We start from the raw sequence: 114812 nt of genomic DNA, 5'->3' as shown, positions 1-114812 counted from the left end.
CAATCTGGATGCCCTTTATTTCTCTGTCTAGCCTAATTGCTCTGCCTGGGACCTCTAGCAGAATGTTGAATAAGAGCGGTGATAAAGGGCATCCTTGTCTGGTTCCCGTTCTCAAGGGAAATGCTTTCAGACTCTCTCCATTTAGAATGATGTTGGCTGTTGGCTTTTTTTTTTTTTTTAGATGCCCTTTATTATGTTGAGGAATTTTCCTTCAATTCCTATTTTGCTGAGAGTTTTTATCATGAATGGGTGTTGAACTTTGTCAAATGCCTTTTCTGCATCAATTGATAACATCATGTGGTTTTTGTCTTTTTTTTTATTTATATGCTGGATTACATTAATGGTTTTTCTAATATTAAACCAACCTTGCATACCTGGTACAAATCCCACTTGGTCGTGGTGGATTATTTTTTTGATATGTTGTTGAATTCTGTTGGCTAGAATTTTGTTGAGGATTTTTGCATCTATGTTCATGAGGGATATAGGTCTATAACTTTCTTTTTTTGTGTGATGTCTTTACCTGGTTTTGGTATCAGGGAGATGGTGGCTTCATAGAATGAGTTAGGTAGTATTCCGTCATTTTCTATGCTTTGAAATACCTTTAGTAGTAGTGATGTTAACTCTTCTCTGAAAGTTTGGTAGAACTCTGCAGTGAAGCCGTCCAGCCCAGGGCTTTTTTTTGTTGGGAGTTTTTTGATTACCTTTTCAATCTCTTTTTTTGTTATGGGTCTATTTAGTTGTTCTAATTCTGATTGTGTTAGTTTAGGTAGATAGTGTTTTTCTAGGAATTCATCCATTTCTTCTAGGTTTTCAAATACGTTAGAGTACAATTTTTTGTAATAATCTGATATGATTCTTTGAATTTCAGTTGGGTCTGTTGTGATATGGCCCATTTCGTCTCTTATTCGGGTTATTTGTCTCCTTTCCTGTATTTCTTTAGTCAGTCTAGCCAATGGTTTATCAATTTTGTTAATTTTTTCAAAGAACCAGCTTTTGGCTTTGTTAATTCTTTCAATTGTTTTTCTGTTCTCTAATTCATTTAGTTCAGCTCTAATTTTTATTATTTGTTTTCTTCTGGTGCCTGACGGATTCTTTTGTTGCTCGCTTTCTATTTGTTCAAGTTGTAGGGACAGTTCTTTAATTTTGGCTCTTTCTTCTTTATGTATGTGTGCATTTATTGATATAAATTGACCTCTGAGCACTGCTTTTGCTGTGTCCCAGAGGTTTTGAGAGGAAGTATTTTCATTCTCATTGCATTCTATGAATTTCTTTATTCCCTCCTTAATGTCTTCTATAACCCAGTCTTTTTTGAGCTGGGTAGTGTTCAGTTTCCAAGTATTTGATTTCTTTTCCCTGATTTTTCTCTTAATGATTTTTACTTTTATGGCCTCGTGGTCTGAGAAGATGCTTTGTAATATTTTGATGTTTTGGATTCTGCAAAGGTTTGTTTTATGACCTAATATGTGATCTATTCTAGAGAATGTTCCATGTGCACTAGAAAAAAAGGTATACTTTGCAGCAGTTGGGTGGAGTGTCCTGTATAAGTCTATGAGGTCAAGTTGGTTGATTGTAGCAATTAGGTCTTCCATGTCTCTATTGAGCTTCTTACTTGGAGTCCTATCTTTCTCTGAAAGTGGTGTGTTGAAGTCTCCTACTATAATTGTGGAGGTGTCTATCTCACTTTTCAGTTCTGTTAAAGTTTGTTTTATGTATCTTGCAGCCCTGTCATTGGGTGCATAAATATTTCATAGGGTTATATCTTCTTGGTGTATTGTCCCTTTAATCATTATATAGTGTCCTTCCTTATCCTTTCTGATGGATTTAACTTTAAAGTCTATTTTGTCAGAAATTAATATTGCCACTCCTGCTCTTTTTGGATTGTTGTTTGCTTGATATATTTTTTCCATCCTTTGAGTTTTAGTTTGTGTCTCTAAGTCTAAAGTGTGTCTCTTGTAGGCAGCATATAGGCGGATTTTGTTTTTTAATCCGTTCTGTCACTCTCTGTCTCTTTATTGGTGCATTTAGTCCATTTACATTCAGGGTAATTATGGATAGGTATGAATTTAGTGCTAACATTTTGATGTCTTTTTTTGTGTGCTGTTGACAGTTTCTTTTTCCCATTTAATTTTATGTGCTGAGATTTTCTTTATATATTGCCCTTTCCTCCTGTTTGTTGTTGTTGATTTGTTTCTGCTGAGTGTTTTTTTTTTTTTTTCTGTTTTGTTTTGATGAGTAGTATAGTTTGTCTCCTTTGTGGTTACCTTATTATTTACCCCTATTTTCTACATTTAAACCTAACTTTTATTTCTTTGTATTGCCATATCTTTCTCTCCATATAGAAGGTGTATGATTACATTTCTGAAAAAAAAAAAAAAGTCCCTCTTTATTATTCTAATGTTGTCTTCTTTTATATAGTAACATTGCTGTTACCCTGTTTTGAGCTTTTTTTTTTTTTTTTAAATAATCTTGGTTTGTTTTTTTGGATTTCCCTGTCTGGGTTGACTTTCTGGTTGCTCTGCCCAGTGTTCTAGTCTTGGGTTGATACCTGATATTATTGATTTTCTAACCAAAGAACTCCCTTTAGTATTTCTTACAGTTTTGGTTTGGTTTTTACAAATTCCCTAAAGTTGTGTTTATCTGGAAATGTCTTAATTTCACCTTCATATTTAAGAGACAGTTTTGATGGATATATGATTCTTGGCAGACAATTTTTTTCCTTCAATTTTTAAAATATGTCATTCCATTGCCTTCTTGCCTGCATGGTTTCTCCTGAGTAGTCTGAGCTTATTCTCATTGGCTCTCCTTTGTAGATGACTTTTCGTTTATCCCTCACTGCTCTTAAAATTCTCTTTATCTTTGGTTTTGGCAAGCTTGATTATAATATGTCTTGGTGACTTTCTTTTAAGATCTACCTTATGTGGAGTTTGCTGAGCATCTTGGATAGATATCGTCTCATCTTTCACAATATCAGGGAAGTTTTCTGCCAACAAATCTTCAACAATTCTCTCTGTATTTTCTATTATCCCTCCCTGTTCTGGTACTCCAATCACTCGTAGGTTATTTCTCTTGATAGAGTCTCACATGATTCTTAAGGTTTCTTCATTTCTTTAAATTCTTTTATCTGATTTTCCTTCAAATATATTAGTGCCAAGTGATTTATCTTCAAGTTCAGAAATTCTAGCTTCTACTTGCTCAATTCTGCTCCTCTGACTTTCTACTGAGTTATCTAATTCTGTAATTTTATTGTTAATCTTCTGAATTTCTGATTGCTGCCTATCTATGGATTTTTCCAGCTTATTAAACTTTTCATTATGTTCCTGAATAATCGTTCTAGTTTCTCCAACTGCTTTATCTGTGTGTTCCTTGGCTTGTTCTGCGTATTGCCTCATTTCCTTCCTGATGTCTTGAAGGGTTCTGTATATTAAACTTTTGTATTCTGCATCTGGTAATTCCAGGAATGCACTTTCATCTAGAAGATCCCTGGATTCTTTGTTTTGAGAGCCTGTTGAGGTGATCATGGTCTGTTTCTTTATGTGACTTGATATTGACTGTTGTCTCCGAGACATCTATAAGTTATTGTATTAGTTTATGCTTGCTTACTGTGTCATAGCTTCTTGCTTTGTTTCGTTTTGGTATACCCCTTTGCTTGAGTGAGCTAGCTTGATTATTTTCACCCTTGGAGCTCTGGTGTCCTGTCCCCAGCTGCCTAGAGTTGTTATCAGGTATATCAATCTAGGAGTCCATTCAGTTTTCTTGTATGAATTTAGCTCAGGTGCCCAGGTAGCTGATCATCGACTGTGTGGTACAGACTCTGTCCTACAGTCTTAGAGGGGCAGGGGTGATTGGTGTATATACCCATATCTGATTGCAGCCGGGGGTCACACTCTGAACAAGGCAGGGGGCTGAGAACTGACCCTCAAGTGTCTCTGAGGAAAGCACGTCCCTGTTCCCTAGAGCGTGCAGGTGCGTGGGTTCTGCAGACCGACCATGGGCACCCAAAGTTTTTGGTTGTAAGGACTGGGAGGTACCAGTTATCTTTGGACCCCTGTCGCGGGTGGCTAGGTGACCTGAGTGGAGCTACCAGTCCTTAGGTCCCTGATGTGGGAGGTGAGGACCTTGTTTAATAGGCAAAGCAATGTCAAATGTCAAACACCCACCTCTCCACCGCATAGCTGAAATGGTTGGAATTTGCCAACAAGGGCCTATTCTCCCAAAATAGGCTCACACAGGTCCATGCAGAAGGGAAAGGTGCTCAAAGTCCACGGACAGTTTATGCCTGGACAGGAGCCGCTTCTGTCCTGAGCTCCCCCGGTTAATGGAGCTAGCAAATTATCTTTTCCCCCAAATGCAAATTTTTTCCTTCCCCAAGGCCAGGAGGACGGCTCTAGGTGCTCATCAGTGTCTATCTCAGGCCCAGGGAATTCACCCGCTGAATCCGGCTTGCTGGTGGGGGGGCACGGTAAAATATTTGCAAGTACTTAGCTCTTGCTGAAAGCGCAGTTCTTCTCAGGTTCCGGAGGTGTGAGTGGGCTGTGTGGCTGGCTGCCTCTCCCGGAGGAAACTGCAGCCTAACGCTGGTACCAGCCCACCACCGCTGCTCCGGGAGTGGAGCCTGAGGGCTCCGCACGATTCAGGTCCAGTAACTCCTCTCTGCTTCTAAACCGTCTCTTTCTTCCTCTGCCTTATTTCGTTTTCTAAGCTTGCCTTGGAAGCTCTGGGCTCCCAGCTTGTCACAAATATACTCGTTTCACTTATTTTTTTGGGTCTTTGTTGTAAAGAGGGCTCCCTGGAAGGGTCTGTCTATTCCGCCATCTTGGCTCCGCCTCCACTTGTCAGATTTTGGTATTTCATTTATGGCTTCCTAAAAAGAGTTGGAAAGAGCTCTTATTTTCCTTTTCACTAAAGGGTTTATATAAGATTGGTATCTTTTTTTCCGTTAAATGTTTGGAAAGATTCACTAACGATGCCAACCAGACCTGGAGTTTTTGTTGTGGGAAATGTTTTAATCATGGAGTTATTTTCTGTAACAGATATTGGCCTACTGATATTTTCTATTTCTTTTCTATCAGTTTTGTTAAGCTATGTTTTTCAAGGCAAGTGTCTATTTCACCTAAGCTGTGAAACTACTGGCATGTAGCTGTTCATAATAGCTTATTATTATCATTAGTGTCTGTACAATGTGTAGTGATATCCCATTTTAAGTGTACAATTCCATGACATCAAGTGTGTTCACAGTGTTGTACAACCATCACTCCTATTTCCAAAAACATTTTCATCTTTCCAAACAGAAACTCTGTATCCATTAAACAATAACTCCTCGTTCCTCCCTCCCCTCAGCTCTTGGTAATCTCTAATTGGCTTTCTGTCTCTATGAATTTGCCTGTTATAGATATTTCAAAGAAGAAAGATCATACAACATTTGTGCTATTGTGTCTGGCTTATTTCACTTAGCATAGTATTGTTGAGGTTCACCCATGTTGTAGCATGTAGCAGAACTCTGTTCCTTTTTATGGCTGAATAATATTCCATTGTATGGCTACTGAAGGACACTTGGGTTGTTTCCGCCTTTTGGCTATTGTGAATAGTGCTGCCACGAACATTGGTGTACAAGCATTGTCTGAACCCTGCTTTCAAGCTTAGTGGGTATAATACCTAGGAGCAGAATTGCTGGGTCATGTGGTAACCCTCGGTAAGTAACTTTTTGAGAAACCACCAAACTACTTTCCACAGCAGCTGCACTATTTTACGTTCCCACCAGCAATGCACAAGGGTCCCAATTCCTCCACATCCTCACCCCATTAAAAAAAGAAAAGAAAGCAGTCGTGCTTGAGTCGATTCCGACTCAGAGAGACCCTACAGGACAGAGTAGAACTGCCCCATAGGATTTCCAAGGCTGTAATCTTTATGGGAGCAGGCTGCATGGAGCAGCTGGTAGATTTGAACTGCAGACCTTTCAGTTAGCGGAACACTTAATCACTTGGCCACCAGGGCTCTTTACTCCCTAGCCAGCACTTGTTAGTTCCATTTTTATAACAGCCATTCTAGTGGGTGTAAACGGTATCTCATTGTGGTTTTGATTCGTAATTTCCAGAGGACTTAATAATTTTGAACCCTATCCCATGTACTTACTGGGAATTCTTCATCTTTTCATTTTTTGTAAAACATCTGTTTAAGTTTTAGCCCGTTTTCTTATTGGATTGTTTGTCTTTTTATTACTAAGTTCTAGGAGTTCATTCTTAATATACCCTGGATATATGCCTTTTGCCAGATGTCTGTATTGTGGATATTTACCCCAGTCTGTGGTTTGCCTTTTCATTTTCCTAACAGAACATTTTAATGAGCAAAAACATTTTAATTTTGATGAAGGCCAATTTGCCAATTTTCACTTCTGTAGTTAGTGCCTTCTGTGAACTAAGAAATTTTTGCTCAGCCAGATTGTGAAGATATTCTGTGTTTCAGCCTACAACCCATCTCACGTGAACTTGTGCGTGTGCTGCCAGGTCAGGGTTGTGGCTCACCTTTTCTGTGTGGCTGTACAGTTGTTCCCGCACCATCCCCTCAGACTTGCTTTGGTCGAAATCACATGGCCCCATATACGAGGGCTTTTGGAGGTCACACTTGCGGAGGAGAAGCAGGGTGGGGGGCAGAAAGTTGCAGTCTGGGCCTGTGTCTGTAATACCTGGATTGCATCTGGGCATCCTGGGGGACCGTGGATACAGGAGCATTTGGAGGGCAGGGAAGGTCTGGGGCCTGCATGTAGGAGATGCCCAGGGGTGGGGAGCATGCAAGCATGGAGGTCTGGGCCTCAGGCCCCACTTCCCCGTGGAGAGCTTGGGGAGTGGCAGTGCGCTGGGGAGAGGCGAAGCCGAAGGGAGAGAAGAGTGGCCGCCTGAGTGACCGGTGCTGCGGGAGGCCAGGATGGGGGCAGGGGACGGGTGGGAAGCAACCCATTGGCCTGGACACCCTGATTCTAGCATGTGCTGTGTCTGGTGGAGCCCGATAGAAGCGAGTTCTAGAGACAGGGGATTGGGGAGATGGGTTGGGAGCTGGTGAGGTGTGTGGGTACAAAGAAGAGGTGTTTGTTTTTTAACATGGGGGTGTGAGAGGAGGGGTCTGGGAGCAGGGGCGTGGTAGAAGGTAGGAGGGGGCATGGGAGGAGGTAGGAGGGCACGTGGTAGGAGAGGCATGGGAGGACAGGCATGGGAGGAGGGGCATGGCAGGAGGGGTCTTGTAGGCTGGTGCAGACGGTGGGCTGATGGGACTGCAGGTGGGCCCTGGGGTGGGTGGTGGAGCCTCCTGAGGTCCTTTGCTCTAAAGCAGGAGGCCCAGCAGGTGGTAGGTGTGAGCTTGGGCTGATGGCAGGGGCAGGGCAGAGGTGGGAGGGACGACGGCATCGCTTAGACCTTGGTGTCCCTGGTGTCTGGATGTCCCTCGGTTAGAGCGCTTTGATGTCCTTGCTTTTGCCTTGAAGTTTGTTTCTCTTCTGCAGGATTAAAACGAGGAACTTCCCAAGACTTGGCCTCTTCCCCCAAATTAGACAGATACAAAATAGCAAGACAGTTAACTGAAAGAGCCATCAAGGTAAATGCCCTTTAGGACGCGATGGGGACGGGGACTCTTTTAAAAACGGAAATTTGTCTTGAAATTTGGAGAGTGCAGTGGGTGCCCCCCGGGTGGGTGCCCCAATGGCCACCCACTCTGGCCTCTGCCCTGCCGCCCGGCCTGCTGGCCACAGTCACAGCCACCAAGCCAAGGCTGCGCTAGCATTATTTTTTATTTCAGTTGTACCTTTTGAAACAAGTAATACTTTCAAAATTCAGAAAGTACAGAGGCAGGAACTGTAAAAGGCCCCTTGCCCAGCCACCCAGGGGGGTGTGTCCATTGTGACACAAGTGTGCGCCCTGGGTTCCCCTCTTTAAGAAGACAGTAACCAGCTCAGCACCGTGCTTTGTAACGTGATTTTTCACTTACGGTATCCTGGGCCGCTCTGAATCGGAATCGACTTGATGGCAGTGGGTTTACCGGGTTATAGCCTGGAGATTGTTCCATATTGTTAAGCTTGTGTATCTGCATTTGTTTATTTATTCTAGCAGGAAACACGTGGTTTCTGGCTGGAGGACAACTTTTAATGACTTAGAGCATCTTGTGTCCCTTCCCTACACCCTGCCACCCCAGGAGGGGCCAACATGGTGGGGGCAGATGTCACCTGTGTGTGGGGGGGGTTTGCACCTGAGGAGAGAAACCCCAGAATTATGTCTCTTGGAGCTTATATAGATCAGCTGGTACACCTACCCCTCCTCTCCTGGAGAGAGAGACCTCACGTTTTACCCTAGGATGTGAACAGACCCCCTCTAGGGAGAGGTGGAGAAGGCCCCCATTGCAAAATGTGTGCACTTGGTTCTGGGGAAGATAAGGAAGGCACTGTTATTCTTTGATAAGGAGCCCAAGTGGTGAAATGGTTAAGTGCTTGGCCGCTAACCAAAAGGTTGTCAGTTTGAACCCACTATTGGCTCCGTGGGAGAAAAGACCTGACAATCTGCTCTGGTAGATTACAGCCTGGGGGCAGTTGTACTCTGTCCTACAGGGTCGCTATGAGTCGGAATCGACTTGACTGCACACAACAGCGACAACAATGTTATTTGTTGAGTGGGAGCCACCGTCTTCTCATCTACCACTCTAAGGGACCTGAGGAGCGAATGCCCTGGGGAAAGGAGGCAGTCTGTACCTTCGTAGCACGTCGATGTCCGTCACTTGGGAGGCCTGGGCCATACCGAACACCAAGACATCCAGGAAGGGTTGCCTTCTAACTCATGTTAGGGCATGAAAAACTTCCTCCTCCTCTTAAATTTCTTCTGAAATACAACCCACAAGAAGTACCACATCCTAAGTGCACTCTCGATGACTTCATAGATTAAACCCACCCAGGCAGAGAAGCAGAACACGACTAATCCCCCAAAGCCACCCTCTTCCCATCATTCCTACCCTCCCATCAAGGGAAGCTGTCATCCTGACTTCCTCACTGGTTTTGCCTGGTTCCAGACTTCATATACATGGAATCATACGTCATGTACGTGTTTTTATCTGTTTTCTTTCTCTTAAAATTATGTTTGTGAGATTCATCCACCTTGCTGGTCATTTTCGTTGCTGTGTAGAACTCCACCCCACAGGTATCACATGGATTTAAATGTTCCACTGTTGACAGGACCTTGGGCAGTATCCACTCTGCAGCTTCTATGTATAATGCTGTTAGGTCATCCAAAATAGCCCCATAGTAGGTTGTATGCATTTCTGTTGAGTTTGTTCAAACCAGGAGTGGAATGGGTGGATCATAGGGCACGCGAGTGTCCCACTTTAGTAGTTGCATTACAACACAGTTTTCCAGGGTGGGTGTCCAATGTGCACTCCTGCCAGCAGCGCAAAAGAGTTGCTTTTGCTCCACGTCCTCACCCTCACTTGCTATTTTAGTCATTTTGTGGATGTATAATGGTACCTAATTGTAATTGTTTGAGCTACCGTCAACTGGAATTTCCCTGATGATCTGTGAGGTTAAGGACCCTTGACTGGAGATGCTTTTTCATGTTTGAGGTCTCAGAGTGTTCCAGTGCAACCGTACCAATTCACCCTTCTCTCTACAGGGTGTGAAAGTCCCAGTTATTCTGCGTCCTTGTCAACACTTGGTATTGTCAGACTTTAAAATTTTAGCCATTCTGTTGGGTATATAGTAGTATGTCATTGTGATTATAATTTACAGCTTTCTGATGACAAATAATGCCATCAGTTTGTGATAATGTTGTTGGCTATTTATGTATCCTTTTTGCAAAGTGCCTGTTCAATTCTATTCCAAGTTTCACTTTTGGCTTGTTGTTTTTTATTGATTTGTAGGATTTAAAAGTATACTTGTCTTGGATACAAGCCCTATATCAGTTCATATTTTGCACATATCTTTTTCCACTCTCCGGCTTTCTTTTTTATGCTTTAAAATGGTATCTTTTAATGAATAGACCTTCTTTATTCAATGTCATCTAATTTACCAGTTTTTCCCTTTATACTGAGTGCCTTTAAGGTTTTGGTGATTAAATCTTTCCCGGTGCCTAAGTCTAGAGGATGTTCTCACGTTACCTTTTAGAAGCTGTTTTTTCTTTTTTTGGTTTCTACATTTAGACCTTCACGCCATACTTTTCATTAGATTTATTCCATATATATATATATATGGATGATATTTTACAGTATTTTTATGCAAATAATGTGAGCCTTCTGCATTTGTTTGCCAGCTGAGCCCTCCCCTCACGAGGCATCCTCATGAACACCTCTATACCAGCCCTCTTCCATATGTTACCATAAAAAAAGTGAGCATAATGTGCTTATGATATCAGTAGTTCCTTCCTTTTTATTATTGAGAAGTATCCCACTGAGTGAATATAAAACTGTTGATTCATTCAGAAGCTGATGAACATTTAGGTTGTTTCCAGTTTTGGGCTATTCTGAATAAAGCTTCTATGAACATTCAAGTACAAGCCTTTGTGTGAACACATGTTTTCGTTTCTCTTGGGTAAAAACTAGGATCATATGGTAAGTGTATGTTTAATTTTATAAGAAACTGTCAAATTTTCTTCCAAGTGGCTGCACCGGTTTTCACTACCACCAGTGATATATGAGAGTTCTAGTTGCTCCACATCCTTGCCAACATTTGATATCGTTAGTCTTTAATTTTAGACGTTTAGCAATGTGTAGTGGTATCTTGTGGTTTTAACTTACATTTTTCAAGTGACTGATGATGTTGAGAATCTTTTAATTCATTAGTCAGTTTACATCATCTTTGATAAAGTGTCTAGGCCTTTTGCCCGTTTTGAAAAAATGGGTTGCTTGTCTTCTTATTGATGAGTTGTAGGAATTATTATTTATTTTGAATACATGTATTGAAACCTCTTCTCCTAGTCTATGGCTTGCTTTTTGATTTTTTAAATTATGTTGAGTAGAGGTGGTGAGAATGAATATCTCTGTCTTGTTCTTGATCTTAGAGGGAAAGCAGTTGATCTTTCACTATTAATCATGATGGTAGCTATAGGTTTTTCTAAGATATCATTTATCAATGTCTTAGTTCTCTAGTGCTGCTATAACAGAAATACCACAAGTGGATGGCTTTAACAAACAGAAATTTATTCTCTCATAGCCTGGGAGGCTAGAAGTCTGAATTCAGGGCACCAGCTCCAGGGGAAGGCATTCTCTCTCATTCGGTTCTGGAGGAAGGTCCTTGTTATCAATCTTCACCTGGTCTAGGAGATCAGTGCAGGAACCCTGGGTCCAAAGGATGTGCTTCTCTCCTGGTCCTTTGGTCTTGGTGGTAGGAGGTCCCCCAGCTCTGCTCACTTTTCTCTTTTATGTCTCAAAAGAGATTGATTCAAGATACAACTTAATCTTATAGATTTTGTTCTATCTCATTAACATAACTGCCTCTAATCCTGCCTCATTAGCATCATAGAGGTAGGATTTACAACACATAGGAAAATCACATCAGATGACAAAATGGTGGACAATCACACAATACTGAGCATCATGGTCTAGCCAAGTTGACACACATTTTGGGGGGACACAATTCAATCTATAACAATCAGTTTGAGAAAATTCCTTTCTAGGCATAATTTTCTGAGTTTTATCATGAACCATGGTTTAATTTTGTCAAATACTTTTTTCTGTATCTATTGAGATGGTTGTAGTTTCTCTCTTTTTTTTTTTTAATTTGTTGACTTGATGAATTGCATTCATCTTCAAATGTTAAGTCATTTTGCATCCCTAGGATGAACAATAAATGGTCATATGTATTATGTTTTTTTGCATATTGCTGGATTCGATTTCCTAAAATTTTGTTAAGGATTTTTGTATCTATGCTCATGAAGAATATTGGCCTGTATTTTTCTCTTGTAATTTCCTTGTCTGGTTTTGGTGCCAGGGCAGTGCTGGCCTCATAAAATGAGTCGCGGCATGTTCCTTCCCCTACTATTTTCTGGAAGAGTTTTGTGTAGGATGGCCACTATTTTTTAAACATCTGATAGAATTCACTGGGGACGTCATTTGGCCTGGAATTTTCTTTGCTGGAAAGTTTTGAACTGAACGTTCAATTCTTAAAATAGATTTAGGGTTATCCCAGTTATCTATTTCTTTTTGAGCGAGCTTTGGAAGTGTTCAAATTTGTTCATTTCATCTATGTTGTTCAATTTACTGGCATACCATTCACGGTATTCACTCATTATACTTCAGTATCTGTAAATTCTTAGTAATGTACTCTTTTATTCCTGATAAAGGTAATTTGGTTCTCTATTTTTATCCCTGATTAGTCTGGATAGAAGTTGATCAATTTTATTGATTTCTCAAGGAACCAGAATTTTGCTTCCTTTTTCCCTATTGTTTGCTTATGTCATTGATTTCAGCTCTGATCTTTATTATTTCCTTTCTTCTCTGTACTTTGGGTTTAATTGGTTTTTATTTCTAGTTTCTTAAGGTAGAGCTAAGGTTATTTGTTGATTTGAGACTTTTCTTCTTTTCTAATATAAGTGATTCTTGTTGTTGTTGTTGTTACGTGCCATCGAGTTGGATTCAGCTCATGGTGACCCCATCCACAACAGAAAGAAACCCTGCCTGATCCCGCACCATCCTCACAATTGCTGTTATGCTTGAGCCCATTGTTGCAGCCACTGTGTCATGATATAATCAATTAGTGCCATAAATTAGTTGAAATTTATAAACAATAAAAATTTATAATTTATAAAATTGATATATTAATGCTATAAGTTTCTCTTTAAGTACTGATTTAGGTGCATCTAATACATTCTGATGTTGTGTTTTCATTTTTACTTAGATAAAAATAATTTCTAATTTCTGTTGTGATTTCTTTTTTGAACCATGAGTTATTTTGAACGGTGTTGTTTAATTTCCAAAAATTTAGGGATTTTTCAGAGATCCTACTGTTATTAATTTAATTCACTTGTGATCAGAGAACATATAATTTGAGGAATTCTAAATTTTTTGAGGCTTGCTTCATGGCCTGGAGCCTTGGTGGCACACCGGTTAAGAACTGGGCTGCTAACCAAAAGGTCGGCAGTTTGAGTCCACCAGCCACTCCCTGGAAACCCTATGGGGCAGTTCTACCTTGTCCTGAAGGGTCGCTATGAGTCGGAATCTACTCAACAGCAATGAGTCATGGCCCAGCATGTGATCTAGCTAGGTAAAGGTTCTGCGTGTATTTGAAAAAGGTATATATATTTCGCTGTTTCGGTTGAGTCTTGGAGTGTTCTATAAATGTCAGTTAGTCCAAAATGGTTGATTGTTTTTTATGTACTATATACCCTTGCTGATTTTATGTCTACTTGTTCTATCAGTTAGTGAGAGAAGGATGTTGAATTTCCAACAATAATTGTGGATTTGTCCATTTCTCCTTCTCATGTTACCAGTTTTTACCTCATATATGTTGAAACTCTATTATTAGATGCGTAAACATTTAAGATTTTTATGACCTTATGATGAAATTGGGGCCCTGGTGGTGCAGTGGTTAAGAGCTTGGCTGCTAACCAAAAGGTTGGCAGCTCGAATCCACCAGCTGCTCTTTGGAAACTCTGTGGGGCAGGTCTACTCTGTCCTGTAGGGTTGCTATGAGTCAGAATCGATGGGAACCAGTACAGGTTTGATGAAATTACCCTACTTTATCCCTTTGTTTGTAATATTCTTTGTCCTGAAATCTGACGTTTGTTGTTGTTTAATTTTTTATTATGCATTAGGTGAAAGTTTACAGGGCAAATCAGTTTTCCATTTGGTAATTTGTACATAAAGTGTTACGTGACATTCATTTCTTTCCCCACCAAGTATCAGCACTCTCCCCATTTCCACCCCAGGTTTCCCATTTCCTTTCGTCCTGATTTTCTACCTATTCCTGCTTTTGGGCAAATGTTGCCCTTCTGATCTCATGAAATTGATTGTTCTAAGGAGCACGTTCCTCCTGGGTGTTATTGTTTATTTTATGGGCCTGTCTATGGTTTGGCTGAAAAGTGGTCTCTGGGAATGGCTTCAGTTCTAGTTCAGAAGGGTGTCTTTGGGCCACAGTCTTGGAGGTTCCTCCAGTCTCTGTCAGAGCAGTAAGTCTGGTCTTTTTTGTGAATTTGATTTTTTGTTCTACAATTTTTCTCCTTCTCTGTCTGGGACCCTCTGTTGTGATCCCTGTCACAGTGGCCAGTAGTGGTAGCCGGGTACCATCTAGTTCTTCTGGTCCTGGGGTCACGTAGGCTGTGGTTCATATGGTCCATTAGTCCTTTGGACTAATTGCTCCCTTTGGTTTTCTTCACTCTCCTTTGCTCCGAATGGTAAGAAACCAGTAGTTGTATCTTAGGTGGCCACTTGCAAGTCCTTCAGACCCCAGATGCTACTCGCAAAATAGGATGCAGAACTGTGTCTTTATGAATTGTGTTGTGCCAGTTGACATAGATGTCCCCCAAGTCAATGATCCTTCGCCGTTGAGCCTAGGAACTTTGTCCCATGAGGTGTTTAGTTATGTCTAAAAAGTTACATTGACTGTGGCCCTTGAGTGCTCTATATAAATATATAAGCAACACCTACCGTTATGTATGTGGAAATATCCACCACCAAACCTGTATGTGCAGGTGGGCATATTCCGTTACAGCCTCCCACACTTCTTGGCATATCTATCTACCTATGTATCCATTTGTAAATTAGCCTTTATTAATACTATTTTTGCAGAATTGTCTATGCTATGGTAATTACCGTTAGTGCCCTTTGTTCTCGTGTTCCTCTTAGTGTCCTCCCAAGCCTTGGTCATGTTTTGCTGACTTCCCCCATTTTGTGTATTTCCTCTCCCTTCACCAACATTAACATGTGTCTTCTATCTAATTAGGAATTTTCCCTCCCTTTCCCTCTCAACCCTGGTGACCATCAAAGATTTTTTTTTCTGTGTGTAAACATTTTTTTTTTTTATAATAGTGGTCTTATAAAATATTTGTCCTTTTGTGATTGACTTATTTCACTCAGCATAATGGCCTCCAGATTCATCCATGTTGTGAGATGTTTCACAGATTCATGGTTATTCTTTTATCATTGTGTAGAATTTCATTGTGTGTTATGTACTTCAGTTTGTTTATCCATTTTTCCACTGATGGGCACTTATGTTATTTCCATCTTTTTACTATTGTGAATAATGCTGCAGTGAACATGAGTGTGCATATGTCTATTTGTGTCATGGCTCTTATTTCTTTAGGGTATATACCCAGGAGTAGAATTGTTGGGTCATATGGTATTTCTATTTCTAGCTTTTTTTTTTTTAATTAACTTTTATTGAGCTTCAAGTGAACGTTTACAAATCAAGTCAGACTGTCACATATAAGTTTATATACATCTTACTCCGTACTCCCACTTGCTCTCCCCCTCGTGAGTCAGCCCTTCCAGTCTCTCCTTTCGTGACAATTTTGCCAGCTTCTAACTCTCTCTATCCCCCCATCCCCCCTCCAGACAGGAGATGCCAACACAGTCTCAAGTGTCCACCTGATATAATTAGCTCACTCTTCATCAGCATCTCTCTCCTACCCACTGTCCAGTCCCTTTCATGTCTGATGAGTTGTCTTTGGGGATGGTTCCTGTCCTGGGCCAACAGAAGGTTTGGGGACCATGACCGCCGGGATTCCTCTAGTCTCAGTCAGACCGTTAAGTATGGTCTTTTTATGAGAATTTGGGGTCTGCATCCCACTGATCTCCTGCTCCCTCAGGGGTTCTCTGTTGTGCTCCCTGTCAGGGCAGTCATCGATTGTGGCCGGGCACCAACTAGTTCTTCTGGTCTCAGGATGATGTAGGTCTCTGGTTCATGTGGCCCTTTCTGTCTCTTGGGCTCTTAGTTGTTGTGTGGCCTTGGTGTTCTTCATTTTCCTTTGCTCCAGGTGGGTTGAGACCAATCGATGCATCTTAGATGGCCGCTTGTTAGCATTTAAGATCCCAGACGCCACATTTCAAAGTGGGATGCAGAATGTTTTCATAATAGAATTATTTTGCCAATTGACTTAGAAGTCCCCTTAAACCATGGTCCCCAAACCCCCACCCTTGCTCCACTGACCTTTGAAGCATTCATTTTATCCCGGAAACTTCTTTGCTTTTGGTCCAGTCCAATTGAGCTGACCTTCCACGTATTGAGTGTTGTCCTTCCCTTCACCTAAAGTAGTTCTTATCTACTAACTAATCAGTAAAAAACCCTCTCCCTCCCTCCCTCCCTCCCCGCCTCGTAACCACAAAAGTATATGTTCTTCTCGGTTTATACTATTTCTCAAGATCTTAAAATAGTGGTCTTATACAATATTTGTCCTTTTGCCTCTGACTAATTTCGCTCAGCATAATGCTTTCCAGGTTCCTCCATGTTATGAAATGTTTCACAGATTCGTCACTGTTCTTTATCGATGCGTAGTATTCCATTGTGTGAATATACCACAATTTATTTACCCATTCATCCTTTAATGGACACCTTGGTTGCTTCCAGCTTTTTGCTATTGTAAACAGTGCTGCAATAAACATGGGTGTGCATATATCTGTTTGTGTGAAGGCTCTTGTTTCTCTAGGGTATATTCCGAGGAGTGGGATTTCTGGGTTATACGGTAGTTCTATTTCTAACTGTTTAAGATAACGCCAGATAGATTTCCAAAGTGGTTGTACCATTTTACATTCCCACCAACAGTGTATAAGAGTTCCAATCTCTCTGCAGCCTCTCCAACATTTATCATTTTGTGTTTTTTGGATTAATGCCAGCCTTGTTGGAGTGAGATGGAATCTCATCGTGGTTTTAATTTGCATTTCTCTAATGGCTAATGATCGAGAGCATTTTCTCATGTATCTGTTAGCTGCCTGAATATCTTCTTTAGTGAAGTGTGTATTCATATCCTTTGCCCACTTCTTGATTGGGTTGTTTGTCTTTTTGTGGTCGAGTTTTGACAGAATCACATAGATTTTAGAGATCAGGCGCTGGTCGGAGATGTCATAGCTGAAAATTCTTTCCCAGTCTGTAGGTAGTCTTTTTACTCTTTGGTGAAGTCTTTAGATGAGCATAGGTGTTTGGTTTTTAGGAGCTCCCAGTTATCTGGTTTCTCTTCGTCATTTTTGGTAATGTTTTGTATTCTGTTTATGCCTTGTATTAGGGCTCCTAAGGTTGTCCCTATTTTTTCTTCCGTGATCTTTATCGTTTTAGTCTTTATGTTTAGGTCTTTGATCCACTTGGAGTTAGTTTTTGTGCTTGGTGTGAGGTATGGGTCCTGTTTCATTTTTTTGCAAATGGATATCCAGTTATGCCAGCACCATTTGTTAAAAAGACTATCTTTTCCCCAATTAACTGACACTGGGCCTTTATCAAATATCAGCTGCTCATATGTGGATGGATTTATATCTGGGTTCTCAATTCTGTTCCACTGGTCTATGTGCCTGTTGTTGTACCAATACCAGGCTGTTTTGACTACTGTGGCTGTATAATAGGTTCTGAAATCAGGTAGAGTGAGGCCTCCCACTTTCTTCTTCTTTTTCAGTAATGCTTTGCTTATCCGAGGCTTCTTTCCCTTCCATATGAAGTTGGTGATTTGTTTCTCCATCACCTTAAAAAATGACATTGGAATTTGGATCGGAAGTGCATTATATGTATAGATGGCTTTTGGTAGAATAGACATTTTTACTATGTTAAGTCTTCCTATCCATGAGCAAGGTATGTTTTTCCACTTGAGTATGTCCTTTTTAATTTCTTGTAGTAGAGCTTTGTAGTTTTCTTTCTATAGGTCTTTTACATCCTGGTAAGATTTATTCCTAAGTATTTTATCTTCTTGGGGGCTACTGTGAATGGTATTGATTTGGTTATTTCCTCTTCGATGTTCTTTTTGTTGATGTAGAGGAATCCAAGTGATTTTTGTATGTTTATCTTATAACCTGAGACTCTGCCAAACTCTTCTATTAGTTTCAGTAGTTTTCTGGAGGATACGTTGGGGTTTTCTGTGTATAAGATCATGTCATCTGCAAATAGAGGTAATTTTACTTCCTCTTTGCCAATCCGGATGCCCTTTATTTCTCTGTCTAGCCTAATTGCTCTGCCTGGGACCTCTAGCAGAATGTTGAATAAGAGCGGTGATAAAGGGCATCCTTGTCTGGTTCCCGTTCTCAAGGGAAATGCTTTCAGGTTCTCTCCATTTAGAGTGATGTTGGCTGTTGGCTTTGTATAGATGACCTTTATTATGTTGAGGAATTTTCCTTCAATTCCTATTTTGCTGAGAGTTTTTATCATAAATGGGTGTTGGACTTTGTCAAATGCCTTTTCTGCATCAATTGATAAGATCATGTGGTTTTTGTCTTTTGTTTTATTTATGTGGTGGATTACATTAATGGTTTTTCTAATATTAAACCAACCTTGCATACCTGGTATAAATCCCACTTGGTCGGGGTGAATTATTTTTTTGATATGTTGTTGAATTCTATTGGTTAGAATTTTGTTGAGGATTTTTGCATCTATGTTCATGAGGGATATAGGTCTGTAATTTTCTTTTTTTGTAATGTCTTTACCTGGTTTTGGTATCAGGGAGATGGTGGCTTCATAAAATGAGTTGGGTAGTATTCTGTCATTTTCTATGCTTTGAAATACCTTTAGTAGTAGAGGTGTTAACTCTTCTCTGAAAGTTTGGTAGAACTCTGCTGTGAAGCCGTCCGGGCCAGGGCTTTTTTTTGTTGGGAGTTTTTTGATTACCTTTCAATCTCTTTTTTTGTTATGGGTCTATTTAATTGTTCTACTTCTGAATGTGTTAGTTTAGATAGGTAGTGTATTTCCAGGAATTCATCCATTTCTTCTAGGTTTGCAAATTTGTTAGAGTACAATTTTTCATAATAATCTGAAATGATTCTTTTAATTTCAGTTGGGTCTGTTGTGATGTGGCCCTTCTCGTTTCTTATTCGGGTTATTTGTTTCCTTTCCTGTATTTCTTTAGTCAGTCTAGCCAATGGTTTATCAATTTTGTTAATTTTTTTCAAAGAACCAGCTTTTGGCTTTGTTAATTCTTTCAATTGTTTTTCTGTTCTCTAATTCATTTAGTTCAGCTCTAATTTTTATTATTTGTTTTCTTCTGGTGCCTGATGGATTCTTTTGTTGCTCACTTTCTATTTGTTCAAGTTGTAAGGACAGTTCTCTGATTTTGGCTCTTCTTTTTGTATGTGTGCATTTATCGATATAAATTGGCCTCGGAGCACTGCTTTTGCTGTGTCCCAGAGGTTTTGATAGGAAGTATTTTCATTCTCGTTGCATTCTATGAATTTCCTTATTCCCTCCTTACTGTCTTCTATAACCCAGTCTTTTTTCAGGAGGGTATTGTTCAGTTTCCAAGTATTTGATTTCTTTTCCCTAGTTTTTCTGTTATTGATTTCTACTTTTATTGCCTTGTGGTCTGAGAAGATGCTTTGTAATATTTCGGTGTTTTGGATTCTGCAAAGGTTTGTTTTATGACCTAATATGTGGTCTATTCTAGAGAATGTTCCATGTGCGCTAGAAAACAAAGTATACTTTGCAGCAGTTGGGTGGAGAGTTCTGTATAAGTCAATGAGGTCAAGTTGGTTGATTGTTGTAATTAGGTCTTCCGTGTCTCTATTGAGCTTCTTACTGGATATCCTGTCCTTCTCCGAAAGTGGTGTGTTGAAGTCTCCTACTATAATTGTGGAGGTGTCTATCTCACTTTTCAGTTCTGTAAAAATTTGATTTATGTATCTTGCAGCCCTGTCATTGGGTGCATAAATATTTAATATGGTTATGTCTTCCTGATCAATTGTCCCTTTTATCATTATGTAGTGTCCTTCTTTATCCTTTGTGGTGGATTTAAGTCTAAAGTCTATTTTGTCAGAAATTAATATTGCTACTCCTCTTCTTTTTTGCTTATTGTTTGCTTGATATATTTTTTTCCATCCTTTGAGTTTTAGTTTGTTTGTGTCTCTAAGTCTAAGGTGTGTCTCTTGTAGGCAGCATATAGACAGATCGTGTTTCTTTATCCAGTCCGAGACTCTCTGTCTCTTTATTGGTGCATTTAGTCCATTTACATTCAGCGTAATTATAGATAAATAAGTGTTTAGTGTTGTCATTTTGATGCCTTTTTATGTGTGTTGTTGACAATTTCATTTTTCCACTTACTTTTTTGTGCTGAGACGTTTTTCTTAGTAAATTATGAGATCCTCATTTTCGTAGTGTTTGACTTTATGTTTGTTGAGTCGTTACGTTTTTCTTGGCTTTTATCTTGAGTTCTGGAGTTGTTATACCTCTTTGTGGTTACCTTAATATTTACCCCTATTTTTCTAAGTAAAAACCTAACTTGTATTGTTCTATATCGCCTTGTATCACTCTCCATATGGCAGTTCTATGCCACCTGTATTTAGTCCCTCTTTTGATTACTGTGATTTTTTACATATTGACTTCAGTGATTCCCTGTTATGAGCATTTTTTTTTAATTAATCTTAATTTGTTTTTGTGATTTCCCTATTTGAGTTGATATCAGGATGTTCTGTTTTGTGACCTTGTATTGTGCTGGTATCTGATATTATTGGTTTTCTGACCAAACAATATCCTTTAGTATTTCTTGTAGCTTTGGTTTGGTTTTTGCAAAGTCTCTAAGCTTGTGTTTATCTGTAAATATCTTAATTTCGCCTTCATATTTCAGAGAGAGTTTTGCTGGATATATGATCCTTGGCTGGCAGTTTTTCTCCTTCAGTGCTCTGTATATGTCAACCCATTGCCTTCTTGCCTGCATGGTTTCTGCTGAGTAGTCTGAACTTATTCTTATTGATTCTCCCTTGAAGGAGACCTTTCTTTTCTCCCTGGCTGCTTTTAAAATTTTCTGTTTATCTTTGGTTTTGGCAAGTTTGATGATAATATGTCTCGGTGTTTTTCTTTTTGGATCAGTCTTAAATGGGGTTCGATGAGCATCTTGGATAGATATCCTTTCGTCTTTCATGATGTCAGGGAAGTTTTCTGTCAGCAGATCTTCAACTATTTTCTCTGTGTTTTCTGTCCTCCCTCCCTGTTCTGGGACTCCAATCACACGCAAGTTATCCTCCTTGATAGAGTCTCACATGATTCTTAGGGTTTCTTCATTTTTTAAAATTCTTTTCTCTGATTTTTTTTCAGCTATGTTGGTGTTAATTCCCTGGTCCTCCAGATGTCCCAGTCTGCATTCTAATTGCTCAAGTCTGCTCCTCTGACTTCCTATTGCGTTGTCTAATTCTGTAATTTTATTGTTAATCTTTTGGATTTCTACATGCTGTCTTTCTATGGATTCTTGCAACTTATTAATTTTTCCACGATGTTCTTGAATAGTCTTTTTGAGTTCTTCAACTGTTTTATCAGTTTGTTCCTTGGCCTTTTCTGCAGTTTGCCTTATTTCGTTTGTGATGTCTTGAAGCATTCTGTAAATTAGTTTTTTATATTCTGTATCTGATAATTCCAGGATTGTATCTTCATTTGGGAAAGATTTTGATTCTTTTGTTTGGGGAGTTGTAGAAGCTGTCATGGTCTGCTTCTTTATGTGGTTTGATATCAACTGCTGTCTCTGAGCCATCACTAAGATATAAAAAAAAGTAGTGGTTTATTCTATAATTGCTCACTGAGTCTTATCTTGTTTTGTTTTCTTTCAATATATGTGGATGGGCTACTGGATTGTGTTGTCTAGTTTATTGTAGCCCTTGACTTACTTATGACCTATTACCAGCTGGTTTGGGCTGTTGCCAGATAATATATGCCTGAGTCTATTCACTATTCTTGAGTAGAATCTGATTTTGGGTCATCAAGTGTGTGCTGCACCCTAACACCTATCCACCTCGAGAAGTAGTGGTGATAATTGTGTGCACCAGATTCTACTAGCAGCTGGGGTTCACCTTCCGGGGGGGGGGGGCAGGATGCTGACAGGCTTCCTCCAAGTGTCAGTGAGGTAGGTGTGTCTCTATTCCTATAGCACCTTGGTGGGAGGGCACTGCAGCTGTACCTTAGGCCCCCAATGCAAGTACCTCTGCTGATTGGTAGATGTCACCCTCCTTAGACCCCTAAGGCAAGAGGCTAGGTGGTCTGGGGGGAGCTTCAGCCCTCAGTTCCCTGTTGTCTGTCAGTTAGGGCTCTGTTGAATAAGCAGAGATATCAGACCTGGGAAACTTGTTTTTCCAGAAAATCTGCTAAAAAAAAAAATGCAGTCAGATCCCTATCAGAACTGCCTTTGGATTATAACCACCACCTTGTTCCTTGTAAGGATGAAAGTCCAAGATTTGGATCATATATGCTTGGCTGTAGCTGGTTCTGTGTTTTTAGTCCAATTAGGGATGGATTTCCGGTCCCTGGGTTTTTTGTGGTTCCTTCTCTCAGGCCGGAAGAATGGGTTAGGAAAAGACCAAAAATAAAAAGGGGGGGGGAAGCAAAGCTGCCGCAGAGCCGGAGCCATTCTACCTCTGGCTCAGGAAATTCCAATGTTAATGAAGCCGCCTGGGAAGGGTGGGGGAGGGTTCAGAGAAATAGGAGAGTAGCCCCTCGGAATATAGCCAAAGTTGCTTATCTTGCTTGGAATGACTATTGTATCTGAGATTCCCGAGGGGCGTGTTGCCTATGTGTGCTGGCTGTGTGGAGATTGCCTCCGAGGGTCTGGTCCACTGAAGCCGCAGTCAGATCCTCCGCTGCCAGTCCAAAGCCCAGCTTTAAGGTTCCACTGCTGGGACGCTGCACTCCTGGCTCCAAAATCAGTCACTGCCTCCCGGGGACTTCTCGTCCCGCCAGCCCCGTCGCCGCGCCACCTCCGAGGACCGGCTGGGCCCCCTCCCGGGGTGAGTTCAGGGGGGTAGGGCTGCTCCCCTTGTTTGCACTGTCATAGATTTTGAATTCAGCTCTCCTGGGCCCAGACCTACGCCCGGCGCCAAGGTTACCTGACTGGGACGCTCGCTCCAGGCTCCGCAAACAGTCGCTGCTTCCCCGTATTTGTTCGTTCTCCGTCTCTAAATCTGTGTTTGTTGTTCAGTGTTCGTAGATTGTTATGTATGTGATCGATTCACTTGTTTTTCCAAGTCTTTGTTGCAAGAGGGATCCGAGGTAGCGTCTACCTAGTCCGCCATCTTGGCCCCGCCTCCTATTTCTAGCTTTTTAAGGGAGTGCCATACCATTTTCTGTAGTGGTTGTACCATTTTACATTCCTACCAGCAGTGTATAAGAGTTCCAATCTCACCATAACCTCTCCAACATTTGTTATTTTCTGTTTTTTATTAGTGCCAGTAGTATCGGGGTAAGTTGGTAACTCATTGCATTTGATTTGCATTTCTCTAATGGCTAATGATTATGAGCATTTCTTCATGTGTTTGTTAGCAGTCTGTTTTCTTTTGTGAAGTGTCTGGTCATATCCTTTGCCTACTTTTTAATTGGATTGTTTATCCTTTTGTTGCTGAGGTGTTGAAATTTTCTACAAATTTTAGAGGATAGACCCTTGTTGGATATATTGTCACCAAAAATTTTTCCCAGTCTGTGAGTTCTCTTTTTGCTCTGTTGGAGAAGTCTTTTGGTAAGCACAAGCAATTAATTTTGGGGAGATCCCATTTATCTAGTTCATCTTCTGCTTGTTGTGCATTTTAAATTATGTCTGGCATTCCATTTATGCCGTATATTAGGGCCCCTAGCTTTGGCCCTATTTTTCCTTCCTTGATCTTTATAGTTTTATAATTTATATTTAGGTCTTTGATTCATTTTGAGTTAGTTTTTATGTATGGTGTGAGGTATGGCTCCTGTTTTCATTTTTTTTTTTCACAAATGGACATCTCATTTTCCCAACACCAGTTGTTAAAGAGACTGTCTTATTCACACTTAATGGACTTTGGCCCTTTGTCAAAGACCAGCTGTCCATAGGTGGGTGGATTTACATATGGGTTCTCAATTCTGTTCCACTGGTCTATGTGTCATTGTACCAGTACCACGCTGTTTTGAGTACCATGGCTGTAGAGTAGGTGTGATGGTTATGGTTTTGTATGTCAACTTGGCTGGGCCATGATTCTCAGTGGTTTGGCAGTTATGATGTAGTTTGGCAGCTGTATAATGATATAATCACTTCCATGATGAGATCTGATATAATGTAATTACCTCCATGATGAGATCTGTTCTGAGAAGCCAATCAGTTGAAAGGGAGTTTCCTTGGGGGTGTGGCCTACCTCTAATATAGGTGGACTCTCTGGCAAGGCCCTTGGGCTTTTGCTCACTCTGGATCCTGCAGCTGGCTCCTGTTCATCTGATCTCTGGTTCTTGGGACTTGAGCTAGCAGCTTACCTGCAGATCTTGGGATTCATCAGCCTCTGCCGTTTGTGAGCCAGAAGCCTGCCAACTTACCTGCCAGTCTTGGAATTTGTTGGACTCTGCAGCCTGTGAGCCAGAGGTCTCTTCTCTGAATTGCTGATCTTGGGTTCACCAGCCCCTGCAACTATGTGAGTCAGGAGAAGCCTCCAGCCTGACCTATGGACTTGGGACTTTCTAGCCTCTGCAACTCCGTGAGCCATTTCCTTGATACAAACCTCTCTCCCTCCCCCCGCATCTATCTATCTATCTGTCTGTCTGTCTGTCTGTCTGTCTGTCTATCTATCTATCTCTATCTGTCTATCTATCTGTCATCTATCATCTATCTGTCTGTCTGTCTGTCTATCTATCTATCTACCTACCTATCTATCTATCTATCTACCTATCTATCTATCTACCTATCTACCTACCTATCTATAGAGAGGCAGAAGCAAAAGCATATATAGATGCTTCACTGTTTTTGTTTCTCCAGAGAACCCAGCCTAAGACTCTAGGTTCTGAGATCAGTAGTGTGAAATCTCCTACTCTGTTCTTCTTCAGTAATGCTTTACTTATCCAGGGCGTCTTTCCTTTCCATATAAAATTGGTGATTAGATTCTCCGTTTCTTTAAAGAATGATGCTGGAGTTTGGATTGGAATTGCATCATATCTATAGTCACTTTGGGTAGTATGGACATTTTCACAATGTTGAGTCTTTCTGTCCATGAGCATGGTGTATTTCTCCATTTCTGTAGGCCTTTTTTGGTTTCTTGCAGTAGTGTTTTGGTAGTTTTCTTTGTATAGGTTTTCTACATCCCCGGTTAGAATTATTCCTAAGGATTTTATCTTTTGGTATTGTTTTCCTGATTTGCTTTTCAAAGTTCTCTTTGTTGGTGTAGAGGACTCCAGCTGAGTTTTGCATATTGATCTTGTATCGTGCTACTTTACTGAATCCTTCTGTTAGTCCTAATAGCTTTCTTGTGGAATCTTTAGAGTTTTCTATGTATAGGATCATATCATCTGTGAATAGGAATAGTTTAACTTCTTCTATACCAGTTTGGATGCCCATTTTTTCTTTTTCTTGCCTTACTGCTCTAGCTAGGACTTTCAGCACAATGTTGAATAAGAGTGGTAATAAAGGGTATTGTTGTCTGGTTCCCATTCTCAAGGGGAATGCTTTCAGTCCCTCTCTGTTGACAATAATGTTGGCTGTTGCTTTTGTATACCCCAAAAACCAAACTCACTGCCGTCGAGTCAATTCCGACTCATAGCGACCGTATATGACAGGGTAGAACTGCTCCATAGAGTTTCCAAGGAGCGCCTGGCAGATTCGAACTGTGACCTTTTGGTTAGCAGCCATAGCACTTAACCACTATGCCACCAGGGTTTCCTGCTTTTGTATAGATGCCCTTTATTATGTTGAGGAATTTCCTTTCTGTTCCTATTTCCTGAGAGTTTTTTTTTTAAATCATGAATGGGTGTTGGACTTTATCAAATGCCTTTTCAGTATCGATTGAAGTGATCACATGATTCTTTTTTCATTTTATTTATATAGTGGATTACATTGATTGACTTTCTAATGTTGAACTTTCTTTGCATACCTGGTATGAATTCTGCTTGGTCATAATATATTATTTTTTTGATGTGCTGTTGAATTCTATTGGCTAGAATTTTGTTGAGAATTTTTACATCTGTATTCACAAGAGATATTGGTCTGTATTTTCTTTTTTTGTGGTGTCTTTTCCTGGCTTTGGTATCAGGGTCATGTTGGTTTCATACAATGAATTTGGGAGTATTCCTTCTTTTTCTATATTTTGAAATAGTTTGAGTAGTATTGGTGTGAGCTCTATTCTGAATGTTTGGTAGCATTCTCCAGTGAAGATATCCAGGCCAGGGCTTTTTTGTTGCTGTTCTTGGTGTTTTTTTTTTTTTTTAAAACTACTTCTTCAAACTTTTGTCATGAGTCCGTAAAGTTTTTCTACCTCAGTTTGTGTTAGTTTAGGTAAGTAGTGTGAATTTCTAGAAATTTGTCCATTTCCTCTAGGTTTTCAAACATGGTTGGAGTCCAGTTTTTCATGGTATTCTGTTATGATCCTTTTTATTTCAGTTGGTTCTGTTGTAATGTCACCCATTTCATTTCTTATTTGCTTATCCTCCTGCTTTTCTTTTGTTAATTTTGCCAGTGGTTTGTCAATTTTGTTGATCCTTTCAAAGAACCAACTTCTGATCTTGTTGATTCTTTCTATTGTTTTTTTCTTCCCTATTTCATTTCTTTTGCTCTACTCTTTATCATTTCCTTTCTTCTGGTGACTCGGGCTTCTGTTGCTGCTCTTTTTCTATTTGTTCAACTTGTAGGGTTAATGTTTTGATTTTGGCCCTTTCTTCTTTTTTGATGTATGAGTTTATTGCTCTAAATTGACCTCTGAGCCCTGCATTTGCTGTGTCCCAAAGGTTTTGGTAAGATGTATTTTCACTCCCATTTGATTCTAGGATTTTTTTTACTCCATCATTGATTTCTATTACCCAGTGGTTTTTAAGCAAGGTGTTATTGTTTCCATGTATTTGATATTTTTTCCTTGTTATTCCTGTTATTGATTTCTACTTTTATGGCATCATGATCCAAGAAAATGCTTCGTATTATTTTGACGTTTTGGATTTTTTTAAGGCTTGTTTTATGGCCTAAAATGTGGTCTGTTCTGGAGGATGTTCCATGTACATTGGAGAAGAGTGTAATACTTTGCTGCTTTTGGGTGGAGTGTTCAGTACATGTCTATGAGGTTGAGTTGGTTGATCGTGGCATTTAGATCTTCTGCATCTTTGTTGAGTTTCTTTCTAGATGTTCTGTCCTTCACCGAAAGTGGTGTGTTGAAGTCTCCTACTGTTACTGTGGAGCTGCCTATTTCCCTTTTCATTGCTGTTAGAGTTTGTTTTATGTATTTTGTATAAGAAGAGTGCAGCGTCAGGATTGGAGGAACACTCATTAACAGCCTGCGATATTCAGATGACACAGCCTTGCTTGTAGAAAGTGAAACGGACTTGAAGCACGTACTGATGAAGATCGAAGACTACAGCCTTCAGGAGGGATTGCACCATAAAGAAAACAAGAAGACAAATCAGCACAAAGAAAACAAAAATCCTCACAACTGGACCGTTAAGCAACATCATGATAAATGGAGAAAAGATTGACGTTGTCAAGGATTTCATTTTATTTGGATCCACAATCAATACCCATGGGAGCAGTGGTCAGGAAATCAAACCACATGTTGCATTGGGCAAATCTGCTGCAAAAGACCTCATTAAAGTGTTAAAAAGCTGTCAAGGATTGAATTGTGACCCCTCTGCAAAATATGTGTCAGCTTGGTTAGACCATGATTCCCAGTATTGTGTGGCTGTCCTCCATTTTGTGATTGTAATTTTCCTGTATGTTGTAAATCCTAATCTCTGCCTGTGGTTAATGAGGCAAGACTGGATTATGTTGAAGAGAATTAGGGTGGGATGTAACACCCTTGCTCAGGTCATATCCCTGATTCAATGTAAAGGGCGTTTCCCTGGGGTGTGGCCGGCACCACCTTTTATCTTACAAGAGATAAAAGGAAAGGGAAGTGAGCAGAGTGTGGAGGGACCTCAAGCTACCAAGAAAGCAGAGCCAGGAGCAGAGCACGTTCTTTGGACCTAGGGTTCTGGTGGAGAGAAGTTCCTAGACCAGGGGAAGATTGAAGGCAAGGACCTTCCTCCAGAGCCAACAGAGAAAGAAAGCCTTCCCCTGGAGCTGATACCCTGAATTTGGACTTGTAGGCTACTGGACTGTGAGAGAATAAATTTCTGTTTGTTAAAGTCATCCACTTGTGGTATTTCTTAGATAAACTAAGACAAAAGCAAAGATGTCACTATGTGGACTAAGGTGTGCCTGACCCAAGCCATGGTGTTTTCAATTGCCTCATATGCATGCAAAAGCTGGGCAGTGAATAAGGAAGACTGAAGAAGAATTGATGCTTTTGAATTATGGTGTTACCGAAGAATATTGAATATACCAAGGACTGCCAGAAAAATGACCACTTCTTTCCTGGAAGAAGTACAGCCAGAATGCTCCTTTGAAGCAAGGGTGGTGAGATTTCATCTGACATACTTCGGATGTGTTATCAGGAGGGACCAGTCCCTGGAGAAGGATGTCTTGCTTGGTAAAGTGGAGGGTCAGTGAAAATGAGGAAGACCTTCAGTGAGATGGATTGATACAGTGACTGCAAAAATGGGCTCAAGCATAACAACGATTGTGAGCACGCTGCTGGACTGGGCAGCATCTCATTCTGTTGTACATGGGTCACTATGAGTAGGAATGGACCTAAAGGCACCTAACAACACCAACAACATATCTTTATTACCGTTATGTCCACCTGGTGGATTGACCCTTGGGTCATTATATAATGTCCTTTCTTATCTTTTTGCCTTCAAGTCTATTTTATCAGAGATTAATATTGCCACTCCTGGTCTTTTTTAGTTATTGTTTGCTTGATATGTATTTTTTTCATCCTTTGAGTTTTAGTTCGTGTCTTTGTGTCTAAGGTGTGTCTCATGTAGACAGCATGTTGATTGGTCATGTTCTTTATCCATTCTGCCACTCTTTGTCTCTTTACTGGTGTATTTAAGCCATTTACAGTCAGTGTGATTATCGATAGGTATGAGTTTACTGCTGTCGTTTTCTTATACTTTTTTTGTGGTGTTGATGGTTTCTTTGTTCCTCTTAATATTCTGTGCTGAGTTCCTTTTTCTTTTCTTTCCTTTTTAATAATTTTTATTGAGCTTTAAGTGAACATTTACAAATCAAGTCAGTCTGTCACATATAAGCTTATATACACCTTACTCCATACTCCCACTTACTCTCCCCCTAATGAGTCAACCCGCTCCCTCCTTCCAGTCTCTCCTTTTATGACAATTTTGCCAGTTTCTAACCCTCTCTACCCTCCTATCACCCCTCCAGACAGGAGATGCCAACACAGTCTCAAGTGTCCACCTGATACAAGTAGCTCACTCTTCGTCAGCATCTCTCTCCAACACATTGTCCAGTCCCTTCCATGTCTGATGAGTTGTCTTTGGGAATGGTTCCTGTCTTGGACCAACAGAAGGTTTGGGGACCATGACCGCCAGGATTCCTCTAGTCTCAGTCAGACCATTAAGTCTGGTCTTTTTATGAGAATTTGGGGTCTGCACCCCACTGATCTGCTCCCTCAGGGATTCTCTGTTGTGCTCCCTGTCAGGGCAGTCATTGGTTATGGCCAGGCACCATCTAGTTCTTCTGGTCTCAGGGTGATGTAAGTCTCTGGTTCATGTCCTTTTTCTTTTCTTATTGAACTTTAGATGAAGGTTTATAGAACTAACTAGTTTCTCATCAAACAGTACACGCATTTTCTATGACATTGGTTAACAACCCCACGACATGTCAACACTCTCCCTTCTCAACCCTGGGTTCCATATTACCAGCTATCTTGTTCCCTCCTACCTTCCAGTTCCTACCCCAGGGCTGGTGCGCCCCTTTAGTCTTGTCTTGCTCTATGGGACTGTTCAATCTTTGGCTGAGGGTGAGCCTCAAGAGTGGCCTCATTACTGAGCTGAAAGGGTGTCCAGGGGCCATACTCTCAGGGTTTCTCCAGTCTTTGTCAGGCCAGCAAGTCTGGTCTTTCTTTCTGAGTTAGAATTTTGTTCTACATTTTTCTCCAGCTCTGTCTGGGACCCTCTGTTGTAATCCCTGTAAGAGCAGTCTGTGCTGAGTTCTTTTTGTTTGTGGATTTTCTTGTCATTTCTTTCACTGTTGTTGATTTTGTGTTTACTGAGTCTACGTTTTTCTTCTTTTTTATTTTGATGAGTTGTTTTGTTCACTTTCTTTGTAGTTACCTTGAAATGTACCTTTATCTTCCTAAGTTTAAACCAGTCTTTTATTTCTTCTTATCGCCTTGACTTCCTCAGCATATGAAAGTTCTATAAGTACACTGTTTATTTCCTATTTTTTGTTTTGATGTAGTTGTCATTTACAGATTGATGTTTATGATTCCCTGTTTTCAGTTTTTATCTTTGTTTTATTTCTGAGAATTTTTTTTTTTAATCTAGCTGGGTACCTGGCTGATGCTTTGTCCTTTGTCTTAATCTCAGGTTGTTGTCTGATGTTGTTGATTCTCTAGCCAAAGGATTCCCTTTAATATTTCTCACAAGTTTGGTCTGGTTTTTACAAATTTCCGTTTATCTGGAAATGTCCTAATTTTGCCATTATATTTGAGACGCAGTTTTGCTGGATATATAATTCTTGGTTGGCATTTTTTTTCTTTCAAGTTTTTGTATATGTCATCCCATTGCCTTCTTGCCTGTATAGTTCCTGCTGAATAATCAGAGCTCAGTCTTATTGGTTCCCGTTTGTAGGTGACTCTGCGTTTTTCCCAAGCCACTCTCAGAATTCTTTCTCTGTCTTTGGCTTTGGTGAGTCTGATTATGATCTGTCTTGTTGACTTTCTTTTGGGGTGTATCCTGTATGGAGTTCCTTGGGCATCTTGGGTGGATATCTAATTGACTTTCATGATATCAGGGAAGTTTTCTCCCAGAAAATCTTCAACAATTCTTTGTGTATTTTCCACTGCCTCTCCCCTGTTCTGGAAATCTAATCATGCACAAATTTTTCTTTTGATGGTATCCAGCATAACTCTTAGGCTTTCTTCATTTCTTTTTTTCTGATTTTCCTCAAAAAAATTGGTGTCAAGGAATTTGTCTTCAAATTCACTGATTGTGTCATCCAGTGTTTCAATTCTGCTCTTATATACTTCTATTGAGTTGTTTATTTCTGAAATTTTATTATTAATCTTTTGGATTTTTAGTTGCTTTTTTGGTATGGTTTCTGATTGTCTGTTTTGTTCTAGTTTTCACTAATTCTTCTATTGTTTTGTCTTTGTTTTCCTTGGTTTCTTTCTTGATCTCGTGCAGAGCCGTGTATTTTTGTCTTTTGAATTCTTTATCAGGTAGTTCCATTGCCATTTGTTCCTCTGGAATATCTTCTGGCTCTTTATTTGGGTCACTTGCTGGAGCCAACTTGTCCTACTTTATGTGCTTTGATATTGTCTGCTGTCTCTGAGGCATCAAGAATTTATTATATTTAGTTATTTATTTATTGTATGCTTGTTTGCTACATCCTGAATTTTTCTTTTGTTTTGATAAATCCAAGTAGGCTTGGCATGTGTGCTACCCTGGTCACTAATCTGGCCCTATTGAAGCTCTCACCTCCTCTGTGTGGATGGGGCAGCAACTGGGTATGTGAGTGCTACTCTCTATTTACTGATGTTGCAAGGCTGCTAAAGGTGTAGGTGATGTTTCTGGCGAGGAGATGTATCTGTCTGGCTGATCACCTTGCCATGGGTGCAGGGGGCGTTCTCCCTGGTTGCTGGGTTGGGTGTTGTGTGTGCGCTTGGCCAACTGCCAGGTGTTTGGGGCAAGGGTGCCCTGATCGTTGGTCACTGGGCAGATAGTGTGAAAACTCTCACCAACAGTCCCAAGCATGCAGAGCTGCATGGGGTTGTTCAGAGCAGGCACAAGCCTCCACTTGTAGGGGGAGGGTGATGTAGGGATGAGGCAGGGGAGATGTCGCCTGTCCATGGGTGCCTGGTTGGAGGTCATGCCCTGTCCACTAGGGTGCGTCATGCGGGAGCTTTGCAGCCAGTCCTCAGGCTCCTGGTGGAGGTAGCTGTAGGGAATAGGAGGCACTGCCAGTCCTCGGTTCCCTCACACAGGTGGCTGGAGAGAGTGGGGGAGGTACAGCCAGTCCTTAGGCCCCTGGCACAGGCAGCTGGAGGGAGTGAGAGGCACCACTGGCCCTCAGACCCCTGGTGCTGGTAGCTGGAGGGAGTGGGAGCACTGCTGACCCTCAGGCCCCCAGTGCAGGTGACTGGAGGGAGTAGGGGACATTGTTGGTCCTCAGGCCCCTGACAAGAGTTTCTGAGCAAAGGGTGGGTGCCTTCAGCCTGTGGGTTCCTGGGTCAGGGGCAGGGCAGTGGTGGGCGCTGCTGGACTGTGATCATAGTTGGGGAGAGGGATGAACAAGAAGGGTGGGGGCCCCACAGGTCTGTGGGCTTCTGGCATGGGGTTTGGGGTGGGTGCAGTGGGCGGGGTGCATGCACTTAACTTTCTTTTGCAGGGCAGGAAGCACTGCTTCCTGGCTCTGGGCGTGAATGCAGAGTCAGTCCTGCTTGGCTGTACCAGGTGATGGGGGTTTCAGTTGGGAACACTGTTTGCTTTGTCTCAATATGGCCGTGCTGCGCAGGTTCAGCTAGCAGGGCACCAGTGATCCATATTTCTCCATGTCCACTGTTTTTATACTGCCTCTCCTTCCACTTCGTGCTCAGTCCAATTCTTCAGCATTGTCTTTGATGCTTGGGCTCCAAAGTTGTCATTTATATCTGATTCATTTGTTTTCTTGGATCTTTGTTGTAAGAGGGCTCTTATGAAGTGTCTGAATACTCCGCCATGTTGGACCACCTCTGAAATCTGTCCTATTTGATATTAATATAGCCACTCTAACTTTCTTTTGACTAGTGTTTACATTGTATATCTTTTTCTTTTAACTTATTTGTGTCTTTACATTTAACCTGTGTTTATCGTAGCCAGCATATAATTGGGTCCTGCTTTTTAAAGAACGCAGTCTGACGATCTCTGCCTTTTGATTGATTATTTTAGACCATTTACCTTTAATGTGATTTAATGTGATATGGTTTGGTTAAATCTAACATCCTGCTACTTGTTTTCTATCTGTCCAATTTCTTTGTTGTTTTCTCTTTTTCTGCCTTGTTTTGGATTGATTGAGCATTGTTTATAATTTCTTTTTACCCCTTTTATTGGATTATGTAGTATGCTTCCTTTGTTTATTTACTGGTTGCTTTAAGGTTTATGGTATACAACTTTTGTTTATTATGGTATACAACTTTCATTTATTACTGCCTGCTTTTTTTTACTTTAAATGTTATTATACCACTTCGTGTGCAGCATAACAACTTACGATAATATATATTTCCATTTTCCCTTTGCTGTTGTTAGCATTCATTTTGCTTCTATATATGTTTAAAAAAAACTACATACACAATTCATTGTCATTATTTTTGCTTTAGACAGTCAATCATCTTTTACAAGACTGAAAAAAAAAAAAAACTTCTCAAGTTACCTGCTGTCTTAGTCATCTAGTACTGCTGTAACAGAAATACCACAAATGGGTGGCTTTAACAAACAGAAGTTTACTCCCTCACAGTCTAGGAAGCTAGAAGTCCAAATTCAGGGTGTTAACTCCAGGGGAAAGCTTTCTGTGTTGGCTCTGGATGAAGGTCCTTATCGACAATCTTCCCCTGCGCTAGGAGGTTCTCCGCACAGGAACCCCAGGTCCGAGGGATGCCCTGTGCTCCCAGCGCTGCTTTCTTGGTGATATGAGGTTCTCCTTTCTCTCTGCCTACTTCTCTTTTATATCTCAGAAGAAATTGGTTTAAGACACAATCTAATCTTGTAGATTCAGTTTACAAAACTGTTGCTAATTCCACCTCATCAATATCATAGAGATAGGATTTACAACACATAGGGAAATCTCATCAGATGACAAAGTGGTGGACGATCATACACTACTGCGAATCATGACCTAGCCAAGCTGACAGATATTTTGGGGGGCACACAATTCAGTCCATGACACCTATATATTGGCAATGTCAAGTACTCTTCATCCTTTTTATAAATCCAGTCTGGCACTTTGCCTTTAACTGGAGCATTTCAAATTAAACTAATGCTAGTATATCTGATGTCTTAGTTCATTCATTTGTTATGACCTGTCTGCTTGGTTACTTGGTCTCCTTTTTCTCTCCTTTCATACCTTCTTTTGGACTGATTTTTTTTTCTCATTCCATTTCTTTTTCTCTTATGAGTTAGATATCATACACCATTTTTATTCTTTTTGTGGTTCCCTTAAGAATTGTATTCTGCTGACTTATTAAATTTAATCAGTTTTCTAAAGTTAATCAATTTAATTAAAACTAAGCAGAGTGTTGGGGGTGGCCAGGCAACCTTGCCAGAGCTGAAGGACACAGACACTGATCAAGTCTCTCCATATCGCTGCTGTCCACCTGGACAGCCACATTGAGGAGAGGAGACATTGGATCCCTTTTCCCAGCCATGTAAGGAGTCTCAGAGATGTCCTCTAACCTACCAGGTCTCTCTTGTGGGTGCTGGGACTTGAACTCACAGCTTCTAGCAGCAGGAACAAACTTTCTCTTGTACATGCGCCTGGGTGTGGGTGTGCAGGTCCTCCTACTGGGGCCCATGTCAGTTAGCTATTGCTGCATAACAAGTTACCACAAATACAGCAACTTAAAGCAACATCCACTTACCATTTCACAGTTTCTGTGGGTAGGAGTCTGAGCGTGACTTAACTGGGTCCTCTGTGCAGGGCCTCACAAGGCTGAAATCATGGTGTCTCCTGGGCTGTGATCTCATCTGGAGGCTCAACTAGGAAAGGATCCTCTTCCAAGCTCCCTCTGAATACTGGCAGAATTCATTTCTTTGGGAATGCAGAATTTGAGGCAGGTTGCTTTTTGAAAGCCAGCAACAGAGAGAGAGTCTCTGCTGCTTTGAGTCTGTATCATCAGGGAAGGCTTGGACCCTCGTTTAAAGGACTCACCTGATTAGGTCAGGCCCACCCAGATTACCTGTGTTTAGATTAACTCAAAGTCCACTGATTAGTGACCTTAATTACATCTGAAAAATCTTACTGCCTTTGTTCTATACTGCAATATAATCACAGAGTGATATCCTACCTCCTTTGCAATGTCCTTTTGGTCGGAAGTAGGTCACAGTTTCCATCTGCAGTCAAGGCAAGGGGACAACATGAGGGAAGGACCCATTGGGCTCCGTCAGAGTCTGTCTTGCTCACACAGACTTCCATGGTAGCTGGGCAGCTTCCCAGGGCAGCTGTCCCCTAGACACCTGCTCCCACACACTTGGGGGACTCTGCTGCTGTCGGAGCTACTTCTCCTCTACTCACTCTGGACAGCTGATGACCCTCCATCTCCCTGTCCTCATATCTCAGGCACCCATACACCCCTCCCCACTCACAAAGCATGAGGGATGCTCACCCTTCACAGAGAAAAGACACCGCTCTGTGCCCGTCACCATCCACAGGTCTCCTGACTGCATGGCCCTGCCATCTCTGCTTCCACTTCCTGCATCCAGACCTTGCCTGGAGTTCAGGATCATCTCCAGAGGTGTCAGGAGAGGCTGCATTCCTTTTTGCACCATGGCGTCCTAGCCTTGTGTATGTGTGTGTGTATGTGTGTTTATCTGTGTGTGAGTTGTGTCTGTGAATGTATGTGTGAGTTGTGTGTGTGACTATGAGTGTGTATGGGTGTTAGCTGTGTATGAGTGTACATGTATTGGATGTGTGTGAGTTGAGTGTATACAAGCATGTATGTTTGAATGAGTGCACATATTATGTGAGTTGTCTGTATGAATGTGTGTTTGAGTGTAAGTATGTACGAGTTGTATGTGACTGTGACTGTAAGTGAGTGTGTGTGTGAACACTCCTGTGTCCAAGACCCCATGATGAAGCAGGAACACACAGAACAGAGTGACTCTCCTTCATAGCCCCTCTCCTGTCCCCTCCTGGTGGCAGACTGCCCACTGCACACCTGTGCCTGCTGCACACCTGCGCCACACACCTGTGCCCACTGCACACCTGCGCCTGCACACCTGTGCCCGCACACCTGCACCTGTGTCCATCAGATGCTTCTGGAGTTTTTCTTTTAGCAGAACCATGGTATCTTCCCATCGGTGCAAAGAGTCAATCTCATTCCTCTTTGAGAACTTCTGCAGAGAAATAATTACCTTGCTTTTCAATTCTTTAGCTTAAAATATGTTCTTATGATTGTAGGAAAAAAAGATTTTTTCTATCTATGGACACTATCCAGTGATCCGGGCAGTTCTGCGAAGGAAGGGCTGGGTGGAAAAGAAGTTCCACTTTGTGCCCAAGGTCATTCCACATGTGGAAGATGAAAGTCAAAGAGTGACTGGTAGAGTATTTAAGATGTTTTGTCTCACTGTAAGATGTGTGGTCTGTGCTCTGTCACAAAGACAAGAAGTGGACCCTGTCCGGGGTTGCGATGCTGGCCTCTCTTGGCGTGCTGTGGTCTCTTGGCTTCATGTCTGAGTCTTACTCGTCCCTTCCTTTGGGGGCAAAGCACCTTGGAGAGACCCTTTCGATCCTTAGTGTTGGCCACATCTCAGTGTCCTAATGTCCATGCCCAGGCCAGGTCTCATTATGTGTCTGGGCAATTTCTGCTGACCTCCAGACCCCCGGCCATCCTTCCTCCACCAGACACCCTTCCTCCCTTGGACACCCCTCCTCCACAGAATGTTCCCCCCATGGAACAACCCTCCTCCAATGGGATGGTTTTCCATCAGATGCCCCTCCCCCAGTGAGCCGCCTCTCCTCCATCAGATGCCCTGTCACCAGTGGTTGCCCCTCCTCCAATGGGACACCCCTCCCCTGATGGGATGTCCCTCCTCCCCATCCCATCGCTGTCCATCACTCTGGCACCGCAGGACATCTGGGCCTCGGGAGGGAGAGCGCTGCTCCAGGCAATTGCCCCAGCATGGTGTCCTCAGTGGAGTTGCCCTGAGCCCAACTTGGGGTGGTCAGGTTAGCACCATGCCCTCAGAGGGGTTCTGCTCTGAAGGGGGGGGGGTCTACCTGTGACCAGGTGCTCAGCCCTCACTGTCTCCGATCTCTTGCCCTGTGTTTTGTTTGCAGATAGCAAAGGCACTGAATCCAAAGAGAGCCAGAAAGGGACTTCCGAGAAGACAGAGGACATCCACGATGTGATGGTAGGTCCCCGGTTTCATACTTGTGGGGCACAGGGAATGGTGCCAGAGCCACCCCAGGACCAAGCTGAAGCCAGGAGGGTAGGCAGGATTCACCCTGTGGCTGTGGGGGGCAGGTGGCTCCCCATCACTTGTTCCTTCCTTACACCCCGACTGGTCTGAAGGATGTGAACTGAGTGCTGGGTACTGATAAAGGGTTTTTCTTGCCAGTCTAGGTTGGTAAATCATGAAATGCCTTACTTCCTTTGGACCATCAAAAGGGACGTTGTAGATTATCACAGCCTGAACTGTGACCAGATGCTGAACCACTATGGGAAGACAGCCTCATTCACCACCAAGGTGAGTGGAAGTCTGCACACCCACCAGAGAAGGTTCCAGAAGGGCCCAACTCTGCCGGGGCCAGGGGGTCTAGCACTGAGTTCCCACTCACCCCCAGGAGGGCAGCAGACGGGCTGCTTTGAAGAACAGATACCTGTTCTCTCACAGTCTGGAGGTCAGAAGTCCAAGTCAGAGCCTTGCCTAGTTGAGTCCTTCTGTGGCTCTCTCCCAGTTCTGGTGTTTGCTGGCGACCCTTGGTGTTCCTTAGCTTGTAGACAGACCCTCACATGGGGCCTTGCCATCCACTGGGAGTGGTAGAGAGCCTCCCTCAGGGTGCGGGGTCACATGCAGTCTTGGGGATGAAGTCTCCACTCTTGCCATGTCCCAGGGGACCCACCTCGATGTTTGGGCAGGATGCCCGTCCCTGGTCACTGCCCCCACGATGCAGGGGTCAGTCCACACCCAGCTACCCCCAGGCTTCTCTGCTGCGCAGGGTTGCCCTGTGGTGGGCCCTGGGCTGATGTGTGCAGCCGTGCCCCTAGGGACCCATAAAGGGGGGCAGCCATTGGCCAGGGGTGGATGCCCTGCTGTGCTGGGGTGACCAGGTGTGGCCAGGGGTGGTTTGGCCAGCTCTCGAGGCCAGACAGGTGGGACCAGGGCCATGCCCAGACACCATCCACCCAGCCAGACTCCTTCCTGCCCCTTGCCTTACGCCCCGTTGGTGTCCTGTGTGGCCCCAAGGGCCAGGGTGGGAGGGTGTGGCAAGGAAGAGTTTGGTGTGGCTGGAGCTGGCTGGGGGCGTGAGAGTGGCGTGAGAGTCCCCAGGCTGCCTGGTGAGTGAGTGAGTGTGGCGCTAGGAAAGAGCAGGAGGCCCTGCAGGCAGGAGTGGTGGACAGGCTGAGCTAGAGGAGAGTTGTGGGGAGGCTGGTAGGCAGCGGGGGAAGCAACTGGCTTCTGAAGTGCAGGGCCGGGCATGGGCCGAGACGCCCCAGGAGCTGGGAGAGCAGCTGTGGGGACTCGCCTCCTGCTGGCCAGGCGGGCATCTGTGGCCATGGCTGCTGTCCATCATGGATTGGCACTGCCCCAGCCACTTGCCACCCCCAGGGCCCCACTGTGGCCCTCATCCTGTGTCCTGGACCCGAGTGGACTGAGTGGACATGAGGCCACAGGCAAGCCTTCCCAGAGGGGCTGCTCCTGGGCCTGGGGGTGCCGGCCTGCATGGCTGGGGGCGGGGCTGGTCTGGGGGCCTGGGATCCCCTCCAGGAGGCAGGCCCAGGGAGCACCCAGTCTGTCGGTGGAGGGCTGGCCCTCAGCTCTGTGTGCAAGGCGGCCCTGACATCCCTCTGTCTCCGGAGATCGGGCTGTGTGTGAGCATGCGAAGCCTGCCCTGGTACGTCCAGGCCAACCCGGACTCCTTCTTCCCGCGCTGCTACGGCCTCTGCACTGAGAGCGAGAAGCAGGAGTTTCTGGGTGAGTGGACGGCTGCCCAGAGCAGGGTCACCCTCACAGGGCTTCTTGGTCTATGTCCTCTGCAGAAGGGGCCGCAGGCTGCCTCTGAATGGACAGTGTGACAGGTGGGGACATGCGGGGGGCTGGTCAGAGAGGGGGGTGGGAGGCTGGGAGCAGGGCGTCTCCGTCTTGCTCTGCCGACCTCAGGGATGGCCCACGGCCCAGCCTGGCATCCAGGGAAGGTGTGTGTGTCAGAAGTCAGACACCTGTCAGGACCCTGGTGGGGACAGAAGGGAAGGGTACCTGGTTTGACCTGGTCAGGAGGCCACAGGAAAGAAAAGGGGAAAGTCAGAGCAGGTGGAGCGGGTCTGCTCCGGGGAGGAACCCCATATCCCCCAAGCACCTGCCTGCACTGCTGTGGCCCTGACCCCGCCCTTGGGCACCTCAGGGAGCCAATAGCTGCAGCCCCATCGACCAGGTCCCCTGAGGCGCACATTCTAGCAGGGAGGGAGCAGGAGAATGACTAATGAGCAGAAGAGGGGGGCCACATGATGGGGGTGCTGGGTGGGGACAGGGAGAGAGAGGGTGGGGGAGCAGCAGGAGACCTGTGAGGGGGCTCAGAGGGGGGCATGGTGAACTTGTTCTGACTGCAGGCAAGAGAAGGATGGGGTGAGCTCTGTGTGTTTTGGGGATGGCAGCAGCATTGTTGAGGGGAGCAGATACCCGGTGCAGGCTCAACAATGGAGGGAGGGGCTGCCTCTACTTCCATGGGGAAGGAGCCTGCTTGGGCAGGAGGATGGGGGCCTGGGAGCTCCACAGATGTCCAGAGGGGGCAGAGGGGGCAGCAGGCAGTGGGAAGCAGAGTCTGGAAGGGTGGTGCTAGGGGCACGAGGAGGGGTGCAGAGAGCTCTCAGTAGCCTTGCCTGCCTTCCCAGCATGCTTACCTGCTGTGTGCGGCCACCCTTTGGTCAGAGCCAGTCCAGCACCGCCTTCTGCCTTCTGTGCTTGGTGGGCATGGGCAGGAGAGCTTGAGTGTCCAGGGAGGTCCTGGGGAGGGTTGGCTTCCTCAGATGGGAGCCGTTGGTCCTGGCGCTGTCAGCCAGGGAGGTTCTAGAAAGATTCCTCTGGTGCAGTGTGGAGGACAGACTGATGGGGGCGGTATCTGAGGACAGAGGACCGGGGAGAGGACCTCATGGCCGTGGCTGGGCGAGGTGATGAGAGTGTACACAGGAGAGTGGCCCTGGGAGGGAAGAGAAGAAGCAGGTGGAGAATGAGAGGGGTCCAAGCTCTGGGCCTGTTCTGTTGCTGGGGCATGGAGGCCTGTTGGTGTGACCAGTCAAGGCAGAGCCTTCTCCAAGCCTGAGCCCCATCCAGTAGAGTGGGAGGGAGGAGGACAGAGTTTGGGGGAGGTGGGGGCCCTGGGGTAGCAGCTGGGCTTTGGAGCGGGAGTGAGGCCGATCTGCCCCTGGAGCCGCCGTGACCCAGTGGGCAGAGGGGGCGAGGCCTGGTGTCCTTCCAGATGACTTCCGGCGCACTGTGGCTTCCAGCATCCTCAAGTGGGTTGTTAGTCACCAGAACTGCAAGGCCAAGTCCAGGAACAGGCGGGAGGAGGCCAGTGACAGTGACCCCAGCCATAGGAAAGGTATGTGGGCACAGGGCAGGTGTAGATGGGACTTCCCCCGGGCATCTCCTGTCTCAATCCCAATGCCAGCAGGGTTGGTTCCTTCTGGAGGGTCTGAGGGAGAATCCGTTGCATGCCTTTCTCTCAGCTTTTTGTGGCTTCTGGTAATCCTTGTTGTTTACCGGCACAATCTACAACCTGAAGCCTTTGACTTGTAGCTGCATCACTCCTGCCTCTCCTCCACCTATACTCTCTGACGTGTCATATTCACCCTTAAAATGGCATCTGCTCAGCCTGGGTACTTTCTAGTGACCTGTTTCAAGTTCACCGATCCTGTCCATGCCTTACCCAGGCCTCTGTTAAGCCCATTGAGTGAATTTTTCATTTCTCGTATCATATTTTTCATTTCCAGTATTTTCTTTAGGAGCCCTGGTGGCACAATGGTTAAAGCACTTGGCTGCTCACAGAAAGGTCAGCGGCATGAACCCACATCTGCTCTGTGGCAGAAAGATGTGCCAGTCTGCTTCTGTAAAGATTACAGCCTTAGAAACCCTGTGGGACAGTTCTTCTACTCTGTGCTCTAAGATCCCTATGAGTCTGAATTGACTTGATAGCAATGGATGTGGGTAGTACTTTAATTTGGTTGGTTTAAAAAATAACCTCCACAAAGATTAGACTGGACTATAAGTCATAAAACGATACTCATGAAGAGTGTGCTTCTTAGTTCAAGATGTTGTCGTTAGGTGCCGTCGAGTCGGTTCCAACTCATAGCGACCCTATGCACGACACAATGAAACACTGCCCGGTCCTGCACCATCCTTACAATCATTGTTATGCTTGAGCCCATTGTTGCAGCCACTATGTCAGTCCACCTCATTGAGGGTCTTCCTTTTTTCTGCTGACCCTGTACTTTGCCAAGCATGGTGTCCTTCTCCAGGGACTGATCCCTCCTGACAACATGTCCAAGATATGTAAAACGTAGTCTCACCATCCTTGCTTCTAAGGAGCATTCTGGTTACACTTCTTCCAAGACAGATTTGTTCGTTCTCTTGGCAGTCCATGGTATATTCAATATTATTCTCCAACACCACAATTCAAAGGCGTCAATTCTTCTTTGGTCTTCCTTATTCATTGTCCAGCTTTCACATGCATATGATGCAATTGAAAATACCATGGCTTGGGTCAGGGGCACCTTAGTCTTCAGGGTGACATCTTTGCTTTTCAACACTTTAAAGCAGCAGATTTACCCAATGCAATGTGTCTTTTGATTTCTTGACCGCTGCTTCCATGGGTATTGATTGTGGATCCAAGTAAAACGAAATCTTTGACAACTTCAATCTTTTCTCCATTTACCATGATGTTGCTTATTGGTCCAGTTGTGAGGATTTTTGTTTTCTTTATGTTGAGGTGTAATCCATACTGAAGGCCGTGGTCTTTGATCTTCATTAGTAAGTGCTTCAAGTCCTCTTCTCTTTCAGCAAGCAAGGTTGTGTCATCTGCATAATGCAGGAAAAGCTCAGTATCATCAGTCAGAACAAGGCCAGGGGCTGACTGTGGGACAGACCATAAATTGCTCATTTGCAAGTTCAAGCTGAAACTGAAGAAAATCAGAGCAAGTCCACGAGAACCAAAATATGACCTTGAGTATCAAATAGATACATGAGACTAAATGGGCAGCTTCTGTCCAGAGGCAAGATGAGAAGGCAGAAAGGGACAGGAGCTGGTTGAATGGACACGGGCAATCCAGGGTGGAAAGGAGTGTGCTCTCACATTATAGGAAGAGCAATTGGGGTCACATAACAATGTGTTTATAAATTTTTTATGAGAAACTAACTTGAGCTATAAACTTTCACTTGAAGCACAATAAAAAAGAAAAAATATATAGTCTCCATTTATCTGATCAAATTCTTATCTCTTTAAGCATGTTGCCTTTTTCCACTAGACCCCTTAGCCTTTTTATCTTAGTTATTTTAAAGTACCTGTCTCATAATTCCAGAGATCAGGGCCATTTGTAAGTCTTTCCCTTTTGACTGCATCCTTTCTTGGTACCCATTTTGTTATTTTTTTTTATGTATCTTATAATTTTTGATAATATGCTAGACAGTTTGCATTAAAGAACATTAGGGACTGAAGTGAACGGTATTTATCCCTGTCTAGCCTCCAGAGTGGGGATGAGCCCATCTGATCTGTAGTTGAGCTAAGTGTGGGCTTTGCAGAAGCTTTAATTTTATTCCATTCATCATTGGCTTCCAAATGTTTTATGGTGGGATCAGGGCTTTCCCTTGAACAAGACTTGGGATCTGAGCACTTGTGAGATTTTGGAGATCTGCCTAGGCTTTACACCAAAGCAGGTAGTTTCATAACTGTGGGATAACTCCCTGCCTTCCAGGTTTTGGGGTTACTGGGGAGTTCTCTTTGCTCTCAGCTGTGCCCTTCTTTCTGTACCTGGGAGATCTCTTTCAGGCCCACTGCCCTTTCCCACCTGAGCTCAATGAAGGGCTGGGATGCCTGGAAGAAATTTTTCTCATTCCTCTTGTCCTATCCCAGTCTTTCCTAGCTAAAATCCTGGAATACTTGGAGACTCCCTTCTATTCTCCTTCTCTGCTTTCCTACCCTCTTCTGGGGATTGCAGACTTGCACTCCAGGGAGGTATGTCTGGGGGTACCTCTCTCAGCTCTCTTTCCCTGGCCCCAACTTTTGGCATGTGATCCCTGATACTTGGAGAAGAGCCATGGGAGTTCCTTGGGGTTAGAAACTGTCATGCCAGCACATATGTGTCCACTCATGATCACCAGACTCCTTATGGCCTCCTACCTGTACCTCTAGTGGATTCCTCTTTCCCCTACTGTCCCATCTGGGATGAGTGCATTCCTGCGTCTCCCCTCTCTATGAAGATCTCATCTTTTTTTTTTTTTTTCTAAACACTTTATTTAGGTTTCTTTGCCTCCTCAGTTCTTTTATGGGTTTTAAAAACCATGATTTTGTAGTATATCCAGACTATTATGATTGTTAGGGTTGGAGCCATGGTCTTTTCGGGTTTTCTACATCAGAACAGAAACAGAGCTGTCCCATAGGGCTTTTAATTTGCACTTTTCTATGATTATTAAGGTTGAGAATTTTATTTGTCATCCATATTATCTCTGTAAGGTGTCTAAGTCTTTTGCCCAATATTCTATTATGATGTTTGTCTTTTCTGATTAATTCTTAGGAATTCTTTATATAATCTGGATAGAAATCCTTTGTCAATTATATGTGTAGTAAATATTTTATCCCAGGTTGTGACTCATCTTTTCATTTACTGTATCTTTTTTTTTTTTCTTGATGAATATAATTTCTTAAATTTAATAGAGTCAAATTTATCATTCTTTTCTGTTTGGGTTTGTACTTTGAGAGTCTTATTTAATAAATCTTCTCCTAAGCCATAAAGATATCCTTTTATACTTCTCTAAGTTTTCAAGTTTTTCCCTCTTTGAATATTTGATTCATCAAAAATTGATCTTTGTGGATGAGGTAAGGTAAGGATCCAATAGTTTTCCTCCAAGTGGACAGCCACTTACCCCAGCACAATTCATAGAGCGACGCAGCCTTTCACCTGGAATGCTATCTCTGTCCCGTGGAAGGTTTTCATATATTCATGAACCTGTTTCTGAGTTCTGTTTTCTGCAATATCACTCCATTTGTCTACCCCTTCACCACTATCCCATAGTGGTGCTCTAGTTCCAAGGTATCTTGATATCTGGCAGGAAAAGTCCACTCGCCTTGTTCTTTCTCTTCAAAATTGTCTTGTTTTCTTGGCCCTTGCTCCTCAACTAGCCAAGTTCCATTAAAATTCTGTTGAAATTTTGATTGAAGTGACAATGAATCTATAATTTGAGGAGATACGATATCTTTACAATATTGAACTTCCTCACTCATAAACATGGCGTTATTTTGCATTTGTTTAAGACTCCTTTAATATTTGTCAACAAAATTTGGAAATGTTTTCCCAAGAACATCTCTCACATTATTTTCAAGTTTTAGTCCTAGATACCTTTATATTTTGTTGTTGTTCAAAATACCCTATTGTTTAAGTTTTGTTGTAGATATAAAGAAATGAAATTTCTTTTCAATATTATATACAGTATCTTCGCTGTAGAGTGTCGTTGGGTCGGTTCTGGCTCATAGAGACCCTGTGTACAACAAAAAGAAACACTGCCCAGTCCTGCACCATCCTCACGGTTGGTGCTATGTTTGAGCCCGTTGTTGAGCCACTGTATCATTCCATCTCATTGAGGGTCTTCCTCTTTTTCTCTCACCCTCTATGTACCAAGCATGATATCCTTCTTCAGGGACTGGTACCTCCTGATGACATGCCCAAAGTAAGTGAGAAAAAGTCTCGTCATCCTTGTTTATAAGGAGCATTCTGGCTGTGCTTCCTCCAGGACAGAGTTGTTCATTCTTCTGGCAGCCCACAGTATAGTGATATTCTTTGCCAGTAACAGAATTCAAATACATCAGTTCTTCTTCAGTCATCCTTTTTTATCATCTAGCTTTGGCATATGTGGCGATTGAAAACACTGTGGCTTGGGTCACACTTTAGTCCTCAAATGACATCTTTGCTTTTTAACACACTAAAGAGGTCTTTTGCAGCAGATTTTACCCAAAGAAATATGTCCTGTGCTTTCTTGACTGCTGCTTCCAGGGGCGTTGATTGTGGATCCAAGTAAAATGATCCTTGACAACTTCAATCTTTTCTCTGTTTATCATGATTTTGCTTTTTGGTCCAGTTGTGAGGAGTTTTCTTTTCTTTATATTGAGGTGTAATCCATACTGCAGGCTGTGATCTTTCATCTTCATCAGCAAATGCTTCAAGTCATCTTCACTCTCAGCAAGCAAGGTTGTGTCATCTGCATACCACAGGTTGTTAGTGAATCTTCCTCCAATCCTGCTGCTCTGTTCTTCTTCATATAATCCACCTTCTCAGATTATTTGCTCAGCATACAGACTGAATAAGTATGGAGAAAGGATGCAACCCTGACACACACCTTTCTTGATTTTAAACCATACTATATCTTCTTGTTCTGTTCGAATGACTGCCTCTTGATTTATGTACAAGTTCTGCATGAGTACAATTAAATGTTCTGGAATTCCCATTCTTCGCAGTGTTATCTATAATAGGTTACGATCCACACAGTCGAATGCCTTTGCCTAGTCAATAAAACATAGGTAAACATCTTTCTGGTATTTTCTGCTTTCAGCCAAGATCCATCTGACATCAGCAATGATATCCCTTGTTCTATGTCCTATTCTGAATTCAGCTTGAATTTCTGGCAGGTCCGTGTCAATGTACTGCTACAACCATTTTTGAATTATCTTTAGCATAATTTTACTTGCATGTGATATTAGTGATATTGTTCGATAATTTCTGCATTATGTTGAATCACCATTCTTTGCCATGGGCACAAATATGGGTCTCTTCCAGTCTGTTGGCCAGGTAGCTGTCTTCCAAATTTCTTGACATAGACCAGTGGGCACTTGCAGTGTTGCATCTGTTTATTGAAACATCTTAATTGATATTCTGTCAGTTCCTGGAGCCTTGTTTTTCCCCAGTGCCTTCAGTGCAGCTTGGACTTCTTTTTCACTACCATCAGTTCTTGATCACATGCTACCTCCTGAAATAGTTCAACATCGACCAATTCTTTTTTGGTACAGTGGCTCTGTGTATTCCTTCCATCTGCTCTTGATGCTTCTGTGTTGTTCAATATTTCACCCACAGAATGCTTCAGTATTGCAACTTGAGGTTTGAATTTTTTCTTCAGTTCTTTCAGTTTGAGAAATGCTGAGCGTGTTCTTCTGTTTTGATTTTCTAATTTCAATCTTTGCACATTTCGTTATAATACTTTACTATGTCTTCTCGAGCTACCCTTTGAAATCTTCTGTTTAGATCTTTTACTTCATTTCTGCTCACTTTAGCTATTCTGCATTCAAGAGCAATTTTCAGAGGCTCTTCTGACATCCCTTTTGGTCTCTTCTTCCTTTCCAGTCTTTTTAATGACCTTTTACTTTCTTCATGTACCATGTCCTTGAGGCCATCCCAGAACTCATCTACTCTTCAGTTATTAGTGTTCAGTGCATCAAATCTATTCTTGGGATGGTCTCTAAATGCAGGTGGGATATACTCAAGGTCATATTTTGGCTCTTGTGGTCTTATTTTGATTTTCTTCAACTTCAACTCGAACTTGTATAGGAGTAATTGATGGTTTGTTCCGCGGTTGGTCCTTGGCCTTGCTCTGACTGATGATATTGAGCTTCTCCATTGTCTCTTTCCACAGATGTAGTTGATTTGATTCCTGTACATTCCATCCAGTGAGGTTCACGCATATAGTCACTGTTTATGTTGTTGAAAAAAGGTATCTCCAATGAAAAAGTAGTTGGTCTTGCAAAATTCTATCATGTGATCTCTGGCATCACTTCTATCACCAAGGCCATATTTTCCAACTACCAAACTTTCTTCTTGGTTTCCAATTTTCGCATTCCAATCACCAGTTATTATCAATGCATCTTGATTGCATGTTTGATCAATTTCAGATTGTAGAAGTTGGTAAAAATCTTCAATTTCTTCATATTTGGTATTAGTTTTTGGTGCGTAAATTTGAATAATAGTAAAATCAGGTCTTCCTTGTAGATAATGGATATTATCCTATCACTTACATCATTGTATTTCAGCATAGATCTTGAAATGTTCTTTTTGATGATGAATATGATGCCATTTCTCTTCAATTTGTCATTCCCTGCATAGTAGACCATATGATTGTCTGATTCAAAATGGCCAATGCCAGTCTATTTCAGCTCTCTAATGCTTAGGATTCAATGTTTATGTGTTCCATTTCATTTTTGACGATTTCCAATTTTCCTAAATTCATATTTTTTTTTCATATTTTGTACAGACCACATTGCAATTATTAATGGATGCTTGCAACTGTTTCTTCTCATTTTGAGCTGTGCCACATCAGCAAATGAAAGTCCTGAAAGCTTGACTCCATCCACATCATTAAGGTCGACTCTACTTTGAGGAGGCAGCTCTTCCTCAGTTGTCTTTTGAGTGTCTTCCAACCTGAGGGCTCATCTTCCAGCAGTGTATCAGTGTTCTGTGGCTATTCATAAGGTTTTCACTGGCTAATTCTTTTCAGAAGTAGACTGCCGGGTCCTTTTTCCTAGTCTGTCTTAGTCTAGAATCTCAGCTGAAACCTGTCTGCCGTGGTTGACCCTGCTGGTATTTGAATACCAGTGGCATAGCTTCCAGCATCACAGCAACATACAAACCCCTACAATAGGACAAACTGACAGACACGTGGGAGCTTTTCATTATAAGAGGATTAAAGGCTATGATTTTACCTCTGAGTACAGCTGAGGCCACATCCCATGGATTCTGAGTACACCGTAGTTGGTGGAGTTGTTTTCATATGTCTTCCAAGCAGCCCTTCCAGCCTGTTTCTGGGTTCCTCTTCCTACTCCATAGCTACTTAGGTGGTTGGTTGTTCTTAGCCCATCCTTCACACTCCTAATATGGGGGCCAGGTTGCTTTGAACAGTCTAGGCAGTCCCAGATTTGTCTTCACCTTGATAATGGACACCTACCCTGCCAGTGTTTCCACAGGTTCTGAGTGGAGGGTGAGAGGCTGTGTGAGAAATTGGAAGCAGGGGACCCACACAGCCCACAGGTGTGAGTGCTCTGAAAAGCACTGTAGAAATACAGGAAGGTGACTCCTCCTAACAGCCCAGAGGGCTTGTGGGCATCAGTGCAGCTTAGGTTTGTTCACAAACTATTCAATAAATACCAAGAATGTGCTCAGAAAATTAGAGGCTTTGTGGAGAGTTCCTAAGAAGTACTTTCTCATTCCTACCCTAGGGAGCTGAGAGTCTCTATGCAGGGCATGTGTGTGGGCAGAGAGGGGCTGTATACAAAACAGTTGGACGGCAGATTCAGGAGCAAGGAGTGAGGTTACCTGCCCAGACGCAGGTGTGATGTCCAGGTGTCTGTCCAGAGAAGCCATGTGGCACAGCTAGAGTGGGGCAGCCTCTGTCCAAGGTGTCTGGTGACCCTCTGCCCATTGACCAATGCCCAGGTGGCACCACTCCACTGGGGCAGGATGGCTTCCCCGTGGCAGTCTGCACTTCACGTGCCTGTGCTTGGGTTTCAGATGCCGAGAACAGTGAGGCCAAGATGCTCACAGGCCTTCCAGGGCAGCTCATTGATACCGCATGCAAGGTGTGCCAAGCCTACCTGGGGCAGCTGGAACATGAGGACATCGACATCTCTGAGGACACCGCTGAGGACCTCACTGAGGATGAATGGAATGACCTGACCCAGCAGTACTACTCCCTCGTCCAGTAAGATGCGCCCCGTCAGAGCCCTCAGAGTACGGCGTGTATCAGTGTGTCACTCAGGATCGGGGGGGTTCAGGAGCGGCCTAGGAAAGTGCAGCCTGTGGAGCATCTGGGGTGCCCATCTGGGCATGTGGGGTACCCAGGCCACCTGCTGGCTGATAGGAGGGTGACATTCCCTTTAGGGGTGCCTTTGGGTAATAGCCTTATGTGCCTTCCAAACCCCTTTCGAAAAAAAAGAAAAACCAAACCAACTCATAGCAATCCTATAGGACAGAGTAGAACTGCCCCATAGAGTTTCCAAGGAGTGGCTGGTGGATTCGAACTGCCAACCTTGGTTAGCAGCCATAGGTCTTAACCACTACACCACCAGGGTTTCCTCCAAACCCCTTTAGTGTCTATTATCTCATTTGAGCCCCACGACAGCCCTACAAGACAGGCAGAGCAGGTAAAACACGGCCCATTTTGCAGCCATGCCTCCTGGCTCAATCGGGAAGATCGGTGAGTGGCTGGCAGCGGTGCTGCTTGTTCCCAGGCCTCCTGGCTCCTTACCTTCCATCAGCCTTGCTGCCCTGGGGATCCAAAGGCTGCCTGGGCTTTTCTCCCCTCTCCTGAGGGCCAGGGGTCCAGTGCCCCCTTCACAGTGGCCAGCAGAGAGTGGAGCTGGGGCCAAGGGGACACAAGTCAGAAATTGGGGCCATGTTTCTGAGGCTCTGCCTGCAGCCCACACACGCCACCTCAGTTGGTTCCTCCGGTACTGCCTCCTTTTGAACTAATCAAGCAGTTTTTTTTCTTTTCATTTTTATTGAGGTTAACATAGATACAGTTAAGTGCATAAAGTGTACAAAACATGCTCGTTCAGCGTGATGAGATTTTACCTATGTGCTCACCTGTGTATCCACCATGCCGATCAGGGTATAGGACATTTCCAGCCCCCTGGGCCCTCTCGTAGCCCTGCCCTAGCAGAACCCCTGGTAGGCGTCCTCCATCCTGATTCCTACCCGCATCGTCCTGATGGAGTCGTACAGTCTGCACTGTCTGGCTCGCCACTGCTTTAGCTAGACACGAAGCCTGTGAGAGTACCCTCTGGTGCACGCAGCAGCCGCCTGCTCTTTCCATTGTTGTGTGGTGCCCGTTCTATCAAGATGCTGTTGTTGTTAGTTGTCATCGAGTCATGCCCGACTCATGGCGACCTTATGTACAACAGAACAAAACGCCGCCCAGTCCTGCACCATCTTCATGATTGTTGGTATGTTTGAGTCCATTGTTCTATTGTGTCAACCTGTCTCATGAAGGGTTTTCCTCATTTTTGCTGACCTTCTACTTTTTTTTTTCTACTTTACTGAAGATGATATCGTTTTCTAACAATTGGTCTTTCTTGATGATGTATCCAAAGTAAGTGAGCCGAAGTTTTGCCACCCTCGTTTTTGCTTGTTCTTCTGGCAGTTCACAGTATATTCGCTGTCCTTCACCAACACCGCGGTTCAAACACATCTATTCTTCTTCCCTCTTGCTTTTTCATTGTTCAGCTTTCACGTACTTATGAGGTGACTGAAACAGCCACAGCTTGGGTCAGGTGCACCTTAGTCTCCAAAGTGACATCTTTGCTTTGTAAAACATGCCCGAGTTTAGTCACCTGTTCCAAGGTGGGCGGACACGTGGGTGACTCCCAGTGTTTGAACAGCTTCGAAGTGGTTCTGCAGACCTACACTCTGATGGCAGTGTACGCACTGTGTGTCACAACCCCAGGCAGCACCTGGCTGCCATTGTTCCAACGTTCCGCTCTGGCCATCTCATCGTGGTTTGAGTTTGCACTTCTCTGACGACCAGTGATGCTGAACACGGTTTCACATGTTTATTGGCCATTTGACTATCTTTTGTTGTGAAGTGCTTGTTCAAATCTTTTTTTCCCATTTTAAAATCAAGTTGGTTGTCTCTTTCTTAGTGATTTGTAAGAGTTCTTTGTGTATTTCTCATAAAGTCCCTTGCTGGGTATCTGTGGTAAGAATCACTTTTCTCCATTGATGTGTGGCTTGTCTTTTTACTCTGTTAATGGTGGGTTTTCTTTTCTTTTTTGTTTTGTATTTTACATAATACATTTTTTAAAATAATTTTTATTGTGCTTTAAGTGAAAGTTTACAAATCGAGTCAGTCTGTCACATATAAGCTTATATACACCTTACTCCATACTCCCACTTACTCTCCCCCTAAAGAGTCAGCCCGCTCCCTCCTTCCAGTCTCTCCTTTCATGACAATTTTGCCAGTTTCTAACCCTCTCTACCCTCCTGTCTCCCCTCCAGACAGGAGGTGCCAACACAGTCTCAAGTGTCCACCTGATACAAGTAGCTCACTCTTCGTCAGCATCTCTCTCCAACCCATTGTCCAGTCCCTTCCATGTCTGATGAGTTGTCTTGGGGAATGGTTCCTGTCCTGGGCTAACAGAAGGTTTGGGGACCATGACCACCAGGATTCCTCTAGTCTCAGTCAGACCATTAATTCTGGTCTTTTTATGAGAATTTGGGTTCTGCATTCCACTGTTTTCCTGCTCCCTCAGGGGTTCTCTGTTGTGCTCCCTGTCAGGGCAGTCATCCATTGTGGCCGGGCACCATCTAGTTCTTCTGGTCTCAGGATGATGTAAGTCTCTGGTTCATGTGGCCCTTTCTGTCTCTTGGGCTCATAGTTACCATGTGACCTTGGTGTTCTTCATTCTCCTTTGATCCAGGTGGGTTGAGACCAATCGATGCATCTTAGATGGCCGCTTGTTAGCATTTAGGACCCCAGACACCACATTTCAAAGGGGGATGCAAAATGTTTTCATAATAGAATTATTTTGCCAATTGACTTACAAGCCCCCTTAAGGCAGTCACCAAACTCCCGCCCTTGCTCCGCTGACCTTTGAAGCATTCAGTTTATCCAGGAAACTTCTTTGCTTTTGGTCCAGTCCAATTGAGCTGACCTTCCGTGTGTTGAGTATTATCCTTCCCTTCACCTAAAGTAGTTCTTATCTACTAACTAATCAGTAAATAACCCTCTCCCACCCTCCCTCCCTCCCCCCTTTGTAACCACAAAAGTATGTGTTCTTCTCAGTTTATACTCTTTCTCAAGATCTTATAATAGTGGTCTTATACAATATTTGTCCTTTTGCCTCTGACTAATTTCACTCAGCATAATGCCTTCCAGTTTCCTCCATGTTATCAAATGTTTCATAGATTCGTCACTATTCTTTATCGATGCGTAGTATTCCATTGTGTGAATATACCGTAATTTATTTACCCATTCATCCTTTGATGGGCACCTTGGTTGCTTCCAGCTTTTTGCTATTGTAAACAGAGCTGCAACAAACATGGGTGTGCATATATCTGTTCATGTAAAGGCTCTTATTTCTCTAGGGTATATTCTGAGGAGTGGGATTTTTGGGTTGTATGGTAGTTCTATTTCTAACTTTTTAAGAAAACGCCAGATAGATTTCCAAAGTGGTTGTACCATTTTACATTCCCACCAGCAGTGTATGAGAGTTCCAATCTCTCCGCAGCCTCTCCAACATTTATTATTTTGTGTTTTTTGGATTAATGCCAGCCTTGTTGGAGTGAGATGGAATCTCATCATAGTTTTAATTTGCATTTCTCTAACGGCTAATGATCGAGAGCATTTTCTCATGTATCTGGTAGCTGCCTGAATATCTTCTTTAGTGAAGTGCGTGTTCATATCCTCTGCCCACTTTTTGATTGGGTTGTTTGTCTTTTTGTGGTTGAGTTTTAACAGAATCATATAGATTTTAGCGATCAGGCGCTGGTTGGAGATGTCATAGCTGAAAATTCTTTCCCAATCTGTAGGTGGTCTTTTTACTCTTTTGGTGAAGTCTTTAGATGAGCATAGGTGTTTGATTTTTAGGAGCTCCCAATTATCTGGTTTCTCTTTGTCATTTTTAGTAATGTTTTGTATTCTGTTTATGCCTTGTATTAGGGCTCCTAAGGTTGTCCCTATTTTTTCTTCCATGATCTTTATCGTTTTAGTCTTTATGTTTAGGTCTTTGATCCACTTGGAGTTAGTTTTTGTGCATGGTGTGAGGTATGGGTCCTGTTTCATTTTTTTGCAAATGGATATCCAGTTATGCCAGCACCATTTGTTAAAAAGACTATCTTTTCCCCAATTAACTGACACTGGGCCTTTGTCAAATATCAGCTGCTCATATATGGATGGATTTATATCTGGGTTCTCAATTCTGTTCCATTGATCTATGTGTCTGTTGTTGTACCAGTACCAGGCTGTTTTGACTACTGTGGCTGTATAATAGATTTTAAAATCAGGTAGAGTGAGGCCTCCCACTTTCTTCTTCTTTTTCAGTAATGCTTTACTTATCTGGGGCTTCTTTCCCTTCCATATGAAGTTGGTGATTTGTTTCTCCATCACAATAAAAAATGTCATTGGAATTTGGATCGGAAGTGCATTGTATGTATAGATGGCTTTTGGTAGAATAGACATTTTTACTATGTTAAGTCTTCCTATCCATGAGCAAGGTATGTTTTTCCACTTAAGTAGGTCCTTTTTAGTTTCTGGCACTAGTACTTTGTAGTTTTCTTTGTATAGGTCTTTTACATCTTTGGTAAGATTTATTCCTAAGTATTTTATCATCTTGGGGGCTATCGTGACTGGTATTGATTTGGTGATTTCCTCTTCGATGTTCTTTTTGTTGATGTAGCGAATCCAAGTGATTTTTGTATGCTTATCTTATAACCTAAGACTCTGCCAAACTCTTCTATTAGTTTCAGTAGTTTTCTGGAGGATTCGTTAGGGTTTTCTGTGTATAAGATCACGTCATCTGCAAATAGAGATAATTTGACTTCTTCCTTGCCAATCTGGATGCCCTTTATTTCTTTGTCTAGCCTAATTGCTCTGGCTAGGTCCTGTAGCACAATGTTGAATAAGAGCGGTGATAGGACCTCTAACACAATGTTGAATAAGAGCGGTGATAAAGGGCATCCTTGTCTGGTTCCCGTTCTCAAGGGAAATGCTTTCAGGCTCTCTCCATTTAGAGTGATGGTGGCTGTTAGTTTGTATAGATGCCCTTTATTATGTTGAGGAATTTTCCTTCAATTCCTATTTTGCTGAGAGTTTTTATCATAAATGGGTGTGGGATTTTATCAAATGCCTTTTCTGCATCAATTGATAAGATTATGTGGTTTTTGTCTTTTGTTTTATTTATGTGGTGGATTACATTAATGGTTTTTCTAATATTAAACCAGCCTTGCATACCTGGTATAAATCCCACTTGGTCGTGGTGGATTATTTTTTTGATATGTTGTTGAATTCTGTTGGCTAGAATTTTGTTGAGGATTTTTGCATCTATGTTTTCATGAGGGATATGGGTCTGTAATTTTCTTTTTTTGTGTGATGTCTTTACCTGGTTTTGGTATCAGGGATACGGTGGCTTCATAGAACGAGTCATTTTCTATGCTTTGAAATACCTTTAGTAGTAGTGGTGTTAACTCTTCTCTGAAAGTTTGGTAGAACTCTGCAATAAAGCCGTCCGGGCCAGGGCTTTTTTTTGTTGGGAGTTTTTTGATTACCTTTTCAATCTCTTTTTTTTTGTTATGGGTCTATTTAGTCGTTCTACTTCTGATCGTGTTAGTTTAGGTAGATAGTGTTTTTCTAGGAATTCATCCATTTCTTCTAGGTTTTCAAATTTGTTAATGTACAATTTTTCATAATAATCTGATATGATTCTTTTAATTTCAGTTGGGTCTGTTGTGATGTGGCCCATCTCGTTTCTTATTCGGGTTATTTGTTTCCTTTCCTGTATTTCTTTAGTCAGTCTGGCCAATGATTTATCAATTTTGTTAATTTTTTTGAAGAACCAGCTTTTGGCTTTGTTAATTCTTTCAATTGTTTTTCTGTTCTCTATTTCATTTAGTTCAGCTCTAATTTTTATTATTTGTTTTCTTCTGGTGCCTGATGGATTCTTTTGTTGCTCACTTTCTATTTGTTCAAGTTGTAGGGACAGTTCTCTGATTTTGGCTCTTTCTTCTTTTTATATGTGTGCATTTATCAATGTAAATTGACCTCTGAGCACTGCTTTTGCTGTGTCCCAGAGGTTTTGATAGGAAGTGTTTTCATTCTCATTGCATTCTATGAATTTCTTTATTCCCTCCTTAATGTCTTCTATGACCCAGTCTTTTTTGAGCAGGGTATTGTTCAGTTTCCAAGTATTTGATTCCTTTTCCCTAATTTTTCTGTTATTGATTTCCACTTTTATGGCCTTGTGGTCTGAGAAGATGCTTTGTAATATTCTGATGTTTTGGGTTCTGCAAAGGTTTGTTTTATGACCTAATATGTGGTCTATTCTAGAGAATGTTCCATAAAATGTGCACTAGAAAAAGAAGTATACTTTGCAGCAGTTGGGTCGAGAGTTCTGTATAAGTCTATGAGGTCAAGTTGGTTGATTGTAGCATATAGGTCTTCCGTGTCTCTATTGAGCTTTTTACTGGAAGTCCTGTCCTTCTCCGAAAGTGGTGTGTTGAAGTCTCCTACTGTAATTGTGGAGGTGTCTATCTCACTTTTCAGTTCTGTTAAAGTTTGTTTTATGTATCTTGCAGCCCTATCATTGGGTGCATAAATATTTAATATGGTTATATCTTCCTGGTCAATTATCCCTTTTATCATTATGTGGTGTCCTTCTTTATCCTTTGTGGTGGATTTAACTTTAAAGTCTATTTTGTCAGAAATTAATATTGCTACTCCTGCTCTTTTTTGCTTGTTGTTTGCTTGATATATTTTTTTCCATCCTTTGAGTTTTATTTTGTTTGTGTCTCTAAGTCTAAGGTGTGTCTCTTGTAGGCAGCATATAGACAGATCGTGTTTCTTTATCCATTCTGCCACTCTCTGTCTCTTTATTGGTGCATTTAGTCCATTTACATTCAGTGTAATTATAGATAAGTATGTGTTTGGTGCTGTCATTTTGATGCCTTTTTATGTGTGTTGTTGACAATTTCATTTTTCCACTTACTTTTTTGTGCTGAGACGTTTTTCTTTGTAAATTGTGTGTTCCTCATTTTCATAGTATTTGACTTTATGTTTGCTGAGTTGTTATGTTTTTCTTGGTTTTTATTTTGAGTTATGGAGTTGTTATACCTCTTTGTGGTTACCTGAATATTTACCCCTATTTTTCTAAGTAAAAACCTAACTTGTATTGTCCTATATTGCCTTGTTTCCCTCTCCATATGGCAGTTCTATGCCACCTGTATTTAGTCCCTTTTTTTGATTATTGTGATCTCTTACATATTGGCTTCAATGATTCCCTGTTTTGAGCATTTTTTTTTTAATTAATCTGAATTTGTTTTTGTGATTTCCCTATTTGAGTTGATATCAGGATGTTCTGTTCTATGACCTTGTGTTGTGCTGGTATCTGATATTATTGGTTTTCTGGCCAAACAATTTCCTTTAGAATTTCTTGTAGCTTTGGTTTGGTTTTTGCGAATTCTCTAAGCTTGTGTTTATCTGTAAATGTTTTAATTTCACCTTCATATTTGAGAGAGAGTTTTGCTGGATAACTGATCCTTGGCTGGCAGTTTTTCTCCTTCAGTGCTCTATATATGTCATCCCATTGCCTTCTTGCCTGCATGGTTTCTGCTGAGTAGTCTGAACTTATCCTTATTGAATCTCCTTTGTAGGAGACCTTTCTTTTATCCCTGGCTGCTTTGGAAATTTTCTCTTTATCTTTGGTTTTGGCAAGTTTGATGATAATATGTCTTCGTGATTTTCTTTTTGGATCAATCTTAAATGGGGTTCGATGAGCATCTTGGATAGATACCCTTTTGTCTTTCATGATGTCAGGGAAGTTTTCTGCCAACAGATCTTCAACTATTCTCTCTGTATTTTCTGTTATCCCTCCCTGTTCTGGGACTCCAATCACACACAAGTTATTCTTCTTGATAGAGTCCCACATGATTCTTAGAGTTTCTTCATTTTTTTTAATTCTTTCATCTGATTTTTTTTCAGCTATATTGCTGTCAACTGCCTTGTCCTCCAGATCCCCCACTCTGCATTCCAGTTGCTCGAGTCTGATCCTCTGACTTCCTATTGAGTTGTCTAATTCTGTAATTTTACTCTTAATCTTTTGGATTTCTGAATGCTGTCTCTCTATGGATTCTTGCAGCTTATTAATTTTTCCACTATGTTCTTGAATAATCCTTTTGAGTTCTTCAACTACTTTATCAGTGTGTTCCTTGGCTTTTTCTGTAGATTGCCTTATTTCATTTCTGAGGTCATCCCTGATGTCTTGAAGCATTCTGTAAATTAGTTTTTTATATTCTGCATCTGGCAATTCCAGGACTGTATCTTCATTTGGGAATGATTTTGATTCTTTAGTTTGGGGAGTTGTAGAAGCAATCATGGTCTGCTTCTTTATGTGGTTTAATGTCGACTGCTGTCTCCGAGCCATCACTAAGATATTGTAGTGATTTATTCTATATTTGCTCACTGAGTCTTATCTTGTTTTGTTTTCTTTCAATATACGTAGATGGGCTACTAGATTGCACTGTCTTGATTGTTGTAGCCCTTGAATCACTTATGTCGTATTACCAGCTGGTTTGGGCTGTTACCAGAAATATAAACCTAAGAGTCCATTCACTATTCTTGAGTAGAATCTGATTTTGGGTCATCAAGTGTGTGGTGCAGACTGTCACCTATCCACCTAGAGAAATAGTGGTGAATGTTGTGTGCACCAGATTCTAGTAGCAGCAGGGTTTCACACTCCGGGGGGGCAGGATGCTGACAGGCTTCCCCCAAGTGCCAGTGAGGTAGGTGGGTCTCTATTCCTAAAGCACTTTGGTGGGTGGGCTCTGCAGCTGTACCTTAGGCCCCCAATGCAAGTACCTCTACAGATTGGTAGGTGTCACCCTCCTTAGACCCCTAAGGCAGGAGGCTAGGTGGTCTGGGGGGAGCTTCAGCCCTCAGTTCCCTGTTGTGGGTCACTGAGGGCTCTGTTGAATATGTAGAAATATCAGACCTGGGAAACTTGTCTTTCCAGTAATCTGTTAAAACAATTACAGTCAGATCCCTATCAGAATTGCCTTTGCATTATAATAGCCACCTTGTTCCCTGTAGGGATGAAAGCCCAAGACTGTGGATCACATATGTTTGGCTGGAGCTGGTTCTTTGTTTTTAGTCCAATTAGGGAAGGATTTTTGGTCCCTGGGTTTTTTGTAGCTGCTTCTCTCAGGCCAGGAGAATGGGTTAAGAAAAGACCAAAAAAAAAAAAAAGAAAGAAAGAAAACCCGCAGCGCACTTCACTCTCTGGTTCAGGAAATTCCAATGTTAATGAAGCCGCCTGGGAAGGGGAGGGGAGGGTTCAGCTAAATAGGAGAGAGTAGCACCCCGGAATATAGACAAAGTTACTTATCTTGTTTGGCGATGACTGTTTTATCTGAGATTCCCGAGGGGTGTGTAGCCTGTGTGCATTGGCTGGGTCGAGATTGCCCCCAAGGGTTAGGCCCATGTCCCGTGCTTGTGCTGTCTCAGAAGCCGTGGTCAGTTCCTCTGCTCCCAGTCCAAAGCCCAGTGCCAAGGTTCCCCGGCTGGGATGCTGCACTCCAGGCTCCAAAACCAGTCGCTGCCTCCCGGTGACTTCTCCTTCTGTCAGCCGCGTTGCTGCACTACCTGCGTGCACTGGCTGGGCTTCCCCCAAGGTCACTTCTGGGGGCTAGGGCTGTGTCCCGTGTTTGCGCCATCTCAGGATGCCGTGCTCAGCTCCCCTGCGTCCAGTCCAAAGCCCGGCGCCAAGGTTTCCTGACTGGAACGCTAGCTCCAGGCTCCGAAAACAGTCGCTGCTTCCCCATGGTTGTTCGTTCTCAGTCTCGGTCACTCAGGTCAACTCTTTAGATCTGTGTTTGATGGTCAGGGTTCGTAGATTGTCATGTATGTGATCGATTCACTTGTTTTTCCGAGTCTTTGTTGCAAGAGGGATCCGAGGTAGCTTCTACCTAGTCAGCCATCTTGGCCCCCTCCCCCCACATAATACATTTTTACTATAGTGAAAATATACATAATGAAATAATTTCTACACGTACAATTCAGTGACACTGATTAGATTCTTCAATTAATGGTGTTTTTTGTGAAGTCCAGTTCATATTTTTCCATCATAGTTAGTGCTTGGAGTGCCTTGTTTAAGAAATCTTTGTCCAAGATTGTGAAGGTGATATTCTGTGATTTTTCTCTAGAAAGTTTACTTTCTCCCTTTTCATATTTAGCTTTTCATGGCTTATCTTGAATTAATTTTTGTGAGAGTGGGAAGTAGGGATCAGGTCCTTTTTTTATACAGATAGCCACTAAGGATAAAGAACAAACATGAATTTTGTTGAGACTTGCTTTTGGCTCAGCACATGATCTGTTTTGACAACTGTTTGATGCACACTTCAGGAGACGGTGTTTCCTACAGTTGCTAAGGGGTGTGCTCTGTTCTGAAAATGTCAGTTAGGTCAAGTTCATTGATAATATCACTCACGTCTACATCCTGATTATCCTGCCTGCTTGTTCAAGGAGATGTCGAGAGAGTTAAGTAAAAATCCCCAGCTATGTTGGAGGATTCTCTGATTTCTCTTTCTAATTCCCTGAGTCCCTGGGTGGTGCAAACAGTTGGCACTTGGCTACCAGCCAAAAGGTTTGCTGTTCGAACCCACCCAGAGGCACCTCAGAAAAAAGGCCTGGCAACCTGCTTCTGAAAGGTCACATAGCTTTGAAAACTGTATGGAGTAGTTCTTCTCTGCATACATGGGGTCACCATGGGTCAGAATCAATTAGTGAGCAACTAACAACATGTGCTTTAGATATTTTGATGCAGTGTTATTCAGTACATCCAATTTTGGATTGTTTTGTTTTCCTTTGATTGAATCATTTTATCATTATGAATGTCCCTTTATGTCTATTAATACTTCTTGCCTACATTTTACTTTTCTGATATTAGCTTTCTTTTGGTTAATGTTTGCAAGGTGTCTCCATTTCCACCGTTTACTTTCAACCTATTGGTGCCTTTATATTTAGAGTGGGTCTGATATAGAGGGCACATGATAATGTGGAGTCTTGTTTTCATTGTCCAATCTTACAGGCTTTTTCTGCTCTTTGTTGGAGTGTTTGTCCCATTTTTTTTTCTGTACATCTCACATCTTTTTGGTTCCTCTATTTTTTAATGACTCCTTTTTTGTTGTTGTTAAATAGATATTTTAGTGTATCATCTTCTTTGTTATTTCTCTATGGTATTTTTGGGTTAGTGGTTGCTGAAAGGATTACAATATGTATCTTCACTTACCAAAATCTACTACTTAATTCTGGTAAAATATGGCGACTTTGCTCCAGTATAACTCTGTTCCTCTCATCTCTTTGTGTTATTACCATCCCATATGTTATATCTGTGTATGCTACAAATCCAACAACACAATGTTATAAATATTGTTTTACGGTTTTCAAAGACTTTAAAAGACTGTATGTATCCCAAACCCAAACCCACTGCCGTTGAGTTGATTCTGACTCAGTAACCCCTTAGGGGTTGCAAGGCTATAAATCTCTACAGAAGCAGACTGCCACATCTTTCTCCCACGGAGCAGCTCGTGGTTTTGAACCACCAGCTTTTGAGTTAGCTATGGATAACTTTAACCACTGCACCACCATGGTTACAGTGATTGACTGTGTATTGACTGTGTACACGTATACAGTCTTTTAAATTTGCCCACATGTTTACTGTTTCCTGTGTTCTTCATTTCTTCCTGTGAATTTGAGTTACCATCTGGTGTCATATCTTTTCAACCTGAAGAACTTCCTTTAGTATTTCTTCTGCCATCTCACCTCTGCTGTTGAACCCTGTAGTGAATTTTTTAATGATTATACTTTTCAACTCCAAAATTTCCATCTTGTTCTTTTTAGTAATTCCTACATTATTGAAATTCTATATTTGTTTAATCATTTGCATCATAACCTATAACCCATTGCCGTCAAGTTGATTTTACCTCATAGTGACCCTATAGGGCAGTAGAACTGTCCCATAGGGTTTCCAAGGAGTAGCTGATGGATTGGAACTGCTGGCCTTTTGGTTAGCAGCCAAATGTTTCACCACTGCACCACCAGGGTTCCATTTCCATCATAAAAAACCAAAAACCCATTGCGGTCCAGTTGATTCTGACTCACAGTGACCCTCTAGGATACAGGTGAACCTCGCCATAGGGTTTCCAAGAAGCAGCTGGTAGATTTTAACTGCTGACCTTTTTGTTAGCAGTTGAGCTCTTAACCACTGTGGCACCAGGGCACCATTTCCATCATACTTTCCTCTAATTCTTTAAAAACATGGTGTCCTTTAGTTATTTCAACATGTTTATAATAGCCAGTTAAAGACAATATCCGGGGCACTCAGAGATATTTCCTATTAACTGCTTTTTTTCCCTCAGTAGGGTCATACTTCACTGTTCTTTGCATGCCTCATAATTTTCTGTTGAAAATAGGACATTTTAAGTAATATACTGTAGTAAGTCTGAATTCTGACTCTGTCCACCCCCTGCCGAGGGTGTTTGATGTTATTTGTTTGTTTAGTAACTTGCCTAAATTAAATCTGTGGAATCTGTCTCCCTGTATTGTATGGGCACTATTGTCTCTGCTCAGTTTAAAAAAAATTCTTATGTTTATTTTTAAGCCTGGCTTCCTAGGGCTTGACCCTGTGTCCACATAGCCTGGTAGGCAGCCAGTGATTGGCCAGCAGTTGTGCTCAAATGCCTCCAGCCAGTAAGGTTCCACCCAGTGACACAGAATCTACTGTGGGTTGGGGAATGCACTCAAAACTCAAGAAGTATCTAAGTCTGTGCAAGCTTTCACTTTCCCCTGTGCCCTCTTGCATCTCCCGTGTGTGTGCATGGAGCCTTCCAATCAGCCAGGAGGATGTGGAGAGCTTATCAAAGGTCCTTTGTGGCTGTCTCATTTATTGACTCTTCCTGTGAAATTTCTGGCTACTCATGTGGTCCATTGCTCCCCCTCACCAGCACCACAACCTCACACTGAGCTGAGGCATTGATCCCCTCATTCATTTGCCACAAAGATTGCTATTACTACATACAACTCCACTAAGCATGGGATTTCTGTACTCTGTTCCAAGTCAAGTGAGCCCCTCCAGCAGAGTTTGTCTACCATAATTAAACTACTGCACCAGTCAGTACAGGGGTGTGGGAGAACAGGAAAATGCCCTGGCAAGAACACCACAGATTCCCACTATTCTTACCACAGGCCCAGTACTTCATCATGAGTAACTGCTTCTCACTTTGTCATATGCCTTTGGTTGACTTTCAGAGCCCTGAAATGACTGTTTTTGACAATTTTATCCAGTTTCATCATTGTTTTATGGGAAGAAGATTTGCTGAGCTTCTCACTCCACCACACCGGAAGCCTTGCCTCTATTGTTTGTTTTGCCTTGGTGATTGGTCATAAGGTCCTTTCTCTTTGCATGCCAAGTAATTTTTCACTGGAGTGCTGACTTTACATACTAGTGGCGCAGTGGTTAAGAGTTTGGCTGCTAACCAAAAGGTCGGCAGTTTGAAGCCACCAGCCACTCCTCGGAAACTCTATGGGGCAGTTCAACTCTGTCTTATAGGGTCGCTATGAATCAGAATCCACTCGATGGCAATGGGGTTCCCCCCCCCCTTGGTGCTGACATATGTTCTGTGTAGAAACTTTACCTTTTCCTCTGCTTTGCAGATAGAGTTGGAAGAATTATAAACTTACTTCAGGCATGGACTGAGGTCTGTTGAGGCAGTGTTGCGGCTTTGGAGTGTGTGTGTGTATCATGTTCAGGTTCGTGGCTTGGAAGACTCAATAGTGTAGAGATGTTAGTTCTTCCCAAACTATAGATTCAGTGTAATACCTTCAGGAATCTTTTGGGGGAGGTGAGAGGAATTGACAAGCCGATTCTAAAATTTGTATGGAAATTTGTATGATTCAGAAGAGCCAAGACAGTCTTGATTTAGAACAACAAAGTTAGAGGATTTATGCTCCATATTTCAATACTTACTATAAACCTACGATAATCAAGGCAGTGTGGTATGGAGATAAGATAGACAAGTATGGCCTTGTAACAGAAGAGAGAGTCTAGAACTAGATCCTCGCGTATATGGTCATTGATTTAAGACAAAGGCACCACTGCAGTTCAGTGGGGAATGGTTGGTCTTTCCAGTGAATGTTGCTGAAGAGATAGGCACCCATATAAAACAAACAAAAAAAACCCTTGAAACCTGCCTCACAAATACAAAAAAATTAATTTGAGATATATCGTAAACCTAAATGTGAATGTCATAAAAATAAGAAAACACCACCAAGTAGAAGACAAAGAATTTTTAAAGAGTTCACAAAAAGTACCAATGATAACAAAATTGACAAATTGGACACCACTGACATTAAGAACTGTTTATGAAACAATACTATTGAGAGAAGGAAGGCATCTTCACATGTGTATACAACAAACACCACTTGTCTGTCAGTTTGTCTTACTGTGCTGGCTTGTGTGTTGTGATGCTGGAAGCTACGCCACCAGTATTTCAAATACCAGCAGGGTCACCCATGGTGGACAGGTTTCAGCTGAGCTTCCAGACAAGACAGACTAGGAAGAAGAATCTGGCAACTTACACCTAAAAAAAATTGGCCAGGGAAAACCTTATGAATAGCAGTGGGACATTATCTGCTATGATGGAAAAAAAAAAAAAAAAAAAGAAACACGGAAAATCAACTCCTCAGGTTGGAAGGCACTCAAAATTGGCTAGGAAAGAGCTGCCTCCTCAAAGTAGAGTTGACCTTAATGAAGCGGATGGAGTCAAACTTTCAGGACCTTCATTTTTTGATGTGACAAGACTCAAAATAAGAAGAAACAACTGCAAACATCCATTAATAATCGGAACATGGAATGCATGAAGTATGAATCCAGGAAAACTGGAAGTCGTCAGAAATGAAATGGAACGCATAAAGATCAATATCCTAGGCATTAGTGGCCATTTGGAATCAGACAATCATGTGGTCTACTATGCCTGGAATGACAAATTGAAGAGGAATGAGGTCACATTCATCACCAAAAAGAACATTTCAAGATCTGTCCTGAAGTACAACTTTGTCAGTAATAGGGTAATATCCACACACCTACAAGGAAGACCAGAATATACGATGATTATTCAAATTTATGTACCAACCACTAAGGCCAAAGATGAAGAAATTGAAGATTTTTACCAACTTCTGCAGCCTGAAATTGATCCAACATGCAATCAAGATGCATTGATAATTACTGGTGGTTGGAATGCAAAAGCTGGAAACAAAGAAGAAAGACTAGTAGTTGGAAAATATGGCCTTGGTGATAGAAACAATGCCAGAAATAGCATGGTAGGATTTTGAAAGACCAACGACATCTTCATTGCAAATACCTTTTTCACCAACATAAACAGTGATTATACAGATGGACCTCACCTGATGAAATACACAGGAATCAAATTAACTACATCTGTGGAAAGAGATGATGGAGAAGCTCAATATCTTTAGTCAGAACGAGGTCAGGGGCCGACTGCGGAACAGACCATCAATCGCTCATATGCAAGTAAAGTTGAAACTAAAGAAAATTAAAACAAGTCTACGAGATCCAAAGTATGAGCTTGAGTATATCCCACCTGAATTTAGAGACCATCTCAAGAATAGATTGAAGCACTGAATACTAATGATCAAAAACCAGACAAGTTATGGGATGACATCAAGGACGTTATACATGAAGAAAGGAAAAAGTCAAGACCAAAACGAATGTCAGAAGAGACTCTGAAACTTGTGCTTGAACATAGAATAGCTAAAGCAAATAAAGAAATGTTGAAGTAAAAAAGTTGAACAGAAGATTTCAAAGGGAGGGTTAAGAAGACAAAGAATTATAATGAAATGTGCAGAGACCTCGAGTTAGAAAACCAAAAGGGAAGAACACGCTTGGAGTTTCTCAAACTGAAAGAACTGAAGAAAAAATTCAAACCTCAAGTTAAAATATTGAAGAATTCTATGGGCAAAAAATTGAATGACGCAGGAAGCATCAAAAGAAGATGAAGGAATACACAGAATCACTGTACCAAAAAAAATTGGCTGATGTTCAGCCATGTCAGGAGGTAGCATATGATCAAGAGGCAAGAAATGATAGTGAAGTAAGAAGTCCAAGCTGCACTGAAGGCACTGGTGAAAAACAAGGATCCAGGAATTGACAGAATACCAATTGGATGTTTCAACAAAGGGATGCAGTGTTGGAAGTGCTCACTGGTGTATGCCAAGAAATTTGGAAGACAGCTAGTGGGCCAACTGACTTGAAGAGATTCATATTTGTGCCCATTCCAAAGAAAGGTGATCCAACAGAATGTGGAAATTATTGAATAATATCATTAATATGTAAATAAAATTTTGCTGAAGATCATTCAAAAATGGTTGCAGCAGTACATGGACAGGAAAGTGCCAGAAATGCAAGCCTGATCAGAAGAGGACATGGAACCAGGGATATCGTTGCTGATGTCAGATGAATCCTGTCTGAAAGCAGAGAATACCAGAAAGATGTTTAGCTGTGTTTTATTGGCTAGACAAAGGCAGTCAACGGTGTGGATCATAAAATTATGGATAACATTGTAAAGAATGGGAATTCCAGAACACTTAATTGTGCTCATGAGGAACCTGTACACAGATCAAGAGACAGTCATTTGAACAGAACAAGGGGATACTGCATGGCTTAAAGTCAGGAAAGATGTGCGTCAGGGTCGTATCCTTTCACCACACATATTCAATCTGTATGCTGAGCAACTAATCCGAGAAGCTGGACTGTATGAAGAACAGAGCATCAGGGGTGGAGGAAGACTCATTAACCTGTGAAATGCAAATGACACAACCTTGCTTGCTGCAAGTGAAGAGGACTTGAAGCACTTACTGATGAAGATCAAAGGCTACAGCCTTCAGTATAGATTACACTTCAACATAAAAGAAAACAAAAATCCTCACAACTGGACCAATAAACATCATGATAAACAGGAAATACTGAAGTTGTCAATGATTTCATTTTATTTGGATCTACAACAACGCCCATGGAAGAAGTAGTCAGGAAATCAAATGACCCATTGCATTGGGCAAATCTGCTGCAAAAAAAAACCTCTTTAAAGTGTTAAAAAAGCAAAGGTGTTGCTTAAGGACTAAGGTGAGCCTGATGCAAGCCCTGTTGTTTTTAATGGATTCACATACATGCAAAAGCTGGGCAAGGGGAATAAGGAAAACCGGAGAAGAATGATGCGTTTGAATTATGGCGTTGGTGAAGAATATTAAATACAGTATGAATTAACTGCCAGAAGAACAAGTCTGCTGTGGAAGAAGTACCGCCAGAGCGCTCCTTGGAAGCGAGGATGGCGAGACTTCGTTTCATATACTTTGGACATGTTACCAGGAGGGACCAGGCCCAGGAAAAGGACATCATGCTTGGCAAAGTTTTTATTGTTGTTAGGTGCCATCGAGTCAGTTCCAACTCATAGCGACCCTATGTACAACAGAATGAAACACTGCCCGGTCCTGCGCCATCCTCACGATCCTTGTTGTGCTTAAACCCATTGTTGCAGCCACTCTGTCAGTCCATCTCATTCAGGGTCTTCCTCTTTTCCACTGACCCTGTACTTTACCAAGTATGATGTCCTTCTCCAGGGACTGATCTCTCCTGCTAACATGTCCAAAGTATGTGAGACGTAGTTTCATCATCCTTCCTTCTAAGGAGCATTTTGGTTGTATTTCTTCCAAGACAGATTTGTTCATTTTTTTGGCAATGCATGGTATATTTAACATTTTTCTCCAACCCCACAATTCAAAGGTGTCAATTTTTCTTACATTTTCCTTATTCATTGCCCAGCTTTCATATGCATATGAGGTGATTGAAAATATTTTTTGGGTCAGGCACACCTTAGTCCTCTAAATGACATCTTTGATTTTTAACACTTTAAGGAGGTCTTTCACAGAAGATTTTCCCAATGCAATACGTCTTTGGGTTTCTTGACTCCTGCTTCCATGGGTGTTGATTGTGGATCCGAGAAAGATGAAACCCTTGACAACTTCAATATTTTCTCTGTTTATCATGATTTTGCTTATTGGTCCAGTTGTGAAGATTTTTGTTTTATGTTAAGATGCAATCCATACTGAAGGCTGTAGTCTTTGATCTTCATCAGTGTTTCAAGTTGTCTTAAGTCATTTCGTGCTGCCATAACAGAAATATCACAAGTGGATGGCTTTAACAAAGAGAAGTTTATTCTCTCACAGTCGAGTAGACTACAAGTCCAAATTCAGGATGTCAGCTCCAGAGGAAGGCTTTCTCTCTCTGTCTGCTCTGGAGGAAGGTCCTTACGATGCAACAGCCTTCCTTTGGTCTGGGAGTATCTCGGAGCGGGAACCTCAGGTTCAAAGGATGCGCTCTGCTCCTGGCACTGCTTTCTTGGTGGTATGAGGTCCCCAACTCTCTGCTTGCTTCCCTTTCCTTTTATCTCTTGAGAGAGAAAAGGTGGTGCAGCCATACCCCAGGGAAACTCCCTTTACATTGGATCAGGGATATAACTTGCTAAGGGCGTTACAATCCCACCCTAATGTTCTTTAACATAAACTTACAATCACAAAATGGAGGACAACCACAGAATACTGAGAATCATGGCCTAATCAAGTTAATACATACATTTTTGGGGGGACATAATTCAATCCATGACACCAGTCCTCTTTACTTTAAGCAAGCAAGGTTGTGTCATCTGCATAGTGCAGGGTGTTGATAAGTCTTCCTCCAATCCTGATGCCCCGTTCTTCTTCATATAGTCCAGCTTCTAGGATTATTTGCTCAGCATACAGACTGAATAAATCTAATGAAACGATACAGCCCTGATGCACACCTTTCCTGACTTTAAACCACGCAGTATCACCTTGTTCTGTTCAAATGACTGCCTCTTGATCTATGTACAGGTTCCCATGAGCCCAATTAAGTGTTCTGGAATTCCCATTCTTTGCAGTGTCATCCATAATTTGTTATGATCCACATAGTTGAATGCCTTCAGCCAGGATTCATCTGACATCAGCAATGATATCCCTCTTTCCATGTTCTCTTCTGAATCCAGCTTGAATTTCTGGCAGTTGCCTGTCAATATACTGCTGCAGCCACTTTTGAATGGTCTTCAGCAAAATTTTACTTGCATGTGATATTAATGATATTGTTCTATAATTTCTACATTCAGTGGGATCACCTTTCTTAGAAATAGGCGTAAATATGGATCTCTTCCAGTGGGTTGGCAAGGTAGCTGTCTTCCAAATTTCTGGCATACACGAGTGAATACTTACAGTGCTGCATCCGTTTGTCGAAATATTTCAGTTGATATTCTGTCAATTCCTAGAGCCTTGTTTTTCACCAATGCCTTCAGTGCAGCTTGGACTTCTTCCTTCAGTACTGTTGGTTCCTGATCACATGCTACCTCCTGAACATCGACCAATTCTTTTTGGTATAGTGACTCTGTGTATTCCTTCCATCTTATTTTGATGCTTCCTGCATCTTTTAATATTTTCCCCATGGAATCCTTCAATATTGCAATTCGAGGCTTGAATTTTTTCTTCAGTTCTTCTGGTTGAGACATGCTGAGCTTGTTCTTCCCTTTTGGTTTTCCATCTCCAGGTGTTTGCACATGTCATTATAATACTTTGTCTTCTTGGCCTGCCCTTTGAAATCTTCTGTTCAGCTCTTTGACTCCCTCATTTCTTTCTTTTGCTTTAGCTATTTGACATTCAAGACCAAGTATCAGAGTCTTTTCTGACATCCATATTGGTCTTTTTTTTCTTTCCTGTCTTTTTAGTGACCTCTGGCTTTCTTCACATATGATGTCCTTCCACAACTCTGGTCTGGTCTTTGGTCATTAGTGTTCAACACATTAAATCTATTCTTGAGATGGTCTCTAAATTCAGGTGGGTTACACTCAAGGTTATACTTTGGCTCTTGTCAACTTGTTCTGATTTTCTTCAGTTTCAATTTGAACTTGCATATGAGCAATTGATTGTTCCACAGTTGGTCCTTGGCCTTGTTCCGACTGATGATATTGAGATTTTCCATCGTCTCTTTCCACAGATGTAGTCAATTTGATTCCTCTGTATTCCATCTGGTGAGGTCCATGTGTATAGTTGCCATTTATGTTGATGAAAAGATATTTGCAACGAAGAATTTGTTGGTCTTGCAAAATTCTATCATGCGATCTCCAGCATTGTTTCTATCACCAAGGCTATATTTTCCAACTATCAATCCTTCTCCTTCGTTTCTAACTTTTGCATTCCAATCACATGCAATCTTGATTGCATGTTTGATCAATTTCAGACTGCAGACGTTGGTAAAAATCTTTAATTTCATCTTTGGCCTTAGTGGTTGGTGCATAAATTTGAATAATAGTCGTATTAACTGGTCTTCAGTGAAAAAGAGGAAGGCCCTCAACGAGGTGGATTGACACAGTGGCTGCTGCAATGGGCTCAAACATAACAACGACGGTGAGGATGGCGCAGTATTTTGTTCTGTTGGACACAGGGTCACTATGAGTGGGAACTGACTGTACCACACCTAACAACAACAATGTATCCAAGTCTCATGCCCAGAAAGTATAAAGAATGCCTATAAGTCAGTATGAAAATATAAGCAATCCTATTGAATATGGTCCAAAGACTTGTGTTGGTGCTTCCAGAAAGATGTCCAAATAGCCGAGAAGCACATGGATAGGGCACTGTCCCTCAGGACAGGATCTTATCCCTCAGTGAAAGGGAAGAAGTGCCCAGAGCCACCGCAGGGTGGCAGCATTAGGCCCTGCACACTTCCTTATGGCAGCCACATCCCAAGTCCTTTTGGACGAGCTCCCTGGGGCCCTTTCTGCCTTTGCCTGCTATGGCTCTTCCTTGAAGCCCGCTGGGTTACTTAGGGCCCCATTCAGGTCAGTCCGTTCCCAGCTCCTTTACCCATGGAGGCACAGGGCCCCCCGTGGTCTGTATTGGTCAGAAAGGACCCAGAGGGCCCTGGGATGCTGTGGCCATTTACCCCAGGATCTGACGATTAGTCGATATATCTGACGGTGCTGGCTCAGGTTATTCCAGAAACGTGCCTGCTAGCTCCTGAAACTTGGCCGGCTCACACCCGCCTTGCTGTTCTTAGAAGACATCATGGCTCTGGAATGCTCCATTATCTTCCTCTCAGGCAGAGACCAAAAGCAGTACATGAGCTGCTGTGGCGTCAGCTTTGACTCCTGGCAACCCCATGTGTGTCAGAGTAGAACTGTGCTCCATAGGGTTTTCAGTGGCTGATTTTTCACAAGTAGATTCCCAGGCCTTTCTTCCCAGGCTACTCTGGGTGGACTCAAACCTCCAGCCTTTTTGTTGGCAGCCAAGCATGCTAGCTGTTTGCACCACCAAGGGACCCCAAAGCAGAAACTACACAATGTTTACTAATGTGATGGTGCTCACATCCGAACATCATCTCTGCTGGGACCTCTTCCAGGCCTGGGGACTTTAGGTGTCCTTGGGGAGGGACTATGGGGACACTATATTACCTCCCACATGAAGGCAGCTGCATCTCTTCTGAGGGAGCTCAAGAAGCAAGCCCTAGCTAAGGCCATGTTAGCATCCAGGTCAGCTTGAGCTCGAGGGACCCCTCGGGCAGCTGTGTCGTGACCAGCACATGGACACTGTCAGTGGCTTACCAGAGCTGAAATAGTTGGCAGCCAGGCCTCACAACCAGGTAGGACTGCCAGAAAGAACCAGTGGGGACGGGTGCCCCCTCCACCGTGTCCTAGCAATGGATGAGCACTTGCCCTGTCCTGGGGTCAGACCCTGCTGGGCAGTTGCTGCAGAGGGAGGCTTGGCAATCCTAGGGGCCCCTCTCAGCATGTTCAGTTAGAACCAGGGAGAGTGGACCAACCTGGCCTGGCCTCTGCTCACACGCCCAGGGAGGGCTGTGTGCCCTGGCAGCTCTTATATCTTTTCACAGCCCAGCTTTGTGGTGCCATGGGGCCTCCCCAACAGCAGGGTCCCTTCATGCCTCACTGGTCCTGTCATATTCTCTCCCACCCCCAGCAGATGTGGTGGAGCGCCCCCCTCCAACCTTGTCATCCCCGTTCCAGGGGTGCAGTGCAGCCTGTAGCCTTGGAGCTAGCCACGACACCCATCTGTTGCTTCAGTGCTGTGTCCAGCAGCGTGGACTTAGCCCTGTGTGGCTGGGTTTCTCCATGAATGGGCTGGGTCCAGTGGGGCCCTGTGGGTGGCTGATGGTGCTGGGCAGGTTTCCCTGTCCCAGGCAGTGACAGTGCACCCCGAGCAGCACAAAAGCTGCTGAAGCAGCTACACCGGCAGCCTTTTCTTTATCCCCCTAAATCCATCATGGCCTCGTGAGTCATCCTCATTGAGGTATGGTCAACGTGGCCACTAGCAGGGGCCTTGAGTCCCACTGAGAATCAGATTTGAGGGACAGCAAGTGGCTAAAGAGACACAGGGCAGGCCAGCACAGGCAGTACCACCTGTCTCAGGGGAGACTCTCACGGGATGAGGGTAGCTGTGAGCCCAGGTCAGCACCTGGGGGCAGGGACCCTCACAGGGACCCCTGGCCTTGCTCCCAGGGCCTTTCATGGCCCCCGGTACCCAGCTCCTTGGGTCTGTGCACAGCCCACAGCTACAAATAGGCATTCTGTGCACTCTCCTTGTTATCTCAATGCAGTGGCTGGGAAGTGGACTCAGGGCATGTTTCTGGGTGTCCCCAGGTTGGTGGGGGAAAGTTCCAGGGCTGCCGTTCCCCTGTTCCCACTGGGCCGTCTCCTGGTACATTCCTAAGCAGCCGGCCAGGGGCCCGCACCCTCCCCACCTCACACTGACACTGCTTTCTGACTCTTGCCTCCTAGCGGCGACGCCTTCATCCCCAATTCCAGGAATTACCTATCGCAGTGCCAGGCTCTGCTGACTAGGATCACGGCCGTTAGCCCACAGACGGAGATCGATGGGGTCCGTAACATTTGGATCATCAAGCCTGCTGCGAAATCCCGGGGCCGAGGTAAGTCCCTGTGGAGTGGGCTTTCTCTTGGCTCCGGCCCAGCGATGCGTTCAGGTCAGAAGGTCAGTCGTTCGTTCATTCGTTCATTCGATCATCAAAGGTTTTGGACGCCCACTGTATGCTTTGCACTGCCATATAGACTAGAACGGTCTCAGAGGCCACAGCTCTGAGGGAGCAGACACCTGATGGGTTAGAACAGAGTGCTGAATGCCAAGTTCTAGGCAGGCTCGGGGCCCCAGGACAAGCAACTGAACACTTCAGGGAGTCAGGATTATGTCCTGGAGGAAGAAGTGTCTAAACTGAGACTGGTCTTCACAGCTGATGCTCCAAACAGTGCTGGATACAACTTTGGTAATATTTAATTAGGATTTTCCACCTTCAGTGTTATCTGTTGTCGGTAGCTGCCATCAAGTCAGCCTTTGACTCATGGTGACCCCACGCACAACGGAATGAAACACTGCCCAGTCCCGCGCCTCCTCCATGATCAGTTGCAGATCAGACCATTGTGATCCATGGGGTTTTCACCACCTGGTTTTCAGAAGTCCAAGCTGCACTGAAGGCATTGGTGAAAAACAAGGCTCCAGGAATTGACAATACCGACTGAGATGTTTCAACAAACAGGTGCAATGCTGTAAGTGCTCACTGGACTATGCCAAGAAATTTGGAAGACACCTACTGGGCCAACTGACTGGAAGAGATCCATATTTGTACCCATTTCAAAGAAAGGTGATCCAACAGAATGCAGAAATTATCAAACAATATCACAGGCAAGTACAATTATGCTGAAGATAAATCAAAAATTGTTTTAGCAGTACAGCGACAGGGAACTGCCAGAAATTTAGGCTGGATTCAGAAGAGGATGTGGAACCAGGGATATCATTGCTGATGTCAGATGGATCCTGGCTGAAAGCAGAGAATACCAGAAAGGTGTTGGCCTGTGTTTTATTTACTGTGCAAAGGCATTCGACTGTGTGAATCATAACAAATTATGGATAACATTGTGAAGAATGGGAATTCCAGAACACTTAATTGTGCTCATGAGGAACCTTTACCTAGATCAAGAGGCAGTCATTTGAAAAGAACAAGGGGATACTGTGTGGTTTAAAGTCAGGAAAGGTGTGTGTCAGAGCTGTATCGTTTCGTCAGATTTATTCAATCTGTATGCTGAGCAAATAATCCTAGCAGCTGGACTATATGAAGAAGAACAGGGCATCAGGATTGGAGAAAGACTTGTTAACAACCTGTGTTACGCAGATGACACAACCTTGCTTGCTGAAAGTGAAGAGGACTTGAAACACTTAATGATGAAAATCAAAGACCACAGCGTTCAGTATGGATTGCACCTCAACATAAAGAAAACAAAACTCCTCACAACTGGACCAATGAGCAACATCGTGATAAACAGAGAAAAGATTGAAGTCGTCAAGGATTTCATTTTACTTGGATCCACAATCAACAGCCATGGAAGCAGCAGTCAAGAAACCAAAAGATGCGTTGCATTGGGAAAATCTTCTGTGAAAGACCTCTTTAAAGTGTTAAAAAGCAAAGATGTCACTTTGAGGACTCAGGTGTGCCTGATCCAAGCCATTGTATTTTCAGTCGCCTCATATGCATATGAAAGCTGGGGGCAATGAATAAGGAAAATCGAAGAAAAATTGATGCATTTGAATTATGGTGTTGGCGAAAAATATACTAAAATAGACTACCAGAAGAGCAAACAAGTTTTTCTTGGAAGAAGTACAGCCAGAATGCTCCTTGGATGCAAGGATGGCGAGACTTCTTCTCATGTACTTTGGATATGTTATCAGGAGGGCCCAGTCCCTGGTGAAGGACGTCGTACTTGGTAAAGTAGAGGGTCAGCAAAAAAGAAGAAGACCGTCAACAAGATGGATTGACACAGTGGCTACAACGATGGACTCAAGCATAATAATTGCGAGGATGGTGCTAGACTGGGCAGTGTTTTGTTCTGTTGTGCATGAGATCGCTGTGAGTCAGAACCAACTCGATGGCACCACCACCGCCACACAACAACATTTATTCCAGATACGAGTCTGTTGTGGGAGGTGATTTGCGGCTCTTCTTCCCAGTCTTCTCGTCCTCCTCACAGGGTCTTGGCAGAGCATTCTTTGCATTTTGAACCCTTTCAATAACTTCACATTGCTTCTAGAATTAGCCCAAAATCCTTGTCACAGCCCGAGGCCCTCTGTGGAGCCTATGACTTCCCTGGCTTTCTGCTTTCCTGCCCTGAACTCACTGTCTATCTTCTGGCTCAGGCTCTTCAACTTGAGTCCTCCTGGGGAGAGAGTCTTGTGGATGCCGGCTGCCACCTCCTCCGTCGTGTAGCCCAAACTTGTGAGGCCCAAACCACAGGACACATCCCCCAGGTGAAAGCCCTAAACCAACGATGGGTGTAAATGGAATACAACGGGGTATGGATGCCATTTGGAGCCTGTGCTGGGTGTTGCCAAAGCCACAGGTCTCCAACTCTCTCCCCTTCCCAACCTTCTGGGAAACCTGGCTCATGCTGGGCTCTAAATACAACTGGCCCTTGCTTGGCAGGGAGGCTGCTGCCACCTCAAGTTGCCTCTGTTTTTTTCTGCTTTAACTCAGGAGGGTGACCCTTGGTATGCACCTGGATGTCCGGCCTGTCAGTGAGCAAGGGCTGCAAGGGCAGGCACATCATGAGAACCATTTTAGCCTCACTGACCAATATCTAACGGACCAGCCTCTACTTGCCCAGCCTCTACCAGAACAGCCTCACCTGACCAGTCTTTTCCTGACCAGCCTCACCGACCAGTCTCTAATAGACGGTCTTCTACCTGGCCAGCCTCACCTGACCAGACTCTACTGAACCAGTGTCTACCAAACCAGCCTCTACCAGCCAAGTCTCTACCTGACCAGCCTCTACCTGGCAAGTCTCTACCAGACCATCCTCTACCTGACCAGCCTCACCTGACCAATCTCTACTGGACCAGCCTTTATCTGACCAGCTTCACCTGACCGGTCTCTACTGGACCAGTCTCTACCTGACCAGCCTCACCTGACCAGTCTCTACGTGACCAGTCTCTACCTGACCAGTCTCTACCTGACCAGCCTCAACTGACCAGTCTGTAATGGAGCAGCCTTTACCTGACCAGCTTCACCTGACCAGTCTCTACTGGGACCAGTCTCACCTGACCAGCCTCCACCTGGCTGATCTCCCTGGCTGCAATGCAAACTGCCCACTTCCTTTGAAACAAGTCAGAAACAAACCAAGGAGTGAATTCCTTTCATTTGTTGCCCCTCCCCCTGACCTCAGCCCTCTCTTCTGAGGGGTCCTGGGCATTGGTCAGGTAGAAACCCAGGAGCTGTGCCAGATGGGAGTGCCACCTGGCCCCTACTCCACTTCCTTGCCTTCCCCTCTGTCCTCCAGTCCCTCCCATGCCTCAGTTTACTGTTCTCTCCATTATTCCTTGCAGCATTCAGTGACACTTAGAGTCTCCAAAGGCACAGCATGCCAGGCGGCCTGAGAGTGCCCCTCCCTGTCAGCCATCGGCCAGTCCAGTGCCTGGGGCTCTCTGCCAGCCATGTGGACGCGGGAACCTCAGTGGTTTGTTGTTTTGCGCTGAGCTCCTATTTCAGGATGACCAGGTTGCAACCAACCACAACTTAGTACACTAACGTCTTATACTATGGGGCATCTTTAATTTCAAATCATTGCTGCAGAGGGGAGTTTGACTTTATAACGGGAGAAGAATCTAACCCGAGAATGGTGTCACACTTTCACGATAGAACTTGCTGGTCTGACACTGGAGCAAGGACGGAGCATGCTCATGCTGATGTTTGGGATTTGTAGGTCCTGGAGAAGCACATGGTCTTTTCAGTCACCTCACGTGCACGTGAAAGCTGGACAATGAAAAAGAAAGAGCAAGGGAGACTTGAGTGCATTAGAACTGTGGTCTTGGCAAAGAATATTGCATATACCAAGGACTACCAGAAGAACAAACAAATCTGTTTTAGGAGAAATACAACCAGAATGCTCCTTACAAGCAAGGATGGTGAGACTTCAGTTTGTTTTCTTTGGACACATCATCAGGAAAGACCAATCACTAGAAAAAGACATCACAGTTGGTAGAGGGTCAGCAAAAATGAAGGAAACCCACAATGAGATGTGTTGACACAGCAGATACAATGGACTCAAACATACTAACGATCATGAATATGGCATAAAACAAAAAAAACCAAACCCACTGCCATTGAGTCGATTCCGACTCACAGTGACCCTATAGGACAGAGTAGAACTGCCCCATAGGGTTTCCAAAGCTGTAAATCTTTAAGGAAGCAGACTTGCCCATCTTGCTCCCACGAAGCAGCTGGTGAGTTTGAACCACTGACAATTTGGTTAGCAGCTGAGCACTTTAATCACTGTGCCACCAGGGCTCCTTGAAGACAGCATACGAGCAGGCAGTGTTTTGTTCTGTTATACATAAGGTCACCATGAATCTGAGCCAACCCAGTGGCAACTAACAACAAAAACGGGAAAGCACTTGAGATATCTGAGCAGGGAGAGCTCGATGTGTCCTATACCTCTGGGCCTCTGGGCCTCAGCGGATGGAGCTCCCCTCCACCCCTGCATCAGCCAGGAGAAGCTAGATTGTGCCACATAACAAACAGCCCCAAAGTCTGGTAGCTTTCACCAAGTTCATGCTTGTCATCCGTTGTGGGTTGGCAGGGGAGGATGGCGGGGGGGCTTTTCCCATCTCAGTCCCCCCACACCATCTGTGATCCTTCCATTGAGACTTCAGGTTGTCACCATGGGGGAGGAGAGGGCTGAGGGTCTGTCGCTGGCGTTAAATGCTGCAGCACAGAGATGCTCCTGCCACGTGTCACCAGCTACCATTCACCACGCGGCATGTCTGAATCTGGGGGGGAGGGTACAGAGGGTTGGGAAGTTGTAAGCCTCCTGTGCAGGTGAGGGAGAGCAGATGTGTGGGACAGTCATGTGCCCGCCCAATCCTACCCTTCCTCCCACTCGTCAAAGCACCCTTTGTTGCCAGGCATCACTGGACCCCAGGGCCCCTAGGTCCCCCAACCCTGCCTGGTAGCCATTTTGTGAGCCCCGTTAGAGCCCCTGTCCCTGTTCACACCACGTCCCAGAGTGTGGCATCCAGCTGGCGCTCGGCCACTGCTCCCATCTCTGAGTATGTGTGTGCTTTGGAGCTGGCCTCAGTGGTTAGCCTCCCCACCGCCAGCCCAGCTGTCCTGCCTCCTAGTCCCTGAACGAGCAGGTGTTCGGTGCTGGGTGCAGGGTGGGCCGCCCCAGGAGGTTGCATGCTTGGCTGACAGCGATGTCTCACAGACATCGTGTGCATGGATCGTGTGGAGGAGATCCTGGAGCTGGTGGCTGGAGACCAGCTTTCCACCAAGGACAACAGGTGGGTGGCCCAAAAGTACATCGAGACGCCGCTCCTCATCTACGACACCAAGTTTGACATCCGGCAGTGGTTCCTGGTCACCGACTGGAACCCCCTGACCATCTGGTTCTATAAGGAGAGCTACCTGCGCTTCTCCACGCAGCGCTTCTCCCTGGACAACTTGGACAGGTAGGTAGGCCAGGCCACTGCCCAGGTGCCGTTACATCCACCACAGCAAGAGGAGCGCAGAGGGGAAAACTGAGGCTCCAAAGCCGGTGCTCCACACCCCACACCGTGTACTTCCCAGGGGACGTGTGTTAGAGGCGCCAAGACCCTGTGACAGGCCAGCCTCATGCTGCACAGCTCAGCAAGGCTCGGGCCACCCTGGTGGGAGATACCATGTCCTTGCTGGAGAGCGAGTGACCAGCTGCTGGCCCTGGGTCTGCATGCCCTGTGGGCTGCCCTGTGCTCCCAGGGCCCGTGGGGCTCAGGATGCCCCACGGAGTGGGAGGGGCCGGTTCCTGCGGAGCATCAGGGGGACACAGCCCCTCTGCTATTTGCAGCCCCTCTGGCCTCTCAGTAGCTGGGTGTGGCCTGTAGTCCCTGTAACAGACTGTGCATCAATCAGACCCTTCCCTTGGGAAGCCCAGTGACCTCTGGGGTCGGGCCACAGCAGGTGTCAGCTGTCTGAGCTGCTGAGCAGTAGGGACAGCCTCTGACGAAGTGGCCTGTGGGACCAAGGAAGTGGCTAAGGTGGCCCCCAGGGGGCCTTGGCCAAGCCCTGGGAGCCCCACCCACCGCCACAGCCCCCAAGATGTGAGGGGGTGCCCGCCCAGGCCAGGACCAGAGGTGCCGAGACAGGGCTGGCAGTACTGGGGCTGAAACCCTCCAGATGGGGAAACTGAGCCTTGAGGAGGTCGTTACTTGCCAGAGGCCCCTAGTTGGTTGCACCAGCCTAATAGGCTCCTAGGAGTCCCTGGGTGGTGCAGACGATTACCATGTTCGGCTGCTAACCGAAAGGCTGATGGTTCAAGCCACCCAGAGGCACCTTGGAAGAAAGGCCTTCAGCCACTGAAAACCCTGTGGAGCACATTCTACTCTGATGTGCACGGGGTCATCATGAGTCAGGGTTTGGCAACAACTGCTCCATCTCCCTCCCTGGTACAGTCCCTAGCGTCCCCCAGCCAGACCGAGGGCTGTCCTGGGCTGCTTCCTGGGCATGGGAGCTGATGGGGGCCTGCTTCCCTCCGCCTGAGCCCTCCTGGGGCAGGTCCCCCGTGGGGCAGGTCCCTGATGCTCTGTCCCCCACAGCGCCATCCACCTGTGCAACAACTCCATCCAGAAGCATTTCAAGAACGCCAAGGACCGCAGCCCACTGCTACCGTGCCACAACATGTGGACCAGCACCAAGTTCCAGGAGTACCTGCAGCGCCGGGGCCGTGGTGCCCTGTGGAGCAGCATCATCTACCCGTCCATGAAGAGGGCCATCACCAACACCATGAAGGTGGCCCAGGACCATGTGGAGGCCCGCAAGAACAGCTTCGAGCTCTACGGCGCTGACTTCATCCTCAGCAGGGACTTTAAACCCTGGCTGATTGAGATCAACTCCAGCCCCACCATGCACCCCTCCACGCCTGTCACTGCCCAGCTCTGCGCCCAGGTGCAGGAGGACACCATCAAGGTGGTGGTGGACCGCAAGCTCGACCGAAACTGTGACATCGGCAACTTTGAGCTGCTCTGGAGACAGGTGAGTGGTAGACAGGTGAGTGGGCACCTGCCCCAGGCTCTGGACCCCTGAGGCTCCCTTTCTGGGGCTCCGTCTTGCAGCTCACATGGTATGGATGCCTCTGTCCCCTGTCACTGGGACAGGACAGATCTGCCAGCTGCCAGCTGGCTGGGCCATGGAGGACATGGACCATGTCACATCCTGAGGGGTGAGCACTGAGTGTGACACCAACCCCTCTCACCATCAGCCACGTGCCTCAGCAGAAATGAGTGGAGGGATGGCCCCAGATCCCTCAGGCTGCCTGGGGGCCTGGTCATCATCCCAGCCACCTGCATGCCTGCCAGCCACCTGACTCCACCTTCTCCACTCATCCCAGCCGCCTGACTCCATCTCCTCCACTCGTCCCAGCCGCCTGACTCCACCTCCTCCACTCGTCCCAGCCGCCTGACTCCATAGTCAATGGGACGGGGGTCCCCTGGGCACACCTCGGCCTCCGGGCCTTCTGGACTGTCCATTCCAGACCCACTGGTCCTATCCATGTGTGAATACCACATCCACCTCCAGGGTGAGCCCAGGTCCCTCCCCTCCCTGGAGCCCTGCTTGGGGCACGGCAGCTGCCTTACATAGCCTTTGAACCCTATGCTATGCCACTGGACCACGAGTCCTTGGGGCTGGCTCTGCTCCTGGAGGACACTTTCAGGTCTCCTTGCCGGAAGCCCCCGCAGGCAAACGAGCTTTCGAGAGTGTGGACAAGCCTGTTTGTGACCTTTATAAACTGGCCCCTCAGAGCTACAGGGAGGGGCATGTGGTCCCTGGGTGTGGGGCCACACCTTTGGCTGCAGGAAACCTGCTTGGTTTCCACCTGGAGGGAGGGCTTCCTCTTTACATAGGCTGGCTTGGGATCAGGAGTCCCTGGGTGGTGCAGTTAAGCTGTCAACTACTAACTGAAAGGTTGGTGGTTCTAGTCCACCCAGAGGGACCTCAGAAGGAAGGCATGGCAATCTGTTCCAAAAGATCAGCCAAGGAAAACCCTGTGGAGCACAATGGGGTCGCCAAGAGTCGGGGTTGACTCCACAGTAGTTTAGTTTGGGATGGGCAGGTGTCCCCCTGTGGGGCCCCCTCCCCCACCCGGTCACAGCCAGCGCCCTTGACTGCTGCCCCCTCCCCAGCCGACCGTGGAGCTGCCGCCGTTCAACGGGTCGGACCTCTGCGTGGAAGGCGTCGGCTTCAAGAAGGCCAAGAAGCAAACCTCTCCCATCTCCAACTTTAACTTCGCTGTGCCGCTCTCAGGTACTCAGCCTCTAAAGGGGAGGTGCCCCTCGGCCGTTCCGGACCAGGCGCGAGGACTGCCCCGAGCCACGCCACCGCAGGACTTGAGACTGAAAGACTGCAAGGTACTTCCGTGCACCTTACCTGCGCCCCTACGGCGGCCGTCCGAGCGGAGCTGCGCTGCGCGGGCCTGCGGCCCCGAGCCCGGCGACAGGGTAGTGCTCCCCGCCTTCCACTTCCAGCGCGTAGACGGTCGGGCCCCGAGAGCCTCGGTGGCCAAAGCCGCGTCCGTGAGGCCCCCGGAGCCAAACGCATTAAAGGCGCACCCACTGGCGGCCACGCCCCGCGGCTGGAAGGCTGTGGAGGGCTCTTTATTTCAGCCACCCAGAGCGCCAGGTAACAGCCGCGGGGGCGCTTGGGGGTTGTCGCGTCGTGTCTCCCGAGGGGCTGAGACCCTCCGTGTCCTGGGCTCTGGTAGCCAGCCAGGAGCGTCCCCGTCCGGGCGCTTGCCTGAACTGGGGCAGGATTTGGATGCGCGCACCTGTCTGGGCCGGCACAGGGCTTCCGTCCCCAGTGTGATTCGGCCAGCGTGGACTGGCCGCTGGGATTCAGGGACCTGGGCCCTCCGCAGCAGTCCCAGAGACCGGCCGAGCAGCCGTGGGCTCTTCACTCTTGGGGTCTCAGGGTCCCCTCTGACGAACCAGGCGGTCGCCTCCGCATTGCTGCCTCCCGGTGGCTAGTGCAATCAGGGGGTTGAGTAGCCATTCCAGCACAGCCCAGGGCCACGGGGGGCGGGAGTGGGAGTAGGGGCCGGGGGCAGCGACCGCTGGGCTGTGTGTTCTGTTTTCTGAAGCTTGATGTGGCCGCTGCCCGCCCCACGCCCCCGCCCCTCCCCGCCCTTGGGCTGGGCGGCTCAGCCCCGACCCAGGTGAGGGGCGCTGGTGCCAGCTGGGCTGCAGCCGGGATGCCGAGGTCAGGCTAGGCATGTTTGCAGCAGCAGAGAGCGGGTGTGATGGACAAGTGCAAACCCACCCTCCACCTTGTCTGCCCCAGGAGAGGGAGTATGTGCACTTCCATCCCTCCCTCAGACACCCTTCCCCTTTCACTGTCACCCTCCCCGACCCAACTGCCTCTGCCTGCTTTGCGTCTTCTGGGTAGTATTCACCCACACTCTGTCTGTCCCTCTGTGGGTTGCCTGTACCACCTACCACACTGTCCACCTGTCAGTCTGTGGGCTGTCTGTACCACCTATCACTCTGTCCATCTGTCAGTCTGTGGGCTGTCTGTACCGCCTACCATGCTGCCCACCTGTCAGTCTGTGGGCTGTCTGTACCGCCTACCACGTTGTCCACCTGTCAGTCTGTGGGCTGTCTGTACCGCCTACCACGTTGTCCACCTGTCAGTCTGTGCGCTGTCTGTACCACCTATCACTCTGTCCATCTGTCAGTCTGTGGGCTGTCTGTACCGCCTACCACACTGTCCACCTGTCAGTCAGTGGGTTGTCTGTACCGCCTACCATGCTGCCCACCTGTCAGTCTGTGGGTTGTCTGTACCGCCTACCACGCTGTCCACCTGTCAGTCTGTGCACTGTCTGTACCGCCTACCACGCAGTCCACCTGTCAGTCTGTGGGCTGCCTGTACCCCTAGACTGTAAGCTCCCTGGGACAGGGGCCCCTGAAGCTCTCTTCACCTGGCATTCCAGCACCTGGGGCCGTGCTTGTAGGTAGCAGATGCACAGCCCATGGAGGACGGTATGAATAGATTGTCCTGCCAGAGGCTGAGACCAGCCTGGCTGCCTCTCACCCCAGATCCTCCGATGACCGAGGTCTATCGCCTCTTCCTCTGGGCACCCACCATCCCCATTCAGGTAGTTTCCAGTTGTACTTTCATAAAAAGGTGTCTCCTGGAACACTGGGCAGACTTCCTACAGGCCCATCCTAGAGCGGAGCATCGGGGTCACAGGGGCACACCTGTGCAGCGGAACTGGGTGATTGCTCATTGTTTTTGTCCAATTATATTGTCTACGTGGGCCTATTTTCAGGCTTTCATTGGCTATCGGGGTTCCCTTTCCTGAAAAGTACCTGCTGAAATCTTTTGTCTAGTTGCCGTGGCATTGTCTGTCTCGATAGGCATGCTCTCTGCCCTGGATTCTTGTCCTTTTCAGTTAATTTTGTGTTGCACATATTGTCTCCCACTTTGTGCAATAAAGCTGATTGCTAATTTGGGGTGTTTTTACTTTTTAAGGAGAGCATCATCTTATGCACTGTTTGGGACCTCGGGTTTTCACTACCTCTCACATGGCTAAGATTCTCCTGTGTCGTCGTAGGTCACGCTGTAGCTGATCCTTTTGTGTGAATGTATCACAGCTGCTTTCCTTGGCTGTGCGTTAGGTTGTTCCCAGGCTTTGCTGTTGTGAAGAGTGTTGCTGTGAACGTTCTGATGTGTGCCCCTTGTTACACATCGCGAGAGCTTCTCTTGTGAACGCACCTAGGGATGGAACTCCCAGATCATGAGATATCTCAATGCTCAGCTGGAGGAGGTAACAACCCTTTTCCAGTCTTTGGAACAATTTCTACTCCCACCAAGAACGTATGTGCTCTCGGATGGGTCCACAGAATCATCCGCCCTCGCAGTGGTCACACCTTCCAATTTTCGCCAGTCACATGGGTCTAAGAAAATATCTTGTTGTGGCCTTGAACTGCACTTTATTGATTCCTGGTATTAAATATCTCAGCACTTGTTTGTTGGTTATGCAAATTTTTTTCTCTGTGAAATGTCAGTTCATTTTTGCCCATTTTTCTGTAGGGCCTCTGTACTCCGAGTATCTATTGTGAATAGCCCCTCCCAGTTTGTAACTCATGCTTCCAGGTTTTTAAAGGTGTCTTATACAAAACAGAAATTGTTCATTTTAATATGGCCAATGTTATCAATCTATTTGTTTTAGTCAATGCTATTTTTGTCTTAAGAAATTTTTCCTTGCCCCAACACCTAAACGATTGCAAATTTTTGTTTTTGACATGTAAGTCCTCACTCCATCTGGAGTTGATTTTCATGTATGGTGTGAAGTATAAATTTTTTTTTTCTTTTTCTATATGGATAACCATTTTTTCCAGTCATTTATTTTAAAATCCTTTCCTTTTACCCACTGCACTGATATCCCACTTCTGTATAGTTGTACGACTATTTCTGGAGTTTCTATTCTATTCCACTGGTGGATCTGTAGATCCCTGCACCAGTGCCAGCTGTCTTAATCACCACATATTTATATCCTATATAGATCCTGGGTGGTGCCAACAGTTTGTGTTCAACTATTAACCTAAAGGTTGGTGGTTCAAACCCACCCAGTGGCACCTTGGAAGAAACACCTGGCAACCTGATTCTCTAAAGATTACAGCCAAAAGAACATTACGAAACAATTCTGTAACATGGGGTCTCCTTGAGTCAGAATCCACTTGACAGCAATGGATTTCATATCTGGTAGGTAAGTTGCCTGTCTGTGCTTGTCTTCATAATTGTCCTGGTTCTTTTTGTCTTTATTATTTTCTACATAAATTTCATACTTGTCTTATCGATTCTGCACACACACACACACACACACACACACACACACACAGATCCTATTGAAGTTCTGATTGGAATGGCACTGAATTTACATATAAATAAATTTGTGGAGAATTGACAAATTAAGGAAACTATGTTTTCCTATCCATGAACATCCAGAGTTTGTCACGGTTGTAGCCTTTCACCATACCTATTCAATCTGTATTCTGAGCAAATAATCCAAGAAGCTGAACTGTATGAAGAAGAACACAGCATCAGGATTGGAGGAAGACTCATTAACAACCTGCATTATGCAGATGACACAACCTTCTTGCTGAAAGAGAAGAGGACTTGAAGCACTTACTGATGAAGATCAAAGACCACAGCCTTCAGTATGGATTGCACCTCAACATAAAGAAAACAAAAATCCTCACAACTGGACCCATAGGCAACTTCAGGATAAATAGAGAATTGAAGTTGTCAAGGATTTCATTTTGCTGGGATCCACAGTCAACACCCATGGAAGCAGCAGTCAAGAAACCAAAAGACGCATTGCACTGGGAAAATCTTCTGTGAAAGACCTCTTTAAAGTGTTGAAAAACAAAGATGTCATCTGGAAGAATAGGGTATGCCTGACCCAAGCCATGGTATTTCAATTGCCTCATATGCATACAAAAGCTGGATGATAAATAAGGAAGACCAAAGAACTGACACCTTTGAATTGTGATGTTGGTGAAGAATATTGAATATACCATGGACTGCCAAAAGAACGAACAAATCTGTCTTGGAAGACGTACAACCAGGATGCTCCTTAGAAGCAAGGATGGTGAGATTATGTCTCACATATTTTGGACATTTTATCAGGAGGGATCAGTCCCTGGAGAAAGACATCATGCTTGGTAAAGTGGAGGGTCAGTGAAAATGAGGAAATCCCTCAATGAGATGGATTGACACAGTGGCTGCATCAGTGGGCTCAAGCATAACAATGATTGTGAGTATGGCACAGGACTGGGCAGTGTTTTGTTCTGTTGTCCATGGGGTCACTATGAGTTGGAATCAACTCAGCAGCATCTAACAACAACAATCCATGAACATTTCCTTTCTTGCCTGTCTTTTTTTAATGACCTTTTGTTTTGTTCATGTATGATGTCCTTGACGTCATCCCACAACTCTTGTGGCCTTTGGTCATTAGTGTTCAATGAGATGGTATCTAAATTCAGGTGAGATATACTCAGTGTCGTACTTTGGCTCTCGTGGACTTGTTTTAATTTTCTTCAGCTTCAACTTGAACTTGCACAGGAGCAATTGACAGCCTGTTCCACAGTCAGCCCCTGGCCTTGTCCTAACTGATGATATGAGGTTCTCTGTCATTTCTTTCCACAGATATATTTGATTTGATTCTTGTGCGTTCCATGCAATGAGGTTCATGTGTATAACCGATTGCTGTCGAGTCAATTCTGACTCATAGTGAATCTATAAGACAGAGTAGAACAGCCCCATAGAGTTTTTAGAAGCAGACTGCCACATCTTTCTCTCGTGGAGCAGATGGTGGGTTCAGACTATTGAACTTTCAGTTAGCAGCCAAGTGCTTAACCACTGTGCTACTGAGGCTTCTCATGTGTATAGTCGCCATTTATGTTGTTGAGGAAAGGTATTTGCAATGAAGAAGTCACTGATCTTGTAAAATTCTATCATGCGATCTCTGGCATCGTTTCTGTTACCAAGGCCATGTTTTCCAACTACTCATTCTTCTTTGTTTCCACCTTTCACATTCCAATTGGCAGTAAGTATCAATGCATCTTGATTGCATGTTTGATCAATTTCAGACTAAAGAAATTGGTGAAAATTTCTTCATCTTTGACATTAGCAGTTGGTGCATAAATCTGGATAATATTCGTACTAACTGGTCTTCCTTGTAGGCATATGGATATCATCCTGTTGCTGACTGTGTTGTACTTCAGGATTGATCTTGAAATGTTCTTTATGATGATGAATGTGATGCCATTCACCTTCAATTTGTCATTCCCAGTATAGTAGACCATATGATTTTATGATTCAAAATGGCTAATACCAGAACACTAATGCCTTGGATTTTTTTTCTTTCTCTAGGTATTAGTGAGCTGTAATGGACTGGTCTTGCCCATTTTGAATCAGACAGTCATATACATGTGAAAGCTAGATAGTGAATAAGGAAGACTGAAGAAGAATTAATGCCTTTGAATTATAGGGTTGACGAAGAATATTAAATATATGATGGACTGCTAGAAGAACGAACATATCTGTCTTGGAAGGAGTACAACCAGAATGCTCCTTACAAACAAGGATGGCAAGACTATGTCTTACATACTTTGGACGTGTTCTCAGGAGGGGGCAGTCCCTTGAGAAGGACATCATACTTGGTAAAATAGAAGGTCAGCGAAAAAGAGGAAGCCGCTCAATGAGATGGATTGACACAGTGGCTGCAACAATGGGTATAACAACAATTGCGAGAATGGCAAAGGACCAGGCAGTGTTTCATTCTGTTGTACATAGGGTCACTATGAGTTGTGTCGTGTCCTGGATTGAACTGTGGTCCCCCCAAAATACCTGTCAGCTTGGCTAGGTCATGATTCCCTTGTATCACTGTATGATTGTCTACCACTTTATCATCTGATGTGATTTCCCTATGTGTTGTAAATCCTATCACTATGATGTAATAAGATGGATTGTTGTTGTTAGGTGCCACCAAGTCAGTTCCAACTCATAGTGACCGTATGTACCACAGAATGAAACACTGCCCAGTCCCATGCCATCCTCACAAACGTTGCTATGCTTGAGCCCATCGTTGCAGTCACTGTGTCAATCCATCTCGTTGAGGGTCTTCCTCTTTTTCACTGACCCTCTACTGTACCAAGCATGATGTCCTTCTCCAGAGACTGATCCCTCCTGACAACATGTCCAAAGTATGTAAGATGCAGTCTCGCCATCCTTGCTTCTCAAGAGCATTCTGGTTGCACTTCCTCCAAGACAGATTTGTTCATTCTTTTGGCAGTCCCTGGTATATTCAATATTCTTCACCAACACCATAATTCAAATGTGTCAATTCTTCGGCCTTCCTTATTCATTTTCCAGCTTTCACATGCATGGGAGGCGATTGAAAACCCCATGGCTTGGGTCAGACACACCTTAGCCCTCAAGGTGACATCTTCGCATTTCAACTCTTTAAAGAGGCCCTTTGCAGCAGATTTGCCCCATGCGATGCATCTTTTGATTTCTTGACTACTGCTTCCATGGGTTGACTGTGGATCCAAGTAAAATGAAATCCTTGACAATTTCAATCTTTTCTCCTATTATCATGACATGGCTTACTGGTCCAGTTGTGAGGATTTTTGTTTTCTTTATGTTGAGTTGTAATCCATACTGAAGACTAGTCTTTGATCTTCGTCAGTAAGTGCTTCAAGACCTCTTCACGTTCAGCAAACAAGGTTGTGTCATCTGCATAGTGCAGGTTGTTAATGAGTCTTCCTCCAATCATGATGCTGTGCTCTTCTTCATATAGTCCAGGTTCTCAGATTATTTCCTCAGAATACTGATTGAATAGGTATGGTGAAAGAATACAACCCTGATGCACACCTTTCCTGACTTTAAACCATGCAGTATCCCCTTGTTCTGTCTGAACAACTGCCTCTTGATCTATGTAAAGGTTCCTCATGAGCACAATTAAGTGTTCTGGAATTCTCATTCTTCGCAATGTTATCCATAATTTGTTATGGTCCACACAGTCGAATGCCTTTGCATAGTCAATAAAACACAGATAAACATTCTTCTGGTATTCTCTGCTTTCAGCCAGGATCCATCTGACACCAGCAGTGATATCCCTGGTTCCACGCCCTCTTCTCAGTCCAGCTGGAATTCCTGGCAGTTCCCTGTCGATATACTGCTGCAGCCACTTTTGAATGATCTTCAGCAAAGTTTTGCTTGCGTCTGGTATTAATGATATTGTTCGATAATTTCCGCATTCGGTTGGATCACCATTCTTGGGAATAGGCATAAATATGGATCTCTTCCAGTCGGTTGGCCAGACAGCTGTCTGCCAAATTTCTTGGCATAGATGGGTAAGCACTTCCAATGCTTCATCCATTTGTTGAAACATCTTGATTGATATTCTGTCAGTTCCTGGAGACTTGTTCTTTGCCAATGCCTTCAGTGCAGCTTGGGCTTCTTCCTTCAGTACCATCGGTTCCTGATCATATGCTACCTCTTAAAACGTTTGAACATCGACTAATTCTTTTTCATATAATGACCCAGTGTATTCCTTCCATCTTCTTTTGATGCATGCTGCATCATTTAATATTTTCCCCATAGAATCCTTCACTATTGCAACTTGAGGCTTGAAATTTTTCTTCAGTTCTTTCAGCTTGAGAAATGTGGAGGGTGTTCTTCCCTTTTGGTTTTCTATCTGCAGTTCTTTGCACTTGTCATTATAATACTTTTTCTTCTCAAGCCGCCTTTTGAAATCTTCTGTTCATTTAGTTTACTTCATCATTTCTTCCTTTTGCTTTAACTGCTCAACATTTGAGAGCAAGTTTCAGAGTCTCCTCTGAGATACTTCTTGGTCTTTTCTTTCTTTCCTGTCTTTTTAATGACCTCTTACTTTCTTCATATATGATGTCCTTGATGTTATTCCACAGCTTGTCTGGTCTCAGTCGTTAGTGTTCACCACATCAAGTCTGTTCTTGAGATGGTCCCTAAATTTGGGTGGGATATACCCAAGGCCATATTTTGGCTCTCATGGACTTGCTCTGATCTTCTTCAGATTATCTTCAATAAGATGGATTAGCAGCAGTTATTTTGATGAGGTCTACAAAATTAGCTAATGTCTTAAGCCAATCTCTTTTGAGATATAGAAGAGAGAAGTGAGCAGAGAGACATGGGGGCCTCATACCACCAAGAAAGCAGTGCCGGGAGCAGAATGCTTCCTTTGGACCTGAGATGCTCCCAGACCAGGGGAAGACTGATGACCAGGACCTTCCTCCAGAGCTGACAAAGAGAGAAAGCCTTCACTTGGAGCCGGTGTCCTGAATTCAGACTTCTAGCCTACTGGACTGTGAGAGGATAAACTTCTCTTTGTTAAAGACATCCACTTGTAGTGTTCCTGTTATAGCAGCAGTAGATGACTAAGACAAGTTGGAATCAATTCCATGGCACCTAACAACAACAAAAATAATGCCTAAGATATCAGTCATCAAGCATTTCATTTCATTTTTGACAACTTCCAATTTTCCTTGATTCATACTTCATACATTCCACATTCCAGTTACTGTGAACATTGGCAGCTCTTTTTCTCATTTTGAGTCATGCCATATCAGAAAATGAAGGTCCCAAAAGCTTTACTCCATCTATGTCATTAAGATAGACTCATTTTGAGGAGGCAGCCCTTCCTCAATTGTATTTTGAGTACCTGGGGGGCTCATCTTCCTGCACTCTATTAAGACAATGTCCCACTGCTATCCATAAGATTTTCACTGGATAATTTTTTCAGAAGTAGATTGGAATATCATCATTCCCAATCTTAGAAAGTTTCACTGAAACCTTTTCAACACAGGTGACCTTACTGGTATTTGAAATACCGGTGACATAGCTTCCAGCATCAAAGCAACACTCAAGCCACTGCAGTATGACAAACTGACATGAAGAAAGCAAAAAAGTCATTAAAAAGACAAAAAAAAAAAAAAAAAGACCAAAATGGATTTCAGAAGAGACTCTGAAACTTGCTCTTGAACATAAAGTAGCTAAGGTGAAGAGAAGAAATGATGAAGTAAAAGAGCTGAACAGAAGATTTCAAAGGGCGGCTCAAAAAGGCAAAGTATTATAATGAAATGTGCAAAGACCTAGAGTTAGAAAACCAACAGGGAAGAAGATGCTCGGCATTTCTCAAGCCGAAAAAATGAAGAAAAAATTCAAGTCTCAAGTTGCAATATTGAAGGGTTCTCTGGGCAAAAAAGTTGAACAACACAGGAAACATCAAAAGAAGATAGAAGGAATACAGAGTCACTGTACGAAAAAGAATTGGTCGACATTCAACCACTAAAGACGGTATCAGATGATCACGAACTGACGGTACTAAAGAAGAAATTCCAAGCTCCACTGAAGGCACTGGTGAAAAACAAGGCCCCAGAAATTGAACAAATACCAACTGAGATGTTTCAACAAACGGATGCAGTGCTGGAGGTGCTCACTCATCTATGCCAAGAAATTTGGAAGATAGCTACCTGGCCAACCAACTGGAAGAGATTCAAAGTTATGCCTATTCCCAAGGAAGGTGATCCAACAGAATGCAGAAATTATTGAACAATATCATTAATATCACACACAGGAAAATTTTGTTATCATTCAAAACCAGTTGCAGCAGTGTATCGACAGGAAACTGCCAGAAAGTCAAGCTGGATTCAGAAGCGGACCTAGAACAATTGTATCATTGCTTATGTCAGATGGATCCTGGCTGAAAGCAGAGAATACCAGAAGGATGTTTACCTGTGTTTTATTGACTAAGCAAAGGCATTCAACTGTGTGGTTCATAACAAATTATGGATAACATTGTGAAGCAAGAGAATCGCAGAATACTTAATTGTGCTCCTGTGGAACCTATATGAGTCATTTGAACAGAACAAGGGGGTACTGTATGATTTAAAATCAGAAAAGATATGCGTCAAGGTTGTATTCTTTCACCATACTTATTCAGTCTGTGTGTTGAGCAAATAATCAGGGAAACTGGAATATCTGAAGAAGAATGTGGCGTCAGGAACGGAGGAAGACTCATTAACAACATGGGTTATGCAGATGACACAACCTTGCTTTCTGAAAGTGAAGAGGACTTGAAGTACTTGCTGATGAAGATCAAAGACCACAGTCTTCAGTATGGATTACATCTCAACATAAAGAAAACAAAAATCCTCACAACTGGATCAATAAGCCACATCATGATAGAGAAAAGATTGAAGATGCCAAGGATTTCATTTTACTTGGATCCACAATCAACACCCATGGAACCAGCAGTCAAGAAATCAAATGACACATTGCATTGGGCAAATCTGCTGCAAGACTTCTCTTTAAAGTGTTAAAGGGCAAAAATGTCACCTTAAAGATTAAGGTGTGCCTGACCTAAGCCATGGTGTTTTCGATTGCCTCATATGCATGTGAAAGCTGGACAGTGAATATGGAAGACTGAAGAGGAATTGATGCCTCTGAATTATGGTTTTGACAAAGTATTGAATATACTATGCACTGCCAGAAGAGTGAACAAATCTGTCTTGGCTTAAGTACAGCCAGAATGCTCCTTAGAAGCAAGGATGGCAAAACTTCATCTCACATACTTTGGACATGTTATCAGGAGGGACCAGTCCCTGGAGAAAGACGTAAAATAGAGGGTCAGTGAAAAGAAGACCCTCAACAAGATGAATTGACACAGTGGCTTCAAGAATGGGCTCAAACGTAGCAACGATTTTGGGGATGGTGCAGGACTGGGCAGTGTTTCTTTCTTCATTTCCCTGGTGAATAATGAAGTTGAACATTGTTATGGATTGAATTATGTCCCCCCAAAGTACGTGTTGTAAATCCTAACTTCTATGCCTGTAGTTTTAATTCCATTTGGGAATGGGTTGTCTTTGTTATGTTAATGAGACAGGATTAGTGTGGGCTATGTCTTGAGTCAATCTCTTTTGAGATATGAAAGAGATTAAACAAGCAAGCAAGAGAAGCAGAGATGGAGGAAGAGACATGCCAAGCCACATGAAGATTACCCAGGAGCAGAAGCACAAAGAGACAAGGACCTTCTTCCAGAGCCAACAGAGACAGAAAGCCTTCCCCTAGAGCCGGCGCCTTGAATTTGAACTTCTAGCCTCCTACACTGTGAGAAAGTAAATTTCTGCTTGTTAAAGCCATCCAGTTGTGGTACTTCTGTTATAGCAGTACTAGATAACTAAGAGAAGCATCTTGTCGTATTTATGGCCCATATGTATATCCTCTTTGGACTTTCTATTTGGACAGATTTTTCTATTCGCCTATTCTTTTTCATTATTAGTTTACTGTGGTAAAATATATATAACAAAAAATTGCCGTTGGACTATGTGAAGAAGAACAGAGCATCAGGATGGGTGGGAGACTCATTAACAGCTTCTGTTATGCTGATGACACAACCTTGCTTGCTGAAAGTGAGGACCTGAAGCACTTACTGATGAAGATCAAAGGCCACAGCCTTCAGTATGGATTACACCTCAACATAAAGAAAACAAAAATCCTCACAACTGGACCAATGAGCAACATCATTAAAAACAGAGAAAAGATTGCAGTTGTCAAGGATTTCTTTTTACTTGGATCCACAATCAACACCCATGGAACCGGCAGTCAAGAAATCAACTACCTGGCCAACTGACTAGAAGAGATCCATATATATGCCTATTCCCAAGAATGGTGATCCAACCGAATGTGGAAATTATAGAACAATATCATTAATATCACACAAGCAAAATTTTGCTGAAGATCATTCAAAAATGGCTGCAGCAGTATATCGACAGGGAACTGCCAGAAATTCAAGCTGGATTCAGAAAAAGATGTGGAACCAGGGATATCTTTGCTGATGTCAGATGGATCCTCGCTGAAAGCGGAGAATACCAGAAGGATGTTTACCTGTGTTTTATTGACTATGCAAAGGCATTCGACTGTGTGGATCATAACAAATTATGGATAACATTGTGAAGAATGGGAATTCCAGAACACTTAATTGTGCTCATGAGGAACGTTCACATAGATCAAGAGGCAGTTGTTCAGACAGAACAAGGGGATACTGCATGGTTTAAAGTCAGGAAAGGTGTGCATCAGGGTTGTATTCTTTCATCATACCTATTCAATCTGTATGCTGAACAAATAATCCGAGAAGCCGGACTATACGAAGAAGAACGGGGCATCAGGATTGGAGGAAGACTCATTAACAACCTGCGTTACGCAGATGACACAACCTTGCTTGCTGCAAGTGAAGAGGACTTGAAGCACTTACTGATGAAGATCAAAGACCATAACCTTCAGTATGGATTGCACCTCAACATAAAGAAAATAAAAATCCTCACAACTGGACCAATGAGCAACGTCATGATAAACAGAGAAAAGATTGAAGTTGTCAAGGATTTCATTTTACTTGGATCCACAATCAACAGCCATGGAAGCAGCAGTCAAGAAACCAAAAGACGCATTGCATTGGGCAAATCTGCTGCAAAGGACCTCTTTAAAGTGTTGAAGAGCAAAGATGTCACCTTGAAAACTAAGGTGTGCCTGACCTAAGCGATGGTATTTCCAATTGCATCATATGCATGTGAAAGCTGGACAATGAATAAGGAAGACTGAAGAAGAATTGATGCCTTTGAATTGTGGTGCTGGTGAAGAATATTGAATATACCGTGGACTGCCAAAAGAACGAACAAATCTTTCTTAGAAGAAGTACAGCCAGAATGCTCCTTAGAAGCAAGGATGGAGAGACTACGTCTTACATACTTTGGACATGTTGTCAGGAGGTATCAGTCCCTGGAGAAGGACATGATGCTTGGCAGAGTACAGGGTTAGCGGAAAAGAGGAAGACCTTCAACAAGGTGGACTGACACAGTGGCTGCAACAATGAGCTCAAGCTTAACAACGACTGTAAGGATGGCTAAGGACCAGGCAGTGTTTCGTTCTGTTGTGCATAGGGTCGCTATGAGTTGGACCCGACTCAATGGCACCTAACAACAACAACAACAAAGTACGGGGTCAATGAAAAAGAGGCAGACCGTCAACAAGATGGATTGACACGGTGGCTGCAACAATGGGCTCAAGCATAACGATTGTCGGCATGGTGCAGGACCAGGCAGCGTTTTGTTCTGTGGTACGTGGGGTCGCTATGAGTCGGAACTGACTTGACTACGCCTAACAACCAGTGTACAATTCAGTGACTTTAATTACATTCACCATGTTGTGCAACCATCTCCACTATTTCTAAAAACTTTCCCATTGCCCCAAACAGAAACTCTGTGCCTGTTAAGCAATAAGTCCTCACGCCCCTTTCCCTGAGACCCTGGTAGAGTCTAATCTGCTTTCTGTCTCTAGAGTCAACTATTCTGGACATTTCATGTAAGTAGAATCATACAATATATGTGCTTTAGTGTCTGAATTATTTCACTCAGTGTAATTCCTTCAGGGTTCACCCACGTGGTAGCATGTATCAAAACTTCATTTCTCTTTAGGGCAGAATAAATTGTATGTATACATCACTTTTTTTTTTTTTAATCCATTCATCTGTTTTTGGACATTGTATTGTTTCCACTTTTCGGCTATTTTGAATAATGTTGCAGTGAACATTGATGTACAAATATCTGTTTGAGTCCCTGCTTTCAAGACTTGGGAAATTGAAAGTGAAATTTCTGGGTCGTATGTCAATTCTATGTTTAACTTTCTGAGGAATAGCCAAACTGTTTCCCACAGAGGCTGGACCATTCTGTATCCCTACCAGCAATGCTCCAACTTCTCTACAAGTTCACCAACCTTGTTATTTGTTTATTTTTATAATAGCCATTCTAGTGGATGTGAAGTGGTATCTCATTGTGGTTTTGATTTGCATTTCCCTTAAAAAATCCAGTGCCGTTGAGTCGATTCCAAGTCATAGCGACCCTATAGGACAGAGTAGAACTGCCCCATAGAGTTTCCAAGGAGCACCTGGCGGATTCGAACTGCCGACCCTTTGGTTAGCAGCTGTAGCACTTAACCGCTACACCATGCATTTCCCTAGTGACTAATAAAAGGAGCGCTAGTGGCGCTGTGGGTAAAGTGATCGACTGTTAACCAAAAGGTTGGCAGTTCGAAACCACCAGTGGCTCTGTGGGAGAAAGATGTGGCAGTCTGCTTCCATAAAGATTTACAGCCTTGGAAACCCTAGGGGGTCGCTTTAAGTCAGAATCAACTCAACGGCAGTGGGTTTGGTTTGGTTTTTTAATGATTAATAAAGGAGCCCTGATTACGGCCTAGAAAAAATCCTGTGGGGCAGTTCTACTCTATCACATGGGGTCTCTATGAGTCAAAAATTGATTCAATGGCACCTAAGAACAACAATGACTAATAACATTGAGCATCTTTTCATGTGCTTATTGATCATTTGTATATCTTATCTGGAGAAATGTCTTTTCAAGCTTTTTGTCCATTTTTAAATTGGGTTTAAAAAATGTTGAGTTTTAGTACCTCTTTATTTATTCTGAATATTAAACTCTTATCAGATATGTGGTTCCCAAGTATTTTCTCCCATTCTATAGGTTGTCTCTTCATTTTCTTGGTAAAAGCCTTTGATGCAAAAAAGTTTTGAATTTTGATGAAAGCCATTTTATCTCTTTTTTTTTTTTTTGCTCATGCTTTTGGTGTCATATATAAGAATCCATTAACAAGATCCTCAAGATTTACCCCTGTGTTTTCTTCTAAGAGGTTTACAGTTTTAGTTCTTATATTTCAGTCATTGATCCATTTTGACTTAGTTTTTGTAGATGGTGTGAGGCAGGGGTCCGACTTCATTCCTTTGCATGTGGAAACCCTGTTGTCCCAGCACCATTTGTTGGAGAGATTATTCTTTCCAAATTGGATGGACTTGGCACCTTTGTCAAAAATCAGTTGTCTATAGATGTTGAGTTTATTGGCTGTAAAAATGGTGTGGCAGAGATATCCGACCTCCTCTAACTTCACAAGGGGGAAAGAAAATCAAGGCTGATTACTAAGAGGCAGAGGTCAGACGTACCTCCTTTCTCTGCCATCTTTACCAATTCAGACATCAACCGTCTCTCCCACAGTACTCTCTACTTCTCTGCTGGGTTAGATAATTCATCGCACTGGCCACTGAGAACTCACAGACCATACGCACAGTTATGGGATTTATTAGGGAAGTAACAGCTTTTTTTTTTTTTAACAGCTTACAATTCAGGTTCAGGAATGCTCAAGATATAGTTCTTTGATCACGACAGTGTCTTCTGAGCTATGCCTGTAGGCAGGCTTCTCTCTGGCCCCTCGGCCTCTGCCCTGCTCTTCTAGCTCTGCTGATAAGTACCCAGTGGCACCCTACTCTGCCAGTAAGCCTCAGCCTGAAGGTGCTCAGCTCTAGCCCTGTGGGTCAGCAAACCTAGCTCCACCAAGTGCCCAGAAGCACCCTACTCTCCCAGCAAGCCTCCTGACCATAGGCACACAGCTTTGTTCCTCCGTGGGCCAGGAAGCCCACCACACCATCTCCTGCCTGTCTCCTGCCTCTGCTGCTGCCATTTCTCTGCCTCTACTTCTCACCGTCTTTGGTGCCACAGCTTTCTCTCTGTCTCCTGGTGTCAGGAGCTTCTCAGCACAGGAATTCCCAATCCAAAGGATGTGCTCCACTCCTCATTCTTCTTTCTTGGTGGTGGTGAGATCCTCTCTTCCCGCCTTTAGGATGGCTCATTTTAAGCCTAGCGTGATGGCAAAACTGACCAATCCCCTCATTAGGGTTTCCTATACCTTATTTGGATGGCCCACTCAATCATTGTGTGTGAGTCACAAAGAATGTGGCTAGAAGGGCCATATTAAGTAATTCACTACACCACATTGGCCTATTCTTATTGACCTGTAGGAATCCTCTATGTATTCTGGACAGGAGTCCTCTGGTGGGTACATACATTGGAAATATCTTCTCTTGCTCTACAGTTTACCTTTTGCTCTCTTAAGCATAAAAAAAAAAAAAAATTTATAGAAACTGTTAATTTCAACATAGTCCAATATACATTTTTTTTTTCTTTTATAGTTAGCATTTTTTGCATTTGGCTTAATAAATCTTTGCCTACCCTGAAATTATAAAAATAGTCACTGCCATTTTCTTCTAAAAGTTGTATTGTTTCACCTTTCACATTTGGATCTATAGTCCATCTGAAATTGTTTTTCTGTGTGATGTGATGAAGCAGTCAAGATTCATTATTTTTCCATATGGATAGTCAGCTGATGCAGCATGAAATATTGAAAAGACTATATTTTCCTCACTATGCTGTATCATTATCATAAAATCAGTTTCTGTACTCTGTTTTTGTTGTTGTGTGCCATTGAGTTGATTCCAACTCATAGCAACCCCCATAGGGTTTCCAAGGCTTTAATCTTTATGGAATAGACTGCCACATCTCTCTCCCACAGAGCAGCTAGTGGATTCAAACCACCGACCTTTCCGTTAGCAGCTGAGCGCTTAACCATTGCGTCACTAGAGCTCCTTTGCTTATGACTACAAGCATCTGTTTTTCACAGGTCTGCTGGTTCCACTAGGGTAGGCTGAGCTTGGCTCCAGGCTGCAGCCTTGGCTCAGATACGCTCTGTGTGTCTCCCTCTGGGACCATTGGCTTCCTAAAGAATCTTCTTCTCATGGAAGATAGCATAGGCATGAGAGGGCAAGCCAAACTATGCAAGCAATAGAAAGCCTCTACTCCCATTATGTCTGTGAAAGTTCTACTGGCCAAACTCAGGTCAGGTGGTGGGGAAGTATAGTCTGCATCAAGGAGGAGTAGAAGAGGAGTGAATGTGTCTAAATGATCAAATATACAACAATCTAACCTCTTGGTCACGATTATTCACTTCCCTCCTGCAAGCGCAATACACTCATCTTCCTCCCACTCCAAAAGTCTTCAATCCTGGCTCCAAGTCCAGGATCTCCTGATTCTACATCAGTTCCTGATACCACTCTTGATCTGGATAACTATGAGCCAAAAAGACAAGTTGTCAGGTCTAGTGTTTGCTTTCTCTTTTCTTATAAGCTATTAACTTAGCCTGTTACTGTTTCATGGGTGCTGGCAGAGGACACAAGATTCCTGGGTCAGAGACAAAAGACTTTATGGCAGAGCAGGCAATACGAGCATCAGCTTATCTGTGTTCCATGGAAGTGACTTGATATGGTCCAGATGGATGCTACACACAATGGGTTTGCATCACACCTGAGGAACACTGAACTTGAGGAATCCACTGATTTTATAGCAAGCATTGACCAAGCCTGCTCTTTGTCCTGGGGGGAAGTATAACCTCATCCCTCAAGGTTGCTTACTGAGAAAGGGCCCAGATAAAGGGCAGCCAGGACTTTACATTCTTAGGATGCCTAACAAAATGCGTAGGAGTGCTCAAGCGACCTAAGGAAGACAGTCTTTCCCAATAGTCTACCTCTCAGTTCTACACCATCTTAACCTTTGGTGAATTTTCAAGTGAGTCGGCCACTCCTTCAACCACTCTGATTAATCTGGCCAGCAGAGGCTGGGACCAAGTCCATTCGGTTTGTCTCATGCAGCATTTTGTTTAAGGCTATTAGCAACAGGACTCCACGCAACAGGATGAAGGCAACCTGCAGCGTTGATCCCACCCATGTCCTTCAGGTCCAGACCCGGCTAGCTCTGGGCAGGTCCCGGGGGAACCAGCAGGTCTTATTTCAGACAGCCAAGATATAGTCTACTGTCAATTTGTTATCCATTGTGACCCACACAAGGGAGCTTATATGACCTCTGTTCTTTGGTGTCATTGCCAATACGAGACAATAGATGGGTTGAAACACAACCCCCATAACCAATGGAGAAACATTCCATGGTCCTCTCTCCCCCACATACAAACACATGAGCCAAAGGGCACTGAAATTTGGGACTTGCTGTTAAACTTGATTTGGCTAAACCACACAAGCAGCATTACCAAGAGTCGCAGCCTTGCTCGCCGTACATGGCGTAACACAAGCTGGTTTCCAGCGTGTGGTTGGGGGTGGGAAGCCCAGCAGTGGTCCAGTTGCCAGTGCTGCTTGATCGCTTCACAGGCCTGCATCCTGGATCCAGTGCTGCTTGATCGCTTCACAGGCCTGCATCCTGGATCCAGTGCTGCTTGATCGCTTCACAGGCCTGCGTCCTGGATCCAGTGCTGCTTGATCGCTTCACAGGCCTGCATCCTGGATCCAGTGCTGCTTGATCGCTTCACAGGCCTGCATCCTGGATCCACAGGACAAAGAGAGCACTAATGGCCTCCTTTCTGTCAACTCCCAGGGTCTAAGGAGTTGCCTCCCCACCTGCCGGGATTCTTGCTCTCCCTCCATGGCCACAAAATCAGCTTCACCTTTTCTTCATTCATCCCTATTCTCATCCAGATCTTTCATCTGGAAGGACCAGATGTGAGACGGTCAAGGGCATTTTTACAAAATTTACAGAGACCCACTATGCCCCCCACTTTGGCCCATAAAGATGGACTCAGTGAGCAGTGTATTTAACCAGTGGCCCCCGTCTTCATGCTCAAGGACCATGCCAATCCAACAAGAGAAACCAGGTGGCAAAGCTAGAATTAAGTGTTAATGCTGTAGGTCCCTGATGGTTGAGCTTCACCAGAGGGTGCACCAACCAGACTGACCTGAGACTGTTCTTAAGGGGAAGAGAGAAGCGCTGTATCCAGGAATGGTCAGGCTAGAATCACAAATACACTTCAAAATACACATTTATGACCCCCTATCCCTTTTGTCCTGAGAATTTCCCTGGAGGTGGTCAAGAGGTGATGAATCTTTTCAAGAGATGGCCATGTCCACCAGGAGGAGGTGATGGAAGTAGTTGTCATTCTGTCTAAACACTGCTCAGTCCTGCGCCATGCCCACAATCGTTGTTATCCTTGAGCCAATTTTTGCAGCCACTGTGTCAATCCATCTCATTGAGGGTCTCCTCTCTTTCGTCCACCCTGTATTTTACCAAGCGTGATGTCCTTCTCTAGGGATTGATCTCTCCTGACAACATGTCCAAAGTACATAGGATGTAGTCTCGCCATCCTTGCTTCTAAGGAGCCTTCTGATGTACTTCTTCCGAGACAGATTCGTTAGTTCTTTTGGCAGTCCACGGTATATTCAATATTCTTCACCAACACCACAATTCAAAGGAATCAGTTCTTCTTCTGTCCTCCTAATTCGTTGTCCAGCTTTCACATGCATATGATGTGACTGAAAATACCATGGCTTGGGTCAGGCGCACCTTAGTCTTCAAGGTGACATTTTTGCTTTTCAACACTTTAAAGAGGTCTTTTGCAGCAGATTTGCCCAATGCAATGTGTCGTTTGATTTCTTGACTGCTGCTTCCATGGGTGTTGATTATGGATTCAAGTAAAATGAAATCCTTGACGATTTCAATCTTTTCTCCTTTTATCATGATGTTGCTTATTGTTTCAGTTGTGAGGATTTTTGTTTTCTTTATGTTGGGGTATAATCCATACTGAAGGCTGTGGTCTTTGATCTTCATCAGCAAGTGCCTTAAGTCCTCTTCACTTTCAGCAAGCAAGGTTGTGTCATCTGCATCGTCCAGGTTGTTAATGAGTCTTCCTTCAATCCTGATGCTGTATTCTTCTTCATATAGTTCAGCTTCTCGGATTATTTGCTCAGCATACAGATTGAATAGGTATGGTGAAAGAATACAACCCTGATGCACACCTTTCCTGACTTTAAACCATGCAGTATCCCCTTGTTCTCTTTGAACAACTGCCTCTCGATCTATGTAAAGGTTCCTCATGAGCACAATTAAGTGTTCTGGAATTCCCATTCTTCGCGATGTTGTCCATAATTTGTTATGATCCACACAGTCAAATGCCTTTGCATAGTCAATAAAACACAGGTAAACATCCTTCTGGTATTCTCTGCTTTCAGCCAGGATCCCTCTGACATCAGCAATGATACCCCTGGCTTCACACCCTCTTCTGAATCTGGCCTGAATTTCTGGCAGTTCCCTGTTGATGTACTGCTGTAGGAAACCCTGGTGGTGTAGTGGTTGAGTGCTACGGCTGTTAACCAAAAGGTCGGCATTTCGTACCCACCAAAATTCTATGGGGAAGTTCTACCCTGTCTCATATGGACACTATCAGTTGGAATCAACTCGACGGGTATACTGCTGCAGCCAGTTTTGAATGATCTTCAGCAAAATTTTGCTTACATGTGGTATTAATGATATTCAATAATCTCCACATTTGGTTGGATCACCTTTCTTGGAAATAGGCATAAATATGGATCTCTTCCAATCAGCTGGCCAGGAAGCTGTCTTCCAAATTTCTTGGCATAGACGAGTGAGAACTTCCAGCACTGCATCCATTTATTGAAACATCTCACTTGATGTTCTGTCAATTCCTAGAGCCTTGTTTTTCGCAAGTGCATTCAGTGTAGCTTCCTCTCTCAGCATCATTGGTTCCTGATCATATGCTACCCCTTGAAATGGTTGAACATGGACTAATTCTTTTTGGTATAATGACTCTGTGTATTCCTTCCATCTTCTTTTGATGCTTCCTGCGTCGTTTAATATTTTCCCCATAGAATCCTTCACTATTGCAACTCGAGGCTTGAATTTTTTCTTTAGTTCTTTCAGTTTGAGAAATGCCAAATGGGTTCTTCCCTTTTTAGTTTTCTATCTCCAGCTCTTTGCACATGTCATTATAATACTTTACTTTGCCTTCTCAAGCCGCCCTTTGAAATCTTTGTTCAGCTCTTTTACTTCATGATTTCTTCCTTTTGCTTTAGCTGCTCAATGTTCAAGAGCAAGTTTCAGAGTCTCTTCTGACATCCATTTTGGTCTTTTCTTTCTCCCCTGTCTTTTTAATGACCTCTTGCTTTCTTCACATATGATGTCCTTGATGTCATTCCATAATTCGTCTGGTCTTTGCTCATTAGTGTTCAACATGTCAAATCTATTCTTGAGATGGTCTCTAAATTCAGCTGGGATATACTCAAAGCTGTATTTTGGCTCTCGTGGACTTGTTCTAAGTTTCTTCAGTTTCAGCTTGAACTTGCATATGGTATAGCAGTATATTTAAATCTTCTGTTCAGCTCTTTTACTTCATCATTTCTTTCTTTTGCTTTTGCTACTCAACATTTAAGAGCAAGTTTCACACGGAAGTAGAGTCAGAAGTTTTTTTTTTTTTAGTTGATTATAGGAAGTCATTCCAACAATGGACAATACCAACCACTGTCATACTGTGGATCAGGGGTCAGCAAACTACAGCCCACAGGCCAAATTCAGCCCAAGGCCTGTTCTTGTATGATCTGTGAGCTAAAACTGGTTTCTACATTTTTTAAAGGGTTGTGAAAAAGGAACAAAGAAGAATATGTGACAGAGTCTTCAGGTGGCTCACAAAGCCTAAAAGATGTCACCTGACTCTTGACAGAAAAATTTCACTGTAGCTGTATCTGATCTGGAAAGCTGAAATATGAAACAGATTAGTTTCAGGGGTCACAGTGGTGTGACCAGAGTCAGTCAATAGAACTGGAGCAGTGGCACCATAACCTGCCAGTATCAGCAGAGATGAGGCTGCACAGATAACCCTGAGAGGCATTGTGGTCCAATGTAGTCAGTCTGCCATGAGGGTGTTGTGATCTGATGTAGTCAGTCTGCTAGGTGCAGGTAGGGGTCTCCTTCACTGCAAGACAAACGAGCCATCTTTTGGCAGGAGTCATAAGTTTGGTGTGCCGTGGCAATTTCTCCCTGATAAACACAGAGTCCTTTGCTGGGTTCCCAGTCCAAGATGATGGGTGTGTTTCCAGGTATGGTATGATGATGGATCTAGGTGGCAATGGTGGCCATCCAGACAATGCAGACTTGCCCTCAGCTTAATTCCACTTGTTTTATCAGAGAATGGCTCTTACGATGAGCATCTACCAGCATGATCCCAGTTGTCCAGTTGGCAGCCACGGTCTGTTTTCACAGCTCACAGCTCCCAAAAGGAGTATCTTTAATCTGCCAGTCTGTAGTTGTCCATGTGGCAGACTAGATGGCTAGGCCATTGCCAACAGCCCAAGGGTCAGTAGAAACATAACAAGGTTTATCATGGGGACTGCTGGCCAGAGCCAAGAAGACTGACTTGAGTATTTCCCAAGGTGCCAGAGTACCACTCAGCATTTGGTTTCACACAGCAGCATGGAGGCTGAGTAGCAGCAGCCCAGCAGATACCATCAGGTTTCAACTTACCAAGCAATTAGTGATGCAGACCAGTGAGGGCACCACTGAGACCGAGGCTTTGCTTCAGGTTGGGAGTGGGGAATAGTTTCCCCTAAAAGGGTAGCTGCCAATTTTTCATGTAAAATCAAGGTGGCCCTGGAGCTAGGTCATCTGGATTCCTGAATATACCAATTCCATTTGGCTAATAAGGCCTGTTGGGCCCTTACACCTGGTTCATCATCGGGTCTGAGTTGACCCACCTCACAGTGGGGACATCAGGTCAGAGAGTCACAAAATCTCCATGACAAGGTGTCCCATTTTAACAAGAGCTTAGGAGCAGGCTCATGGCTGCCTTGTAAGCAAGGGGGCTATGCTCAGGCAGGTGGCACTGCTGCACAGGGGGGTGGCCTCTGAGTACTCCATGATCATTGAGTTTTAACTAATGCTGTACTTTCCCTTTCTCCTTCTGTGATTCCATATTGCTTCTGCTGGATCAGTCCAGAGGGGACAGGAAAGTGAGTTAGAGGGTTGACCTACAGGTTCCAGTATTACTTCTCTTCACGTGGCAGCCTTGAATGGGAGAATCCGACACTTATGGGGTGGGATAATGTAGGCATCTAACACATTAATGTCTATTATACATTCCAATGCCACAAGAGAACATTGAAAGGCACCAGAGAGCTCCACCCATAGGGCCACTTTAACTTCCCTTCCCTCCTGTAAGCCTTATCCAAATCCCATCAGTTTAAACCCCAAAGAGCTTACCAGTGTGTGAGTACAGCAACAACTGCCGGGAGAGTACATTTTCCCTGGGTGAGAGTATGAGGGGTGCAGGGTAGTGAAGGAGCCCCATGCGAGTGGAGGATGCAGGGGCAGTGGGGAAGAACCTTAATTGTCAGTCTTTTTGTTGCTTTTGGCCCCTCATTCTTGGGTTGGTTCCTGAATGCTGGTGCTGCTTCCTCCCTTGTGAACCTCCAGTGTCCAGTGAGTGCCCGGGCCCAGGGCCCTTTTTTTTCTGTTCCCACCATGCCACCATGTTTTGTCCCGCAATTATCAGTGCTTTCAACTCTGATGTCATCACCAGCAAGTTGGGCTGTGATTGGGGGCAGCTATGAATTTACTTCTGGTGTTTTGGTCCAACCAAAGGTCAATATCGAATAGCAAGATTCTCACCACAGATATCATTTATTTCAGCTTTGGAGACTCCTGGGCTCAGCAGCCACAGTCACATTGACTTTTGGCTGGAGCTCAGAACTTGCTCATGGTCTTGCTAATATTCCTTCCTCCTTCCACCCAGAGAAGAGTGGGCAAAAACAAAGCACTGCTTGGATGACTTGTTTCAGTTGTGCCTCTTGCTGCTCAGCCTCCAAACATTTACTCAACTCTTGTTCATTAACAAAGAGGACATCACAGGGGACCTACATCCCCCCTTACCCACCACTTGAATGAGAGTATTTACTGTTGAATTCCAGGGAGTTTTTGTGTATTCTGAACCTGGCCCATTGGTTCCTCATCTTTTCTCTTCCCAAAAGCCATGTCTCTGTCAGCATCCCATCTGCATCATCAAAACTGTGAGAACTGAGTTTGCTTTTCCTTTCTTGCAAGCTATTAACTTAGGCTGTTACTGTTTCATGAATAATAGCGGGAAACTAGAGAGTCCTGGGTCAGAGACAAAAGATTTATTATTCACAGCACAGTAGGCAGCATGAGCTCCAACATATTTGCATTACTTCCCTTGTCTCCAAGTCCACAGGTGATGCAGTGTGGCCCCGCTGGCTCACACACAGAGTAGGTTTACATCACAGCTGAGGGACACTGAGATTGGGGAATTTGCCACTTCTTTTTTTTTTTTTTAGAAAGCAGTAAGCAAGCTTGCTCTTAGTCATGGAGTGAGTTATTACCGCAACCTTCAAGCTTGTGTGCTATAAACACAACCCTGGAAAACGGCCCAGATAAAGGGTGGTCAGGACCTGGCAATCAGCACACCGAGGAAGACATGCAGGCATACACAAGAGGCCTAAGGAGAACAGCTGTCCTAACACAAGTTAACTGTGTCCACGTGCACACACAGACACACAGCATACAATGGTGGAACAAGGACAGAGTAACTTCAGTAAACACTCTCATATAGAAAGTGAAACAACAGAGGAACACAGCAGTCACTGGTCTGTAGCAATTCTAAAATCCCACTGGGCAAATGTTATGTCTCCCTTCCCTGGGGTAGGGACTCTGCCTTGATTACACACAGTTCTGCTCCCCAGAGATAACGCCTTAATCTGTTTTTTTCAATATGTCTTGGCTGTGCCCTCTGGGAGGCCCTTCCCTTCCCATTACCCTCCTAAGCCTTATCTGAAGGAGAATGTGGAGAATATACCTTGCTGGGTGCTAAGCAGTTTCCTCAGCCTGCTTCCCACCTTAGAAAGCTGAGGGCTCAGAGGTGTTCTATGAGTCAAAAGGCACAGTCTTTTTTAGTCCAGACCAGTGGTATTTTGCCAATATAACTCCTTCAAAAACTTTTTTTTTTTTTTAATGAACTTTGGATGAAGGTTTATACAACAAACTAGTTTCTCATCGAACAGAATACCCATTGTTGTATGACACTGGTTAACAACCCCACGACGTGTGAACACTCTCCCTTCTCAACCCTGGGTTCCCAGGACAGGAAACAGCTGTCCTGTTTCCTCCTACCTTCCAGTCCCTGCCCCAGGGCTGGTGCACCCCTTCGGTCTTGTTTTGTTCCATGGGACTGTTCAAACTTTGGCTGAATGGTGAACCTCAGGAGTGGCCTCGTTACTGCGCTGAAAGGGTGTCCAAGGGCCATACCCTCAAGGTTTCTACAGTCTCTGTCAGGCCAGCAAGTCTGGTCTTTCTTTTTGAGTTGGAATTTTGTTATACATTTTTCTCCAGCTCTGTCTGGGCCCCTCTATTGTGATCTCTGTCAGGGCAGTCAGTGGTGGTGGCTGGACACCATCTAGTTGTACTGGACTCATTCTGGTGGAGGCTGTGGTAGATGTGGTCCATTAGTTCTACGGACTAATCTTTCCCTTATATCTTTAGTTTTCTTCACTCTTCATTGCTCCTGAAGGGGTGAGACAAGTGGGAATATCCGCCCACAGGCTTTTAAGACCCCAGACGCTACTCACCAAAGTAGAATGTAGAACATATTCTTTATAAACTCTGTATGCCAATTGAGCTAGATGTTCCCTGATGCACACCTTTCCTGATTTTAAACCATGCAGTATCCCCTTGTTCTGTCCGAACAACTCCCTCCTGATCTATGTAAAGGTTCCTCATGAGCGCAGTTAAGTGTTCTGGAATTCCCATTCTTCGCAGTGTTGTCCATAGTTTGTTATGATCCACACAGTCAAATGCCTTTGCATAGTCAATAAAACACAGATAAACATCCTTCTGGTATTCTCTGCTTTCAGCCAGGATCCATCTGACATCAGCAGTGATATCCCTGGTTCCACATCCTCTTCTGAAACCAGCCTAAATTTCTGGAAGGTCCCTGTCAATATACTGCTGCAGCCGTTTTTGAATGATCTTCAGCAAAATTTTGCTTGCGTGTGATATTAATGATATTGTTCTATAATTTCCACATTTGGTTGGATCACCTTTCTTGGGAATAGGCATAAATATGGATCTTTTCCAGTCAGCTGGCCAGGAAGCTGTCTTCCATGTTTCTTGGCATAGACGAGTGAGCACTTCATCTGTTGATTGAAACATCACAATCAATATTCCATCAATTCCTGGAGCCTTGTTTTTCTCCAATGCCTTCAGAGCAGCTTGGACTTCTTCCTTCAGTACAATTGGTTCCTGATCATATGCCACCTCTTGAAATGGTTGAATATCGACTAATTCTCTTTGGTATAATGACACTTTGTATTCCTTCCATCTTCTTTTGATGCTTTCTGCGTCGTTTAATATTTTCCCCATGGAATCCTTCACTATTGCAACTCGAGGCTTGAATTTCTTCTTCAGTTCCTTTAGCTTGAGAAATGCCAAGCATGTTCTCCCCTTTTAGTTTTCCATCTCCAGCTCTTTGCACATGTCATTATAATACTTTACTTTGTCTTCTTGAGAGGCCCTTTGAAATCTTCTGTTCAGTTCTTTTACTTCATCAGTTCTTCTTTTTGCTTTAGCTGCTTGACGCTCAAGAGCAAGTTTCAGAGTCTCCTCTGACATCCATCTTGGTCTTTTCCTTCTTTCCTGTCTTTTCAGTGACCTCTTGCTTTCTTCATGGATGATGTCCTTGATGTCATTCCACAACTTGTCTGGTCTTTGGTGAGTAGCGTTCAATGAGTCAAAATGAGAAGAAACAGCTGTGAACATTCATTAATAATCAGAACCTGGAACGTACGAAGTATGAATCTAGGAAAATTGGAAATCGTCAAAAGTGAAATGGAACTCATAAACATCAATATCCTAGGCATTAGTGAGCTGAAATGGACTGGTATTGGCCATCTTGAACTGGACAGTCATATAGTCTACTATGCTGGGAATGACAACTCGAAGAGGAATGCTGTTGCATTTATCACCAAAAAGAACGTTTCAAGATCTATCCTGAAGTACAGTGCCGTCAGTGATAGGATAATAACCATACGCCTACACGGAAGACCAGTTAATATGACTATTATTCAAATTTACACACCAAGCACTAGGGCCAAAGATGAAGAAACAGAAGATTTTTATCAGCTGCTGCAGTCTGAAATTGATCGAACATGTAATCAAGATGCACTGATAATTACTGGTGGTTTTAACACAAAAGTTGGAAACAAAGAAGAAGGATCAGTAGTTGGAAAACATGGCCTTGGTGATAGAAACAATGCTGGAGATCGAATGATAGAATTTTGCAAGACCAGCGACTTCTTCATCGCAAATACCTTCTTTCACCAACATAAACGGCGACTATACACATGGACCTCGCCAGATGGAACACACAGAAATCAAATTGACTACATCTGTGGAAAGAGACAATGGAAAAGCTCAATACCATCAGTCAGAACAAGGCCAGGGGCTGACTGTGGAACAGACCATCAATTGCTCATATGCAAATTCAAGTTGAAACTGAAGAAAATCAGAGCAAGTCCACGAGAGCCAAAATATGACCTTGAGTATATCCCACCAGAATTCAGAGACCATCTGAAGAACAGACGTGACGCATTGAACACCAGTGACTGCAGACCAGACGAGTCGTGATTGATGAGCATAAGTGTTTAGTTTTTAGAGAATCCCAGTTATCTAGCTTATCCTTTGGACCTTGCGTGTTTTGGTTGTGATTTGTATCCTGTTAATGCCATGTATTAGGGCCTCTAGTGTTGATCCTACTTTTTCTTCTATGAACTTTGTGGTTTTTGGCTTTATATTTAGGTCTTTGATCTACTTTTAGTTAGTTTCAAAAACATTTTTAATGCGTTTTCTTCTGGCCAACTCTGTGTACAAAAATCCACTCCTGCAATACTTTTGAAGACATGTCCCTATCTCTAAGCCTAATGATAGGTCTTTTGGGAGTGTCAGCCTTCTGTGGGACAAAATCCTTAGTCTCCTTTCTAGGAGCCATTTTTTCCAACTGAAGGGCCTGCCAGGCACCACTGCAGTCCTTTCTTAGGTCTCAACAAAGGGTGTGGCAACCGGACCTTTGACTTGGCCATTCTTCTGAGTCTAAGTCTCAGTAGGCCTTCCCAACTGAAAGCATTTCTCAGTTTTATCTTTCACTGGATTGGTATGACAACAAGTTTAATATTTCAGCTCTGCAAGTTCGAATGTTTCCGGGCTCTCTGTAGTTCCTCTCAATTCTTCCAGCTCTTGGGTTAACTCCCTCTTTCTTTTTTTTAATTTTTATTTGTTTGTTTTATTGCGGTGAGAATATACATAAAAAAACATATGCCATCTGTCTTGGTCATCTAGTGCTGCTATAACAGAAATACCACAAGTGGATGGCTTTAACAAAGAGAAATTTATTTCTTCACAGTAAGTAGGCTAAAAGTCCAAATTCAGGGTGTCAGCTCCAGAGGAAGGCTTTCTCTCTCTGTCAGCTCTGGAGGAAGGTCATTGTCCTCAATTTTCCCACGGTTGAGGAGCTTCTCAGGCACAGGGACCCCAGGTCCAAAAGATGTGTTCTGCTCCTGGTACTTGCATTCTTAGTGGTATGAGGTCCCCAACTCTCTGCTTGCTTCCTTTCCTTTTATCTCTTGACAGATAAAAGATGGTACAGGCCACACCCCAGGGAAACTCACTTTACCTTGGATCAGGGAAGTGACCTGACTAAGAGTGGTGTTACAATCCCACCCTAATCCTCTCAACATAAAATTACAATCACAGAATGGAGGACAACCACACAATACTGGGAACCATGGCCTAACCAAGTTGACACATATTTTTGGGGGGACACCATCTCAACAATTTCTACATGTACAGTTCACTGACATTGATTTCATTCTTCAAGTTGTGCAACCATTCTCACTGTCCTTTTCCAAATTATTACTGCCAGTAACATAAACTAAATGCCCCTTAAGCAAACACTCCCCTTTTCCTCCTCCTTCCATCCCTGGTAACAACTGATAATTTTTTATTTCTATATATTTGCTTGTTTCATGTAAGGAAGATCATACAGTATTTGTTCTTTTGGATGCGGTCGACCGTTCAGGGTCACGCTTGCTATAAGCAATGTTGCCTACCAACATAGTTTACAGTTATCTTAATCAAGTTGCCATTGGAAGAGAGCCAGGAAATTAGCCTAAAGTGAAATCTCATGCGTAAGAGGGAAAGGTTTTTTTGATCTTTTATCCAAATATATCAGCTCACCTTATCAACATTCTGCCTTAAAACTGGCAGTACCACACCTTTATTAGGTAAATATATTCTGCCTTCTAAGTCATCGCGTGCCGGTTAGCGTGTTGCCACTACCTAACAGGTCCGTCATTTTCCCGGTGCTGTCACAGTTCCTCCCCACTCCAGCTAGTCGCCAGTCAATGTTAGGTGTTGTCACAGCACCTCACCAGGTCTAGGTACCAGTTCCTGTAGATTAGCCAGGTTTCTGCTGCAGCAGTCCCACAGAAGAACAACCTCAGCATCAGGGCTTGTGAGGAGCATTTCTCACTTGGGGGTCTTCGGCAGTATGCCCTCAGTGGGATTAACTGGGCTTGTGTCCAGGCTCCCGGCTGGGCTCTGGCTGGTACCACCTGACCCTCATTCCTGGCCAGTGACAGAGTAACATGCCCATGGCATGTTTGTTCCCTGAGAGCCATCCAGCCAGTCGTGCCAGTGTATTTAAAGCTCTGCTGTGAAGTGCTGTGGGGAGCAGACGGTCACTCGGCCAAGGCCGGTGAGCAGGCGGGAGGGACACTCAGCATCAGTAGCAGTCCTGGCCCTTTGAATTTCTGTGTATGTTTCAGAATCAGCTTGTCAACTTCAAAAAAAAAAAGCTTCTAGGATTTCAGTTGGGACCCGTTGAATCTGCAGGTCAACTTAGGGAGAATTGAGACCTTTTTTTATATACAGAATTTCAAACCTTTAATGTGATACACTACTCCTTTTACTTAGAGCTCTGATTTTTTCTGTCGTGTTTTGTGGTCTTCAAGGTAAAGTTCTGGCACAGGCATTTGGTGGTTTTTAATGTCATGTTGTTGTTGTTAGGTGCCAGTGAGTCCGTTCTGACTCATAGAGACCCCGTGTACCACAGATCGAAACACTGCCCGGCCTGTGCCATCCTCACAATTGTTACTACGTTTGAGCCAATTGTTGCAGCCACTGTGTCAATCTACCTTGTTGAGGATCTTCCTCTTTTTCACTGGCTCTCCACTTTACCAAGCATGAGGTCTTAGTAAATGTTTTGTTTTGTTTTTACAGAATATTGTTACGGTGTCCCTGAGTAGTACAAGGTGTTCAGGATAAGTGCTGCCCTGAAGGTTGGCGGTGTGAACCCATTCACGGCCCTGTGTAAGAATGGTGTGGAGGAGGCGTAGTCTGACTCATCAGCATCAACAGCCCAAGGCTGATTCCTGTGAGGCTGAGGTCTGACACATCTCCTCTCTCCGACCTTCTTACCAATTCTGACACCATCTGCCCTCCCATGGCACTCCACTTCTCTGCCGGGTTCCATAATTCATTGTAACGGGTACACGGAACTCACAGACCATACTTACGATTATGGGGTTTATTAGGAAAGTAACACGTTACAATTCAGGATCAGGAAATACTCAGGGTACAGCTCTTCAATCAGGACAGCTTCTCAGCCGTGCTTGCAGTCAGGCCTCTCTCTGCCCCTCAGCTGCTGCCCTGCTCAGGCGAATGTTGCAACGCTCTTTAGTTCCACCAGTACATACCCAGGGGCACCACCAGGAAGCCTCTTATCTGAAAGTACCCAGCTTTCTCACTCTGTGGGCCGGGTAGCACACCATGCTGTCTCCTGCCGGTCTCCTGGTTCCGTTGCCTCTGCCACAGATGTTTTTCTGCCACTACTTCCTGCCATCTCCAGTGTTACAGGTCTCCCTCTGTCCTCATTCTGCTGTCTCTGCCGCCTCTTTGTCTTCTGCCTTGCATCTCCTCTCTCTCTCTCTCCATGTCTCCCTTTAAGCCTAGCAGGATGGCAAATCTGACTGACCCCCTAATTAGGGTTCCATAAGCCTTATTTGCATGGTCCCACCTCCACAAGCCCCCACTCACGTGTCAGTTTGTGGTACTGTGGGGGCTTGTGTGTTGCTGTGATGCTGGAAGCTATGCCACCGGTATTCAATTACCAGTGGGGTCACCCATGCAGACAGGTTTCAGCTGACCTTTCAGACTAAGACAGACTAGGAAGAAGGACGTGACAGTCTACTTCTGAAAAGAATTAGCCAGTGGAAGCCTTATGAATAGCAGCGGAACATTATCTGATATAATGCCGGGAGATGAACCCCCCCAGGTTGGAAGATATTCAAAAGATGACTGGGGAAGAGCTGCCTCCTCAAAGTAGAGTCGACCAGACCTTAATGATGTGGATGGAGCCAAGCTTTCGGGGCTTTCATTTGCTGATGTGGCACAACTCAAAATGAGAAGAAATAGCTACAAACATCCATTAATAATCAGAATGTGGAACATACAAAGTATGAATCTAGGAAAATTGGAAATCGTCAAAACGAAATGGAATGCATAAACACTGATATCGTAGGTATTAGTGAGCTGAAATGTTCTGGCCATTTTGAATCAGACAACATATGGTCTACTATGCCAGAAATGACAAATTGAAGAGGGATAGTGTTGTATTCATTGTCAAAAAGAACATTTCAAGATCTATCCTGAAATAAAATGCTGTCAGTGATTGGGTAATACCTATATGCCTACAAGGAAGACCAGTTAATACGACTATTATTCAAATTATGTACCAACCACTAAGGCCAAAGATGAAGAAATTGAAGATTTGTACCAACTTCTGCAGCCTGAAATTGATCGAACATGCAGTCAGGACACATTGATAATTACTGGTGATTGGAACGCTAAAGCTGGAAACAAAGAAGAAGGATCAGTACTTGGAAAATAAAGCCTTGGTGATAGAAACGATGCCGGAGATCGAATGATAGAATTTTGCAAGACCAACGACTTGTTCATTGCATTACTTTTTTTCACCATCATGAATGGTGACTATACACGTGGAGGAAACCTGGTGACACAGTGATTAAGAGCTACGGCTGCTAACCGAAAGGTCTGTGGTTCAAATCCACCAGGTACTCCTCGGAAACCCTGTGGGGCAGTTCTACCCTGTCCCGTAGGGTCGCTATGAGTCGGAATTGACTCAACGGTAACAGGTTTGGTTTGGTTTAATCTTTACTGGAGCACATCACCAGGTCTTTCCTCCATGGAGCTGCTGGGTGGGCTCAAACCTCTGCCCTTTCGGTTAGTAGCCCAGCAGTTGGTATATAGTAGAATCTCCTTCTAACTTTAGTTTGCATTTTTCCTGCGTGCTGAGCATCTTTTCACATGTTTATTGGCCATTTGGATACCTACCTCTGTGAAGTACCTCTTTAAGTCTTTTGCCCATTTTAAAATTAGGTTGTCTTTTTGTTATTTACTTGTAGTAGTTTTTATATTAGTCCCTGAGTGGCAAAACGGTTAAGTGCTCAACTACTAACTGAAAGGTCCGAGGTCCTCTGAAGAAAAGCCTGGCTATCTGCTCCTGTAAAGATTACCAAAACCTGTTGCCTTCCAGTCAATTGCAACTCACAGTGACCCTGAAGGACAGAGTAGAACTACCTCATAGGGTTTCCAAGGCTGCATGTAATCTTTGTGGAAGCAGATCGTCAGGTCTTTCTGACATGGAGCGGCTTGTGGATTCAAACTGCAGACCTTTCATTTAGGAGCCTAGTACTTGGCCACTGCACCACCAGGGACTAGAAAATCCTGTGGGGAAGTTTTACTCTATCATATAGGGTTGCTGTGAGTCTGAATTGACTCAATGGCATACAACAACAACAACTATCAAAAAAAATGGTGGTCTGAACCTACCCAGCAGTACCTCAGAAGACAAGTCAGGTGATCTGCTTCCAGAAGGTCACAGCCTTGAAAACCCTATGGAGCAGTTCTACTCTGCATACATGGGCCACCATGAGTTGGAATTGACTCAACGGCAACCACCAATGAAAGGTCTGCAGTTTGAATCCACCAGCCGCTCCATGGCAGAAAGACCTGACGATCTGCTTCCATAAAGATTACATGCAGCCTTGGAAACCCTATGAGGTAGTTCTACTCTGTCCTTCAGGGTCACTGTGAGTTGCAATTGACTGGAAGGCAACCACCACCAAAAATTTATAAATATAAATTTTTATTTATATATCCTGTATGCCTATATGCCAGATGTGTGTATTGGAAATATTTTCTCTCAGTCTGCAGTCTTTCACTTTCTTAATGATGCTTTTTGAAGAGTAGAAATATTGTGTGAATTCCAATAATTTAATTTTTCCTTTTGTGGCTAGTGCTTTTGGTGTCCTGTCTAAATAACTTTGCCTACCCCAAGGTCACCAAATGTCCTGTTTCCTTCTAGAAGCTTTATGGCTTTGATGTTGACATTCTGGTCTATGATCCATCTTGAATTAATTTTTGTGTCTGGTATGAATGTGTCAAGACCATTTTGTTTTCATACGGATATCCAGTTTTTTCCGTACCATTTAATGAAAAGGCTTTGCTCTCCCACTGATTTGCTTTACCATTGTTGTCAAACATACATCGACTCTCCAGAATGAATTCTGAATTCTATTCTATTGCCCCATTTACCTGTCCTTATGCCAGTACCACAATGTCTTAATTCCTGCAGCTTTGAAACAAGTTTTGAAATATGTTAGTTTAAGTTTTCCAACTTTGTCTCTTCTATGAGATTGCCTTGGCTATTCTGCCTTTTGAATTTCCACATAAATTTTACAATCAAATACAATCAATTTGTCAATTTCTATAATAAGACCTTGTAGGATTTTGATTGGGATTGCATCAAATGCATAGGTCATATTAGGGAGAATTGACATCCTATAATACGGAGGCTCCAATCTACAGATGTGCTAAATCTCAACATTTACTTAGGTCTTCTTTAGTTTTTCTAAGCAATGTTTTTCATGCAGACACTTCTTATTAAATTTATTCTTAGGTATTTGATATATATTTGATGCTTTTATAAATGACATCTAAAATCTTATTTTCCAGTTTTTGGAAACCCTGGTGGCATAGTGGTTAAGAGTTACTACGGCTGCCAACCAAAAGGTCAGCGGTTCAAATCCACTCCTTGGAAACCATATGGGACAGTTCTACTCTGTCCTATAGGGTTGCTATGAGTCGGAATCGACTCATGAGCAACGGGTTTGGTTTGGTTTGGTTGTTGCTAGTATACAGAAAATGCAGCTGCTTTTCAAACACTGACGCTGTGTTCCAAAACTTTGGT

At 43.8% G+C, this 114812-nt stretch overlaps 1 protein-coding gene across 1 annotated transcript; it reads left to right on the top strand.

Moving 5' to 3' along the window:
- The first annotated feature begins 6790 nt into the window (after positions 1-6790).
- Positions 6791-81163, top strand: TTLL8 (tubulin tyrosine ligase like 8). The gene is made up of 12 exons (XM_049884994.1): positions 6791-6935; positions 7490-7581; positions 36252-36390; positions 37131-37204; positions 37412-37540; positions 38875-38989; positions 40488-40610; positions 48769-48958; positions 71887-72035; positions 77374-77617; positions 78740-79175; positions 80324-81163. Exons 1-12 carry the CDS (start codon positions 6791-6793, stop codon positions 81161-81163), a joined length of 2676 nt encoding a protein of 891 aa, XP_049740951.1.
- Positions 81164-114812: the final 33649 nt, after the last annotated feature.

The sequence above is a fragment of the Elephas maximus genome, chromosome 4, assembly GCF_024166365.1.
Source record: "Elephas maximus indicus isolate mEleMax1 chromosome 4, mEleMax1 primary haplotype, whole genome shotgun sequence".
NCBI classification, from domain to species: Eukaryota; Metazoa; Chordata; class Mammalia; order Proboscidea; family Elephantidae; genus Elephas; species Elephas maximus.
This window is presented reverse-complemented; position numbering and strand designations above follow the sequence as displayed.

Bases quoted from the DNA above. Each gene is read 5' to 3' on its own strand.
- TTLL8 (XM_049884994.1), top strand. From the start codon at position 6,791: ATGGAGGTCTGGGCCTCAGGCCCCACTTCCCCGTGGAGAGCTTGGGGA. The intron at 72,036-77,373 runs GTAAGTCCCTGT...GATGTCTCACAG, and splicing joins TGCGAAATCCCGGGGCCGAG to ACATCGTGTGCATGGATCGT. The intron at 79,176-80,323 runs GTGAGTGGTAGA...CCCCCTCCCCAG, and splicing joins TTGAGCTGCTCTGGAGACAG to CCGACCGTGGAGCTGCCGCC.